Source organism: Castor canadensis, chromosome 11, assembly GCF_047511655.1.
Source record: "Castor canadensis chromosome 11, mCasCan1.hap1v2, whole genome shotgun sequence".
NCBI lineage: Eukaryota > Metazoa > Chordata > Mammalia > Rodentia > Castoridae > Castor > Castor canadensis.
Window position 1 is genome coordinate 13,762,565 of NC_133396.1, and position 144,179 is coordinate 13,906,743.

The following is a 144,179-nucleotide window of genomic DNA, read 5'->3' on the forward strand; positions in this document are numbered from 1 at the left end:
TTATCCATCTCAAGTACCCCTCTCTGGTGATGACTTATTCTTTGAGCTCCCTTGCAGAGGGCCAGGTTGGGAAGCAGGGGCCCACCCCTTTCTGAGGAGCCTGGATTTTTTTTTTTTTTCTGGTACTGGAGTTTGAACTCAGGGCCTACATGTGGTTTTTTTTTTTTTTTTTTCAAGGCAGGGTCTCGCAAACTATTTGCTCTGGCGACCCTCCTGATCTCTGCCTCCTGAGTAGCTAGGATTATAGGTGTGAGCCACCAGCGCCTGGTAAGGAGCCTGGATCTTGAAGACTAGAAGAAGTGCTTCTTTCTTTTCATTTCACATCTCTGTCTGTCTCTCTTCCTCCTCCCTCTCACCCTTTTTCTTCCATTTTTGGGAAAATTTGCAGAGGCACGTATCACTATTATGCCATCAAGTTCATCCACTGTAACACATGCAGTTCAGTGAACCTGAGCAAATTTGTCTAGTTGTGTGAACATCACCACAAACCAGCCTTATGGTACCTTCTTCACCTTGAAAGTCCCCACCAGCCCGTCTGCTATCAGTCCTTGCTCCTTTCCCAGTGCCCAGAGACCTCAAAGCTGCCTTCCAGCTCTATGGCTTTGCCTTTTCTAGAAATTGTATATAAATGGAATCATCAGACTACAGTCTTTTGCGTCTGCCTTCTCTTAGCGTAATGTTTGTGTTTGTTCATTGTTCTCTGTTCCCTCCATCCATTATTATTTTTTGACTTATCTTTGTCTCTGTTTCTGTTTCTCTTTTTGGACTTTTGAGATAAGAGTCTTGCTATGTAGCTCAGGCTGGCAAATGTGCAGCCCACACACTTGGCGCGTCCTAAGTGGGTACAAGTCTGCCCCAGTCCCTGGGGGCCTGGATGGGTCAAGTGGTAAGCAGCAAGTTTAAATGGAGGTGAGGTGGGTGCAAGATGTCCTTCCCTCTTCGTGGAGCTGGACACCCTCAGCCTTTGTCCAGGGAAGGAAATAAGCATGAAATAAGCACTTACTAAATATGGGAGAATAAAGTCAGTTTACTGAATGCATGCCTCCGATCCACTTGGGGTGGACTGAGGCCTGAATGGGTGCTCTCAGCAGTGGGACTTAGGCCGCTGGGCCTGCCAGGGCTGCTCAGTCCACCTAGGCTTCGGGGCTTGGGGCAGCCTGCCCCAAACCCTGACCCCCAGCTGTGGCTATTTAATCTGTACTGGCTGAAACTAGACTGCGCTCTAGGACTGCCATGGATGCTCAAGCCAGACCCCAAAAGAGAGTGGCACAAGTTGCAAGTGGTAGCTGTGAACACATTGGCTTCGATTTCAGTGAAGAGGAGGAGGAAAGGAGGCGCGTGGGGACGTAGAAAGGGCTGCTGAGTGGAGAGGTCTCTGCTGCGCTCCACGGCCGGCTCCCTTGCTAGACGACCCGGTTTGGGTAAAAACTGCCTTCATTTCCATCTCCCGACTCGGAATCTAGAAAGCAAAAGGGATCTCTCAGGATGTGGGGCCATGGCAGACTTCGGGATCTATTACAGAGGGGCATGGCATCACTTCTGGCCTTCCTTCTCCCACCCTGACCCCGGTAGCCCCCCCCCCCACACATGGCTACAGTGCCTGGAACAGTGTGGGGAACAGACATCTGCTGTCTGGGGCTGGGGAATCTCCAGGCTGCCCCACTGGGCTGGGGGCAGCTGGACTGCAAGCTGCTCTTAATGGTTTCCACAAACAATACCCCCAAACAACCTCCATTGCCTAACCGGCAGGAGAGGGGAAATTGAGCCAGGGTTCTAAAATGTCTCTCAGAAGTCAGTGGCTGGAGAGAATGACATGTGATAAAAGGGAGGAAGGCAAAGAGGCACTGACTGGGGTGACAGTGGAGTCAGAGTGCAGCCCCCTTATTCTTGGAGAAACTCTTGTTCTCAGTATATTTGTTTTCACCTTGCCTTGAGTGAGTGGGAACTATTTAGAAAGTATCTGGGGGCAGGTGTGGTGATTCATGCCTGTAATCCCAGCTACTTGGGAGGCAGAGATAGAAGAATCTTGGTCCCAGGGCAAAAGTATGATACTATGAAAGATACATTAAGGCTGGGGGTGTGTGATTCAGGTGGTATAGAACCTGCCTAGCAAGCCTGAGGCCCTGAGTTCAAGTTCCAGTACCACAAAAACAAAACAAAAAACAGTTTCTGACTATTGAAGCAGGGCAGGTAGCAGGAACAAATTACATCCCCCCCACCGGCCATTTCCACTCATACCCTCTTGTTGCTAGCTTTCCCTTCAAGGGTGCCCAAGCCCCTGGAGCTTCCCCAGGTTCCCTAGCTCACTCTATGCTTTCTCTTTTGAAAGCCTTGATGGAGTTTGGGGGTGGAGAGGGGCAGGGGCGCTGGCCCAGCCTTTGGCCTGAGGGCCTTCATGGTGTTTCCTCTTTTTGTCCTCACTTGAGTGGAAATCAGCAGGTGGTACTGCTCCTGCCCAATCCTGGACTTGGCTATAGTGACAGTCATTTGTGCCAGCTGGGATGCAGCTAGCAGAAGGGTTGGGTCAAGGAGCTATGTGACAAATTGGGAACCCCTCCCCCAAGGACTCTCCCCAGATGCCCTACCTCAGTGCATGGTGACCTTTGTGTGGGGCTTTGGTTTCCCGATTCAGGGAAGGGTGTGGGGTAAGCAGGCTGGCTTGGGTATGGCAGAGCCATAAGGCAGCTGGCACCTCTTGTGACACCTGGTGTGCTTTGATGTTTTGCCTTTCCCCTCCCTGTTTACCTGAACCTAGCTGGGGTGGCAGATCACAGCTGTGACTCAGAGCTGGCTGCCTTCACTAAGGAAGTGCTGCCAACCAGGTGAGTCATGCCAGGATGTGGGGGCAAAGAAGAGGGTGGGCTGGGGGAAGGACTGGGCGCTGCTTTCGGTTGCCCTGTTTCTTGACTTGATAATGGCTCTGGAGGGAAGCCAGGATGAGGGCTGCGACTGGCCAGCAGGCTTGGACAGCCCCTCTGTGTAGGGCTTTCCTGGGCCTCGGCTCTGCCCACTGGTGTCTGGGGTGTGCATAGGGCTGGAGCTGGTGGAGAGGGCCTACACTTCCAGGGGAGAACTGGGTGCCCCCAAACTGGGGCTGGGACCGGCGGGGTGGGTCCCAGAGTTGGTCCCAGTTCCCTTAACAGAGATGGCAAATGGGTGGTGGGCAATCATGGGAACCCTGTACCTAGGAGCAACAGAGAGGGCAGCAGGTCCCCTTCCTCCACGGACACTCCTTTTTACGCGTCCCCCGAAAGATGCTTTTACGCCTTCCGCAGTCTCCCGTGGGACCGGCTTGGAAGCCAGGGGCGCCTCTTCCTGGTCGCGAGACCCCAGCCCCGGGTGTGGGGGCGAAGCCGGGTCCCGCTGCGCAGTGGCCCGCACGCGACACTAGGGGGCGCTCCTGCCCAGCCGAACCCACCCGGGCGCGCCCCGCTCCGCAGGTTCCCGACCGGGAAGCGCCGCGGGCGGCTCCGGGGCGGGGCGGGGCGGGGCGGGGCCGGGGGCGCCTCGCGGGGACTGTCCCCAGGTCTCCCCTCGGGGGCTGCGCGGGCGGTGGAGGGAACCTGGCTTGCGGTCACGTCCTTGCGGGAGCCAGAGACCCTCGCCAAGGCCAAGCAGAGGTCCCGCGAGGGGAGTGGCTGCGGGGACGCCGGGACCGAGGCGCAGAGGCGTTGTCCCCGGGAGCTGGTGCATGCGGCGGCGACACAAAGGTCTTTGAGTCCCCACCTCTCCCTTTCCCGCTGCCGGGGGTGGCCCGTCTAAAGGACAAGGCCGATTTCTGGGGGTGGCCGCCCTAGCGTCCCTCTGGACCTCAGAGGGCTCGGCTGGACCCTGCGGTCGCGCCGGGATCGGGGCTCCAGGGGCTCCTATTGTGAACAGAAGGAGGGGCCCGTCCCCGTCCCTGAGCATGTCAGCCTGCCTTCCCAGGACTGAGTGCCCTGAATAGTAAGTTGGCTTGCGTAGGGTCACAGTCTGGGCCGCACCCCGGGGAGCTCTGAGTTGCTTCAACATCTCTTTTGGGCAGGTCTTTTAGGGGCTCCCACAGCATCCCAGTGATGGGCTGCCTCTGGACCATGGGGACGACGTGTGAAAAAAGACATTCCAGGGCCCCACCCCATCGCCAGAGGCAGAATCTCGAGGAGGGCTCAGGAATCTGTGTTTCCGATAGATTCCTCCACGATTCTGACGGCAAAGACAGCGTGGGAGCCACTCTCCCAAGCCTTTCAGGGCAGGTAGTTGTAAAATTGTTCCTATAAGAACCTCTAGAGACCCAACTGTCACATCCCGTCAATCACTGCAATGTTTATTTGGCCTGCTGATAGAGTTCTGCCTGAGTCTAACTTGGAAGTTCTACTGCTTGAACCAAGCAGTTTCTCCAAGTGGGAATTTCTGTGGAATAAGGGAAGAGACTTTTCTGGAACCTGTTAGAAAGCAGCCATCCTGCCTTCTTTAAGGGAGCTTTCTCAGGAGACCTGTTTGCTTTGTTCAACCTCTGAATCCAGTAGGCCCACTTAATTGGGCCTAATGGTGACAGAGTCAAATCAAACCACTTGATTATCAATGACTGTGGTTCCTTTTGGTGATGGCCAAACAGCCTCCTTTCAGGGATTGGGAAGGAAAATCCCAGACTGGATCCTGGCAGAAAAAAAACAAACCATAAAAACAAACAAACAAACAAAACAAGGCTCACCAAATGCTGGGTGCTGGAGAATCCTAGCAAGGAAAAGGGAAAAAACCTTATCTTCCACCTGCTGATGCTCTCTTCCCCTTCAGTGACCCCTTTCCTTGCTTTCAGGATGAATTAAAATTCTTATCTGCTGTGCTGTCCAGCCTACTTGAACTTGCTTTCCTGAATGTTAGTTGCAGTTAGAGTTTCCCAAGCTTTATGGGGTTATTTTTGCCTCTGGTGGTGGTCATGACTTCCTTCCACGGTATTAGGTTCAACACAGTAACAGAAAAAGAGCAATTTAGTGAACACCCTCAAAATGGCAGGACTGACCCCCAAACCTACTTTCATTTTCTTCCGGTCTGGGTTGTGGGTAATTTCTTGACAACTACGAGAAAGAAGACAATGAGAAATGAATTGTTTTTCCAATGCAATTGTGAACAGATGTGTAATTCCCCAGTCTCAGGAACGTTCTAGGAATCCCTTACATCACCTTAAAGGGCCAGGGAATGGGGAATGGGTAGGTGGGGGGAATATTCAGCACTGACACTGTTTTTGCTGGTCCCAAGGACAGCTGCAGTGATAACCTAGGTCACCTTTGCCATTTCAGGGCTTCTAAATTTGGCTGTGTGAACAGGCTTGCTTCCTTTCAGCCATTGATCTGAATAGCAGAATCCCTTTCTGATGGTCCGAATCACATTTACAGGCGGTGAGGGGAAGGCTGTGCTAATTGGCCACTTGCCTCACCACTGGCTTTTAAACAATCGGTTGCATTCTCTGCTTGGCAGGAAGCAGCAGACCCACCAAGGCCCTGGGCTCTCTCTTTGTTCTGCCTTTATGGCATTTTATGCCACAATAAGAAATGCTGTGTACTCCGTGGGAGTCCATTGTGCCAGGCTGTAAGATTCTGGACTCTGCTGCAAAGGCACTGGTGATCTTCCCCCAGGAAGAAGAGGGGCTTTGTGATAGGCTGGAGACAAAACAAGGGGTGCTGGACACTGTTGCAGGCAGCTCCCTGGTCAGTGTGGAGGCAGCTCTGGTCCCCCCAGGGAGAGGGCAGGGGAAGGATGGAATTACGGCTAGGGTAGCGGCTCCTGGTTACCTGGTAAATTATGCATCAGGACCATGCTCACCTCTTCCCTGGGCTGCTGAGGCGACCTCAACCTGCCTCTGAATTCTGTGCCCGGAGATTGTGCCTCTCTAACCAACCCTCATACTCCACCATCTTGATGAGCAGAAGTTTCTTTAACTGTGGGCTAAACCCGTATTTCAAGTAGATTTAGCTCATTGAGGCAAGAGTTTTTGGTTTTGTAGAAACAGTGTGAATGGCAAGGGGCCCTCTACATGGTCCATCCTGTCTCAAACATGAATGGACAAGTGGGACCTGAGAGCTACTTCTGACCCTACCTGCCTCTCTCTCTCTCTCTACCAGCCATGGCTGTCTCCTCCCCTGACACCTAGCTTGATATTTCCACCATTAACAATGTATCCAGGAGAAAAGACCAAAAGAGGGCATTCTCTCCAGAAGACACTGTAATAATCAGACAGAGACAAGACCTGAGCCAGGAGAAAGCCCAGAACAAATAATGAGGTGTCCCATGTGGGCATGAAAGAAATAGGGAAAGGAAGGCAAATCCACCTAGCTTCACAGGCCATTCTGTGTCCCCATCAGACTAAAGGGTGAGCCAAGTGGGGTTAGTTGAGGCTGCTGGGGTCCTGAGCTCTCTAGAGATGTTCCACAATGAGCATGTGACATGTGCCCAGCTTCCTGCTGGGCGTGTGCAGTTGTCCTCTCCATGCTCACACACCCAAGCCTGTCCTTTCCATCTCCCATGCTCTCCATGTGACCCTCCTTATTGCCCTGTGTCACCCTTGCCTAGCTGGTTTCTTCCAGCCCACTCTCCATATGGCTGCCCGATTTATCACTCAAAAACCCAAATCTCAGGATCTGTCAATCCCAGGCCGGAAACTGTCCAGGCCTCCAGAGCCACACCCAAGCCCTTCCTGCCTGGCTCCCTGCCTACACCTCAGGCTCACTTCCTGGCAGCCCCAGCCACACAACTCCTTGACTTTCTCCAAACATGCAGGTCTTCCTTTGTCTCTGTGCTTTTGTATTTCCCTGTGCACAGAATATTGTTTTCCTTTGCACACCCCCACCATGTCCATCTGCCACACTCTCCAGGATTCAGTTTAAACACATCTCCTCAGGTGATCAGTTGGCAAGCACAAGGCAGTGTTGCCACCAGATCACCAAAGCAGTGAAGACTGATGGCAAAAGGCACAACTGATGGATTAAAAAGCATGGCTTCCCCAGCACTGACTGGCATGCTTGAAGAGCCTGGTTGCAGAGTCTGTTCTGGAGAAGGGGTGGAAACAGGGAGTGAGAGTGACTCTCTCATTTCTCTAACTCTGCTCTGTGCTTCTTCTCTTCTGACAGTCTTCTGTTATGACACACAGTTTTGAGTCCTCTTGGTTACTAAGTCCTCTACAGTTCTCTCTTTAGACTGTGAGCTTCTTGTAGGCAAGGAGTATCTTACTCATCTCTGGACTCCCAGGACCTAATTCAGAATTAGGCAAACAGTATGTGCACAGAATAAATGAATATACCTTGAATTTGGCAATGTACCTTTACCGTTCTCTCTACAAATCTGTAATATCTTTTTCTCCAAAACATAACTCAAGACTGGCTTTCTGGAAGAAGTGGGTTCTGATTCATTAGTTCATTGTGCTCCCCAGAAGTACTGAGCACCTATTATGTGCATTTTCTAGGCCCTGCAGAACTGTGGGACACAGAGAGGCAGGGTCCCATGCTGGAGTTGCTAGTGAACACTGACCACCCATGAATGCCACTTCCGTGTTCAGCCACAGCCCAGGAAGATGTGTTAACAATTTCAGCCTCTGGGCGTGCAGGAGGATCTCCTGCCCCTTTTCCTCACCCCCATCTCGGCCCCTGACCCAGGGCAGTGAACCCCGGAGTGAGGAAATGGTGGTTGCCATCATTAATAGGCATTTAGCACGGGGTTTCTTAATGAGACACAGCCAAGAGGTCCAATGGGAATGACTTCTCCAGTACTGGCAGATAAGGAGCAGGAGGGAGGGCCTCTCTCCCCACTCAGTGCCCCTCTTTTGCTAAATGTTACCCTCAGGTCATGAGTATCTTCTGTAGCAAAATACTCAGATCCAAAACCCAGAAGACTGTGGATGTGACAAAAGTCTGGGGGAACCTTTTAACTGGCTATTTGTCCCATTACTGCTTGATGGTTAGAGTGGATGAGACCTGTTTCAGGGTTTCTCAAATTAAATGTGAACCAGTGATGAGAGAAGAGGTTGCTTGGCTCTTTCTGCTCCTTCTACTCTGGTTCCCAGTATAACTTACTCCTTTCTCTGGCAGCGTTTTACTGGAAGCTTCCTTAGAATCAGTGCTTGAGGGCCTTGGTTTTTATCCACCGAGTTGTACTGTTTGTCTCCTCATGTTTGCTCTGCAGTCTTGGTGCAGGACTGCAGCTGACACTGGGGACAATGTAACCCACATCCACCCTGGTGCTTTGAACTTCAATGTGCAATAAAAGTTCATTAAAAAGATGTGGAATCATGAAAATGAAGTTACAGAAATGTTAACAAAGGATCATTTCCTGCTTCCTGTACTTTCCTGTTTTTTAAAAAAATCTATTTCTCTGAGGAATTTATGTCACCATTAAAACCATGGAAGAGTTCAGGAAGGATAGGCCTGGGTCAAAAAGAGGGTGAGATTCCTGAGGAGATAGGTTGGCAGAGGCCCAGCCTATCTTCTTAATTGAGAACTCAGGATCTAAGGGAAGAATTGAAGCCAAGAGAAAGTATGGATTATTCTAGAATTCTTATGACTAATTGTTGGAATTCAGCATTTTTAATAAGGGTGGCTGTAGATGGATTGTACCTGTCCAGTGGGGTCTGTGGCAGGGTGAGGAACATTGGGGATTATTGGGCTCCAACTTGTAGGCAGAGAAAGAGAGAGAGAGAGAGAGAAGAAAGAGGGAGAAGGGGAGGCACGTGGAGTAGGATGACATAGGCTGACAGATCACTAATAGTGCCTTGTGGCACCATCTTTGGCCTGACCACTGCCACACTGGCCCACCTTCCAGTCACACCCTTCTGACATGAGCAGAGTTCAAGATCAAAGTCTCAAGGTGTATCCTGGGAATCCAACACTAACAGCATACTAGCCCTTGATGTGACCTTAAGGAAAAGAAGGTGACTTGTGCTCGCAGAGCTCTTAGCTGACATGACCACAGGGAGCCATCTGATGAAGAGGGAAGTCCCTGACAAAGACTGAGTGTCCTAGGACGCTTCAGAGGGTGGCCCACGGTTGGCTTATGCTAAGGTCAAGCCCTAGTCAACAGCAGAGCTAGGCTTTCTCCTCCATACCGTGTGGCTTCCTAGGGAGCCCAGCCCTCTTATTAAAGGAAGGGCAGCCACAGGTGACCATTCCTGGTAAGTACATTGTCACTTGTCTGGCAAAGCCTCTATCAGCACTTTTTTTTTTTTTTTTGCAGCCTACCTCCTTCAGCAGGTAGGTATACACAGACAGACAGACACACACACACATGTAGCAGCAGAACACACCCTGGAATCTGAAGCAAAACAGGCAGAGAGGCATGTTTTAGGGTTTGATCACTGATCAGGTATCCTGTGGGAAGGTCCCACTTTTGCACAGGTCCTCTGTGTTTGGACAGGGGCATGCCCACCACATGGTGCACACCAGGCCCAGCATCCTTGCTGGCCTCTGCTTTGGGCAGGAGCAAATATTCCTACAGATTCACTCATTTCTATGATCATTGATGACCACTTAATTACTCCTTGTGTTTAATAGTAAGCAATTATGTGATTATCACTTTTCAGCCGGAGGGTCACTGTGTATACACTTAGCAGCCACTAAATCTTACTCCTAACAACGACAGTCCCAGATCCTACCAAGTGACTGTGAGGACCTCAACAGATTGCACATCTGATAAACAACACTGCAGGGTTTTCTGGGCTGTGCCAGCAGTTCCAGGTCAGGGCCAGACTTACCCTCTCTCTCAAAACCCGCCTGTAGTTGAGTCTCATGAGTTCTGCAAACCTCTGCTCATAGAGGTGAAGCAGCAGTACCAGGTACAAGCCTGAATTCATCAGCTCATTTTGTGCCTAAAATGGAAAAGAAAGCCAGTAAGTTCATCTACAAAATATTAATGATGTCGGCCATGGGGTGGGGGATAGCAGGGTAAGTAAGAGATGATAAGAAATGGGACAAGATCCCTCGCTCCAATTCAAGGCCTGCCCTTGGGGACAGAGCAGGGAGAGGACCACAGTGGAAGGTGGTAGTCATCCTCATACAGTTCCTTACTATCTATTGGAGATGCTCTAGGAAGTTTCACTTGCCAGGCTTGGTCCCTCTACCACAGACATTTGTACCATGAGCAGCTACATGTGCACAGCTTTGGGGAGCAAGGGCAAAAAAGTCCCAATATCTGCTTAGACTCCATCACCTGTTTTGGGGGAGGAGCATCGCTCACAAACAGCTTCAATACAAGTGGAGGTGGGAGTGCTACAAGGGAGATGAAAAAAGGAAGAAGTTGGGTGTGACCTGGGGGAGACCTTCTTGGAGGAGGCGGTCTGTCATGGTCCTTAAAAGATGAGGGGACTTTGGCAGGTGGCAGTAAGTGTCAAGACCTTTCGGACAGAGGCACTGAAGGCTAGCAGAGACAGGCGGAGATAGCAGAGCATTGTAGTGGGCAAAGATCCCTTGTGGAAGGTGTGGCTGGAGTATCTGGGGTAGGTGTTTGTTTTGGATTTTTACAAAGCTTTGGCATGGCCTGGGGGGATGGTGAGATGGGGACCACATTAGGCAGGACCAAGCAGTTTGAATGTCATGCTGTGTGTGTGTGTCTGTGGTGTGTGTGTGTGTGTGTGTGTGTGTGTGTGTGTGTGTGTGTGTGTGTGTGAAGCTGCTGGTGTCTTTGAAAGAGGTGTAAACAGGTGGCGATGTTATCTTAAAAAGGCACACTTTAGACTGAGGTGTGGCTCAAGTGGTAGAGTGCCTGCTTTGCAAGGGAGAAGCCCTGAGTTCAAATCTAGTCCCACCAGAAAAAAAAAAGGCACACTTTACCATGGGATAATCTTGGACACAGATGCCATGGGCATGCTTTACTTTCGTGACTCACCCTTCTTTGCCCACAGAAAGGACTCAGACCTCATTTTGGTATAGTTCTCCCTTTATAGCTGGGCTTAATGATGGTCTCACCTAAGACCAGGTGGTATACTAGGCAGGGTCTCAGCTAGCACTGGGAACCTCAGGGCCTTTGCTTGGGCTTTCTTTTGTCAGTTGTTTTCATGTATCTGCTTTGAATGCTGCTTTCCTGCCCTTCTACCTGGCTGTGTCCTTAACTTCCTTACAGGTGTCACAAATGCCACCTCTTGTGGAAGCCTTCCCGATGAACCTCATCTGACCCTCATTTCTTTACTCTGACACCTAAGCATTTGTCTTTATTTTGTACACCACATCTTGCACTTGTTAATGTCTCTGCTTCTGTGCAACAGGAGGGTTGTGTTTTATTTTTCTCACTGATGCTTGGAGCAGGTGCTACACCAGGTTGGGCTGGCTGTGTGGCCATGGTGCCACAGATCCTCAGCTACCTGACTGTACTGCAAGGCCTCGCTCTTTGGACTCTTCCTTGACCTTCTATAAACCAGCAGCCCTAGTAACGACTCCCCATCTTCAAGAGGAGAAGGGGAGGGGTCTTTCACTGTCCATTGGTCCTCATGCCAAATCCCCACGGGTAGGGGGCTCTGGGATGGACCAGGCTGTGCTCAGGAAGCAAACCTGCCCCAGGGGACTAAATTCCCTCTAGAGGACATGGTGCTTTTATGTCACCCTCAGGAAAGGCCAGAACCGTGACTCTATGTGTCTAGGATGACAAAGAGTGGACTTGACACAGTGACACTTCAGTGTCTCATCTTCCTGCAGTGGCCGAGACACTTCACAGGTTCATCTCCCAGTTCCCATTAAGTCAAAGGCAGCTCAGGAAGCTGATGCAGAACACAGTTCTCCCAAGAGCAGACGGCTACAGGAAAGGTTTGGAAGTTGAGCAAAGATCGATGTCCCCTTCCTTCTGAGACACACTAACTCCGTATCTTGGTGACAACTGGCCTCTAGGTCAGTGCTCAAGGCCTCTCCACTGTCCTCCAGGCCTCTCTTGAAAGGCACAAGCACTCTGTCCTTTGCAGTGAGCCTCCTATGTTTAGCCTTTGGTTTTTGTGTGTGTGTGTGTGCTTTGCTAACCTTGGCCTAGAGCAGGGCAGAGAGCAATTTGCTTGTTTTCACTTTTCTTGTTTTTTATGCCTCCTCCCACCTTCCCTGAGAGTCAGTGCCTGCACCTCCTTTCAGGACAGTATCCAAAGCCACCTCTTCTGGGAAGCCTTCATAATGTGCCTTTTAGCTTCTCCACCCCAACCAAGCCTTGTCCCTTGCTGGGTTTCCTGGCCGAGGGTTTTCTCTCTGGCATACTTCCTGTGCAGAGACACTCTGATGCATGATGGCAAACCAATCAGCTAGAAAACGGCTTGCAACTCTCAGGTTTGCCAAAGCATTCAGGGAAATCATTTACTTTTTATGACTCAGTAAGGCCTGGAGGCATGCATATGGGAAAATATCCACTAATGTTTTCTGCAGATAATTTGAAAAGTCACTTCTAGCAGATCGTGTCTCTTCCCTGTTCTGTGGGAGGGAACCTGTCACCATAAATCTTGTGGCACACCTCCTTCTATGTGCCCTTTGCAGAGTGAGATGCTCCACACACCAGGGCTCAGCTGGCCAATCAGAGAGGGTGTTGGTAGGCGACCCAGAGTCACCCTTTCTCCTCCCAAGCCACAAATGGGAGGGACCCGTTCACTGCATTTGTTTGGCAGAAGCCAAAGGAACTAGATTTTGGAGTGTTATTGATTGGAGCTGCTTCGGACCCAGCCTCCCCTGGCCAATCACGTCACAGTCTGGCTCCCACATGAAGGTTTCTTTGTCGCCAGGCTGAAGGGATTGAGGTGGCAGTAGGGAGTGGGGACACTTGGAAAAGAGAAGGCAAAGGCAAGAGCTGAAGAGAGCTCAGGCAATTGCCAGCTGTTTGTCTTTCTTTTCTCCTGCCTCCCACCCTTCAAGTTCGTTAATATTCATTGTGGCCCAAAGATTCGCTACCGATGAAAATTCTCAACATCCAGGCAGTGCATTTGAAGAAGCTGACAACCTGGCTGAAGGCTTTATGGTCTTCAAATATGTTCCAGAAGTGCTCCCAGGTCTGAGGGTGATTAGGGCTTGCGTCTGTCCGGGAACATCTGTCCTTGGCTGGGATGGAATGAAGCCAGGCCTGTGCTTGAGAGCAATGACAGCCAGAGGCCCACCGAGACCCTCCTGCATGGCAAAGCAAAAAATAGCAGGAGCACACCTCCAGGACACAGTGGGTGTGGCCCAGGAAAGTGCTGCCTGTAGATTGGGCAGCCTGGGACCAGGAACACTGACTTTGGGTAAACAGTTTTAACTGTGTGGGGCCAGAGTAGCTCTGTTTATTAAGGGGGACAGGTAACCTCTGTTCTGCCTGGTTCCCCAGCCATTATGTAAACTGAACTAACACAGAGAGCCATGATATTTCCTAAAGCAAAACTATCTCACATGAGGCAAGAATTAAAGCTAGGATTCCAGGGGCACAGTCTGGGCATAAGGTCTGTGAGGGCAAAGCCGACACCTCGTTTGCACCTGTACCTCTAATGCCTGGCCTGGTACAGAGTGTGTGTTCAGTAAACACATGCACAATGAGTGCATGTGCTCAGTAAATACATGAAACAATGAGAACAAAACACAGAATTTTGCGTGGCTCTTGTTCTGACCCTCCCATACCACAGTCACTGCACACTTACAGTCTTCCTTGTTAAAAGGGGTGACACATTGGTCTTAGATGCCCTGGAATCCCCAGCACAATATCTGATATATGTGGGTGACTTAAAAGTTAGTTAAATTTTTCTGTTATATGTATTTTGCCACAATTTCAAAAATTGAAGCCAGGCATGGTGACACATGCCTGTAATTCCAGCACTCTGGGGGTGAAAACTGGAGAATCTTGAGTTTGAGGCCAGCCTGGGCTATTTAGTAAGACCCTGTCTCAAAAAAAAAAAAAAATTATACCTGGCCCCATTTCAAGCCAGTGAAATCAGAATCTCTGGTATCAGACCCAGGCATCAACTTTTAAATAGGTAGGCTTCCAGCTAAAGGTTAAAAGGTGGCAAATTAGGGAATTTCTGCATGGATTTGATGTGTTTATTTTATTTATTTATTTATTTATTTATTTTGTTGTGCTGGGGATTAGACACCAGGCCTCACGCCATGCAAGGCAGGTGCTTTGCCACTGGGCTACACCACCAGCCTTTTGCATGACTTTCATAATTAAAACAAGACAACACTACTAAGTGGGAAAATGCAGAAAAACCCTGCTACCATACATCTCAAGAAGGGAACCTGTTTACCAGGGAGCGACCAGCCTGAGGATGGCTAAGAGCCACAGGTTGGGCATGGGCTATGTGGTCAGAAACACAGGGGCACATGTCAACTCCACTGCCAGCCCATGGACACCAGTGCCTTGGGGACATGCTGAGGTTCCATTTTGTCCTAGACAGTGTTGTGCAAGACAACTACTCTGGTCTTTGTCCACGCAGTTTCTGAACTTGTCTGACTCACACTTGCCTGTGTCTCGAGTTTAACTCGTACTGTTAGCAAACAGACACTATTAAAATCACAACAGGCCACGGGAACAGTCGGAGCTGCTGTGAGAGTGTGAGCGCTCCACGGCTTTCCACCAGCAGGTGAATAGGCCTGGTGCGTCCTGGGATCCGTGTTCCCTGCCTGGGGTAGGACTGCAACACGGTTTCCACCTTTGATTAGAATGAGGGGTGTTTTCAAAACGCTTTGATAGCCTATCAAGTTCTCCCGCAACTGACTTTAAAATCCTACCTGCTTCCTCAGAGAGTGATCACTGTGCGGACCGTTCTCCATTTTTCCACCAGAGCCACTCCCTGCCCTGCTGGGGGTGGGGGAACCGACCCATGGATTGTGTCAATCACTAGGCTGCCTGGCCCTCTGCTGCCCACTGGGCTTGGCCAGTGGGTTTGACTGGCAGGAGACCAGAGAATGGAGGAGAGAGAGCTGGGGTGTTTGTCCCTCCTGTTCCCTCTCTGCTCGGCAGTGTGTGGCCGTGACTGCTTCTTCTACCGAATAGCTACAGCTCTCCTGGGTCTGACGAGAGTCGCCTTATCACTTCAGGCCTACAACAATCACACTTGTTGATCCTTGTTGCCCTTTCTTCCTTCCTTTTGTGGCACTGGGAATTGAACTCAGGGCCTCATGCTTGTTAGGCAAGTGCTCTACCAATTGAGTCATACTCCCAGTGCTTTCAGGTTTTTCTTTTTTTTGATAAGGTCTTATCTCCAGCTTTTATGGGGGCCAGCTTTGGATGGAGATCCTCCTATCTCTGCTTCCCAAGTTGCTGGGATTACAGGTATGCATCACCAAACCCAACTTGCTTTGTTTTCTTTTGCTGCTCACATTTTGTCCTTTGTTCATCCCTCATCACTCACCCTTTTTGAGTGTGTCACCATCCCTTCCCTGCCCAGGCTCCTGCTAAGACAATAGGCTCACAGTTCTTTTTAGAACATACTTGCAACCAGCTATACCCATGGCAGCATGCAGTGAGACCAAGTATATATGTAGACCCCTGGGTAGACAGGTTGGTTTTGTGTTCTGTGATGAACTCCAGCCTGGTCCCTGGTGCCAAAGAGGTTAGATGTCTCTTGGCTCTAGCATGGCAGTGCTTGTTCACTGAGAGTCTGCTCTGTACAGGCTTTGCGTTCATCAGGCGATGCATTGAACATCCACCTCTGCAAAGTGAGCGTCATCTCCCACTTCCTCCAGATGACAGCACTGAGACCCCGTGAGTTAACATAGCTCCCCCAAGGTCATATGGCCCCTCTGGGGAAGGATATAGGATTTAGACTCAGAGCCTAGCCAAAGCTGGTGTGCTTTTCAGTGGGCTAGGCGTCCTCAGGCTATGGAAGTACAAATGTTTTGGTACAACAGGAAAGGCTTGTTGTCACTGGGCCACTTGTACAAACAGCCCTGGTAAAGAAGCAGTTTGTGGTGACAGCAGCTCAGCACAGCATGGAAACACTAGGGTCCAAGAAGGCTCTTTATTAATGAGGCTTTCTCCTAGGTTGTGCCATATCCATGATGGCTACAGAACATACTGCAACTCTTACATGGTCCCTACATCAGACCAGGAGAATTACAGCTGCTGGAGGTCGATAATCAAGTAGTTTAATGGTCCAAGAGCTTACTTCTACTTACACATTTTGAAAATTGATCAGTGTCTACACTCTAAAAACTGTAATGATGCTAACACATTAACCTTTTAAGTTCAAGAATGAGAATAAACCGTCTCCATAATGAAACAGTATACTCACACAAACCTAGATGATACCATCTACTGCACACTTGGGCTGTATGGTATGTGCCAGCATATATGCAGTCTGTCATCAACTGAAAGGTCGCCATGCAGCATGTGACCGTAATCTAAATCACTGTGATTAGTGATTTTATAACATTTTTTTTTTTGGTATTTTTTATCTGAGAAAGTATTTCTCCTTTTTTTGTTACTGGGGTTTGAACTCAGGGCCTACACCTTGAGCTGTTTTTTCACTTTAAATATATGTCACAGTGCAGGCTTTGGGTTTTTTGGTTTTTGGCAGTATTGGGGTTTGAATTTAGGGTCTCGCACTTGCTAACCAGGTGCTCTATCTACCACTTGAGCCACTCCACAAGTCCTTTTTTATGTTGGGTATTTTCAAGACAGGGTCTCGAGAACTCTTTGCCCAGGCTAGCATCAAACCTCAATCCTCCTGATCTCTGCCTCCACAGTAGCTAGGATTACAGGCATGAGCCACCAGTGCCTGGCTCCTCTGAAGGCTGTGACTCTCAGACTTGTCCCCACGGAGTCTCCAGTAATCCCCACTAATTACAGTGCAGGTTTTTCTATCCAGCCCCGGTTCCCACAGAGGATTTTGCTTCTGAGTTTCTGCTTTGGTGAGTTAAGATTTCTCTCTGTCTACCTGTCTGTCTTTTCAATTTTCAGGGAAGAGGTTTGCCTTCTGATCTCGCTTTCCTTGAAGATCTAAGAAGATCTGATGTTTCAGTTGGTTCAGCATTTTTAGTTGTTTTTAGGATGGAGTGGTGACTTCTGAGCTCTTACAGAGGGAACTGGAAAGTGTACTAAGTCTTGGAATGTGACGTATCCTATGGTTTGGATCTGCCAGAGGCCCAAAGCAATGAGGCCATTAAGCCTTGGGCTGGAACCTCCAGAACCAGAAGTCAAAATACACATTTTCTCTTTATAAGTTAATTGTCTTAGGTATTTCATTATAGTCACGGGATGCTGACTAACGAACCCACTGTGAACCAGCCAGGCATGGTGGTGCACACGTATCATCCTAGCATTAAGGAGGCTGAGGCAGAAGATCTCAAATTTGAGGTCAGCCTGGGCTACATAGTGAGACCCTATCTTAAAAAAGATAAAAAGAAAAGAGAAAAGTGGAACCCCAATCTGACTGTGGTGTTTACAGGTGGGAAGTGATGAGGATGGAACCCCATGATTGGACCCCATTGGCTTTATAAGAAGAGGGCTAGAGGTCAGAGGACATGTATGCTCCTTGTCTCTTGCCTTGTGGTGCTATGACCATTCTTGGGGCTCTGCCAGCAAGAAGGCTATCATCAGATGTGGGCCCTTGAACCTACAGAACAGAGAGCTAAATAAAACTCTTTTAAGCCCAGCACCAGTGGCTCATACCTGTAATCCTAGCTAATCAGGAGGCAGAGATCAGGAGGATCATGGTTCTAGGCCAGCCCAGGCCAAAAAGTTTTCATGACCCCATCCAAACAGAAAAAAAAAAGCAGGGCATAATGGCGCCCCTGTCATCCCAGAGGATGGATCATAGGAGGACTACAGTCCAAGCCAAGCAAAAAGAAAGACCCTGTCTCCAAAATAACCAGAGCAAAAAGGGCTGGAGCTGTGGCTCAAGCAGTAGAGCACCTGCTTCATAGATGCAAAACCCTGAGTACAAACCAAAACAAAAAACCTTCATTTTGTTTTCACCATGGGGAAAGAGCATACAGACAGCTACTGGCCGTGTAGCCTGAAACCTGTTTTCTTTATAAAGTTGTTCAGTCTCAGTTGTTTTGTTATAATTTCAAAAAACAGATTAAAATACTTTACACTTAATATAAAGCTATGGGATATTTTACTCTTTTTTGATGCTGAGTGTTTGAAATTTGGTATATATTTACCATACTTACAGCACATATTGATTAGAGCTAGTCACCTTCCAAGTGACTTGGGGCTTCCATATTGGAGAGTGTAAATCTAAATACAAGATTGTTTACTGAGAATTGGGTGATTAGCTATTACCTTGGGCATAAATCACCTTCCCACCTGAGGTTAATTAACTTTTCGCGGTATTTGAAATGCAGTCCAATGCCTCAGGAGAGTGTTCCCCACCTTTTCTGTTTCCAGCTCGGCTAGGTGTTAAAAGGCACACGGTAAGCATTTGCTACACGCTTATCAGCCTCAAGTAAAAAAGTTCCTTGTTACCCTGGAGTTCTTTGATATTTAAGTTAGCGACCATTTCCTCCAAGACTCTGGATTTATTTTTCTTTTGTTGCTATTAAATTATTCCCCCAAATTTGGATACAGAGCATGCCTAGACTTTTTGCTATTTACGTATGTCCAATTGGCCACTCTGACTTCTTGCTTTTGTCCCTGACGGCAGGTAGATGTCAACCCTGGATGACCGAGGGACCCCAACTCCTCCAATTTAGTGACACAGACCTTTGGGAAGAAGTGAGCCAAATGGACGTTCTCAGACTCACGCCTCACACAGGCCTTCTACATTCCTTCCAACAGGAAAGTGAGACTGGGGCAGTGGCACATGTGGCAGAACACTCGCCTAGCAAACTTGAGGCCTTAAGTTCAATACCCAGGCTCAAGCAGCAGAGAGCCTGTCTAGCAAGGGCAAAGCCCTGAGTTCAAACCCTAGTACCACCAAAACAACTACCAACAAAACCCAACGTCCAGTACTGCAGACCAGGGAAAGTGAGTTTCTTCCTGTCTTGCTCTTCTAATCTACTTTGGTCAAGAGGCAGAGTGGGCATGTATGCTTCTTACCAGGGATTGCCGGTGCTTCTGGTAGAACTCAGTCATGTTGAAGTCATCCAGGTCGACCAGTAGGCCCTGCTTGCACATCTCACAAGTCTTCACAGTGCTTAAATCTGCTCCTTTAATTAGATAGAGATTATGTATAAAACAGTAAATCTTATGTGTTCTCACCCCCCCTCCACACACACAATATGACACACAACAATTCTGGGTCTGTTTGTCTCAGCCCACAGGCAGGTGATATTTTGAGATTGAACTTGTGTGTGTTATGAATTCTGAGCTCTAATGACCTTCATTTAAAGTTAGTCATCTTCTGTAGAAGATGACCTTGAATCTGAGATCTGAAAAATTCCCTTTGTAATCACTTATTATACAAGCCTGATGTAAGTGAAATTCCCATGACTTTTAAATAACAGGTCTTGTTTCTATTTAAATATATAAACATAATGCTTCATAAAATTGGAATTGCTACACAGAAGCTAAAGCCTGTAACACAGGTGTTTACAAAAAAGAGTGACTAGGAGGTCTATGTGTTATTTTTTTCTTGTAGATCTAACGTTCATCCAGGAAAAATAAATTTGTGAGAACGAATTAGAAGGCAGAAGCTGTACTCATCAATGGCCTAAAAATCTACCTTTACTCCCACGCAGGTGAGAGTCCCAATGGAGAAAAGCAAGGGAGCAAAAGGCCATGTGTGGGGACAGATAACAAAAGCCTCTGGGACCAGCACCTGAGCAAGTTCAGCCTCATTGAGAAAAGAAACATGAGAAGCTTCCTGTGCTGTTCGTTGTTGTTATTTTAATAAAAACTTGCATTCTAGATCAGCATTTTTTCTCTACTTACTCTATTCCCCAAAGCAGAACTGTGGCTATTCTAAGTCATAAATGCCCCACCCCTCCCCGAGGAGCTGCTGCATTTTGGCTGGTGATGAACTGATGTTTGTTTTACACATTAGAAGACGGAGGACTTATTAGTTACTTGTGTCTGTTTAGTAATTAGGGCTTTGCAGGCTTACACTCCAGTTCTATTTCCCCATTGGGGATATAAAGAAATAGTAAATACTAGAAGCTTTAAAGGGGGAGGATCAGCAGTAGTCTCTTATCTGCATTTTGTTTCCTTGGTTTTTGTTTTTTAGCACCGTTCAGTAAGGCTATTGGCTACTGGACATCCCAATCTTGTCGAATGTATCCAATACCAGCATTGGCATCTATGAGCATTTAGCATCATTTTAATGACACATATTTCATGGGTCCTGTTTTCCTGTACTAGGTGCTTAATTGGCCCAAATTTCTGCTAAGATAGAGCATTGTACGACAAGAGTCGTCAGTAACCACTTTTTCCCCGTCTCTCTGGATGGAGCTCTTTGCTTATTATGTAGCTATGGGAATGATTTTGCATTTCTCTCGTTAGGGAGATGTCACACATGGAGACAGGGTTCCAGGGATGAGACAGTATTTCTCCCATGCATCTATTCTCTGATGAAATGGTGTTCTGTCCTTGGGGAGGGGGCACGGCAGTACCCCCATGGGGACAATGTAAAGTTCTAGGTCTCCCAGGCGGCCTGGAAGAGATAAGAACATGGGAGAGGAGAGAAACAGGATCTGGCTACAGAGTGAAGATTTCTGAGAGATGTGTCTGCGAGACACAGCAGCTTTATTCTGATTGAGTTGCTTGCATTGACATCCCCGTTTTTGTTAAAATTGCGTTCATTGCTGAAGCCATGTTTTAAAGAAACCTATTTTCTGCCAAGAAAACTACAGCCAACCTACTGATGTAGCTATATTTAGATAATCACCTCCTCAGAGAGTTGAGGACTTCACACTCAATTATAAGATCAAAGTGACAAAGCCAGCACGTGGAAATCTGGTTCTAGAAGATCAGATCAATGTTCTTTTCTTACCCCTGCTGCACACACAGTCAGCTTCACTGGGGTTCTTAGGTGATAGCCACCCTCTTCCTCCAAGTAAGAGGAAGTAAAATTGTGCGTGCTGCAGGTCTTTCCTCCTGATGGTCCTTCTGTGCTATTTCTGCAGAGTGACTACTGGCTGGACATGGCTACTGGGTCCTTGCTGAGGGGTCCACCACTGGTCTGCTTCTTCTGTTTCCTGAGAGGGCAGCTTAGCATCTCTGCTCGGACCTCAAGCAGAAGCAACATTTCATAGTGAATGTTACCAGTATTCTTTGCTCAGACTTAAAGAGCACCCATTTCCCTCCCATCATTTGAAGGCAGAGTGTACAAGCAAGAATCCTGGGCTCGGTCGTGGTTCCCTGAGAGTGAGCAGCTGACAAGGCTCCAAGGCTCACACTGTGCTGTCTCAGATTGATTATATACATCGTCACACGCTTGCCACTCTTCCTTCCCCACCTACCTGATGTTATTTTCACTTTCAGCCACTTTTTCAGGCACTCTTGGTGAACAAACTGTAGGCTTCCCACACAGCCGCAGGGCTCCAGGAGGGGGTTGGTTGGGGAACCCCCGGCTATCTGACAGATGCGACACAGGTCTTCTTCCTCCTCGTAGTCCTCCTCCAGGAGACTAAATGGAAAACAAGCCCTCGTGACCAGGAGTTTCCACATTTGCAAATACCAGGGTGTTCATGGGAGACAGAAAAGGGAGCAATTCTCCCCACGGCCTGCTTGCTCAGGCTTCAGGAGCCCACCTACAGCTCTCTCCAACTCTGTGAGGATTCTTCCAGATGCTGTTATTGATAATTGATGAACCCATTCTTGTAACAGTCTGCTTTGCAGTCATTGGTACATTTGAGCTTAGTGGGAGGACCAGCGCTACCACCACAAATCAAGAAATGAGCGGAGGGATGGGGACTGGGAGTGTGGCTCAGTGGTAGACCAGTTGTCTAGTATACAGGAGGCCTGGGATTCAACCTCCAGTATCTCCAAAAAAAGAAGAAAGGAGGGACAGAGGAAAACTGCAGTAGGGCCAAGAACCTCTCTCCCTGATAGAGCTACCTCACAGGATTCATGGTCAGGGCTCCTTGATTTGAGGTCTGGAACAAGTTCATCGTATATTCTGGGGACTCTATTTCCCCATCTGCTGCCTGCTTTGCATGGTTGTAGCAGCCTGGGTGTGTGATGATAGTGAGCCTGTCCTGCAAACTGTAACGTGTATGCAAGGTGTGACAAAGCTTTTGCACACAGAGGCCACTTGATAGGTACTGGTTTGGATCACTGATGAGCCAGCAAACCTGGACATGAGCTCACCAATAACACAACACTTGTCAATGAGTGATGCCCACATTCCACAGTGTATGCTGCCGGAAGTTGATAAAGGTAGAATTAATGAAAACGTAAGCAAAAATATTTGTGTCTGATAAGTGGTGAGTGAAGCATAGCTGGTTGATATTCGTGTTGAGTTTTAAGAAGCTGACAGCTCTTTTTTTCTTTTCTTTTTTTCATTAGAATCTTCTTGGGACTGGGGTTGGAAGGAAACTGTCTAGAGACTGATATCAAAGGAAATATATACTTTGGTTTCTTAAGATATCTTCTTCCCCAAGAAAGGGTAGCTCAATGAAAAGAAATGTAATTTTCCATTATGGATACTGGGACTTATTTAAAATAATTTTATAACAAACTATTTTTTATTATCATACATTAATAGGACAAGGGGAGGTTAGTTGTGATAATTCCATTGTAAAACTATTTTTAATATTGAGATTTTTCACATATTTCAATATGTTTTATATTTTCATAAATAATCTGGAGTAATAAGTAAATAAGGAAGAAATGCCCTAACTGATAAAGTACAGGGAGATCTTACAAGTCTGAGAAAGTAGGCAGAAAAATGGCAGAAGAATTTAATTCAACTGAACACAAGGTAATGCACTGCTTTGCAAATGAAAATAATAAAGACCATCAGGCTCACCTAGAGGAACTTTCAAAGCAGACTCCTGGGCTCCAGCCTGGGAGATTCTGGTTTGGTACTTAGGGCCCAGGAATCTGAATGCTGTGATGGTCACCCAGGCCTAAAGACCACTAATGCAAGCAGTAGGATCAAGGTGGTTAGCCATAGTGGTTAAAAACATTTTGGTTGAAAATATAGTAGGTAAAAACAATATTTTTTTTGGTGGTACTGGAGTTTGAACTCAGGGCTTCATGCTTTGCTGGGCAGTCACTCATTACCACTTGAGCCACCCCACCAGTCCAAAAACACTTTCTTTGAGATGGGGTCTCTCTGTGTAGCTGAGGCTGGGCTCAAACATGAGATCTCTAGAGTGCTGGGATTACAGGGCTGCACCACCGCCCTTAGCACGGTAATTTTTTTTTTTATAGTTCATAAACAACTATCTCTTAACCTAAGGTCCTCTACATCCTCAAAGGTGTGAGTGGAAACCCAAGGGCCGTTATAGTTTTCAAGAAAAAATTTTGCAAATAAAAGTGAAAAAGAGACAGAAAGGTACAGAGTCTAAAAGAAAAGTCAGGCCAAACGTCATCACATCAAAGTAGCTGCTCACTAACAGTTTGCTCACTAACAGTGACCACTAACAGTGGTCACTTCTGAGCACACAGTTTTACAGAGTTGAGACTGACTTAGCAGTAGACCAGGACAGCAGTCAAAGGAGTCCCACCCACTTTCCAGCCCCAATCTCTTAAAAAGAAGAAAAGAGGCTACAGATCGAAGCCATCATATTGCTTGCAAAGAAGCAGGGCAGAAATAAGGAGGGATTCCTGGAAAGCAGACGCAGAGATGAGGACATCTGAGAGGAAGGAGACTGTCACCCAAGACCCACTCCAGAGCAAGAACTGAGAAGGGGATTCTCAGCCGGGGGTGCGTGAGTATGTGGCTCGGGAAAATTTGAAGACTAGACCTGCCTCAGTGTGGCCTGAGGTAGCAATATTAAAAGATGAAACCGAATTTGGAGCTAAAAGTATAAAGTTACATATTGATCAATCTACCAAGAAAATATTAGTCATTATTCTTTTTTTAAAAAATATAGTTCTGGCGATGTCACGAACCTTAATGCGCTAAATAAATACGTATTTCTTACAGATACCGAGGAGAATGAGCAAGGAGAGTAGGAGGCTTTAATAAATGCCTTTCAGAAATTGACAAATTCAACAGGAACAACTAAAGTATGCAAGATTTTAACAGCAAGTTTTTCAAACTGTTTTATATGTGTATATAGATGATGAGAGAACAGAGAACAGAAACTGTTCTGTGCTGTGCAATAGTTGTAAATATTGAATATTGTACTGGGGGCATCGTGCAATTAAATTAGGATAGACAATAAAAACTTTTAAAGAGAAGGGTAAAAAAGGGAAGCTTGCTAGAGCAATTATCTTTAAAATCCAGAAACCTACAATAAGTAAAAGTGTACAGTTTCTGCAGTATTTCAGGCAGATTAATAGAACAGAGTGAAAAATCCATAAACAGATTGGTAGGGATGGTGTATGCCAAAGAAGGCATTTCCAATTAGTAAGGAGAGGATAGAGTGATTGTGGCACAAACTGGCGAAATATTAAAAGGAAAAGGAGAAAGGAAAACTGACATTGGAGCCCCTCCTATCACACACCAGCATCCATCCCATCTGAGCGTAAGTGTAACGACATATGTCAGGTGCCTGTTATGTGCTAGGTACTCTGACTTTTCAAAACCTCATTTCATTTTCACTGCTGTCTGAGGGGTATCTATTGTTATTTCTGTTTTCTGGATGGAAAAACAGATTTTTGAAATGAAGGAACTTTTCCAAAATCATAGTCGGTAGAATCAGGAATCAAATCTAGAACCATTGGACAACAAAGCCTATGTTTTTAACCTGTATGGTGTATAAAATGAGAATACAAAAATACTAGAAGACAATAATTATGGACACTTGAGTGATCAAGGATTTACTAAACATGGCAGCTGAGGCAAAAGCCAGAAGGGAATGTATTTTGCCAGATTTCATTGAAAGTAATTTTAGAATTCCACATCATGTACATAAAATATAAATTAAGTAAAAAAGTGAAAAAGTGTCAGCCCAATCTTTGGCAGAGGTTTACTACTGAATTTATATAAACAATGTGGGTAAAAATAATACAAATCTCCCCATAGAAAAATGGACAAGGGACATGATCAGGCAATGATAATGACAAATGAAGAAATGCAAATGAACAGTTAAACATTCAAAAAATTCAAAATTCAAAATTTGAAAATCAAACTGATCATAATTTTACAAACATGAAATCCATGGAATTGACAAGGATGTAGAGCCAAAGGACTCTCACAAAATGGTGGTGATGGCTGGCAAAGTGGTTCAAGTGGTGGAGCGCCTGCCTAGCAAGCATGAGGCCCTGAGTTCAAAACCCAGTGCTGCCAAAAAAAAAAAAAAAAAGAATAAAATGATGGTGAGACTGCAAAAGTGTAGAACTTTCTGGAAGAACAACTTGAAAATAGACATTACAAAGCTTAAAGATATGTATTCCTTTCCTTCAGCGTTACATATTTAGGAAGTTATCTTAGGTGATTAAGTGTGGCTATGTTCAAAAAGGAGACCGACCAAATGACAACAAATACATTCAATATAAAATCAGCAGTTCTTAAAAAATTTACATAATACTGCACTATATAAAAAAAATCAAGCGGTAGAGTGTTTTCTGAGCAAGCGAGGGTCTCTGAGTTAAATCCCAGGTACTGACCCCAAAAAAAGGAAAGAAGAGGGAAAAAGTATAAAAAAAAATAACATAACAGCTGAGGGTGTGTGGTTAAAGTGGCAGAGTGCCTACCTATCAAGTGTGGAGCCCTGAATTAAAACCCTAGTACTGCTAAAGAAAACCTCACAAAAAAAACCTAAGTAAATGAACAAAAAAAAATCTAAAGGAACCACAATATTATTCAGAGAAAGCAAACTAAAATATTATTCAGAGTTAAAATTATTTACATGAAAAGCTCAAATAATCTTACAGACAAAATATTGTCAATAATTAGGGTTTAACAAAACTAGAGAGAAAAAATATGGGCAATTGCATTTCTGTACATGAACCACAAATAGAATTTAAAAACGTCATTTCAAGCATTCAGGAGGAAGAGGTCAGCTTGAACTATACAGGAAGGCCCTGTCTCAAAAAAACAAAGTTTCAGTAGCAGGAATTCCTAGCCGGAGCAATTAGGCAAGAAGAAGGAATAAAAGGAATACAAATAGGTAAAGAAACTGTCAAAATATCCCTATTTGCAGACGACATGATCCTATACCTTAAAGACCAAAAAAACTCTACTCAGAAGCTTCTAGACATCATCAATAGCTATAGCAAGGTATATAAAATCAACCTAGATATAAAATCAACATAGAAAAATCATTAGCATTTCTATACACTAACAATGAGCAAACGGAAAAAGAATATATGAAAACAATTCCATTTACAATAGCCTCAAACAAAATCAAATACCTAGGTGTAAACCTAACAAAAGATGTGAAAGACCTCTACAAGGAAAACTATACACTTCTGAAGAAAGAGATTGAGGAAGACCATAGAAAGTGGAGGGATCTCCCATGCTCATGGATTAGTAGAATCAACATAGTAAAAATGTCAATACTCCCCAAAGTAATCTACATGTTTAATGCAATTCCCATCAAAATTCCAATGACATTCATTAAAGAGATTGAAAAATCTACTGTTAAATTTATATGGAAACACAAGAGGCCACGAATAGCCAAGGCAATACTCAGTCAAAAGAACAATGCAGGAGGTATCACAATACCTGACTTCAAACTATATTACAAAGCAATAACAATACAAACAGCATGGTACTGGCACACAAACAGACATGAAGACCAGTGGAACAGAATAGAGGATCCAGATATGAAGCCACACAACTATAACCAACTTGTCTTTGACAAAGGAGCTAAAAATATACGATGGAGAAATAGCAGCCTCTTCAACAAAACTGCTGGGAAAACTGGTTAGCAGTCTGCAAAAAACTGAAACTAGATCCATGTATATCACCCTATACCAAGATTAACTCAAAATGGATCAAGGATCTTAATATCAGACCCCAAACTCTTAAGTTGATACAGGAAAGAGTAGGAAATACTCTGGAGTTAGTAGGTATAGGTAAGAACTTTCTCAATGAAACCCCAGCAGCACAGCAACTAAGAGATAGCATAGATAAATGGGACCTCATAAAGCTAAAAAGCTTCTGTTCATCAAAAGAAATGGTCTCTAAACTGAAGAGAACACCCACAGAGTGGAAGAAAATATTTGCCAGCTATACATCAGACAAAGGACTGATAACCAGAATATATAGGGAACTTAAAAAACTAAATTCTCCCAAAACTAATGAACCAATAAAGAAATGGGCAAGTGAACTAAACAGAACTTTCTCAAAAGAAGAAATTCAAATGGCCAAAAAACACATGAAAAAATGCTCACCATCTCTAGCAATAAAGGAAATGTAAATTAAAACCACGCTAAGATTCCACCTCACCCCTGTTAGAATAGCCATCATCAGCAACACCACCAACAACAGGTGTTGGCAAGGATGCGGGGAAAAAGGAACCCTCTTACACTGTTGGTGGGAATGTAAAATAGTACAACCACTCTGGAAAAAAATTTGGAGGCTACTTAAAAAGCTGGACATTGATCTACCATTTGATCCAGCAATACCACTCTTGGGGTATTGCTTGGGGTATTGCAAAAGACTGTGACACAGGTTACTCCAGAGGCACCTGTACATCCATGTTTATTGCGGCACTATTCACAATAGCCAAGTTATGGAAACAGCCAAGATGCCCCACCACTGACGAATGGATTAAGAAAACGTGGTATCTATACACAATGGAATTTTATGCAGCCATGAAGAACGAAATGTTATCATTCGCTGGTAAATGGATGGAATTGGAGAACATCATTCTGAGTGAGGTTAGCCTGGCCCAAAAGACCAAAAATCGCATGTTCTCCCTCATATGTGGACATTAGATCAAGGGCAAACACAACAAGGGGATTGGACTATGAGCACATGATAAAAGCGAGAGCACACAAGGGAGGGGTGAGGATAGGTAAGACACCTAAAAAACTAGCTAGCATTTGTTGCCCTTAATGCAGAGAAACTAAAGCAGGTACCTTAAAGCAACTGAGGCCAATAGGAAAAGGGGACCAGGAACTAGAGAAAAGGTTAGATCAAAAAGAATTAACCTAGAAGGTAACACCCACGCACAGGAAATCAATGTGAGTCAATGCCCTGTATAGCTATCCTTATCTCAACCAGCAAAAACCCTTGCTCCTTCCTATTGTTGCTTATACTCTCTCTACAACAAAATTAGAAATAAGGGCAAAATAGTTTCTGCTGGGTATTGAGGGCGGGGGTGGGGGGGGGGAGAGGGAGGGGGCGGAGTGGGTGGTAAGGGAGGGGGTGGGGGCAGGGGTGAGAAATGAACCAAGCCTTGTATGCACATATGAATAATAAAAGAAAAATGAAAAAAAAAATAAAAAAAAAAAACGCCGGTCCAAAAAAAAAAAAAAAGTTTCAGTAGCAAACAACAGCAAATAAAAGCAAAATAAAAAAACCCAGCAAATAAAAAAATTATATCTAAAATCAAAGGGCTTTTATGAAGAAAATCATAAAACTCCATTGAAATGCATAAAAAAGACAAATAAAAGGAGCGATATGCCATGGTTATCAAAGAATCAATATTTAAAAGTTGTGAGTACTCCCAGAATAATCTGTAGATTGAATGTGATTTCAAAATTTCAAAGGCAGACTGTTTAAAAAAAGAATTCAACTCCCATTATCACCAAAAAAAAAAAAAAATGTGATTATGGATATTATTTACATTTTAATCTCTATATTTATAATTCTTTACAATAAATCTTTAAATTTATTTTATTTTTACAAAACAAAACACATTGTGGGGAGGAAGGCTTTGTACCATCACTTATTAAAACTTATAAAAGCTGCTGACATTGAGATGCTATGGTATCAGATTAGGAAAAAGAGAAAGACCAAGGGAACAGAACAGAGAACCCTGACACGGACTAGTTTATTTCAGCATGTATAGGTATGTTGTGCCTGGGACAGAGGTGACTGTGCAGATGTTGGCAATTGTCCTGAGTCAATTTCATGCTCCAGGTGAAAAGAAATTAAAAACTTACATTATATACTAAAAATCATTTTACATTTAAACCCCAAACCCATTTCACATTAAGTCTTGCTGAGCAGGTGCTTTACCACTTGAGTCACTCTGCCAGCCCTTTTTTTGTGATGGATTTTTTTGAGATACCGGTCTCATGAACTATTTGCCTGGGCTGGCCTCCAACTGTGATCCTCCTGATCTCTGCCTCCCAAGTAGCTAGGATTACAGGAATGAGCTACCCGTGCCTGGCATAAGGTAGGATTTCTTAAGACAAGATACTAAGTATAATCCATAAAGAAGATGGACACATTTGAGTACATTAAAGCCAAGAATTTGTTTCCATTAAAAGATATCATAAAGAAAAAGACAAACTATACACTGGGAAATAGTTCCAATAGTTAACTGTCAAAAGATCAAATTAGTAGCTACAATATATAAAGGACTCCCAAAATAAAAGGAAAGCACTCTAAAAGAAAAACGACAAAAGATGTAGATAAGCATTTCACAGAATTGGAAATATAAATGGCCATTTAACATTTAGGAGAGCACACAAAATGCCCAACTCATTAATAGTCATGAAAATGCAAATTAAAACCACAACATCATTCTATTCCCATCAGACTGGCAAATTGGAAAAACACCAATCAATGTAAGCATTGTCAAGGGTGTACAACATTAGATATTACCAGCAGGGCGATCGATTGACTTTTTTTAGTATAGTAGGAGACAAGCTCCCCAGTCAGCTCAGCAATTGCACTCCTAGACAGATATCCCAGAGAGCTTTTCCCACATGCATCAGGAGACACTTGAAGAACATTCATGCATCACTGTTTGCAGAAAACAGCAAACAACTCAAATGTCCACCGACAGGTGAACAGCTGAACGGTGGTATATTCACACAAATACTTTGTAGTGCTGAGAGGGAAGCTAAGATGGAAAGTACCAACCAGGATACACCTTACTAACAATGGACGGGGAAGAGCAAGTCACAGAAGAACAGAGATTCAATTCCCACGTGGTCCAAAAATAATACTAGCATTTCTCCAGAGTTCAAAAATGCATGCGGTGGATTGCTTAGAAACACAGCCATACATATGGTAAAAGAAGAGAGAGAAAATCCCTCCAAACATGACAAAACAAAAAGCAAAGGGATGTGAAACAATGCAGGAATGGTGGAGAGGGAGGAGACGCAAGGAGGAGCCTGGGAGGGTGAGGGCCTCACAAGCTTTCTGCTGTGGCCAGAATGTTCTGTTAGCTGGAGGATGGGCACACGGATGTCTGTGGGTTTTGTTGTTGTTGTTTTGATTTGTTTGGTTGGTTTTTGTGTGTGTGTGTGTGCTTTGAAATAATTCTTAGAAATGTACATCTGTTATATACTTATTTGTATGTATTAAAGTAACAAACTGAGGGAAAAGTTTAAAAATTCTTAAGTGGCATTGTGAAGTGGTCTTGAGATGATAAAATAAGACATTTTATAAAACAATATGAAACAGTGTTTACTAAAACACACTCAGACTAGAAACAAGGTTTTCAGCAGTGCCTATCTCTGGATGATAGGATTACTGGTCTTTTTCTTTTAACTATGCATTTTAAAAATATTTCCTAGATGGACATTTTTAACATAATAAGAAGACTATAAGATTTATTATATACAGAAAGAGAGCATCTGATAAACTAAGAACGCCATGAATAAAAGCTGTGTAATGCATTACCATGCCTAGAAATGCATGCTTTTGCAAAGAAATTATTTTGAGCCAAAAGGCTGAAAGGCATCCCTCTGGGATGGTAGGAATCCAGACTCTGACAAGGAAATCTGAAGCTAGATTTTTGGGTAGGTGAGGATGGGTGGGGCGGGGATCTCTTGGCTTTAACCATGCTTTTTTCTTCTGGTAAAGCAGAGGTAGTGGCAAAGGTAAAGGAACCAGAGAGCGCATTTCTAGAGTAGGATAAAAGACACGGTGGGGTGGGGTGGGGGTGACAATCCATGTGTCCTTTTCCCATTTTTAGTTGGCTGTAATGGCATTTTCCTGCTTACAGATAATTAATGACCCTAATGAGCCACACAATCACACACGAAGAGGGTTCACATTCTGAGAATCCATTTCCAGGACTGTAAGCCAACATTAAACACCTATCAGAAATGAAATGGTAGAATTCAAACCCAGTGTCTGTTGATGGCTTTGAAAAGTACCCAATTTCATAGCCATGAAATACTCCAAAACCACCTCATGAGAAAGGAAAGATCAAAGAAAAGGGCAATTCAAAAAAGATCTTGCTTTTCTCTCTCATGCATGAGAATGAGCTTATGAACTGGAGGCAGTGGTTACCCCAGCACGGCCCTTCAGAGAACCAAGGTAACCACAGTAACTGTTTGGGAACGGTCTTTTAGTTTGGAAGGTCCAAACTCTAGTTTACTGTAAGTCCCATAAGGGAGAGCCGTGAACTTCAAGTGCTGAATGGATCATTCTCTAGGGAGGCAGCAACCTTTTCTTAAAAAAAAATCCTGGTCCTTAGTGGCTGGGGAGAAGAGCTACCCCTGGGTAGCTGCCAGAAACCCTCATACCTGAAAACCTGCTGTTCTTAAAGTTATGGTATTCAGGGGAAAAAATATGTTGGGAATACTGAAGAAATTGAGTGGGAACACCAAAATTTTCATATACATGCCTATATTTTAAGAACAACAAAATAGGAACAATTTTCTCAAAATAAGCAACCATTAAAATGTCAAGGAAGAGCTTATGTATGGTTTAAAATTCCCATGAAGCTAATGAAAGCCATGCTTATTTCAGCACTGGGGGAAAATGGAAGAAAATGTATGCATATTTCTATGTAGAATTATAAAAACTTCTCACCTTTCTTGCAATTTCTTGAGTTTCTCAGGGTCTGCCTTTATCTCAGTAGCCCCCTTCTCCTCTGTGAAACCAGAGATTGCTATGGTGGCCCCATGATCATTTGGATTTGGAAAATCAGACACTGCAATGAAAGTAAAAGGTATATTTTCTTGCAGGGTCTCGGGCACATGTAAGCGACCTTGTAGATCCCTTCTTGCTGGAGAAGGGCTGGGAGAATCCACCAAGGAGAAGCTGCCTTGAGGATTTAGCAAGAGATCTTCTGCATATAAAGGAACTCCCTGAGGTTGCCTTGTTAAAGTAATGCTCTCTGTTCCCCTGATATCAAATTCATGGGTGCTGTTTACTAGAAGATAATTGTGGTTCTCAGCATTGGCATATGGATTCCTATTTCTGATAGAGGACAGTGGCCGGCGGACATTGAACCTTGAGTTTTCCTCTGGGCCTGAACTGTGAACTAAAACAGATGACACTGACAGGTCTACTGGAACATCATCTATCAGAGCAGAATGTATCAACGGCCCAGGAGTGTTGTAAGGTGAAGTCACTGATGATCTTGGGACAGCTGGTCTACCTGAAAGCAAGCAGTCAAACGAATTTCTAGAACCATTTAAATAGTTTTGCCAATCTCTTTCACAATCATGGACAGCAGACCTATTTTCCATAGAAATACAATCACTCGGCACATCTTCAGGGCTGACGCCACTGTCTCGCCTGGGTTCAGATTTGGTGTCCCATTTGGCCTTTTTCTCATTTTCACTACCACCACTGTCATTCTCCTTCACAGACTCCCCATCAGGAAGCCTGGGGTCTTGGGACATCCTTTGCCCAACAGAAGACTGCTTTGCCACTGGCTCCACTGGATTGCTTATCCTTAGTGAGCCATGCTTGGGATCACTTCTTCTTAAAGAATTAGCTCTGTGATTTTCAGCATTTTCTTCCAAATTTTTATTTTTGGCTGGAGTCGTTGATGTCCCAAGGAATCTACTTCTTTGATGATTGGAAGGAGAACGGGGTGAGTGCATACCAGCCAACAGAAGTTCTTCTTCTATGTGTATCTCTTCATCCGTGTCATCATTTTCTTGTCCAGTGTTTAATGATAACTTGGAAGAAAAATCCTCATCTCGGAACCTAAACGGTGCCCTCCTTGGCCCTCTCATGGCAGTGGGTGCTAATAGTGGTCCCAAGGACTCACTCAGCACTGGGGGGCTACTGGTTCCTTGGAAGGGCTGGGATAGGGCTGAATAGGGCTCTTTCTGGGGGTCGGCACTTGGCTCTCCTTTTTTGGCTCTCTCAACGGGTTTCTCAGGTGTCCTCATCAGCTGTGAAGACAAGGTCAAGTTTCTTCTCTCTTGAGTTGGCCTCTTCAGCTTGGTCTCACCTGCACACATTGGGCCTTCTTGTTGAACAACTGGATCTGCATTGAGAAGACACAAATTCATCATTCTATTAAAAGCACATGTGGATGAAGCCCTCTACACCAAAGCATGAGCCACCAGCGCTATGTCATATTCATTACAGGCCAAAAGCAAGCCCTGGAAAAGAAAATACACATGACCCAATTGGCGGGAGGTACCAGTGAAGTATTATAAAAGGGCTTCTTTTTACTGCTTCTGGGTTTTCCTTTGTACGCCTGTCATACTCAGGTTAGTTCCTGGATATGAGGTGACTTTGAGGATACAGATTCCTTCTGTAGAAACTTTGGGAAAACTGATCAATTCCAGGCCAGTTAGGGCTGAGGATGGAAAAATCTCCACTAAATACTGGTTTTCACTCCTTATTTATTGAAAAGGAAAACTAGCACTCTTGGAATGACTTCTACAAAAACCACTAGTTCTTTCTCTTCCTAATTCATGTCACATACATGTTTGATATCCCTGCTTCAAGACACAGCTTTGCAAAAGCTTAAATTCATCTTGGAAGATTGGGAGGAAGGTTCTAGAAGCTGGTGCTGAAGTATCCTGATGATTGTGGTCATGCTGATTATGCAGTGCAAATAAAAGTCATAAATTCTCTCAAGATATCATTATCTTCTCTTTGTCATTAGCCTCTAACAAACTTGTAACCCCTGGCTATCTTAGAATCCCTGCCTTCCCGATTCTAAAGTGTGAGCTATAGAGAGAAGAGACCGGAAGAGTGCCCAGCAAATAGAAACGTCTGTTGGTGAGATCACTTCAAAGCTTGCCTTCCACCAATAAAGAATAAGCACTACTTACTGAGCGCTTACACCAAGCAGGTCAGAACCACACCAGCTGCGTCACACACTCGGAAGCCTTGCAGCCCTAGAATAAGGTACCACAATCATACCACGTTATAACTGGGGATCATTTGCCCAGGACCCTACTTCTAGCAGGTGATGGAGTGAACTCTTTTATTATTATTATTATTATTATTATTATATTATTATTATTGTTGTACTGGGGGTACATTGTGATCTTTACAAAAGTTCTTACAATATATCGTAGTTGAATTCACCCCCTCCATGGAGTGAACATTTGAACCGAAACCTGTTGGATGCTAGAGTTTGTGTTCTTAACTATTACCCCCAAGTTATCTCTTAAGAAACTGACTGGACTTCTGATTTCCTTGTGAAATTCAGGAGCAGTGGAATTCATCATGGGGTGTGTGTGTCTGTGTTTGTCTGTGTCTGTGTTTGTCTATGTGTGTGCGTGTTTGAGGCTTTTCCACCCTGACAATGTGGGTTATAAAACTGAAAGTGCTTCTCTGATGCTACTTCTCTTTATTCCCTTCTGACACGGGCCTGTCCCCTCTGCTCCTGTTGCTGTTCTGTGGATCTGATGAGGCTCTGCTGTCCTTGTCACTTAATTTCTAAAGCAGTTTGCATGTTGAGTGGACAGTACCCCACAGGCCCGGAAGTTCTGTGATAACAGCTCTGCTTGGGAAATGCAAATCCTTGGAGCAACCGGCTCAGCCAAGGCCAAGTCAATACTGACTTGCTTTAATTGAGGTGCCTCACAGGGGAGCCCCAGCTCTAATGTCCTAATACTCTGTAAGCTTCCTTTATTGCTAACTGCGTGGGACACTCAGTGACACAGTGTGAGTCTTTACTCATCGGCTCTTCCAGAAATCAGTTAAACACTCCTACCAGGTCCTTTATGGGGTTTGTAAACCTGAACAAGAGATGTGTCAACAATTCAAGTTTGCAGTGGACATCTGGCTGTGTGTGAACAGGGTGGATCTAGGCTGATCCACTTTTGGGAAACAAACTGAATTTTTAATTTTTTTTTGAGAAAAAAAAGTGACACAAAGGAGTCAAAGTAGACTATGGTTGGTCACTTCTCATTTGTCATTTTTTTTTTTTCCTTTCTGGGGTTTGAATTCAGGGCTTGGCACTTGTTAGGCGCTCTACCTATTGAGTCATGCTCCCAGTCCTGAATTTGAGGAAGGGCCTCAGAAGTGAGATAATGGCGTGGCGAGCAGTCTTCTGGTGGCTCCCTGAACACACGCACCTGGAAGAAGGGGAGTAATTACTACCTTCCACCCCCAATTTAGTGCAGGCTTCTGCCCAAGAAGGGAGATAATTGCCAGGCAAAAGAATTAGCTAGGTGGCTTCTGAAAAACAGAAACTGGACACTCAACAGGAACCATGAGCTCATTTCACGGAAGCCACTGAGTTGTCATGGTGTGATCAGGGCTATGCTGAAGTGCCTGTGGCTCCCAAAACACGCCAGGGACTGTGTCTTCACCCGTCCTCATCACCGTTAAGTGTCTTCCTCTTTAAAAATTCAACCAGAGTTTCTCTGGAGTGTGTGTACTTTTCCCTAAAGGTAGCAGACTGAGTCATTCTATATTTATGCCATTTTAACTCCATTGCTTTGTGTCGGTCAAAGTGGGAGCAGACTTCAGTAGCTCTGGGCTGGGAATAAACGCTCTGGTGATATGGCAGGGATATAATATTCATAGCCTAGGCCCTGCAGACGCTCAGTGCTTCTTTGAGGCCTGCCTGGGCTCCAGCTGTGGATGGAGTGCCTGCCACCTCCAGGAGGTCTAGGCACATTGAAATGAGACTGGAACAAGGGTCTGTCCACACTAACACTGCCTTTGGTCTGGACTGCCTCGTGTGAGTAAGCTCTGTATTGCAACAGCCAAAGACTTTTTATTTTTCCTTCTGCTTATAGAAGGGTCTATGGTTGGTGGAGGAAATTTGGAAGCTATAGAAGAGGATGAAATGATCCAAGCCTCCCCAGAACCAAAAGCTCAGATGGCCGTTGCTTGTGTTCTGGACCTGAGGTGGGAGCTGCAGACTCCAGGCGCCTGGGTCATTTTCACCCCACAATAGCACTTTGCTCAGCACTGGAACAATAAATTAAATGCCTTTAAGTGGAACCATGTATGTTGTGGTTTACCACAGGCCTTATAACCCTGTGGTAACCTGTAATATGTCTCTCCTATCATTCTCACCTGCTTCCTGAAGCCATGCGAATTTATAACCTAGATTTTTTTTCTTTTTTGGTGGTACTGGTGGTTGGACTCAGGGCTTTGCACTTGCTAGAAAGGACTCTACCACTTGAGCCATGCCTCCAACCTTTTTTCTCTGGTTGTTTTTGAGACCCGGTCTCATTTGGTGATCCTCCTATTTTATGCTTCCTGCATAGATGACAGGTGCACGACACCATACCCAACTATTCCAACTATTGGTTGAGATGGGGGTCTCGATAACTTTTTGCCAGGGCTGGCCTCAAACTGTAATCCTCCCCATTTCTGAGTAGTTAGGATTAACAAGCTTGAGCCACCACATCTCATTTAGAGGACTTTTTCAACAAAGAAAAATTGTAATATTTCTGTATACACAACTGTCCTGGTCTTTCCCAAAAACATTTAATTGCTGTTTATTATTCATTAAAACACTATTATAATTATAGTATAAGGGTATATTATATGAACATATCATAATTTGTTCAACTCTTTCCTTACTGCTGGGTATGTAGCCTTTTTTTGTGATACTGGGATTTGAACTCAGGGCCTCACACCTGGAAGACAGGTGCTCTACGGCTTGAACCACACTCATAGTTCTTGCTCTGAGGTTTGCGTCACAGATTATGCCATGGTGAGTATCCTTGCTCATACATCTTTGGTGACATATCTTCTTTTCTTCAAATAGACTCATGGGAGTAGAATTGCTATGTCAAAGGTATGGACTGGGCAGGCTCACTGCTATAATCCCAGCTACTCAGGGGGCAAAGATCAGGAGAATCAAGGTTTGAATTCAGCTCAGGGAAAAAGTTAGTGAGACTCCATCTCAACCAATAGTTAAGAAAGGTAGTGTGCACCTGTCAGCCCAGCTATTCAGAGTCTGAATCCAGGCTGGCCAGGGCAAAAATAGGAGACCCTATCCTAAAAATAACCAAAGCAAAAAGGGCTGAGCTTGTGGTGTCTCATTTGTACTTTCCAAGTAGTTGGGATGACAGATACATGCTACCACACCAAGCTATTTATTGTTTGAGTTGGGGTCTTGCTAAGTTTTGGAGATGATCTTCAACCTCAGTCCTCCTGATCAACACCTTCTGAGTAGCTAAGATTAACAGGCATCAACCACCACCCCCAGCTTCATCTGTCTTATTTATTTATTTACTTATTGTGGTACTGGGGTTTGAACTCAGGGCCTACACCTTGAGCCACTCCACCAGCCCTTTTTTGTGATTTTTTTTTTTTTTGAGATAGGGTCTCACAAACTATTTGCCCCAGCTGGCTTTGAACTGTGATCCCCCAATCTCTGCCTCCTGAGTAGCTAGGATTATAGGCGTGAGCCACTGGCACCCAGGGCTTCATCTGTCTTATTTTAAGATTAGGGAATTGAAACCTAGAGTTGCTACATGACCATTCAAAAACCCTGCTGCCAGGAGGAAGAAGGGGAATGAGAACTTTAACAGTGGGGTCTGCCCTAAATCTCATGCCCTTACACTCCATTGATGGGACCCCTGAGGGCATCTGGTTGCTACAGGTTCGTGTGTGCTCTAATTGCCTCTAATTCCAAGCTATCCAAATACACATATGTTTTTTTCTATATGTGTCCCCCACAGTATGTGTCACATTTAAATATGAAAGCTGCTATGTTCATTTGAAAACAAGAGTGTGATGCTGGGTGCTTTCTCTAAGGGCAAGGTTGGCTGTGGTGTGTCACTTTCCTTCAGCCCTAACGGAGCTCCTTAGGTCCTATTCTCCTTTCATTTCTACCACTGCAGGAGAGGGTGACAGGGTTAGCAGGGCTGCATGGCGTGGGCCTTCAGATGCATGCTCAGGACTGAGACTTGGAAAGAGGAAGGCTCCACCAAGCCAGTTCTTTGACATAGGGCAGATATTTGTTTTGATGTTATTTCTTACACATTAAAAGATCTTGCTGGTATGATTGCCCTAGCTCACAGGGTAGAAGGTCTCTCTGTAGGAGGTGAGCAGTCTGCCACCCACAGACATCCATCATCCTTTCCTGGCAGGTGACTTAGGAACTGTGGTCAGGTGGGACCTCCCCAGAGCTGCAGACTGCTTCTTCACCTTCCTCCCACCCCTGCATCCACTCAAAACCACACACGGTTGTGCTTAGGGAGTAGCAGGAGAGAAAATAAAAGATCAACCCCACTCACTGCCCCTTTCCCACTAGCTTGTCTTAGAATAAGACAAGATCAAATAGTTTGCTTCTAAAAACTTTAAAGAATTTCATTCTAATGTAATTCTTCGTTGCATAAAAGCACAAGCATTTAAAATCAGAAAGAAATCACCAGGTAACAGCAAAAGCCAGTCCTCTTCCCCAGGGAACAAGATGTAACATCCACGGTCCTTACCTATTCCCAGGACAGCCGGCACCTTCACTGGTAGCTGCGATTTCTGTCTGCTTCTCTCCCCAGTTGCTCTTGGGCTGTACATTTCTGGGCTCACTGTTAATCTCCCCAGATTTGGCCTCCTCTTCCTTAATAAAATCTTTGGTGCTTGTGCTGCTGAAAGGTGCAAAAGCTTTTCAATAATCATTCTTCCTCTTTTTTTTCAGGAAAACAACTTCAGCATAAAGAATGCTCAAAGGGCCCAGCAATGGTGGTGGAGGGAATTAAGAGAATAGACCTAAGAAGTTGGAGAAGAGCTGGATTTGAAATCTGGTTCTTCTCTCTCTTGTAGCCACATGAGCTGGGGCAAATTGCTTTACCTCAGTTTTTCCACCTGTATATGGAAATACTACTACTACCTGCCAAGGCCATTCTTACCATTAATGAGCACCTGTGACCCCTGCAATGCAGGGGCTGTAAAGGTCTCTTCTTTTACTTAAGAAGTTTCTACTTTCCAATTTCTGAGTGTTGGGCTGGGCCTTTTGATGACACTGTCAAGAAGGTTTCTGGGACACACAATGGCTCTGCTACCCAAGTACTCATCCAAGTTTGAATCACAACATATTTTTTACCTGCATATTTTTGTCCTCAGATTGTTTGTTAGCAGCAAACATGGTCTCACAGGAAGGTTCCAAGCACCTGGGACCATACACCTTTTTCCTTGCAAATGTCCCAAAGTGGCTACAGTGCTACTGTGGATTGAATTCCAGGGAACATTTTTTTCAAAATTCACATTTGGAACTAGGTTACTAATTGTTATGAATAATGTCATTTCTTTGTCATGCATAGTTAGCTCAGGGCATATGAATGTAAGGGTAAGTTTCAGTATTTTCCATGCATTTCTACCAGGTCTTGGGTTCACAAGAGAATTAAATCATCAACATCTGCACTAAATCCCCCAAGAGAATTTTCCTGGCTCATCCCCTTTTAGACAGTTTAGAAGTTTCACAAATAGACATAGCCAGCAGGCAGCACAGGGGTGAAGTTGGGATGGATCCCTGACTGGTGTGTGAGAGTACAGCCTTTCTTGGCACACGGGGAAAACTGGATTTATATTCCTGAGTGTAGGTTGTGGTTGTGTGACTAGTTTCCATCCGGTCTCAGGAAAGGGATGAAAGTTCTGTTTGGCAGGCTCTGAAGCCTAGTTTAATCCAATGACTAGGTCTACTTACTTCTGACAGGCCCCAGGAGGCGAAGGCAGAGGGTTCTGCTCTGCAAGACGGGATTGTGCTCCATGGGGAACTCCCCTCTAGAAGAGGGGAGCAGTTTATGGCATTGGGTCAATTTAGGGTAAGTTGGTAGAGCCCAGAGAAGTGGTGGGTACGGCCAGAAGGGGAAGAGAGAATGAGAGTTCTCTGGAAAATGAGAATGTTATATTTTTTGGAGGATGTAGGGTAGTGTTGACACATAATTTCACTAAGAGGGGAATGAGAGAAGGAAGGAGGAGAGAGAGAGAGAGAGAGAGAGAGAAAGAGAGAGAGAGAGAGAGAGAGAAGAGAGGAGGGATATCAGCACAGTGAAAGTGAGGGGAAGCATTTTTTAGCACAAAAGTTGTGTTCTTTGAAGCCAGGAGCTTCTCCTTCATCACTGAGACCTCACTTCTACTCACTCCTCAGCTTTTAGAGATCAACAAACTGCTTTTTGCCTCCCAGCTGACTGACAAGAGGAGGGAACTGAGGGCCAGAAGAGACAGAGAAACCAGGGAAAGGGCAGGTTTGGGGCTCAGGCCAAATCCAGTAAACTAGAACCTGGCCTAAAGGTCCTTGTTAGGAAGATTTTACTTTGATTCTCAGCAGAATATTCAAATTTCTTCCACATCCTAGGCTGTAGCACTTCACACTGCCCCCTGCCCCCATCTTGCTGCATCTGCATAACCACAGGGGGGAAAGAGAAGTGATCCTCCCTCCCTGGGAGCCTTTCTTTCTCCTTTTATATCCACCAAGTCTGCATTGACTGTCTTTTCCAGAGCCCTTACTTTGAGGTTTTTTTTTTTTTAATGCCTTTTGCATTTAAATATTCAAAAATCACTCAATGTGTATGTATTTTCTCTCCAAGTATACAATAAACTCTCTAAAAACAAAGACCATCTCAGCTAGCCTGTGTGCTGTCCTCACACTGTCATGGAGGACTAGTGATAATTGCCCATTACGACTGACAGGGCTGAAGAAGATTCATTCAGCCCAAGATATGGGGAACTTCAAAACTAGAATAAAATTTTTGTTACACAAAACATCCAACATGACTTAAAAGGTTATTTTAGTTGTCTTTTTTTTAGTTGTTTTTTTTGAGCTGCTTTCTTTGTTCAGAAGCTTAAGCATCAGATCTGTTAAATGATTTCCAAAGCTATTACCATGTCTCCTCTATTTAAGTAATAAAAGCTGAACAGCTAGAGTTTGTTTTACCAGGTCTGATGATGGAGAAATCACCACTGTGAGTAAAGTCAGGATCTCCTGACCTTTGAAAATTTGTACCTCATTTTCTACAGCTGTAAAATGGAAATATTCTTCTTTCTTAGTTGCAGTAAAATTTAGCAATAATAAACATAAATGGCCCAACTCAGTGTCTGGTGCCTATAACTGCTAAAAATGGTAGCTGCTTCTTTTACCATAAAGAATACGAACAGCAATGAGAAGTCATGAAGTGATTTCCATGAGAGAACTAAATTTGACTAGAAACTCAATTGCTATGCAGCCTTCACAGGTTGAAAATAATTTATTCAGCAGCCTTCATTCCTGCACAGTTCTTGTTGATTCTCTCACCCAAGCCCTCTTTTATAAAATCCCAAAAGCAAATAGCAACTCTTATTATAATTTGTTCAACAAATACCTGTGGTGCCTTTGCTATGCAATAATTTGAGGGCTTGTAAAGATGAGTAAGACATTTTAGTCATGACCTTAAAGATTATGTCCTAGTTTGGTTGCACTGTGGACTTCTTCCCTGTGATAGATTAGATTCTGTGGACAGCAGACTTTTGGGAAATGTTCCTTCTTCTCCATCTGTAGTCACAGTGACAAAGGAAATGATCTCAACTGTATAGTTTGTGTACATGGATTTAAGTTTCAGACACTCATTATGTATACCAAGTTTCACTTCACTCATGTGAACAGTGAACCAAATTTCAGACTTTTGTGGCCTTTCTAAGATGAGACTGCACTATGTAATTGTGCATATATTAATTTTGTGGGAAATCTAAGTCAAATCCGCACTGGGAGATGAAATATAACTTCCTTTTCAGATAGGCAGTCAAGCCCTTTGCTTTACAGAAAAGGGAAGGATTTGCATTCAGGAGTTTCATTGCCAGGTAACTCAACATTCTGTTTGTCAGTAGACTTAGGGAAGTCTGTGGTTTGCTCTGAACCACATACTGCCCATAACCTTGTTTAGTATCTGAGCAAGGTGATGCCTCCAGCCCCAAAGAAACCAAACAGAAATCTTTTGATAAAAGGCATCTGCCTCAGTTATCTTGATAATGCTGGAAAACCATGACTGTTAACAGAATAGTTCTTCATTTGATCAGGAAAGGGGGAAAAAAAAAAAGGTAGAAATCTCAAGACCCTGACAACTCAGGGTCAATCCACTGTTCACATTAATTCCATACACCTGGTAATTGTTCAGTTTCTCACATCATTTGTCATACACAGACATAGTTCTTAAAGATGAAAATCAAAAAGAAAGAGGAAAATATAGTTCCTGAACCTTTATGCCTCCTCAACACTACCTTGACTGAGATCCTTGGTGCCTAAGGGGCGGTGCTAAGAGTCCATCTAAGAGATGCCTGTTTGGAATTTCATTGCTACATTTGGACTGAGGGAAGAATTATAGCTTAATTGCAAGAGCCAATGTCGCCTTGGTGTAATAGGCAGCTTTCTGTACAGTCACAAATAATAGGTCACGTCTATTTGTCTATTTGAATGTGCTGGAAATGTGTGGTGTCTCACGTACCCAGAGAAGATCTTAATTAAAGCTTAATTATGTACCATAAATATGTTTTATTTTGGATCTCAGGAGGTGGGATTTTTGATTTTAGGAAATGCAATGCTTAATAAGTAGGCAGAAAAGAGAATGTAAACATCAGCTGAGACCTTTAATTTGTCCCTCCTCAGCATGGTTCTGGGTGGGTTTTCAGCTCTAGTGTGTGCTTTCAGAACCACCTGCCCAGTGCTACCCTCTCAGGGTGTCCTCAGCAAGTGCTTATTCACATGGCCAAGGGCCATACACAAGGAGTCTGTTGGTTCTCTGGTGGTGATGTTCCAAAGAGTGTCAGACACAGAAGTTAAGAAATCAAATGAGTCTCTGGAGATGATGGGATTTTGTTGGTGGTTCACTTCTTTAGTGCTATGAGAAGCTGAGCCCAAGGGAAGTGGTGGTGCTGTCCAGTCTTCCTGCTCCCTGAACACCACACCTCCTGGTATTGTTCATGGCATTGCCTTCTGGCCCCTCTCCTGTCCACCTCTGCCTTCTGGAAGCCTGGTGTCCCCCCTACTCCTTGACTCCTCTGTGCTGTGTGCCTTGCTGGGGGTGACTTACCACATGAGGTAAATTTTACTGGGCCTTCTAGGGCCTGGCAGGCACAGCACAGGGGTCTCAGCTGGAGTAGGACAAGAGATGGGGAAGTAGCAGAGGGCTGCTGGAGATCCCTGCTCAGTGCCTGGGGAGGCAGAAGTGGAAGTGGGGCTGGTAAAGGTGGGAAAATGACTGGAGGGAGGGAGGGGGAAGGGCTCTGGGTTGCCCGGGAGGCAGGTGGCACTAGTGCCACCTCTTGCCCGGGAGGCAGGAGGAGGCAGCAGTAATTGGTGTTGGGCTGCAGGACAGGGGAGAAGGCAAAGACAGAGCAGAAAGGGGAATATTCAACACAGAACAGGGGGTGCTCGCTGCTGTCACCTGCACAAAAGAAAAAGAGCGGTCAGGAAGCAGCACTCATGGGGGATAGGACATTAAAAAAAAAGTCTGTGAATGAATCAAAACTCAAAAAATGTCCTTCGAGGGTGGGAGTGAGGTCTCCAGGTGTCATAGACACAGTAGGTCTGGCTCCTGCTTAGGGGGCACCTTGTTTAGATCTGAGTCATTGAGAAGTAAACCTTGGGAAGTGGCATCACTTTGGAACCCTTTCTCAGGCAGCCCTGGCGGATATAGGGAAGTTCTTCCCCCAGCAAGTTCCCAAGAACATCCTGAGGTGGCCGCGTGGAAGGCTCGGTCTTTTCTCATCTCCCACAGCCAGTCTAACGAGCTGTTCTGTCAGCAGCAGATGGCAGCCTGCAGGGTCTCCCTTCAGGCAGGCTCTCTCCCCCAATCCTCCAGCTGCCACCAGTAGGAAGTTGTAGCTATGACCTAACCTAGGCTTTCTGTTGCAGAGGGAAAGCTTGGGAAAGAGAAAAGAAGCAGAGAGACCCAGGTAGGATCATGGGAAAAAAGAAGAACCAAGAGGAGTTGGGGCAGGGAGGGGGGGAAGGCAGGTGGACAAGAGAGGTGTCCAAGTGAAATTAATGATTTGTTCACTAACCTTACTCCACTGCCAACCTCACTAGAGGCACAGTAAGGGTGCCTGGTGGAGCTGTTATTCAGAGTGACTCCCTCATACCTACCACTAACCAGCTCGGTCACCTTGAATCACTGCTTAAATTCTCAGAACCTGTTTTCTCATCTGCAAAATGAGACAGGTGTTTTCTCCAGTGTGACTCCTCAAGGGTGATATCTAGACCAGCAGCATGGGAACTTCTTAGACATACAGCATCCCAGCTCACCCAAACCCACAAAATCAGAACCTGTATTTTATCAGGGTGTTTTCCATGATCATTAAAGTTTGAGAAGCGAGGTTCTGTCTGAGACAGTTGCCCAACCTCTGTGATGAGAATTACCTCTACTGCTTGTTAGAACGGTTTTGTAGACCCCTTTATTGGAGGTTTGGATTTGCTATGGTTTGGATCAGTATTCCCCACCACCCCCACCACCAATAAAGGTCCCAGTGTTAAAGGTCTGGTCCCCAGGGAGGTCAACCTTGTGGGTCACTGGGGGTGTGCCCTTGAAGGGGTTTGTGGGACTCTCGTCCTTTCCTCTTTCTCTTTTGCTTCCCACCTATGAGAACAGTTTTGTCCTAATGTGTGCCTCTGCCTTGATGTGCTGCCTCACTACAGGCCCAAAAGCAATGGGTCTCCTGATCTCAGACTGGAGCTTCCAAAAGTATAAGCTAAAAATAAACTTTTTTCTCTTTATAAGTTAATTGTCTTAGGTATTTCGTTATAACGATGTGAAGCTGACTAACACAGAAACTCTGGGCCAGGGAGGGGAAGCAGGAATTTATATTTCCTGGTGATTCTTACCATCAGAGAAGCTTGGAAAATGCTGCAGCTAAAATCAGTTTCGATTCTAAAATGAATGGTTGAAATCCTTGTAACCATCCAGTTGAAAACCAGTTGAAAAATGTTGAAGACATTTTTCTGTCTTCCTTTATTCTTCACTGAACTGTTATCTTCCAAAGATTCTTGGTCATGCCTCTTCTTAGTCCATTTATTCCCAAAGGGGAGGAATGTTCACAGTTTTAGCCTCTCTCTGACTCCTTGAGGCACTTGGGTTCCTACTAGCAGTGTGCAGTGCTCTGATAAGCAGCAGACCTGGATACTAGGCTTCCTGGTATTTTCACCTAGCTATCCAGGATGCACCTCAAAGACCACACCACAGAATAGGACCCGCCCTCTTCTTGCTTTCTTAGTCTTGGCAAAGACAGTCTTCATTGGCCTCATTTTCTTGGTCAGATCCCCGAATTCTCTTTTTCCTGATCCCAATATCTTCACGTTCTTCAAGGCTTACTTCCTGAGACATCCCTCAAGCCATGCCCTCTTCCCTTTTCTTTCTGCTTTTGTTCCAGGTCAAGTCCTTCCCATTCTCTTGGATCTACTGCAATGGTAGCTTGTCCGGTCTCTTCAGCTATGTCTGACTGCCCTCACCCTCCCAGGCTACAGTTGGTGTTAAAAATACCAGTCCGACTGTATCACTTCCTTGCATAGACTCCTTCGATGACTGGTGCTTGAATGTTACCTTCAGTAGACATTCAAAGGCTACTGGTCCTTGTCTACTGGTAGAGTCTCAACTCTTTTTCTCTACACTTCTAATTTGTAGCCTGACCCTAAACCAGAGCTTCTCAAACTCACCAGTATCCCTGAGATAGCTTGTTAGGTGCAGACTCAGTCAGTAAGTCTGGCACAAGGCCTCAGGTTTTGCCTTTCTAACAAGCCCTACGGCTCCGGGGACACTTGACGGCAGAAGGCCATATGCTTTTTGTAGCTACTTGGTTCAGTCCATCTGTCTGTCTCTCTTCTCTAGGCCTCTGCATGCTCAGCACCTCTGTTGGGCACATCTTTCTTGCTCTTTTCACCTGGGCTAAATCCCCTGGTCTTCAGGTTTTTCACCTTGCTCACTCCTTCCACAAACTTACCTTGGTCAGAGTGTGCACTATTTCCCTTTTTGGTGTCCTGGCTGCTCACCAGGCCTGGAGTCTCTGGAGGGCAGGTCCTGTGTGTTTATTTCTGTATCCCCAAGGCTCAGAGGGGAAGCATGGAGTGAATGTAGGGCTGAATGAATGAGTGATGGGCAAAAAAAAACAATTCACCCTGGTATCATACATCCTGGGACAGGGTACTGAGGGTAGGGGCGGGCAGTTGAATGTATTTATCAACTTCCCCACAAATACTGGGTAAAATGGATAACTTTATACATGATCAAACACTTGAAGCATTTTGTAACTAAATTATGATCCCTCTCATATCTCAAACTAAACTTTCTTGGTCAACAGCAGTTGGTGTTGGGAGAAGGCAGGAAGGACTGGGGATTGATCGTAAGGCCCAGCTGATACCCAGGGTCTTAAATCTTCCTGTCTATGTGGTGAGGTAGGTAATACTGCAACTCTATTTACTGATAAGGAAACTGAGTTCAGAGAAGTTGCCATCTTGCATTTATAAGGATTTATAAAGTGGTAGAGCCAGGATTCTGAGGCAGGACTTCCCATTCTGGGCTGTATGACCCCCTTCTGTCTCAGAAGCATTAGCAAAAATGGACTGAGAATTATGATTCTTTCTATAAGAATGGGAATATTCATTTATATTGTTTTGGTTTTTTCTAACTTGGAAAGATGGCTTGGAAAGTTATTGAATAGTAACTGGACTTGCCGGGAAATTCATTGCTCTTGGCCTTTTGGAGAAAATCTTCAATAGAATTTATTTACAAGGCAAATTATGAAGATTTAGGATTTGCCCTCAAATTCCTCTTCCACACTGATCTTTAAATAAATATTTCCCAATCCAAAAGCAACCACAGTTATTTTAGATTTTTATCTTTTAAAACCTGAATTCACTGCTTTTGCTTAGTTTTACAAGAACATGTCTTCAAGATAAGCCACAATAAGGCAGAATAGATCTTGCTTCTCCCACCAATCTGAATCTGGTAATGACTAATGTTGAACTTGGTAATAAGTGAGGATAATTTCAGAACACTTGGCTGTGTTTTAAAGGGCAAGAGTTTGGAAGCAGACTCCCAGGACTCCATCCAGATCCATTTTCCTGGAACATAACCAGGGAGGCTCTGTCCAAACTCCAGGTGAGAGCAGAAGGCACACTGGCTTCCCACGTCCTGGCCCTGGGGTAGAGAGCCCTTCAGGACTCCAGGCGCCAGAATCCCACAGCACAGTGGCCTTTGGATGCCTTTCCTTGTCCTGGAAAGGAGAGGCGGCTCTTTTCCAACCTAGGCTGGATCTAGGAAAATCTTGAGAGCAGTCAGGAGTCAGAGGCCACCACAGCTCCCCAGATGTCCTGGTACCCCTGCACTGGCTGGGCCTGTCAACTGTCCTGTGTCATACTAATCCATATAGAATTCTGAAGTATACACAGCTTTGCTAGGCTTATTTCTCACCAGACACCAGTTTTGACCTTGGTCATGAAAGAAGATTTCTGAATCAATTGCACATCAGACCCAGATGGGTTTTGACACACAGCCTGAATTTGCCATATCTTTCTGGAGATAAAGCATCTCTCTGGCTTGGTGAGTACTGTCTGATTATTCATCCTTTTTTCTATTTGGTGTTTTGCTTTGGAAATTCAAGAGTGTAGTTAAAGTGTCTATACCTGCATTTATGTGAGAAATTAAAAAAAATACAGCTCTAATTTTTGTGAAGGAAAAAAAGAAGTAGGGGTGGGAGGAAAAACTTTAGTCAAGGAAAATAAAATTTTTCTATTCCCATGTTCCTTACCAAATGCTGCTCTCATGTGCTAAATATCATAATGACATAATATATTGAATGGTTACAGGGTCAGAACTATTTTAAAAGTCTACATTTTATCATTGAACATTCATAGAAATCCCAGCAGGTAGGCTGCTGTCCCCATACTCCCTATTTTATAGGTGACAAAACTGAGGCACAGAGAAATTCCCCGTCAAAAGGTTAACAGCATAAGAAATGGGGCCTGGATGCTAACTTAAACATTTTGATTTGAAGGCACTCGCCTGCAAACTGCACCCCCACGTTGCAGAGAGGAATAAGGAGGAGAAGTGTAAGTTGACTCATCCAGAAACAGCCCCACAGGACATATCACCTTGAGTTTAATCGTGTGTCCTCTTTTGGATAGAGTATGAAGTGAACAGTGAGAATCTAGTGCCTTCTCAGTTCTGAGTCCATTTGTAGAGGGCATTGAGTGGTCCTGTGCTGTTAGCAGCTGTTTCAGGGGTCTCCATGGCAGTCCACATATAAGCGAAAACTCTTTTTAGGACGTGGGTTGGTGGTAAATCAAGTCACATTCTCCAGGGGTATTGTTTTATTTGGGCAAAACCTGGCATAACACAGTGTGAAAAGAAGGCTAACCTGTTTGGCAGATGTCACAGAAGGATTTCACTGTGATCCAAGCTTTGGTTTTGCTTAGGTCTGACATGAAAAGAAGTTTTGGTGATGTACTGCCAAGCTTGGGTCACCCCAAAATGCTTTAGGAAGAGATGGAGAAAAGCAGGAAACTGAATTCAGCTAGGGAATTAGATCAGTGTCCAGATAATTCAGGAACCAAAATCCTCTTTTTCTGTAACAGCAAGTTATTTATCTGAATTGAACGCATTGTTACCAACCTCCAATTTGGTTTCTCCTGAATACACTGGGCTTGATTTTTTTCACCAGGTCTCTAGGTTCATTTTGCTGTGTTAATTAGGAACTAGGAGGGTGAATTAAAGGAGTAGGTCATAACATGCCACTGCTTTGTTGGTAGTCAGTTTGTTATTTTGTTTTATTTATTTATTTTGCAGTACTGGGGCTTGAACCCAGGGCATCACACATACCAGGTAAATGTTCCTTTTGTTTTTTATTTGGTTTTTGAGACAGGATCTTGCTACTTTTGCTGGGGTTGGCCTCCAACTTGTGATCCTCCTGCCTCTGCCTCCCAAGTAGCTAGGATTACAGGCACATTCCACCACACCCAGCTGCCTTTAGTCAGCTTCTTGATCAACCCCGATTGCTGCACCCCTAGTTGGACTTTGCAGCTCTGACATTCCTCGCCAGGACCACTGGGCTGGCTGGTCAGCCAACCCTGAGTTGCTCACCACTGAGTGGGTGTTGGACATAGGCTAGGACCATATTACGTTGACAGAGATGGAGGTTTGTAAACGAGTCTGCTATGAATAACATCCCTCATTTGATGTAAAAGCTATCTTTCTGCCAAGTTGGCTCTCTTGCCTAAACCTTGGTGTGTTTTTTCAGCCTGGTAATCCTTCAAATCTGATGTTTTACAGAATGAGGAGTGAATTAATTCCTTCTTTTTTGTCACTGCAGCAAGTTCCATATGGAATTTGCTCAGTCTGAAAAACATCTGTATTAATCAAGTGGACCTCAAAGGCTTATTTTAATGACTTCTCTCCACAGATGACAAGGCAAACAGCTACAAACTTCTTGCTCAAAATTATATCGAATGGAGTTGCATTATTTAAACTTACACTCAAATTTTTACCATTAAAAAGCATCTTTAATTTAATAACTTTGGACTTCTATGTTGAAGTAGTTGCAGAATGATCTCATTTGCTCTATTTCAGACTTCAAACAGTTGAATTAAAAGCCTAATTCCTACTTAAAGTCTTTAAAAAGAGAAATTAACTTGGATGCTAGTCTCCCCCTAGATTAAATAAGGAGTTGGGGCTTTGCCTGAGTGGATGTCATTTCAGAAGTCAATTTGGTTTTGACTTCATTAAAGCTATAACATGTGAGGGTTCATTTGAGTGAAAACTGCCATTTTGTACAAATGCATTCAGACTTAACTGGATGGGTGGTTGCATGACAGGAACTACTTAGGATTAGGAAGTAGCTGTGATTGGGATTTTAATGGGTCACACGCAATTTACGAATTCTTCACAGTTTGGAATCTTTCCCAGAAGGCAGGCCTTTCCACCTAGTTACCTCAACTCATATGCTCTGTTCCCAGAGGATTCAAGATTGTCCGACCCATGGTGGCTTTGATGGAATGAGCCTGAGGGACTCTAAACTTTCCTGTTGGTTTTAGTTCCTTTCTGGATATTATGAAGTCACTCTTGCCCCAAGCAAAAGACTGGTCTTTGCTTCAAAGGCAGCTAAAAGCTGAATTATTTACCAAATTGCACAAAAGTAAGGATTTATCAAGTTCCTTTTCTCCCTGAGAGGACAAACCCAGGACTGGAGGACCTTATTACTCTCCCTTCTTGATTATAAATTACACCATTCAGATGCTTTTGAGAGCTCCTCTAGCCTGAGTCATAAAACTTGATTCCTAGGACCAAATGCCTTTAATGCCCCAGGAAGCATGAGGAAGTAAACAGGCAGCAGTTCCCGTGAGTGTCACACAATGTTGATGAGTGTTTGGAGAAGTGGTCAGTGGGGGACACTTTGCATAATTCATGCCTCTTTGACCTTACATTCTACTCTGAAATTAATTTTACCATTTGCATTGGACCATTGGCCTTCCAACAAAGACTTGAATTGAGTCACTTGAAGAACATTAGGTTCAACCAATACTGCCACTGTGAGTTTTGTGATTTTTGTTTTTAAGACAGGGATTTTAGATGTTGTGAATTTCAATAAACCAGTCACTCACCTGGAGAAGGTTTGCTGGGGCCTACTTTCTCTAGTTTCCTTGGAGTCATGGTACTTTTATGTTTCTGCTTGACGGATGTTTGGTCAATTGCAGGAAGTCTGGAATCACACGTTACTGAAGGCATCTTGGTCCATTTTGGTTCAGTTAGATAATCCTCCTCACTAGAACTCTACCGGAAATAAGAGATATGTAAGTATCAGTGGCCAAGTAGGTCACCTTTGCTAGGCAGAGAAAAAAAGAAACACGCAACTGCAGCCATCCCTCCAGCAACTTAACACCAAGGATCATGCTATACTCAACATGCCCTTAGGCCAAGCAGATTTGGACAGGCTCAGAAGATCTGCTTAAAAATAGCAGCGAAGTTAATGAATCCATTTTGTAGAATATTACAAAAAGCATGCATTTCTGACCCTTAAGTAATTTGATGACCAATAAAGAGCTCATATTAAAAGCTACATATGAAAGGAGAGGAAAAAAATCAGTGCTTTTAAAATTTTTTGCTATTTGTTATTTGAACTACTTTGGGTATGGGTGAAAGAAAATGTTCCTTATGTTAATCATGCATTTAACAATGAGAAGAAACTTTAGATAGTGTGATACAGACTTATAAATCAGACCTCAGTTTCAATACTCTGAATTACTGAATGCAAAATAAGACAAATGAAGCTCTTAAAAATCCCCTCCTTGTCCGTCTTCTATGAAGAAGTTGGTATCGATCTATGCATGGACAAACCATGATCCTTGCAGAATCAGTATCTCAACACAGCCTTGCAGACACCATAAAAATTACCCGGGCAGTCAACAGTTTTATTCTTTGCTACATATAGCCACCAAGAAAATAATGCAACTGATATAAATGACTATCAGAAACCTGGCCTTAAAGGGTGAGTTAAGTGCAGTCTCATGGTGTTAGGTCCCTGGGCCAGCACTATTTGCTAGGGTGGGAATTCTGCAACAAACAAAGTCGCAAGGATTTTCCCCACCCACCCCAACTCTAGTGGGGGGCTCCCCCACATTGCATAATAGTCCGATACTGGAAAATTCTCTGCAAATGTGGTCCTTTGCAAACATGGAATGCTAAATTAATGTTGCCAGCACCTCCCCAACGGTTGCATTTTGTATTGATCTTGCTCATTGGTCTCACTGACAGTTGTGGCATTTTCATTTCACAGGTTCCTGACTCAGGAAAATACTCTGTATAGCTTTGACTTATTGGGTACGATGTAAAACAAACTAAATTCGTAAAAACTCCTCCATTTGTCAGTCTTCTACACAGAAGTCTTTATAAATCTACAGGTGGACAGGTCATTACCCTCCAAGATGATACATCATGTTTTTAAATTTAGAGTTTGAATACAGCCTGCAAACAAATAATTATTGTTACTCCAAACGCTTTCGAAAAACAGACCCCCCTCGGATGAAGGAACAGGACATAATGAATTGATTGTTTCCCCTTTTCCCTTTCAGTTCTGTGACTTAATAGAAATCCTTGAAAATTATTCTGAAATGTCAAAGATGAAACATTAGGTCATTCATGGACATGAGTCCCCTATTCTCAGAGAAGGGAGTGTCGACAAATTTTAATTATGATGCCTAAGCCCGTCATTGTAATTTGGTGATGGAAGACATGGGTCCAAAGAACAGTAGTGAGCATGGGACAGAATTTCTTTTCCAAACTTCCCAACACAGTTTGCTTACTTTAGTGAGCTGAGAAGTCTATTCATCCAAAGCCCCACCCTTTAGCCTTTTTCAGTCCACAGGAATGCAGGAAAGCTGCTCCAGGCTAAGACTTTCCGTGCCACAACATCACAGCAGGTGTCTGCTAATGTTAGCCAATCCATCCCCATCACCTCCAACCAGGGCTGGAATTCTTTGCTTGCCCCAGGCAGTGGGGAGTTGGGAGGAGTTGTTTGAGACTCTTTATTGGGTGGGTGTTAAGCTGTATTAAAATCCTTCCTTCACCCTTTCATTACACCTTGAGCCTTTAGTCACACTGAAGGGGTGAAAGAAAGTTTGGCCAATTTAATTGCCTGTTAAGTATGGGACTATGCACCTGCCTTCTGAGTGCCTGTTCCATGGCTTTACTTCCAGGTGGTCATCATTCTTAAGAGTCCAGAAATTGCCACTAGAAGTGGCTGTTTTTGTCAGCTGGAGACAGAAGTCACAATAGCAAGGCCTGCAAAACTTAGGAATGTGCTAATGGATCTTTCCTTGCTTGCCCCGTTGAGCAGTCTTAAACAAGTTACTTCAGCAGGTTTTGTCTTTATTCACGTTCCTCTCCTGTTCTCAGCCATTCTCATCTGTCCCCTCTCATGAAAACCCATCAGCCCATCAGGAGAAGATGAACCTTGCGTGAGAGAAGTTGTAATAACTCATTCTGGCCCTAAAGTATGGTATTTAAACTCTGGAGCCCAGTTTCCTGGGAGTGAATTCTGGCTCTTGTTTGTAACAATAGTGTGACATGGAGCTTAGCTCCCTTCTTGGCATCTCAGATTTTTTCATCTGTGAGCAAGAGTACCTACTTTTTTGGTGGCTTCATGAGAATTAAAGGAAATAGGATATGCGTATACTGCTTATAATATTTTATATATAGTGTTATTTGTGTTGGCTTTTGTAATTAGTTATTAGTTATTCACAGTCAGTCATTTTCCTCCTCATTCTTATTCTTTGAGACGGGGTCTTACTATATAGCCTAGGCTGATCTTGAACTCAAGATCCCTTTGCCTCTGCCTTTTCAAGTTCTAGGATTACAGGCCTGTGCCACCATGCCCAGTCAGCCAGCCACTTTCAAAATTAAGTAGCTAACTCCTCAACATTAACTGCCCACTGATGAAACCTGAGCCAAAGGCCCCAGTGAAAAATCCTACTGGATTTGCTCCCTTCCAAAGAGATGTGAACAGAGAGGTAGGTCTGTTCCTACATGGCACACTTGGTTTCTTCCACAGGCTGTATAATTTATAATCGTTATAAATAGCCCGTTAGTTGAAATTCACCCAGTCTTGAGAAAATATGGCACAATTTTTCAGACAGTTAAGCTCTGACAAATATTTAACAATATTTAGAGATTATCAAACAATAAAAATTAAATTTTTTGACTTAAAGTTGATCTTAAAAACTGTGTCTTTTCCTCTTATAATTTTTGAAAATTACAGTTTTCATTTCTTCTCCATATGTTCCTAAGTTGAAATGTCACATGGAGGTGGAGACACAGCACATTGCTATTCCTTTGGGAGAAGAAAACCATCTTTATCTTTCAAAATCAATGCCTAAAACATGGAGAAAAAAAAAAAAAGACACAAACCACCAAACAAATAAAAAACTACAACAAAAACCGCAACCTATATGATGCATGAATATAGCCTAATATTGAGTATTTGATGAAAGTCCTAAGAAGCCATGCTAACTAAAATAAGGTATTGATCAACATCAGTTTTTTTCTAGAGTATTATTACTTTTAGATTTAAAGTTTTCCAGAGATCCACAACTTGCCCTTCTGGCATCATACATAATACAGTAGAGATATGACTTTGTTCGGGGCTCAGCTCTAAGACTCTCACCAAGAGAAGGGACTTGCTATCTCTTAGTTGCTGTGCTGCTGGGGTTTCATTGAGAAAGTTCCTACCTATACCTACTAACTCCAGAGTATTTCCTACTCTTTCTTGTATCAACTTAAGAGTTTGGGGTCTGATATTAAGATCCTTGATCCATTTTGAGTTAATCTTGGTATAGGGTGATATACATGGATCTAGTTTCAGTTTTTTGCAGACTGCTAACCAGTTTTCCCAGCAGTTTTTGTTGAAGAGGCTGCTATTTCTCCATCGTATATTTTTAGCTCCTTTGTCAAAGATAAGTTGCTCATAGTTGTGTGGCTTCATATCTGGATCCTCTATTCTGTTCCACTGGTCTTCATGTCTGTTTTTGTGCCAGTACCATGCTGTTTTTATTGTTATTGCTTTGTAATATAGTTTGAAGTCAGGTATTGTAATACCTCCTGCATTGTTCTTTTGACTGAGTATTGCCTTGGCTATTCGTGGCCTCTTGTTTTTCCATATAAATTTAACAGTAGATTTTTCAATCTCTTTGATGAATGTCATTGGAATTTTGATGGGAATTGCATTAAACATGTAGATTACTTTTGGGAGTATAGACATTTTTACTAAGATAAATGGGACCTCATAAAACTAAAAAGCTTCTGTTCATCAAAAGAAATGGTCTCTAAACTGAAGAGAACACCCACAGAGTGGGAGAAAATATTTGCCAATTATACATCAGACAAAGGACTGATAACCAGAATATACAGGGAACTTAAAAAACTAAATTCTCCCAAAACTAATGAACCAATAAAGAAATGGGCATGTGAACTAAACAGAACTTTCTCAAAAGAAGAAATTCAAATGGCCAGAAAACACATGAAAAAATGCTCACCATCTCTAGCAATAAAGGAAATGCAAATTAAAACCACACTAAGATTCCACCTCACCCCTGTTAGAACAGCCATCATCAGCAACACCACCAACAACAGGTGTTGGCGAGGATGCGGGGAAAAAGGAACCCTCTTACACTGTTGGTGGGAATGTAGACTAGTACAACCACTCTGGAAAAAAATTTGGAGGCTACTTAAAAAGCTGTACATCGATCTACCATTTGATCCAGCAATACCACTCTTGGGGATATACCCAAAAGACTGTTACTCCAGAGGCACCTGCACATCCATGTTTATTGCGGCACTATTCACAATAGCCAAGTTATGGAAACAGCCAAGATGCCCCACCACTGACGAATGGATTAAGAAAATGTGGTATCTATACACAATGGAATTTTATGCAGCCATGAAGAAGAACGAAATGTTATCATTCGCTGGTAAATGGATGGAATTGGAGAACATCATTCTGAGTGAGGTTAGCCTGGCTCAAAAAACCAAAAATCGTATGTTCTCCCTCATATGTGGACATTAGATCAAGGGCAAACACAACAATGGGATTGGACTATGAGCACATGATAAAAGCGAGAGCACACAAGGGAGGGGTGAGGATAGGTAAGACACCTAAAAAACTAGCTAGCATTTGTTGCCCTTAATGCAGAGAAACTAAAGCAGATACCTTAAAGCAACTGAGGCCAATAGGAAAAGGGGACCAGGTACTAGAGAAAAGGTTAGATCAAAAAGAATTAACCTAGAAGGTAACACCCACGCACAGGAAATCAATGTGAGTCAATGCCCTGTATAGCTATCTTTATCTCAACCAGCAAAACCCCTTGTTCCTTCCTATTATTGCTTATACTCTCTCTACAACAAAATTAGAGATAAGGGCAAAATAGTTTCTGCTGGGTATTGAGGGGGGGAGCGGGAGGGGGTGGAGTGGGTGGTAAGGGAGGGGGTGGGGGCAGGGGGGAGAAATAAACCAAGCCTTGTATGCACATATGAATAATAAAAGAAAAATGAAAAAAAAAAAAAAAAAAAAAAAGACAAGGGACTTGATTAATTAGGGAATGGAAGGAGCCCCAGGCACTGGGGAAACGACTTAGTGACAAGACATATTGCCGGTTTGAGTTAGAACCCTTGGAAGGTGGAGACACAAGAGTAGGATGCATTTCCTCAGGAATTTGAGGACTAGAAACTGGGACCCAACAACATTGAATCTGAAATGGTAAGGTAACAATGAACAGACATTGTCAGATAACTAGAGAGGAGTAGTGGGAGACAGAAAAGACTTGAAGTTATTTTCCAACTCTTGCCTGATGGCTCCTTTCCAAGACCTGGGAAATTGGTTCTCACTTGTCCGCCCCTCTATCCCTCCACAAAGCTGCGGGGCTGGGTGCTGATGGATATGCATGAAACCCACTTTTGCCATGTGTCAGTGACAGAGGCTGAGCTGAGTGGATCTTATGACAGAGAGAACATTAGGGCAGGACTTTCTGTGACTAAGAGGGAAGAAGGCAAAGAGGAGTGTCAGGCTGGAGTCAGAGGAAGATCGTGCGTTTCTTACGGTAATAAATTTAGTCTCACTGAGTGTGATCAAGGCAGTGAACCTTGACAATCAAACAAGGACAACGTGGACAGGCTGACCACAGGAGTCCATGTGCAAATGAACGTCTTCAGAGTGCTGTCTCCGAAGTCCACATTCAAACTGTGCCTCAAACACAAAAACTACCTTAGGGAATTGAGGGCAGCTTGTATAAATAGCCTTCTCAATAGGATGCAAATAGCCTTTACATATTAATATAAAGTATGTTCTATACTGAGTGCTGTTATAGCAAAGCAGGCTAAATTTTCTCTTGCCAGAAAAAAAGTCAAAGAGCAGCAAAATCCTTCATATGTGTTCAGGACGTTTTTGAGATTACCAGAATTACAAAACTGAACAACAATAAGGAACAGAGATCTTTTGGGTTTTTTTTTTTTTTTTTTGAGGGGAGAGGGGTTCAGTTACTCTCATCTGAATCAAACTGCTTTGCCCTCATCTGTGCCTCCCACCTGAAGATGTGGCTGCCAGGGGGTGCTGGTTAAGACCAGGATCAGCACAAGAAGCCCCTGTTCTGCAGCGTGTTTTGCACAGGATGTTTTCTGGAGTCAGTTGGGCTACAATATGAATAAACGTGATAGTCCCTGTATAGAGAATGCTTCCCTGCCTGCAGCCTTCTCTCTGATGCTTACACTAGCATGTGGGAAGTACCCCATCTGAGACCCTGACCTGAAGCAACAGCGACCTCAGTGATTAAAATCATCATAATGTTTGATCACCATTGGGTGTATTCAAAGGGAAGTGATGGGACTTGAGCACTTGCTTCATGATTACTGTCTATCCCATGATGGAATGGCCCCGGATGAAACTTAAGGTGCAGAGCTACCAAAATGGTAACACTGCATGTTTTTTGCTAGATTTTTTTTTTATAATGTCAATTAATCTTCTGTGTATTTCAGAAGTTGCTGTCCAATTGACACGAGTGGTGACCAGTTTCATCTTTGGGTTCTGTGTCCTCTGAGTGTAGTAGGGATGGTTCCATGTGGCATAAAATGTGTGAAGAAAGATATACATTGTCAGAAAATTGTTGGATTTTAGACTAGAGGCATGGCTCAAGTGGTAGGGTGCCTGCCTAGCAAGCCCAAGGCCCTGAGTTCAAAATCCCAGTACCACCAAAAAAAGAAAACTGTTGGATTTAAAAATTTTGAACACTAGGGCTGGCAGAGTGGCTCAAGTGGTAAGAGCGCCTGCCTAGCAAGCATGAGGCCCTAAGTTCAAGCCCTAGTGCTGATAAAATTTGAACACTAAATGTAGCATTCAGTTGCACCTCAGTACTGCCCTGGAGTTGGGTATTTTTCAGGTATGGTTTTTCTATCTTCATCCTTTTTTTTTTTTTTTTTTTTTTTAATGAATTCATACTCTCCTTTTAGCTGAGAGGAACCAGCACAGAGGACTTGGCCATCAAGTGGAGGTCATCTTCAAAATGTCTCTTAATCAAAATAGCAGGTCATGAAACATGAAAGGCAATTGAAAAGCATTACATGCACCTACTATGTCTTCAGCTCCACGCTCGGTACAGAGAGGGAATAAAAACACAAGATGCTTACAATGAGGCACACAAGATTAATGCCTTACTAGCAAGATGCAAAACATTGAATCAAGTGGCAAATTGGGTCACACGGTTCTAAAGGCCATATAAATTCCTGAGAAAAGATGAGAAACCAAGAGAGAGCAGTAGTGTGTGCTGGGATTCAAAGGATGAGTGGGATCTGTCTGGGCTGGAGGCACACATGAGCCAGGTGTGGATGGAGTGAAGTCACACGGACAGAGCAGGAGGGTGAGAGGAGGAGGTGGGGTTGGATTGCAGAATGCCAAGATTCCAGCAAAAGTTTGGAAGTCCATGTGATAGAGAATGGGGTCCGTCTGAAGGTTTTCAGTAGAAAACAGTGCTTGAAGCTGTGTCTAAGATTTGCTCTGTATGTTTCTCTCAGAGGGAGAAAACAAGGAACTTGCAAATTTGCCAGTGAAATGGTTTATTCTGTAAAGTACAGTTCTTTTCTGTATTGCAAAAAGTACATGCTTATAATGGAAAAATAAAGACACGCATACAACATTAGAAACCCGTGACCTTGAAATAAAAACTGCCAATCGGTTGGTCTGTATTCTTCTGGCTCTTTTCAATGACTGTGATGGAGATACCAGCTTTCCACTGAAATGCCTTCTAAAGCCAGAATGGTTGTAGCTCGGACGTGGCTGTTCACCTTGTACTGAACTTTTCTGCTTCCTCTGCAGCTACATGTAGCTTCCCACATGTAGGAAGGTCTCCCCAGGGGAGTGTGAGTGGAAGAGATGTGAGCAACCTGCTCCAGAGAAAATCTCTGGCCTTGGACCTCTGCCGGCCCCCTTCCTGTGAGCTGGACTGGAGCTCTGAAAGTCACATGTGGAAGTCCACAGCCTCAGTTCCTGAAAGTCTGTATAGAGAATTGCCTGCTGATCTGGTACATCCAACAAGGACTGTCACATGTGTAAGACATGAACTTATGTCTTGACTGAGACATTGCATTTTTGGTCCCTTTGTGATAACAGCTAACATTACCCTAATGTATGCTTTTTATGCACATGTATAAACATGTCTTATTACAAAATAGAATTATACCAATATACTATTTCTTAGCAACATATTCTAGCAATAGCTACTTTTCTTCTACTACTTTTTTTTTTTTGCAGTACTGGGGTTTGAACTCGGGGCCTTGTGCTGGATACACTGGTGCTCTGCCACTTGAACCACATCTCCACCTAGCCATGCCCTAAGTATACTTTCTATAATTTTTTCCAACCTCATTTTGAAAAATTTCAAATCTATAGAGAAGTTAAAAGAATAGTATAAATAACACCCATTTTTTTATCTTGCTAATTTGATTCATCTCTCTATTCCTTTTATGAATAACTTTAAACTGGCTATATATCAAGACTCTTTAGCCCTAAATACTTCAGCTGACAATCTCCTATTATCAAAATAGACGTTCTCTTATGAAGCCACAATACCAGTTATTGTACCTAGAAATTTTTAAGTTTCATTATATAGAGAGCAGATTCAACCCACGTGTCCCCAACATGTCTTTTTAGCTATCTGTTGGAATTGATAATTCAGCCTGCATGGCATGCAGTTATTATGTCCTTTTACTATTTTAATCTATAATGGTTCTCTGCCCTTTTTGCTTTTCACCATTTTTATACCATTTTGAAGAGATCTAGCCAGCTGAAATATGAAATTCTTATGCTCTGAATTTGATTGTTTCCTCATAACAAAATTCAAGTTAATCATTTTGGGTATGAATATTTTAGAGTTGGTGTGGTGTCTTTTATAACATCACATCAGCAGCTGAATTGTTAGGCTATCCTCATATTGCCAATACTATGTTTGGTGTCTAGGATACAGTGGACTGTCAGACTCTTCCAGCGTAGGGGTACATTTACTTCTTTGTAATTAGTAGGCTATCTGTGGGGTGAATCTTCGACACTTGTTGAAGAGTCTATTCCTAAATAACATCTCACCCAATGATTTTAGCACCTTTTGAAATGCTTTTCCTGAATTGATAATTATATGGGGCAGCAAAATGTAGAATTGATTTCTAATTCTACATTTCTGTAATTCTACATTTCTTTTACAATTATTAGCTCACATTCTTTTCAAAAGTTCTTTCTGTCCCTTCTTCCTCTTTTATTTGTTTATTTGTAATGAGGCCTTAAGGAGGGTGTTTTATTCAATTATCTCATCAAATTTTCTGATGCTTAAATTGTACCAAAAATGATGAGTGGCAGTCCACTGTAGCCAGGTTTTGACTGAGTCTTGGGGTACTTCTTTGCTTTCTGGTAGAGTAAGATTATATAGTCTGCCCTCTACCTCATTTACCTGACTTGGAGTCAGCTATTTCTCCAGAAGCTCTAATTCTCTTTGGTTGAGAATTTTATTTAGAAAGTGTTAGGTGTTCTCAGCACTAGGGAGTCTGAGGCAGGAGGACTGCAAGTTCAAAGCCAGCCTGGGCAACGTGACAAGACCTTGTCTCAAAAAAAAAAAAATGTGCTATGTGAGTTCATTGTTTCTAAGTGACCTGGTTTCTAAGAAGTCCTTTCACTGGAAAGAACTAGGAACATATTTAAAAATTATGAATTTACAGCAATATTTTTATTTAAAATTTGATACTCCAGGTTTTCCATTATTTTCTATTTGGGTCTCCTTTGTATTTAAAATCTTTATTATTTAATTATATTATTATATTTATTTATTTGTATTCTGCAATCAACACAATATAATTTCAGGATTATAATACAAATATGACTCTGGTAGTAAATCTGCTAAACAGAGCTTATTACAGTCTCTTGAGGCTCGCTGTTTCTAGAGCACATTCCTCCCTGAGTGGGCATCATAATTCTTTGTTGGTCATGGTGATGGCCAACTTTTGCCTGCGATGAACAGTATGACAGACACCATCGTGTATTTCAATGTATCTTTATTTAAGTCTTCAAGTTCCTCCAAATAGGAAATTATACCATTCCTCCAAATAGGAAATGATACCACTAGATTAAAAGCATCACAAATATTTAAATTTTTTGTTCCTAACTCATCTTCTGGAACTTTTACACCAATTTACATTTCAAGATATATATGAGAATGTCAGTTCCTTCATACTTCTTTAAACTATTATCTTTTTCAGATTCTATATAACTTTTCTAACTATTCTTTTTTTGTGTCATTTTTGAGATGAGATCATAATTTTAATCTGTAACTATGTAATTTTCATTTAGTTATTACACAGATTCATTGATTTATCTAATTTACTTGAAACGTAGCTTCTTCCTATAGGAATAGGAGGAATAGACCCTAAACAGGATCAGAGATAATTGGAAGTTGAATTAAAAGAAAACAGTTTTTACTGGGTATGATACCACATGATCGTAACCTCAGCACTAGGTAACTGAGGCAGGAGGTTCTTGAGTTCCATAAGGAGACCCTGCCTCAGAAACAATAGGGCTGGCAGACTGGCTCAAGTGGTAGAGTGCCTGCCTAGCAAATGCAAGGCCTAGAGTTCAAACCCTAGTACCACCCCCCCCCAAAAAAAATAAAAGATATGATTTGGCAGGGCACCCACGATTCATGCCTGTAATCCTAACTACTAAGAGACAGAGATCAGAAGGATCATAGTTTGAAACCAGCCTGGGCAAAAAAAAAAAAAAAAAAAAAGATCCTATCTCAAAAATAGCCACAATTATTATTAGCTAACATTCTTCTTTTTAAAAAGTGTTTTTCTTTCCCTTCTTCCTCTTTTTCTCTTATTTGCTTATTTGTAATGGGGTCTCAAGGATATGTTTTATTCAATTATCGCAAAAAAAGGCTGGCCAAGTGACTCAAATGGTAGAACACCTGCCTAGCAAGTGTGAGGCGCCCAAACCAAAACAAGACAACCTCCCCCACCAGCTTCTAAAAATGGGACAAGAAAAGAGAACTACTTTTGGTGAAAACATTCAAAACAGTGGTCCCCTCTGAGCTGGACAGGAGCAGAGCTGTTGGGAAGGGGCTGAGGGAACCTGACAAGGAAATGGGAACTTGATGGGAGGTTGGATCACATGGGTACATACATTTATCAGAACTCATTAAATATTATTCTTGAAATTTGTGCAATTCACTACAAGTAATTTTCACCTCTAAAACAAAAAGTGAAAAACAAAATGAGCAATCAAAAGCATAAAACCCATGAACAAATAGTCAATCTAGTTAATGACATACGTGCTGAAGTGTCTAGGTGTGTAGAATACTGATGTTTTCAATTTTCTCTGAAGTGCACCAAAAGACAAGATGGATGGATAGATGTGCCACAAAACAAATATAGCTAAACACCAGCAATTGTAGAGACTAGCTGGTAGGTATATTGGTAATCACTGTACAGTTCTTTTAAAGCCTTCACGGTAAAATGTTGGGGGGAGGGGAAATGGAGCAGAAATACAGATACATAGATAATAGGGCTACCGAATAAACTAGGTATTTTGTGAGAACACTGCTTAGTTTTATTTTGTATGGTCCATAATAAAGGTTCATTTCATTAGACTAAAAATTTGCTTCCTTCATCGTATCATCTGGTATCAACGGCCAATACAATAAAGTTAATATAAATTCTAATGCTTGCCGAGCATATGTAAGGCTCTGGGTTGGATTCTCCAAACAAAACAAAAGATAAATTTGGAAGGATATGTCTTATCTTATACTTGATGCTTTGGAAGTTACACTGACAAGGCACCAAGGAATGAAGGAATGATGAGTAAAACTGAGACCTTGCCCTTACAGACCTTATAGTGTAGGAATGTAAGTAGATTACGTAATCAAATATTAAATAAATATAACATTACAAGAGTCATACTTTTTTTTAAAGGAAGTATAGATGACCATAAGAACATGGGAAGAGGGGTTCCTCATCTAGTTGGGGGAGGAGTGATCAAGTATAAACTCCCTAAGGAAGGGGCCTCAGTTAATACCTGAGGCAGGTGGGGAGGTGGGCGAGCATTGTGAGAAGAGGAAATGCATGCACAAAGTGTCCTTAGCAGGAAGTGCCCAGCAGGCAAGGAGACAAACAGCCAGTGTGGATAAGGCATGGACAGTAATATGGGGGCCTAGATCCTGCAAGGCCATGTTACTGACATGATGAATTTTGGTCTTATTCTAAAAGCCGCACAACTCCTTGGAAGCTTCACCTGCCAAAATCTTTGTACCTAAGATGGATGGAAAATGGGATTTGGGGGCAAGAGTGGGAGAGTGAGAACAGGTGAGGAAGCCACGGCAGCAACCTAATGAAGTGGTGGTGGACTCAAGATGGATGAAAAAGATACGGGGGAGCAAAATGGATAGGGCTTGGTGATGGACGGAGTATGGGGAAAGATGGAGAGGGTGCTAGAAGGAAGCATGAAAGGCACACTTGGGAACTTTAACACAGGGCCTGTAGAGTTCGAGGTGGGTTTTTTTTTTTGAGCCATCGAAGTAGAGATAGTAAATAAACAGCTGAATATTAGATCTGAAGATCAGAAGTAGAGTTTGGAAATGTAAATTTGGAGTCACTGGCAGCTAACATCTTTGCTTAAAATGTTCCTGAGATAAATTAAGGAGCATACAAAAAACAGGGTTTCTTGGGGATGGGGTAGGAACATGGATGGCAAACAATTACAGTTTTATAAAATTCCACTAAACTCTACCTGAAATCTAAGCAAATCTTTCATCTACAAATACAGGCAACAAGCCACAGTAGTATATTAGCAGGACCTGCGATTTTTGTCACCAATGGAAATCACAGATATTTTCACATCTCATTAAATTTGTTGCAGATGTCTCAAAATATCCTTTACGCCCATCACTTGTTATTTAATGTGTTAATAAGGAAGCACATACATTACTGAATCACAAATTTCTAAAAATATTTTGATGACTATTTCAATAAGAAGTGGTTTCCTTTGCAAGCCTGTGTATCTTGTTTTATGCATTTGAAAATATTATTCTGAGAAGGGAAGCTAGAAAGTTCACCATGTAGCCAAAGAGGTCTGTGGCACAAAAACAGGCTAAGACTCTAGGTATAGAGTGAGGAAAGAACTGAGCCTCCAGGAACCCCAGGAATCCAGGAGGAGGATGAGAAGTGGAGAAGGAGGAACCATCTCCAGAGCCAAGGGAGGAAGCCAGGGAAGGACGGCTTTGCACACGCTTGGGGATGCAGTGTTTTGAGAAGGAGACAGTGACCAGGAGCATCCAAACCTTCCATAGGGTCAAGCATGGTGAGGACAGAAAGAGACCTGCACATTCAAAGATGTGGAAGTCACTCAACTAAGAGCGTTTCTGTGGATGGATGAATGCGGAAGCCAGATTGGAGTGGGTTGAGGAGTGAGTAGGAGGTGGGGGAATGGAGTCAGGCAGTGTAAATAATTCTTTTGGAAACTTGAGCTGTGAAAGAGAAAAAATAAGAAAAGCAGAATGTGGGATAAGGAAGGGCTGTTCCCTTCTCTCTCTCTCTCTCTTTTTTTTTTTTTTTGGTGAGAGGCCTTAGATCATGATTAAACACTGACAGGAAAACTCTAGTAACGGAGATACAGGCAGAGAAGGGATGGACTATGGGTCCTGAGAAGGGCAAGGGGGTGGATCCTGAGTGCAGGTGGGGGAAGTTGGGAATGGGTGGGAATATGGTGTGGGGTGGGAGAGAGGATGGATTGAAGATTGGGGAGAAGAAAGGTTTGAGGTGAAAGAGAAGAGTGAAGCAGAGAAACTGGGCAGCATTGAGGAATGCCAGGAGGTTGGAGTGAGTGATTTTTTTTTTTTTTTTTTTTGTAGCAGTAGCCAGTAGCCTGGATATGGGTCCAGGGACTATGAATGGCAGAGTTTCATGACAGGTGTGAGGAAAAGACAATGGACAAGGGAATTATGAAGAAAGTCAAGCACAAAAATCTAGGTTGCTGAGGATGGGACATAGTACAGAGTGGGATGATGACAGGACAAAGGGAGAGGAATGAGTGGACCAGAGGTTGCCAAGAGGCTAAACAAATGTTGTGGCAGAAGTGATTGAGTAGTGTAGCTGGGAGGTCTGGAGAGCAGTAGTGATCTATGATTTGGAGGTGGAATCCTTTTAGGTGACAGCAAGGTCCTGGGTGTGGCCTTGGAGGCAGGGGTGGCAGAATGAAATGGAGGGTGGCACTTGAGACATTTCAGAAACTGAGAAGCCATGGTGTGGCTAGTTGGATGTTCAAGCCACCAAGGAATGTGGCAGGTGATTAGGAGACAGGGTGTATAGAGGCTGAACTGCCAGAGCTTCATCGAACGAGGGTGGCCAGGAAATGAATGGGAATGACTGGGAGGACAGTGGAATAAAGCAGCACAAGCCAACAAAGCCAGGTGGAGCAACGGTCTGGGCATAGCTGGGGAGCAAGGATACCCTCCTGCCTCCTGGTCCTGAGGAAGTGGGTTGGAGGGATCTAGACGGGGGTCCCATTAGGACAGTCATGTAGAAGCATCCTCAGGGAAGGGGGAGGGAAGGAAGCTCTGGAAAGATGGCAGGTGCACATTTTCTGTACTACAGAGAGACAGGATGGCTCACATTTCTCAAGTGAGCCTTGATTTTGCCCCTTCCTTCCACCTGAGGTGTTCCCTGCCTCAGTTCCCCAACTCCACTTTTGATTCCCCACGACTTAGGATCCAGCTTCAAATCTGCATCCTCCATGAAGCTTCCCCAGGTCCCCGTGGCCTTTTCATTACACTCATCAGGTACTGCATCGACTCACAGGCATTTGTACACTGTCTTAGTTTATCAATGCTAAAATTACCTGAGGGCAGGCATAGCTTATTCATCACTATATCACCACAGCATCCAGCACAGCATCGTGTACACAAGTGATTTATACTTTCTGTGTCTTACTTTATTATTTAAATTTTTAATTTAATTTTTATTTTTAATTGACAAATAGTTATAGTTTTTAATGAATAAAGCAATATGAAAACAAAATAAAAGACTGTTTAGGATGAAATGGTATATGTTAAAAATATATTTAAATGCAGGTATGCACCTGAATATTATCTTGCAATTAGAAAAAAATTTTAAATTGATATCCGAATTTTAATTGGTTTTTAGCAAGTTTTTTGGTTTCAGAAATTAACTGGAATAATTTTAATAAAATATAAGCTGGAATACATAGCATTACATACAAAGGGAGAGAGAAATTTTATTATAATCTCTTCTTATGCAATTTCTGAGCTGTTAAGTCCAATTAACACTGGGAACTGTTTAGGTCAGAGGCCACCGATTCTTGGTACCAACAATTTCACAGATTTTAACAAATTGGGAGCTGGGATCACAATTGGTGCTGTATCAACCCAGCCACATGGAAGAATTGGCCTGGTGGAAAGAGGTAGCTGTCTTGCTTATCTGTTGAAAGAAGCAAAAGAACTTTCTGGAAGCAGTTGCAATTTAAACTGACAGCTGCCCCATTTTAATGTCATGGCCTATTTTTAAATTACCTGGTGGAACTCATACAAAATGCAGAAATGAAGGAGAAACGAAACACTGCTGGCTTTGCTCAGGATTTTGTTATTACTCCTTTGCTCCGTTAATGCTGTTGAAGCCCTCCAGCCCTCTGGTTTGCCTGCAGAGGAGCCTGCACACCAGTTTCCACTGAATCTGTGACCTAACCACAAAAACAAAACAAAACAAAAGTCCAATTGGGCCTGGTGAGTTATCTGGCAGAACCAGATAACCACAGTTCAGCCACAATGAGATGACCACGGTTGTAAAAGTACAAGCAGGTCCTGAGTCACCTCCAGGCTGTTCTGAGTTTCCCCTGTCCACTGTGAGCTGCAGCCTGGCATTCTTAGGTCCATGTGTGCTTGCCTATCTGTGAGAAAAAGAGCTTGCCCAGTACTTTAAAGAAGTCACCTGTCCCTTTGCAGAGTTTATGCCAGGAAAAGAATGCCCTACTCAGCTTGGGTCACCACTGTTTCAGGTGTTGATGGATCATAACTGACATTAGTCAGTTTCTTCAAGCCCAAACTGGTCACTGCAGACTGGCAGCCTACCAAACCACTCTCCTCTCAATAATTTCAAGCTAGGTCACAGCACATTCTCCACTTCAAGTGACATCTCTTTCTTCTCAGGGTGAGGATCCCTAATCCAGCTATTATGGCTATATGGCTATGACTTTCAATAAGTGAACTTTCCTAATATGTTAGCTATCAAACACACACTGAGTTCCTGTTTTAGGTCAGGCACTGAAAATACAACGATAAACAGTGCCTGCTCTTAACTAGCTCCCAGCCTAAGGCAGGAGGCAGACAGGAAGATGGACCTCATGGTGAACTTGAGCCCAGAGGGTGCCCTGAGTATGCAAAAGAGGGATGAGAGCCAGCCACTGGACCTACCAGAGAAGATGTCAAAACTTCTCACACCTCTCAGGTTGAGGGTGTGCAGAGGTTGGGCAGATAAGCTGGGGAGATTTGCAAGGGTCAGGCCAGCAAGCGCCTTGAATCCCTTGCTAAAGGGATCCCAAAGACAAGGGGAGAACCAGTGCTGAGTTTCTAATAAAGGAATGACATGATCTAATTTGCTTCTAGGGGGATTACTCTTATGGCAGCCTGGAAGACTACTTGGAAAGGGTGATGTAAAGACAAGCTGGCCCGAGAAACAATTTCCAGACAAAAAACAAAGACCCAGCAAGAGGAGGAGATGATGGGCAGGTCCAAGAGAGGAGATAAGACAGACAGGCTTTGGTGGCTGACTGCTGTGAAGTGTGAGGAGTGGCAGAAGGACCAAGAGGAGGAATCTAAGACAACTTCCAGGATTCTGGCTAGGACAGAAAAAGGAAAAAAGCAAACAAACACACAAAACACAACAGAGGAAGAAGCAGCAATTTGATGCGTTCAGCGTCTTGAATTTGAGGGGCTGTGGGACACTCCACGGTGAACAGATCAACAGCGAAACTGGTAAACAAGCTCAGAGGAAAATTCCCACAGATCTGCCCCTGTGAGACCGTGGGCCGCACATTCCCTCTCCATGACGCACACGTCGGCTGGGACGCGGCCGTGTGCGGAGCTGCCTTATTACCCAGGTGCTCCTCCAGGGCGCGGGATCTGCACTAGAGTGGAGAGGGCGGCTGTGACAAACACCATGCCAGGTGTTAGAGATGACTCACAGCCTCCCGAGGTGGGGCCCTTCGGCAGTCAGAGCCAGGGTGTGTGTGTGTGCGCGCTACCTGCCTCATCAGCACACCAGCCTGGGGCCAGGGGGGCAGAAAGGTCTGGCCCTCAAGGAACCCAACAATGGACAAGCAGAAGTTAAAGAAAATTAAAAGATGACTCATAGAATGCAGGTGCCCCGTCCCGAGCTGTGACTGTTTTCGTGATATAGTTCAGGTTGTCAGAGGGTTGACACTGACAGATTAATGGGAGAGCCACTCCCCAAGAGCCCTTTGAAAGAGGAGAAGCTGGAGGTTTCACCGGAAGAGTGGGATGAATAAGCAGGTGAGGAAAGGACTCATGCAAATATACCCTGATCTCACGGAGACACACACTGCAAAGGGAGCCAGCCTTCCAGGACAGGACAGCCCAGCCCTGCGGAAGGAGACCACATTCTCATGGGGCCACTTGCAAAGCATGTGCTGGGGATGGTGCAGGTCCAGCTTCTGGGAAAACAAGTTTTTCCTAGCTCATGGACTTGTTATTTGGACTTCACTGTCCCACACAACTTTCAGCAATGACAGAAGTGCTCTATATTGGCATGGCTTAAAATGGCAGTCACTGGGTCACATGGCTCTGCACATGTGGAAGGTGCAACTCAGAAAGTAAATTTTGAATTTACCTTTTTTTTCTTGGCAGTACTGGGGATTGAACTCAGGACCCTGTGCTTGCTAGCTAGGCAGGCGCTCTATCACTTAAGCCATGCCACCAACCCTTTTTGCATTGGTTCTTTTCGAAATAGGATCTCACTTTATGCCCAGGTCAGCCAGAATGAGACCCTCCTATGCTTCCTCTTGTTGCTAGGGCAAAACTGACTTTTAACTAATTTTTTTTTTTTTTTAGTACTGGGGAGTGAACCCAGGGCCTTCTCTCTTGTTCTACCACTTGAAGCACATCCGTAGGCCTCTACCCTAATTTAAGTGTAAAGTTATTTAGCCACAAGTGACTGTGACCTCTGTATTAGCTGGCATAGTTCTAGACCTTTGTTGCCCTCCTGTAGGGATGGACGTTCTGATTTTTTTTAAGCCTCTGCAGGTTACCTAAAGAGGCTTTATTTATTTATTTATTTATTTATTTTTTTAATTTCCCAAGTTCTTGTGGATTCTCACGGACAAAATAATTAAAATGTTTATGTTGGGTAAGAGCCTTCCTCCTGAAGCTTACCTTGCTTGCTGGGAGGTTCAGATGACCTCACGATGTAAACATCACACTGAGCAAGCAGGGCCTGGGGCCTAGCCAGCTGCTTCTTGGTATCAGGTTAACTGCCTACACCTTTCCAGTGTAACCTTGGGTCCTGTGACCTGCCATCTAAATATTTAGTTGTTCAGTTGCTGAGGGCGAAAGGATGATAATTTCTTATCAGCAGAGAAACCGGTGTTCTTGAAAAGCTGAAAGCTCATCTCCACCTTCCTCCCCAGTGAAAGAAATGCAGTGACAGGGTGTCCTCAGTCCTTGGGTTGGTGCATTTGGAACAATTTCCCTTCCAGCAAGGATATGGGATTTTGAAAGGTGAGAAGGGCTCAAAGGTCTCCTGTTGCATCTCTTCATACAAGTTTGTTCCTCCTGTATCCTGAGCTAATTAATCATTTCCATCATCTTCGATGGGGATGGAGTCACAGCTCCTGTCCCTTCTTGGCTAAGGTTTGAAGTGTCCTGGTGCCTCTGTAAATCACAGCAGGCTCCTCTAAGCCAGCAGCTGACCCAGGGGTTGGGAAGGAAGGGCATTGCTTCTTCCTTAGATCCCAAGAGACAACTTTGAGGGGTAGGGGCATGACTCAAGTGGTAAAGCACCTGCCCAGCAAGTATCAGGCCCTGAGTTCAAACCCTAGTACTGCTACATACACACACACAATTATAACAAAGATTACTTTGCTTTTGCATTATAGTGTACTAATTATCCATCTTCTAGTTGAGTATGTAGAGGTATTGTTTATTTCTCTATTAAATTTTTTTTTTAGTTTTTGGTGTTACTGGGGATTGAGCTCAGAGCCTTTGCACTTGCTAGGCAAGCGCTCTACCACTTGAGCCACGCCTCCCAGCCTTTTTTTGCTTTATGTCATTTTTCAGATAGAATCTTGCTTTTTTTGCCCAGGCTGGCCTGGGACCATGATCCTCCTAGCTATACCTCCTAGGGATGACACTGGCATGAGGTGTACCACCATGCCCAGTTTGTTTTGTTGAGATGGGGTCTGGCTATCTCCCCTCCACCCCAGATCCTCTGGATCTCTGCCTCCTCAGTAGCTAGATTACAAGCGTGAGCCCCCCAATCTAACCAATTCACCGGCTTACAAGGCTGCATGTAACCCTGAGAAGGGTCTACAATTAAGTTGCTGGATTAGGTTGGCTTTTAGAAGTGGGGCCTGGGATGGTATGGGGGCAAAAGAAGGTGTTCTAGGAACCCCAGAACCTGCTCCTCCGCTGATACCTGTTGGAGCATCATTTGCAAATACAGTGGGACATCAAGATGGTTGATATGTGATCTAATGTCAGTATTTCATTTATGAAGTTCCCTCATCCCCACAATAATCCCATAGACTAAGCATAATAATAAGCACCCCTTATTGGGAAATGGAAGTGCTTAAAAATAAAGCAGTTTGCCTAAATTTGCTGAATTGAGGGGCAGAGCTGGACTTGATGAATGTTTTCTATTGTGCCTACCCACAAACTTACATGTACACAGGAGGTACCGCTTTAAAGCATATCTTAGGGAAGGCTTGATCAGCATCGTTTCATCTTGGATTTAGGTTAAACACAGCCTGTGCATCTCTAGTGGTTAGAGACACTGGTTATAGTGAGGAGGCTGTGTCATGATGGAACAGCTACCAGGGCAACTGTGTGTTTGGGGATCTGCCCAACTCTAGGCAGGTGTCTGGAAATGATAGCTTGACACTGGAGCTATTACTTGATGGTAAATGCCTCGCTTGTTCCAGGCTCATCAGAATTGTAACAATTTGCATCTGGGTTAAGAAATGAACAAGTGATGAAAATTGCAACACAAGTGTCAAAATTTGGTCATGGCATGCTTCACATAGTGACAGAACAGTGGAAAAATTTCAGCAATTTACTTGCATCCTAGCCACTTGATCAGAGGGTAAACCTGTCTTCACAAATCAGAGTTTTAGGCCAAAGCAGTCTCTGGAAGGAAATTACTCAGGGAATGTCTACCCAAGGGGGGACTTTCGTTGGGTTTGTACCATCCCCTGGAGCTGTATATTTCTCCTGCCCTTTTCTGATTGACTGGGGGTGTTTTGCAACACTGGTATCTGATGTGACATGCACTGAGCTATGGAAATTGGATCTGTCTGGCCCGGTTCTCCTTTGGAAGATGCCAGCTTTCTTATTCCTTATAGTTTCTGGGAAGACCAGGTCCTGGACCTCCCTGGCATTGTGTGCCCTGTGGGAAGAGTTCTATTTAATAAATTGTACATTCCCTCAGGATTTGAGATATAGTAGGGCAGGTCCAGGATCTGAAAGTTCAAGAATAACTAGATCTCTGTAGAAATTTCTGGGAAGGTCCAAACCTGGGAGGGTAATCTCTAAACCAGCCCATGATCCTGGAGGTTGAGGACGTTCCTGGATCTGGTTTAAGTCTTACAAGGGATCTCTGGCTTAGTTTGTACAAAGCAAAATTTGGAGGACTGAGCAGAGTGGAGTGGGCATTGTGAGCACACAAGTCAGGTGGCTGCTAAAGGTGATGAATTCAGTGACATCTCCTGTCACCTTGCCCTTCCTCTGCTCCTGCGTCCAGAAGCAAATCCTCTAGTATCCCCAAAGTCTATCAGTCATGACAAGAGCAAAACAGAGGCACATTTCACTGTAGAAAACTCTGATTTTGTCAGAATTTTATTCTTGCTGAGAAGGTGAGGCCTCGAAGACACTAGTACAATCGAGGCCCAAATGCTTGAGATATCATTATTTGGAAAACATTGAGATTATATATGCAATGCTTCATATTCTTTGACACAGTGAGGTGAAGTGGCACAGTGGAAACATGAAACCCCCTGTTCTTGTACCTTAATAGAAATCACCAGTTTTATGCAAGCTTTGTCATTATTTTGTGTCGGGTACAAGTGGAAAATAAAATGAAGAGTTAGAAAATCAGATCCGAATCACCAATGATTACAGAAGCTCTTGCACATTCCTACTTTTATATGTGCAGCTATGTCCTTGTTTGGAAGTGGTCTGAGTGCTGGTACAATGATGACTGAAAGAATAATTTTTATAGCAGGAAGAAGACAACTATAAGAATCTGACACCAGCTGGTCACCCAAAGTTGGTAGAGAGGAGCATCAAACTGCAAATCCCAAGCATCCCAAACACTTGCATACTACCTTACAAAATGACAGTGACTGTGTACACCAACCTCTGCATGAAAACAGGAGAATCCAGCTGACTGTTTGTTTAGTAATTCCAGTATAGGAAGATTGCTACTGTTTGACTTAAATTACATTTTTAAATCTGTCCTTGATTTTTTTTGTTTCTAAGCATAAAAGTGTAAGAATTTATCTTAGTGCTAAAATGTGTTGTTCTAGCCAAACTAGATTTACTTTTTGGATTAATCTCCCTCCCTAAATTTAATCAGCAGCAGACATTATATTTAGTCCTTGACTAACAGGAAAAGATCCAGGCAATATGCTCTCCTTGGAGCAGCCAATATTGTGAGATGGTCTCTTTCACCTTCATACTCTAGGTGGGATATTTTATTGTGTGATTTATATATTCCTTTATAGGGAGTATATAGCTCTCTCTCAGGGATACATCTACATCCATAAACATCAATCATTGATGTTCTTAAGGTGTCCTTTGAACATTAAATAACCACAGTGCGAACATCCCAGATTAAAGAAATTTCAACAAGAACTTGATTGATATCAGGTATCCAAAAGATCTTTCTCAGGGATCCATGCCACTGATAAGAAAGAGAGAGTCCTTCCTCTAGAGTCTATTTCAGGCATAAAATATTAAATATGAATTCATAAAAGGCATATTACTCATCTTAAATCAATTCACCATGCTAACAACCAAGGTTGAATGCAGTTTGTGGTATTTAGCTCTTATGCAGGATAAGTAAAATTCTTAGACAGATAAGATCTTAAACATGAAATATGATTGGAGAGCTCAGCAATTCAGAGCGCCACCTCTGGGGTCAACCTGCTTAAATGGGATCCCTGCCCACTGCATACCGCCTGTGAAATCTTAGATAAAGTTACTAAACTTAAGGCCTGGTTTTCTCATCTGGTGTAGAGGTATATATACATACATATATTCATCAGAATTAAATAAGTTATTACATATAAAATGCTTAGCACAGTGCCTGGAATGCTATAAGGACTCAAATAATTGTAACTACTACTGTTATTATTATTACTATTATTACCATATTGCTACAATATTATATTGTTACTTTCATCCTAGATGGAAACATTTAAACAATTGCCAGTTGTCACTGCATTTTACTTTCTTCCATCATTTGAAATAAAAACTAGACCCAAGAGTGCAAGACATTAGACCTTAAGCCACAAACATGGTGCTGAGTTTGAGAAGTCCCACTGCTTCCAATTCTTATGATCAAAGCATCCCAGCATTTCTAAACTTGATGGTGTCTTATAGACCATGGACGGCAGGTTCTTTATCCACAGGAGAGGAGTAAGGCCTCAACTGAGGTGAAGTGGGAAGGTCACAGTTGGAGGCAGTGTCCAGGATGGGAACTCCAAGACCATCTGCTCCCTTCCTTGCCTTGACCTTGAGGATTCCACAAGAGCTCTTATTTTGAGTTGGTCTTTGCCAAGTCTTTCTGTCTCTCTGTCTCTGTCTCTGTCTCTCTCTCTCTGTCTCTGTGTCACACACACACACACACACACACACACACACACACACACACAGAGCAGCTGCAGTAGCAGCGGGAGACCATCTCCCAGAATTCTCCATACCTGTTTGGAAGATGATCCACTTGAAAACTGAAATCGCTCACTTGTCCCTTGTCCCCAAAACTGATCTCGTTTCTTCTCGTTTGGATCTCTTCTGTATTCCTGTCGTCTCAAACAAGCCTAGAGAACAAAAACTTTCTTTATCTTTGGACTGTGACTGGCTTTCGTAACTTTAGGCTTAATTCCAATTGCAAGAAGAAAGCTATAATTGCTATATCTCCAAGTGTCCATAAAATACCTTGTATTAGTTTTCTCATTGCTGTGACAAAATACCTGACATAAACAAATTATTTATTTTGGCTCATGGTTTCCGAGGGTTCAGCCCATAGTTGCTTTGCCTTAGGTACTTGGGCAGAACATCATGGAGGCAGGAGAGTGTATCAGAGGAGCTTCTTCACCTCATGACAGACAGGAAGAAACAAAGAGGAAAGGACCAGAGACCAAGTATAACCTTTGAAGGCACACCCCAGTGACCTACTTCCTCCAGCTAAGTCCCACACCCTGAAGTTCCAACCACCTCCCAAAATAGCACCACCAACTAGAACCAAGTGTTCAACACGTGAGCCTGTAGGGGACATTTCATATGCAAACGATAACACATCTGCTGTGTTACCAAGTATAAAGACCAGACATCGCTCTAACTCCTCCTCTGACCACCCCACTCTTCCTCTTGGACTCCCCCTCGTTACAGGAGAACACTTTCATGCATTATCATAACATTCCCACGGTGGCCCCTTGGTTAATCCTGCTGATCACGAGACCCATATGCTATCTCTTGAGTGCGCCTTGATTTACAGCTCTTCTCTAGGCTGAATTAATTGCTGAAGGAGCATGTACAGCAGTCTCCCCTCATTTCCATCTACACTTGTGCAATTGAAGTTACATATGGGCAACCTTTACCCAAAAACGTTAAATGGAAGATTCTAGAAACAGAAATTTCATAAATTTTCACCTTTGCACCATTCTGAGTAGCATGATGAAATCTCACTTGGTCCCACTCTATCCTGCCCTGGACATGAGCCATCTCCTTCCCAGTTCTGATAAATATGCTACCCGCCCATCAGTCACTGAGTAACTGTCTTGGTTATCAGGTCCACTGTGGGAGTATCAAGGTGTTTTTGTTAGAGTAAACCTTATTTTACTTAATAATGGCCCCAAAGCACAAGAACGGTGATGATGGGAATTTTCTGTATTGTTATAATTTTCTCTTTTATTATTCTTTTATTATGCTTAATTTATAAATTAGACTCTATCATAGGGATGTAGATATTAGACAAAACGGAACATATATGATTCAGTACTATTTGCAGTTCCAGGCATCCACTGGGGTCTTGGAGTGAGTCCCCTGCAGATAACACAAGCTGACCTTTGTAGTACACATTTATTCCTATTCTGTAGTTAGCTGGTTTCAATTTTTTAGTCGGTTCCTCCTGCTGATCAAACTGGGAGTCCCAGGAAGAAGGACCACCATCCTCTGAATATCCTAGCACCTGGCACTTAATGTTAGTTGAATTGCATGTTTGCTTGGGAGGAAAATATCAATCCTTAGATATAAAACAATAAAAATAAAATAACCAAAATAATTTCCCCATTTTTTAATTTTTGGCAAAATTAAAATTTGGTACCAAATATTTCTCCTCCAGTATGAGAACTGAACAAACCCAAGGATCTTATGTGGTATGGGGATTTCAACTGGTATTTTAAGTACTCAAATAATAAAACTCCTTGGAACATTGCCATACTTGTCCATTCAAGGACCTAATTTACCTTTGACCTGCCAGAGCCAAGTAGTCCACTATTGTTTGTAAAGAAATTTGATGTAAACCAAGCAAGGTGGCTCATACCTGTACTCCTAGCTACTCAGGAAGAGGATGAGGAGGATGAGGTTTGAGTTCACCATACCCCATCTCAATCAATAAAATAACTGGGTAGGGTGGCATTCTCCTGTCAAGCCAATTACATAGGTGTGAGAGGCATAAGTAGGGTCCCAATCCAGGCTGATCTGGGCATAAATGTGACACCTTATTAAAAAAAAATAAGTAAAGCAAAAGTGACTGAGGGTGTGGCTCAAGTAGTAGAGTACTTGCTTAGCAAGTGCAAGTCCCTGAGTTCAAATCCCAGTAGCACCAAAAAAAAAAAAAAGACATAAAAATCAAAAATATATTGTTACTAAAGTAGACCTGCCATCTCCCCACTTCCTGGCTGGGTTGAGTTAAAAAAGATTTTTTGAGCAGTTTTTTTCCCTACTGTTAGAACTGTTAGAAAAAGCATTTCCCTCTGTGATGTAGGAAGGACGTAACAGAAGTTCATGTCATGGGGAAAGCCTACAAGGTGAAGAATGGAAATGACCTGATTCCAGAAAAATAGTTACCACATGGAATTGGGAACAGTCCCACTGTGCTTCATTCCTGTATTGCCGGTGAAGCCCTGGCCCTGTCCATCCACACCAGTCAAGGATTCGCCTGCAGCGGATGCACCGTGGACTCCAGGAGAAGGGTGCAATTTCACCTGCCTTGCTAGGAATGGGAGAACACTCCAGAATGGTTGGTTTGCTTTTTTTGCTACTCTGCAGTTCATCTTATCTTCAAAAAGTATGCCACACAGATAGTAAGTCATTGCAATGGAGATGGGGCACTGTTTGTTTTGTTAACATAACAAGATAATTCAAAGAACACTGACAGTAACTGTAATAACAAACCTAGGTGAAGTCAAAGTGAGTTAGCCAAAGACCGCTTTGAAGTTCAACGGAATCTGAGCCACTTTTTGGTTTATTCCTTTCACAGTGATTTATTTATTTACTTACTTACTGGCGGTGCAGGCTTCACACTTGTTGGGCAAGCATTCTACCAGTTGAGCCACTCCATCAGCCCTTTTTTGTGTTGGATATTTTTGAGATAGTCTCTCGAACTATTTGCTCAGGCTGGCCTTGAACCATGATCCTCATGATCTCTTGTCTCTGAAGTAGCTAGGATTACAGGCATGCCCCATATTTTTCATGATGACTTCAAGTCAGAGCTCCTGTTGCTGAGAGGGAGCCTGGGGTGTGGAGGGCTATTTCCTAAAGTGGCAGATGTCTGTGTCACCTTAACCTACTGGTATTAAAGGCAAATTGTGGCTGGGCTGAAAGTGGAGGAGCCAGGGTGAGTAAACACACGTGTGACCAAGAAAGATTTTGTGGGATGAAGAGGATTCTTGTGGGCTGAGTGTTTTTTGAAAATTCTCTCCAAGAATGCATATGGCTTAAATATTTCTTTACCAAAAGGGGAGGAGAAATAGGTTAGTTTGCAACATTGAAAAAAAATACTTTTTTCTCTGCTTCCTTTTTCCTCCTTTCAGATTAGCACAAACCAGTGGCAGGGTAGGTACTTAATGAATTTTTATCTTGAGACAGTGGAGCAATCTTTGTGTAAATCACACATGAATCCTCTCAAAATTATAGCTCTTCTGAGAAGGAACACAGAAACAGAACAACCAGATGTCCAGTCTGAGAAATGACAAAATTCTGGCCATGTTCTCCCCCAGGGTGACAATTGTCATTGTATTTGTAAATGTGAATTTTTTTATTGTTGCTGCTGATGTTTCTATGGTTAGGGATCCAGAGGTGAAATCCCTGGTGGGGAGGAAGAATGAATTGGAAATTCATAGCCACTTTCCCTGGACTTCTAAAATAGTCCTCATTTATTACCACATGTCAGGATTTAGATGGCTCTCAATGAATTTTGGATGTGTGGCAAGACCATCAGAGGGCAGTCTTGAAGCTGCAGGCTTCAGGTGACTTCTTATTTCTTCCTTTATGGAGAACTGGGGCTTCTTCCTTGAATGGAGTCCCCTTGCTGCCGTCAGCTCGTCCCTCTGAGGACAGCACACGCAGCCAGGCAGCCTTCTGCGCAGAAGCTTGCACTGAGGGGGCAAATCACAGAGTGTGCATATCTGCCTGTGGGGAATGGCGTGGGTTTTGTGACTCACTGTAACTCGATCCTGGTAAACATGACAAACCCCAGCTCCGCTACTTTCTAGCACTGAGACCTTGGGCAAGCTGACTAACTCCATTCATTGTCCCTTCCCTCATCTGTAAGAGGGAGATGTCCCTGTGTGGTGAGGTTAGGAGGAGAGCAGAAGGTTCTGCCAGGAGTAGGTTAGCAGTGACTGGCCTGTGGTGAGGGTCAAATAAAAGTCCCCCCCCACACCAGTTTCCCATTATCATCATCGTCAGGCTTTTAATTGCTGTTTTCAATCCTACTCCCTGGTTTATTTCTGTTTCTAAAATCAGCCTTTGCCAAAGCATGTGACTGTGATCTTGGTCACAGAAGAAAGAGTCTTTCTGTCTTGGTCTGAGGCGTACTCTTGCCCTGTAAGGAGAGGCCTGTTCCCAGCCCACAGTAGCCAGCCAGCCAAATGAGGGTCTCTGTATTCAGTTATTTAGGGTCACACAGTAAACCACTTTTTCTTTGGCATTACAGCACGGTTGTGCTCAGAGATCTTTTATTATTATTATCATTATCAGTTCGCTCCCTCCAGTCAGGCTCCAGGCTCCTGATGATTAAGAAGCCATGTGTTGGGCCAGTGGTGGTGGTGCACGCCTATGGTCCTAGCTACTGGGGAGGCAGAAGTAGGAGGATCGTTGTCCAAGGCAGGCTGCTGCAAAAGCAAGAGACCCTACCTGAAAAATAAACTAAAAGCAAAAGGATCAGGGGTGTGGCTTGAGAGGCAGAGCAAGTGAGAGGTCTTCAGTTCAATCCTCAGTACTGTGGAAAAAAAAGAAAAAGAAAAAGAAAAAGCTACCACATGTCACAGGAACACCTCCCAGTTGCATGATTCTTGTATAAAAATCATCATAAAAATGACCCGACTTTACATCTCAGTCAATAAAAGCATCTGCAAGGTTGCTGTTACTCTAACCCTGAGGCATTTTGAGACTTGTGAGTTGTCACCGGCTTCCATTGGTTCTTCTCTGCTGCTCTTATGATCTAATATATATATATATATAAAACCCAGAACTCTGGAGTTTTAATTATCATTGATGACATCATTAAAGTTCATTAGTTTTAAGAGGTTAAGAAATTGAAGGCAGAAAAAGTTTGACACTGGGCTGGAGGCGTGGCTCAAAGTGATAGAGTGCCTGCTTAGCAAGCACAATGCCCTGAGTTCAAAACCCAGTCCCCCCCTCAAAGTATGACATGATACTGCCTTCATAGGCTGTGAAGAAGAAAGAAGAGGTACCTCAAAGGTGAGTGGGAAGAGAATTCTCTCCCTGACTCCTGTGGAAAGGGAAGTTGAATTTCAGATTGAGAATCCCTCACCTGAAATGTTTGGGACTAGAAGTGTCCCAGATTCCAGATTTTAGAATATCTGCATAGATTACATATTGAGATATCTTGACGAGAAGGCTCAAGTCTAAATACAAAATTCATTCATGTTTCATATATACCCTATATACATAGCCTGTAGGTAAATTTAATTTATACAATCTTTTTTTTGCATGAAAAATTTTCATTTATTTAATTTGGCTTCTGAAAGCCAAATTGTCTTTATTTAATATTTTAGTAATTTTAAGCTTGAAAAAAACTTTCCTGGTGTGAAACTTCCACTGTGGTATCATGTTGGAGCGTTTGGATGTGGGGCTTTTGAGATTCGGGTTACTCAACCTGTCTCTCTCCTCCCAACCTTTGCCACCTGGTACAGAGTCACCTATCATATCCTTGAACAGATTTATATTGTCATGTGTAGTTGTTTGATCTGCACTTAAAAGAATAAAGATGAATAAGTGACATGAAATGAAACCAGTTTGAACACATTTGATAGATTATAGAAATTGTTCTGAAATGCCAAGTGTAACCTTGCCCTCCAGCTTTCCATGGGACATTAATGGCTAAATTCTGCCTCCAGTTACATAAACACATTTGACCAAAAAAAAAAAAAAAAAAAAAGAGCTGTGCAACATGAGTGCCCTTGAAGGAATGGAGCCAAACTCTGAGATGACATATAATTATACGCTAGTTACCAGATTCTGAAATAGCATGTAATATGCCAAAGAGATGTTTATTTCCTCTGATTTTCTCAAAAGCGTCCCACCCAGCCACTCAAAGGAGCAGTATCAAAATAACTCAGGGTGGGTTTGTCCCTCTTCCCTTGCCACTCACACAGAGACCTGTAAAGGCACTGCTAATTTAGTGCATACCAACCCTTAGTGTATTTTAGGATGGAGCAGGAATAGCTCACATGGGAGGTTTTGAAGGGCTTCAATTTGAGCTGGTTCATTAAAGGCAAGTCAAACACAGGATGGCATATGTCTATAATTCCAGTCATGTGGAGTCATTAGGCCTTACACTATTTGTACATCCCGATGTGGGGAATCCCTGGCATCTGAGAGAGAGAGGGAGAGAGAGAGAGAGAGAGAGAGAATTAGGATTTCCTTAGGCAGTAGTGGGTCAAGCTCATTAATTACTTAGGGTATCAATATTTATCCCATGCAAGGTCTATCTTAGCAAGCCATATAATACACACTGACCATATATGGACCAAGCTGTTGGGCAGTTACTGCAGTCATGCAATTGATTTTTTTTTTCCTTGAGGCAGGGTCTTGCTATGTAGCTAGAGGAGACACATGGTCCATAGAAGGTTTTGTTCTTTGGTTCTTATGATGGGAGAAACTTGAATATGTTTATAGATAGACTAAAGGGATGGTCAAAGACTCAGACAAGAGGCCCCATGAATGGGAGAGGGTGAAGAGCTGAGGGGTGGGGCCAAGAGATCAGCTGGTCACTGCTGGAGTAGGGTTACTCCATCCTCCTAGACTTGAGAGCTGGAAGGGTGTGTGGCCTGGGATGGCAGGGGAGGAGGTTAAGGGAGAAGGTGGAGTGGGTTCCCACCTGCTTGCTTTGGGTTTTTTGTTTTGTTTCATGTGTGTGAAACAAGAGGGGAAGCTGTTAATAGTTTGGAGGTTGGAGGTTTGAAGAATGGAAAGGTTTAAAAGACACAAGTAAGTGTTGAAGCAAGTCATCCTCATTCTTTTCCTTCCCTCACTTCCACTCTTCATCCATTAGCAAGATGTCTGCTCTGCTTCTGTTTCCTGGGTTGGGCTTCCTTTTCCCACCTTCATATGTACCAATCTGGTCCAAGTCACCATAATCTCTCTCCTAAATTTTTACCTTAGTTTCCTTATGAGTTTTCCTGCTTTTTCTCTTGCTCTTTCTAGTCCTTTCCCCCACACGGAAGCCAAAATGGTCTTTAAAAAAATCTAAATATTGCTCCTCTTTGGAAACATCCAGTAATTCTCATTGTGACAAGAATCAAATCTAAAGGCCAAGTTTTGTCCTATGAACCCCTCCACTTCCTCATGATCCACACTTTGCTTTGGTGAGTGGTTTTCAGCCACTCTGGTCTTCTGTTTTCTTCAAGGTTCCAAGTTAGCTCTTGCCTCAGGACTTTTGCACTTGCTTTCCTTCTGCTTGGTAGGCTTTGGGGGGCTCTTTCCTACCATTCACTACCATGGACATATGGCACTTCCTCAAAGAGGCCTTCCCCACCTGTCGAAAGCAGCATCGTCTCTATCCTCATTCCCAGTTTTATTTTCCTCATGTCTTTATCAGTACATGTATCAGCTATCTATCGCTGCAACAATAAATCAAGTTGAGATAAATCAACTTAAATAGAGGAAAGTTTTCCTCTATTTCCCTCTATTACCCTTTGAATCCTCCAAGGTCCTAAGACCTCTCACTAAGCCCTACCTCTTAAAGGTTCCACCACGTCCTCATCATGCCAAGCTGCAGCCCAAACCTTTAATACATAGACTTCTGAAGGACATTCTAGATCCAAACTAGAGCAGTAACTAAAGCTCTGTTGTACTTACGTGTGTTATTTTCTTCTCAAGCCTAGAATCAGAACTCCAGAAGAGCAGGGGTCTAGTTCAGCACATAGTAGGCACTTAATAAATTGAATATTGGTTGAATGAATGAAAAAGCAGTGTTGAAAGCTCAACTGAGATTAGAAAATAAAACTGCAGTGACTCCAAGCCACACAGTTGTGTAATTTTCTTCACTGGGGACCAAAATAATAAGATTGATTTTCTTGTGTGCCTGTTCTAGAGACAATTTCAAACAAGTATTGCCAAACACGAGTCAGGTGGCAGAAGCATCTTTGTGAAAAGCAGATGGACTCCTAGGGTGATCAGACTGTATGTTGACATTCTCGCTTGTTTTCTAGAAGTTTCCTTGGTTTTATAGTCTTCTTGGATGTGGGTTGACAAGTTGTGGAAGGAAATTGCTGACTCCATTTCCAGCCCCAAAGTGAAGCCGTGTTGTATAGGTGAAGTCAGGTTACTGAGATAAGTCTGGTTTCCTTGGTGACCCAGGAGGTGGGTTATATTTGAAATTGCTAAGAAGGAAAAAAATCTGATAAGGGCAGATCTGTGTTCTTCTTAGGGAAGGAGTTCTTTCCAGTCTTTCCCTGGGGCTGAGGACAAGCTGCCTTGAATGGCCGACATACCTACTCAAGAGGGGGATGAGTGACACTTCTGAACTGCTCCCAGAATCCCACAACCCAGTCTGGCCAGTTTGTCCTATGCCAGCCCCAGGTAATTGCATCATGACCCTGCAGGCTCCCTCTCTGTTTTGGTTTGGCATGTAAACACTGTAACCACGGAGACCAATAGTCAGATTACTGTAGAATGTGCTAACCACCTTTCTTATGGCCCCCATGACAACAGAAAAGCATGCTTTTTTATAAATGGTAGGGCAACCCAGTTAACTCCTTAATGTCTTTTACTTCTCCATTGGTTTGTCAAGTTTGAACCCTAATGTCATTTGTTGCCAAGAGCTTCGTGCTAAACACCACACTAACTGCTTTAAAACACACACACACACACACACACACACACACATTTATCTCATTTCATTTTCCTGACAGTATTATGAAGAAGGTACTGTCATTCTCCCCATTTCACAGACGAGGAAACTGAGACTCAGAAAAGTGAAGTGGATTTCCATGTTCACCCAGCTAGTAAGGAGTGTGTTGGGGATTTTAGAAAACTCTTACTGCTTATCACATACTGATGCTGCATTCTGAATGCTCTCTAATACTGGAAGAAAAGGCAGACGATAATCTTCACTTTCTGCAATTACCTGATATTCAGAGTCCACCTTATGTTGCATGTCCCGCAGATGCTGAACATCATCAACGAGCTTCTGCCTGTCCCTTGCTTCATGCAGCATGGTTCTTAATCCGCGAACTGCATATGAAGGAAAAATAAATAAGCTGTGTCAGACTCCTCTGTGGCTTTCCCATATTTGAATGCATCTTGGTATAATTGCTTTTATTCTCTTATTAATCTGATCTCCATTGCTTGAAAGGCACAGATGCTCCTTTCAGACTGAGGGGCTTCTCGTGTTGGTGACGAAGCTCTTACAGCCCTCCTGTTCCAGACATAAATAATGCAGCCACACTCATCAGGTGGCTTCAGCGATCCTATCCTGGGTATTCATGGGTTGACAGACACCTGATTCAGAAGCAGTTCTACAACAAGACAGAAAAAATCTGGGAGCTTAGCAAATCAGCAGTGACTAAAGTTATGACCCCTGGGTTGCTTGAATTCACTTGTGCAACAATTATTGCACCCTTATTCCACCCAGGCACTGTACTAGGCGCTGACTGCTCCCTGCCCTTGTGTTGCTTACAGCCTGGCATTGGCAAGTGAACCTTAATTGTCACCCAGCATTCACCTAGTGAACCCTGGCAAGCACCCTAACTGCTGAGGCAGAGGATGAGGTTATTGTAGGCAAGCATAACCTGTCTGGAGGCGTCAGGCAAGGCTTTCTAGAAAATGGCTCTGGGTTTGATAAGAAGTGAGCTAGGGTAGAAGTGGGACAGAGAGGACAGCAGATACAGAAGCGTCAGAACAGATGCAGATGAGGAAGCGGGGCAGGGAAGCCGGAGCGGGTGGGGGGGTGTCGGCGGGGACCAGCTCATGTGGAGCCTTGAAGGTCATGACTGGAAGTCATATGATGCCACTGAAAGGTCCAGACTGGGAAATAAATGATTAGATTTATATTTGAAAACATCCCTCCAGGTGTAGTTTGGAGAGGGAAGTATGGAGATGGAGGAGGAAGGCGGGGAACATGAAAGTGAGAATGCCATTGGAATAAATGATGGCAATCAGATGTGGTAAAATGATGGTCATGCTTGGGTATAAGATGGAGGGAAGGAGGAGGAGGAAGAGGAGGAAGGAAAGATGAAAGGGAGGGAGGGGATCTTAACTTCTATTTAGCAGCCTCTGGAAGTGCCAGGCACTGTTCTAAGCATCCACCGTATTAACTCATCCAATCTTTATAACAATACAATGAAGCAGGCCATATATCTCTATTTTGCAGGTGAGTAAACGGAGGCAAAAAAGCTTAAGTAACTTGTCTAAGGCTGTGCAGCTAGCAAGTGGAAGAGTTTGGATTTGAACCCAAAGAGCCCCATGCCAGTGCCCGCACTCCATCATGATGGATTGGAGGGACACTCAGGAGAGAAAACCCTGTGTCCACCATATTACTGGCCCGAGCAGCTTGCAGGTTGTGCCAACACTTCCTTCAGAACACAGAGGTGAGAGTTTTGTGAGAAAAAAATGTGGAGTTTGAAGTGTCTGGGGTGCCACAGATGGAGGTGTGAAGCAAGCAGTTAGACAGAAGGCTCTGTAGGTGATGGGAGATTTGGGCATTGCTGGTGTTTTGGTGATAATTGAAGAGGAAGTAGAACAGGTACTGAAAAGACAAAGTGGACACAGATGAAAGAGTAATGAACACTAAAATGTAAGGGACAGGTAGCTGAGAGGAAGGAGGAAGCCAGGTAGGGGCCCTTTCATAGGTGTCAAGAGTGTTTCCAGGATGTTATTAATAACCTTGGTGAGAACAGTTAGTGGAGTGCTTAGTGGACAGTAAAGAAGTAGGGACGATGCTTTCAAGAAGTTAGGCTCTGGTTGACCTGACCTAAATTTATGACCATGATACTAACACTCCCAAAGTTATAAAACCGCACTGTTCATAGTGAGACTACTAGACCTCATCTGTAGGCACATCAAAGCTCCCATGATTCCTGCGTATTGTCCAGGGAGCTCTTTCACTTATTTCTACACATATTTTTTTCAATGACTACAGTGTGACAAGGGCTGCTGTAGGCTGTAGGATAAGACAGTAGGATAAGACAGTAGGATAAGACAGATGACGTCCTAACCCTCAGATGTATGCAGTCTGAGGCTTTCCTGCCCTCCTCCACTTTATTGGGTTGTGTAGATATTGGTAGTCAAGGTTGTCCCTGACTCATGGTGACCCAGTGTCTGGTCTTGTAGTTATGAAATCTTGCAAGGTCTATCATCTATCCCTGAGCAATATGGAAAACTTTTGCTGGTCCCCCAGAGGCTATTTTCAACTCTCAGGTGTAGAAAGTTGGTCTTTGAGAATTAAAGTCTGAAATTATAACCCAGTATGTAGTTCCACAGTCTGAAGCTGAACCTAAAGTGTGTCTCTCAGCATTTTAATAGCCATTTATGGGACTATATTTTTTAAAAATCACTTTTAACTTTTCATATAAATGTGTACCTGCATAGAATGAAGTTCTGTTCCCACTCTTTACAGAAAATGATGGTGTTAAAAACAGAAAGATGAACCCTGTTTGAATATTAATCAGGCAGAGAACATAAGGATTCATAATGAGAATATGCAAATGGTCACTAAAGGGGCACAACCCACAGTCACTAGGATGATACATTTTGTTTACAAAGTCAACCCAGCAAAGCCAGCTCAGCTATCATGGCTTTAGCCATTATTTTAAGGAGGCTTCTAAATCAGGAGGCATGAAATAACTTTGTTTAAGGAGGTAGGAAATAACACTATCTGAATAACTTGCTAGGTTACTTCTGACTTCACAATCACCTACCAAATAAAGGACTTTAAAATTGCCTACAGAAGTCTCTTTTCCTCTTATAAACTCTCCATCACATTATATTTTACTATAAAATAAGTATTTGGAAACACCATGGTGCCATATGTAATTTCTCACTTAAATACACCAAGACTTTGTGAGACTGTTAGAGACAGACCAAGGAGACGGTGCATTATCTCAGGTGAGGTAAATATACTCCAAGTTCACCTGAACTTCATATGCACCACGAGTTTGAAAAACTGACCAGGACGTACAAGAAACAGAAATAACTGTATGGAAATAAATCCACACGAGACAATGCTTAATTAGTGGAGCCTACTCAAGCAGATGGCCATTTGAAACCAAGAGTTTTCCTCTGCAAATACAGACAGGTGGGGGGAGCCAGGGGAGAACGATAACAAAGTGTTGGGAGGCAAATGTTTCTAAAATAGCATTCCATATTGTCTTCCACTGCTCACCTTTGAACTGCTTCTCAACTTAAAATCCACTCATGGTCATGTACACTTCTGTTTTAAGTCTCTGGCGATAAGGTGCTGTGCCAAATTTGTGCTTTGGAAATCAGCGGAAGAAGCCATATTAAAGAGAGGGCTTTTAAAGGGGGAGGGAGGAAGAGACATGTGGGGAAGGGAGAAGGGAGGTGGTTTTGCTGAAAGCAAGAGCAAATGATTCTTCTTGGCCCCAAAATTCTACACATCTGTGAAATTTCAATGAGGAATATTCTAGGAACTTTGTGACATATGAATTCCTCTCTAGTGTAAATTTCCAATGAATTCAAACCGAGTTTCCCTGACTAAGGAGAACAGAATTTGATTGCAGAATATATTTCTTTCAGTTCTCTTAAAAAATCACATATATGTCTGTGTGCATATATATATATATACATATATATATATATATATATACCCCATCTCAAAACCAAAACCAAAGCAAAAAAGTTCAAAAATGAAACTAGCCAAAACAACAATAGCCACTTGAAATGTAGGAGAGTTTAAAACTGGGATATGAAGTGAAAATATAGTTTACATCCGTGTATGTTAAGTAAAATATTAAGGTCCTGTTCTATGGTCATATTTATCAAAAAACTGATTTGAAAGGAGATCTGTTTAATAAGCTATTTTGCTGTTTTCTTGCTATATTCTCATATTTAGAATATCGTTAAAGTGATATCTTGTTGGTTTTGACAATTAAGCAAAATGTAGATTTAGCCTCCCCTTTAAGCTGAAGGTTCAGTTGAAACAAATTTTACCTGGCTATGTTAAATGCCACCCGACAGTCAGATTTATCAATCTCTCTTTTTCATGACTGGGTGCTTGAAAGAAGGGTTTCAGGAGATCTTAATTCAACCCTTTCCACAATTAATGTATAATGACAAGGATTACAGGATTTGTTTAGATCTTAGCTTCAAAAAACCTTTAGGGTTTTAAAATCTTAGCTTATAACCAACATGTTGAGTATAGGTAACCAAGTTTAGTGATTTGGGCCCAATTTTCTTAACACTTCCTGAATACCAGAGAGAGAGAGAGAGAGAGAGAGAGAGAGAGAGAGAGAGAGAGAGAGAGAGATGGTTGAGGAGGGTGGGGAGATGTTTGATGTTTTGGCACTTTCATACAATTTGACTTAGAAAATCAAGGTGAGGGTAGGGACAGGGTAGGGACAGGGAACAGGCTTAGTTTTCGACGGATTCATTTTGTTGTCAAACTAAGAGAAACCGGTATCACATATGGACCATCAAGCCCAGAAGAAAGAAGAGACTTAATCTGTAACTGGAAAACTTTAAGGAGAAAATGCCACAAGTTTGACAAGCAATTCGGTGCTATAACAACATCACCAATTTCACTCTCAAAAGCCTGAGGGGTCCATGTACACCCTTCGTGAACTCGCAGACCAATGGAGTCTGGAGGGAATTTATGTAGGTGCATAGTGGCTACCAGTGTGCAGGTCATCACACACTACATCAAATCTGTTCCTTTGAGGCAGAATTAAAAACAAAAACAAACGGGGACTGAGGTCAGCAGAGGGACCCGGCTACCAGGATCCAGGCTTGATTTCCCTCAAAAAGAAAACTTGTCTCCCCCTTCTCCTGGGAAGACTGGGGGATTAGAGGCAGGCAAAGCTGGCAGGTTACCTTGCGGGTATGCACTGTCTCCCCTGCCTGAGGCTAAAGGGGCCGCGGGGCGGAGCAGGTGGGCAGGTCCAGGACAAAGGGGCCGCCCATCAATCGTGCGGGGAGCGTCCCTGGGCTCCTCTTCCTCCTCCACTCAATCTTCCCTCCCGCTAGCGGCCCCTCTTCCTCCTTCTCCCCGGAGGCAGCTTTCTGCCGCGGCCGCCGGCCTTTCTAGGGGCGGAGGCGGTGGGGGCGGCTGCCTGGCGTCCTCCCGTTTCCTTGGCAACCGAGTCTCCTCCCTGCCGTGCGGTGCTCCGAGCTGCCCGCCGCTAGCGTGGAGCGTGGGGGCGGGCGGGGCTGCGGCCCGGGTGGTCCTGAGCGCACACGTGGGCGCCCTGCCGGTTGCCGTGGGAACGAGACGGGATGCAGTGGAGAAGGCACAGCGGTGATGGTTGCGGGTTGGTTGCGGGCGTGGAAGAGATGCTCAAGGAGGAGGCGCTTTGGCTTTGTCTTGATATTCAAACCCAGAACCAGATAGGGAGGTCTTCGCTCCTTGCCTGAATGTGCTTTATGAAGAATGAAAATAGAAAGTGAGAGAAGGAAAAATAAAATAATATTAAAGGCGGTACGTGGAAAGAGGTACTGCAGTCCTGGAAATTGAACTCTGCCGGAAGGCTCCCACTGACATGCTCCATCCAATAAAAAACAAAAAAACAAAAACAAAAACAAAAAAAAAAGAGAGAAATAAACGGTTAAGGGAGGCAAACAGCCGCAGAAGGCAGACCAACTCAGTGATCTTCACTGGCTTCCCCAGGAAAGGGGTGTGTGGAGGCTTTCGACCAGTGTCCACCAGAACCTCTACTAGCCTTCTCTCTGCCAGGTTTATTTCTGTCTGTGGTTCTTAGCGGGAAAGATGATTCCTCCGTTTGTTTTGCATATTTAGACATTCAGTAACTTGCCAGCTGGTGTCCACCTAGGGCATTTTAGACTTGGTAGAAGCAGGGAAAACAGAAATTCTTGGATCTTTCATCAGTGTCTAGAATCTCCATGTGTCTGTGGTTTGGGAGTCTTTTCTGCAGTCTCTGCATGCAGGTGGGGGCCATTTCTCTACAATATGGCACCACTTTTTCTATTCTTATTGCGACCCCTCCCCCTTATTTTGGCCTGTATGACTTTTTACTGGATTATTGTAAAGTCCTTCTAGCCACACCCTGGGCCCCTGTCCTCCACATCCCATCCCCACACTTTCTCCTGCCCTATAAGCAGCGTAAGTCTAATGTCTTTCTTCCCAGATAAAAGCTCTCAAAGGCTCCTCACTGGCCGAGGAATGAATTCCAAACTCTTGACTGTGGCTTTCCCTATTCTCTTCCCAGGGCTTGTTTTCTTGGTTTTGTGTTTCCAACACTTCTTCACTCGTACTGCAGCCACAAGGGACACTGTTACACGCTGAACCTTATTCTTCACATTCACATCACCTTCTAAGACACATTCCGTGCTGCCCAGAGTCTAGACATAATGTTCTTAGGAAAGCCACTTTCTCATCTGACCTTCCTGGATCTCCCAGCAGTTTCTGTGACCTTCCCAGTCACATTCTGCTCCTGTTCCCAGCTGGATATCAAATATTCCTCATTAAGACACTAACTGATAAGAACCCAACCTAAGACTTCTCTCCATGGTCTTTGCCTTTCAAAAGGAGATGCTTAAAGATACCAAGCCTAAGAAACACTGGATTAAAAGCTGGGCTAGGGCAGGAGGCTTTCAAGTTTGAGGCCAGCTTGGCTTACATAACAAGTTCCAGGCCCAGTCTGGGCTACAGAGACCCTGTCTTTAAAAAAAAAAAATCCATTGGATTGAAACTGTAATAGTAAACTAATAGGTAGGGAGCTTGTTCTGTTGGAGCTAGAGCCCACCTGAATTAAAAGTAATTATAATTATTGATGATAATGATTAGTGGTTAACAGAGGGAGGAAGACAAATTCCAAGTGAAGTAGTTGAAGAAAAATGACATGGCTAAGAACCCATGAGGAGAACCAGAACCAGCACTCCTGATACCTCGATGTTGTCAGCTAGTGAGAAAAAGCACACTGGTGCACATTCAAGACCTATATAATAAAAAAATACTATCTACCTCAAAACATGGCTGTATAGGATCAATGAAAGAGGACAAAGCCTTTAACCTCATCATGCTTTGCATGTAGTAAGCATTCAAAATTGGTACCTTTGCCTCTGAGGCATACCTTAAGATTTTACTTAACATACACGGGTGTAAGCTGTATTTTCACTTCATATCCCAGTTTTAAACTCTCCTACATTTCAAGTGGCTACTGTTATTTTGGCTAGTTTGGTTTTTGAACTTTTTTGCTTTGGTTTTGGTTTTGAGATGGGGTCTTGCTATATAACCCAGGTGATCTTCCTGCCTCTGCCTACTGCATGCTAGGATTACAGGTATGCATACCACACTCAGTCCCATTTCAAGTATTTTTGAAAGTTAAGTTCCATGAAAAGAATTGGGATTCCTTTGAGAGAGAGTAATAGTGACAGGGGTAAGCCCATAGAAAGCTATAGAACAATGCCAACTTTAGTGTTTCATGAGTAAACTTAACCTTGGTGTGTAAATTACAAAAAAAAAAATTAGTTACAAAAAAGTGCTAAGGAAGAAAAATATTAAAATGAGGAAGAAAAACAATTCGAAGTTGAAGAAAGCCTCCTACTCCTCAGTACTTTTTGCACCCTGTCCTGGAAAGTGATGAGTAAGCATAGAAAAAGACTTATGTAGACACTCATTTTAAATATTAAGATATTTTCTGTTGCAAATATGAACCAAAAAGTTCTTTATTTGAATCAAAGAGTCCTGCAAAGGCAACTTCAAGTATAAAATTTCAGAAGTAGACCGTATATTAAGTTAAAGGAATTTTTTTTGAGGAAAATATTAAATCCAGTCCAGAAAAGTAGGTACACATTCTAAATTTCCCAAAGTTTCTAAGACTGGGATGTCCAGTAGCCCGCTGGAGACCTGGCCCAGATACTCAACTGAGATCCTAAGATCCTACAGGGCATAGCACTTCATGACAACTGGCCTCAAAGCAAATGTCCTCCCTCACACACAATTTAAACATGGTCATTTTTGCCTCGAGCTTCTTGTGACTAATGGGTTCCTATTTTCATCAGCTGAGGTGGATGTGCTGATGTTCTCTGTATTTATGCCTGCCGTGGCAATTGCCCCATAGCCATATTTGATCAGAAAAGGGTATCAGTGTGACAGTCTCTTAAGGTCACCCACTAAACGTTGTCCTCTATTAATGACATTAAGATGCCTAGAGTGCTTGGTATGCTCAGTAGATCATTGAAGCCCCAAGATTTGATCCTTGGTTTTGTAGGATTAGAAATCCAGTTTTGTTCATTCATAACTGATCATTTTAGAAATTGTTTCCCAATGTCAGCAGAGACTTTCACTTGTCTTCCACCTGACTGACTTTTTGAGAATAAGTCTGGCAGGCCGACCTGGTCATGTGCACAAAGCACTTCCTCCTGGTGGAAAGGCATCCTCAGGAGATGGAATTAAAGATCAGAAGGTTTGGTGAATATTGAATTAGATCAAAGGGAATTGGGCGATCCTAAGGGATTTTTCCTGCAGGTTAAGGAGACCGTAAGGAATAGCCTTCCTTTCACCCAGGGATGTTACATTCCTGAGAACTGGTCTGGATGTCTCTCTCAAAGCTTTTGGAGACTTTACCACCTCTACTTTCAGTTTGGTCCTTGCTTCTTGCTCACCTGCTCAGAGCCCTTTCTCTCGAATTTATTCTAGTGACGGCATAGTATGGCACTGAAAAGACAGGAATTAAAATCTCAGCAGTAACATTTGCCATGTAGTTAACCATTTTCACCCATCCTTTGAGTCTCAAAATCTTCTATGTTCAAACGGAATAATTAATGCCTCCTCAACAAGTTGCTGTGAGAATTAGTGAAATAATTACCGTAGCTTCCAGCACTGGGTCTGAGACATAGTAACTGCTCAACAAGTGGGAGCTTTCACTATTGTTCACATTATATGTGTAGATTTCATTCTCCTTGCTGAGTTCTGAGGACACCCAAAGGTATTCACAAATTTTAAAAACATACATCTTTCATCTTTCACTGGGTGCTAGTGGCTCCCGCCTATAATCCTCGCTACTTGGGAGGCTGAGATCAGGAAGACGGCAGTTTGAGGACAGTCCGGGCAAATAGTTTGAGAAAGCCTATCTCAAAAATACCCAACACAAAGGAGGGCTGGAGGAGTGGCTCAAGTGGTAGAGTTCCTTCCTAGCAAATGTGAGGCACTGAGTTCAAACCTCAGTACCACCAAAAAGTAAATAAATAAATAAAAGTAAATAATCTCTCCATCTTATTACTCCTTTAAGTTAGTAATACTATTGTGGCTAATTGTGTATTACTTCTTATCCTGAATTTCAGAGAGCTCTTTTATTACAATCTCATCTCTCTTTGTGAGAGCATATCCAGTTTAGGGCTTGCAGCCATCCATGAACTACATGAAATTTAGTTATGTCTGTTGGACTTTCAAAGATCAGATATTTGAGATCCAGTTCTTTTGTGGAATAAAGTAGACACTGTTTGGGATTGGCAAACTCCCCACAATTAATTTTTTTAAAAAAAGCATGTTATTTAGGACATCCCTCAGAAATTTCCTCACGCTGTTTTACAAAGAGGAGACAGACTCATGGAAGTTTTTGGATCCTACAGTGCTGAAATGTTTCTCAAAAGTTCAAATAAGCTTTGATTTCTTTATCTATTTTGGAAGCTTCAGACTTTTCAAAACCTTTTATTATGGCAGTTGATGCATCTGATATAAGATTGGATATGATTATAAGAACTTTGAGAACAAAAAACATTGCTTCTTTTAATTTCTGAAAAATTATTACTGAAGGAAAGAACTTGACTTCTGTCCAGAAGGAGGATCTGATTTGTTTGGACTTTGGATAAACTTGAGCCATACATGTTTGTCCAAGACTTGAATCTGTGGACTGATTCTCAAGCTCTGAGCAAAACTCAGCCTTCAGAAGCCATGACAGCATCAAGAATCCCACAGGAGGGCTGGTGTAGTGGCTCAAGAAATAGAGTGCTTGTCTTGTAGGCATGAAGCCCTGAGTTCAAACTCTAGTACTGCCAAAACAAAAAACAAAGCTTTCAACTTCCAACTTTAAAAAGTCTCAAGTAGCTTGCTTAGCATACAATGGTCCTGGGTTCAATTACTAGCACCGAAAAAAAGAAAAAGACTCTCACATGAGGGCTAGAGTGTAGCTCAGTGGTAGAGCACTAGCCTAGCATGTACGAGGCCCTGAGTTCAATCACCAGCACCACTGACCTCAAACAAACAAAAATTAAATCAGGCCAAATCAAAAAATCTTTCTCATAAAGAAGACAGGGAATATAAGCACTGAGCAGCTTCTGGACCTTTGTGAATTGTCCTCTGTGACATTTTATTTGGGTAAAGAGCTAAGCAAGTGAGGGAGACTAGAGGCACAGCCAGAGGGCACCATGACAGAGAAGCAGGGACAGGTAGCCTCCTTATCAAACACCTGTTTTCAGATGGCTGTGTCATGGAGGTTTTGTCCTGTGGTGTGCCCTCTGCCCACACAGGGAGGGAGTGGGACTCCTTGGTTGACATTCATTCCCAACAAGAAATATTTCCAATGTCTACCCTCTTCAGAGCTCTTTCTTCTGTGGCTCTCTTTTTGTTTCTCTAAAGACACAGAAGGGACATCAGATTAGCTGTTCACTCTCATTCCTTAGCACTTTGTGGTTTCTCATTGCATCTGCCTCACCCAAGCATGGCTGCTTACCTCCCCTTCACCTAGGCTGAGGGTGTTCACAGGTAGCCCAAACATCACCAAGGCAGTAGGAAACAAGGCTTGGAGCAGCCAGGAGGAGGAGGAGACAAAGTAAAGATGGGTTATTAGAACCTGCTGCCAGTGCTCAAAGTTTTAAATAACCAAATCAGTGAATCTGGAACATTCCATGCATTCATTTAATCAACATTGAATGGCTACTAGATGTCAAGGACAGACCAATAAATTCATACCAACAAATGGTAACTAGTATCTGCTAATAAGGTACAGTGACAGAAAGTTTTACAGGCGCCTGTTTAGGTAAGGTGATAGAAGATGGCTTGTCTGGGTGAGACCCAAAAGATGAGTTGGAGCCAGCCCTGTAAGAGTAGACAAAAGAAGACTGGGGAAGGCTTAAGGTAAAGGAAAGCTCAGGAGTTCCAGGAAACAGCCTGTGTGGCTGGAAGACTGTTGTGAGGGAAGGCTGGTGAGCTTGCAAAAGTTGGGGTTGGATTTTATGCTAAGTACAATGAAAGCAATGGAATGGTTCGATCATGTGTGTTCCAGTGTGTCTGCATGAATGTAGGTGCAAGCATGTGTTCGTGTGTGCACGCATGTGTGTGCATGTTGATATAACATGTGGAGCAGTGTTTAGACCCACAGGAGGTTCCTCACCACAAATGGTAGCTACGACCTTGGGATCCTCCTTCCAGTCTCTGAGGAAACTTCAACATGTCACTCAAACACATGCTTGTCAATTGGCCTGAGACAAGATGACCAAAGTCAAATTATCAGAGACACTTCTCCCAGTTCCAGGATACTGACATGACTAGATGTCTCAAATTGGATAGTGTATCCAGTTTCTCTTTGTAATGCATTTCCTTATCATGTCCCTTTTCCACATGGGCATGTTACACACTGAGCCTTTTGGCTCTTCTTTTTTCTTGATCTCCTCTGCCTCTCCCTTCTCTTTTCTCCTTTCTCCTCCCCATCCTATCCGAGTTTGCCCTTTCTTCTTTCTCTGCCTTTATCATTACGAGTCAGCATTTCTTGCCAAACCACAGCTCTCAGATTTCTATTTTCCCAAACAAATTTCTTGGCTGGTTTTATAGAATTTTGTAATTGGTTCTTTCCTTCCATGAGTCCCTTCTCTGTCTCCCTCACCTCTCTTCTTCTTCATTCTCTCACCTTCCTCAGTGTGACCCCCGGATCACATGTTTAAAAAACACTGATAGGAAAAAAGTGCTTTTCCTATAGCTTTGTGAAAAGAAGATATGAAATGGTTACCTTTGAGAAGGGTTAATCTCTTGTGGCATGGGTCTCCCACCCTCAGCACAAAGGAGGCCAGTTCTGAAAACCAGACAGAACAGAAGGTATCTCTGTGCAAAGTCCCTTCTGTGGCTCACTGCACCCTCTGAGTCAGGATAATGAGAGAACATTCTTAAAACATGACTTTAACCACGCTCAGTCCTCAAACAAATTCCTGGATGTGTGTGAAGCACCCTCTCCCAGCAAGCCTGAGCACAGGCGTGCAGGCGGCAGGCTGGCTTGTGAGCAACTCCCAGAGTTGCTGCCTCTACCAAACAACCTTCCAGCCAGTTTGTTTGCATTAAAATAATTTGTTAAAGAAATAGCCAGTCAATGCACCTGGCAGCCTCACTGAGGGGGACTCTCCTGGTTGTATTTTCATACTTTTATTTTGTGGTGACTAAGTCTCTGCTCTAGAGCCTTCAGTAGCCTTTGACTTTATACTTTAACAGGAAGAAGCTTTGGAAAATTCTTGTTAGCTAGAGGGGGAAAAAGAAACAGGATATTGTCCATTTTCAGAATAAAGTAGAACTAGAGAGTTACAACCGATTACAATTTGTCCTCTATTTCACCTACACCTGGAATTGTGTGTGTGTGTGTGTGTGTGTGTGTGTGTGTGTGTGTGTGTGTGTGTTTAACACAAGTGGCTTATCTGAGTGATTTTAAGAAATTAATTTAATTGAAAAAAATGATTAAATTATAAAGAGAGGAAAAAGCATTCAGCTGGCAACATACAGGGTTAGAGGCCACTGCTAACGCAATATTTCATCAATTGACTCATTGCTATTCTTTCATTGATGTGATTTAGTTTCTCAAACAGCTCTTATCGTGGCAGTCTTGCAGTGGATACATTGCACAGATGCCTTATAATCATTACAATGTGTTTACTTAAAAAATTTAAAACCAATTTAAAATATATTAGTGTGTGTGTGTTTGTGTGTGTGTGGGGGGGGTGTATGTACACATCCACAGAGAGATTTTACAAATGCTCAGACAAGAACTCTGAGGGAACAGGAGGACAAGTGCGGAATTGATACACTGAATGCCCTCCTTGCATTTCAAAGAGCTTCATGCAGACTCATGTTAAGTTGCTTCCTACCCACTCAATATACCATTATCTCTCTTTAATACACTGAAGAAACCAGAGGACAAAGAGTCTTCCTGTGTTCCTTATCCAAGGCCACACAACTGTTGCTGGAACAGCTTTCTGAGTGCCAGGCACATGCTTCCAGCATATCACAAGTGCCAGAAAACAGTGATGGGTCAGTTTGTTAAAAAGCATGATAACCCTGTGATTGTGGGGGAAAGTTTTGATACACTTTGCTTTTTATTGGTTTTACTGCAAAACAAGCCTTCCTAATGGTCTTTCTCAGGGAGACCTACTAGAGCTGGAGGCAAAACTGTAAGGCAGGCTCATGGGAAGGGCAGAAGCAACATTTTGGCAGTGTTTAAATGGGTATGTGTGCACACGGGTGGCAACACCGTCGTGCCCCAACATGCCCTACGCTTCTTCCCCTTCATCTTTGTTTCAAAATGTGTGTCTAGAGTTTGGAAGTGTAGGTCTCATTTGATGCCAAGCGTTGTAACTTCCTTTGCCCTGAATGCCATGGCAGAGTGACACTCTTAGTACTCCCAGCAGGTAAGGCCATATTCATGTATTCATTCATCAAATGTTTATCAAGCACTCAAGTGTTAAGAGGACTAAGGCACAATTTTTGTGCTTGTTGGGGAGGAAGGAAGGTAATGAGATCATGGAGTCAGCTCTGTAGTAGAGGTAAGTGTGAGCCTGGGGGAGGGCAAGGGGAAGATGAAGGAGACTAAAGGAAAGGTTCTCATGGTGAGGAAAGTTCTTCAAATACTGCTTGAGGTGCACATTGTGGTGTATCAGACGCCTTCTATAGAAGTCTTTCTCAGCAATGCCAGACACTGGCTAGATCCCAAGCTGGGTGACGTTAGTTGTCAGCTCTCCCAGCCGTTGTGACAGCGCCCTTTTCCTCCCTCCTGCATGTTTCTTTTCCTCCATGTCTGGAGGAAGGTTCCCAACTGTTTTATCAAAAAAGGCTCAGGGTAGCCACAGATCACCAGCCAATATCTAGTGAATCTAATTGGCCTAAAACATATCTATAATAAGGAGTCAGTGACTAATTTGGGGTGTATTTGGAGCATGCGCTAGTCCTCAAAGCCGTAAGCTAAAAGAGTTGTAGCCAGCTGAGGAGCAGAGAAAGTTCCCTGAGAGGGCTGGAGGCTCCTGGCATCCGTGACCCACATATTCTGGACAGTTGCCTACTCTTTCTGCACTTAAAGCTGGCCTCCCTTCCAAGCATTCAGTCTGACATGTTTTTCCCTCCCTGCCCTCTATTGTGGCTGTATGATAAGGCCAGGGCAGAGGGGCTGATAACAGCTAGTTTAGTCTCAGACCTTTTGGCTGGAAATTCTCTCAAGGCTGTAGAAACAAGTAGTTTGAAGCCTTGAGAGGCTAGTGACAAAAAACACAGTTCCTGGGAATGGGTGTTTAGATGCCCCTCTAAGTGCACCCACTCATGAGGACAGAACTGGCTATGTGAACCTGGGAGTAGGGGAAGCCTGTGAGCAGGTAGATGTACTGAAATTATATTCCTAATGGGAGGTGGGTTGAGGGGAAAATGACCAGGAACCTCCCACTGTTGCCCTTGGTAGTGTTCCACTGAGAGGCTCCCCAGGGCCACATTCGGGTATATAAAAGTATTCCACCTGCACAAACTACAGGTGACTCTCCAGAGTTGCAGGTTCTGTTTCCAAGCATTCATTTGACCTCAGAGAAAATACTTTTAAAAATGTGTCTTTACTGAATGCATACAGACTTTAAAAAAATTATTCTTAAACAATACAGTAGGATAGCTATTTCCATGTCATTTATATTGCATTAGATGTTACCTGTAATCTAGGGATGATTTAAAGTATGTGGGAGGAAGTGAGCAGGTTGCATGAAAACACTATACCATTTCATATAACAGATCCAAGAATCTGTGGATTTTGGTATCCAAGGTGGGTCCTGGAACCAACCCCCCAAGGATGCTGAGGGATAACCCTACTGCTTTTGATCTTTGTCTTTTCACCTAGTCCAGATTATATAGCTTCAATTTAGTGTCCTGTGCAGTAAAGGCTAGCTAGTTGAATGTTTTCCAACTCCCACCTTAGTTTATTATGAGGAACTACCCACATTCAATCACGCATGGTGGTGCATGCCTGTAATCCTAGAACTCGGGAGGTGGAGACATAAAAATCTCAATTTCAAGGCCAGCCTGGGCTATATAACAAGACCCTATATGAAATCACAAAATAAACACATGTACACTATAAATTTGATTTAACGTTTGAGAAAGTAGACACCTCTTCGTCAGTGATGTCTATTAGAACTATATAACGTGAGCCACATACAGAATTTTACATTTTTTAGGAATTACATTTAGAAAAGTAAAAAGGACTAGATGAAATATTTTATTAAACCCACTGCATTAAAATGTTGTCATTTCAACATGCAATCAATATAAAACCATGGAGCTCTTTTCCCTGTTTTGCACTAAGTACAAAAAGTCTAATACATATTTTTTACTTCTAGCACATCTCAGTTGGTACCAGTCACCTTTCAGCTGTTCAACAGTAGCACCTTATTACATTGAGAAACAGGTAGATAGCTTCTCCGGGTACAATTGCTTGCAATGTGTGAATCAGAACACCTTGGATAAGGGATGATTTGATATCATTGTGGAGAGTGAGTTGAAATGGGCTATTAGAACCTGAGCCTGTAGTCCAGAATTCTCTTAATGACTCACTGTGAAAATAAAACGCTATGCCCATGCCTTGTGAGTGTGTGTGTGTGTGTGTGTGTGTGTGGTGTGGTGTATGTGGTGTGTGTGTGTAGTGTGTATGTGTGTGGTATGGTGTGTGTGTGTGTATGTGGTGTGTGTGTGTGTGTATGTGTGTGGTATGTGGTGTGTGTGTGTGTGGTGTGTGTGGTGTGTGGTGTGTGTGTGTGGTATGGTGTGTGTGTGTGTGTGTGTGTGTGGTGTGTGTGTGTGTAGTGTGTGTGGTGTGTGTGGTGTGTGTGTGGTGTGTGTGTGTGGTGTGTGTGTGTGTGTGTGTGGTATGTGGTGTGTGTGTGTGGTGTGTGTGTGTGTGTGTGTGGTGTGTGGTGTGTGTGTGTGTGTGTGTGGTGTGTGTGTGTGTGTGTGTGTGGTGTGTGTGTGGTATGTGGTGTGTGTGTGTGTGTGGTGTGTGTGTGTGTGTGGTATGTGGTGTGTGGTGTGTGTGTGTGTGTGTGTGGTGTGTGTGTGTGTGGTATGTGGTGTGTATGTGTGGTGTGTATGTGGTGTGTGTGTGTGGTGTGTGTGTGGTGTGTGTGTGTGGTATGTGGTGTGTGGTGTGTGTGGTGTGTGTGTGTGGTGTGTGTGGTGTGTGTGTGTGGTGTGTGTGTGTGTGTGTGGTATGTGGTGTGTGGTGTGTGTGTGGTGTGTGTGGTGTGTGGTGTGTGTGTGTGTATGTGTGTGGTATGTGGTGTGTGTGTGTGTGTGGTGTGGTGTGTGTGTGGTGTGTATGTGGTGTGTGTGTGTGGTGTGTGTGTGGTGTGTGTGTGTGGTATGTGGTGTGTGGTGTGTGTGGTGTGTGTGTGTGGTGTGTGTGTGTGAAGGTTCTTTGCTGGAACTCTGACGTAAACAAGCACTTAACAGTGGAAATGGCTGTCCTCCTGGCACTTCCTCCCAAGCCAGGGAGAACGCAGAATTGGAGGATGGGAAGGACCCTTGGAAGTTATTAAATCTCTCTCCCTCCCTGTGCATTATGATCAGTTAGGGAATATTTGGAAAATACTCATTCCTGGACTCCCATTCAAGGAACCAGATTCAGCTGGCCAGGGGTGGGGCCTGTGCATTGATGCTTTTTTAAAGTCCTAAAGTGTGGCTTGGGCTATAAAGGCAGAAACAAACCCTTTATTTTCATAGGTGAAGAGACAGAGGCTGAGTGAGGTAAGTGACTCATCTGAGGTCCCCCAGTTGTGAGAGGCACAGTGGGGCTTAGATATTCTTCTCTACTTCATCTCACACACACAGAAACATTGCAATACCAATCCTTTTGTGGGCCACTTTCTTGGGTGACCCCAGAATTACTCTTATTTTAAATTGGGATACATTTCCCAACTCAACCTAGGTTAGACACAAGCATCAAGAAAGGGCTCTGGCCCTTATTTCCAGAATGTCTTCAGAGCAATGATAACTTGAAACGATTCTGGTTAGGACGATGGCTTCTGGATACCTCCCATTTCAGGTCCAATTTGGAGTTGAAACTCTGTATTAGAGTTTTACTGGAAGGGCTAGGGAGGGATCCCAAAGCAGCAAACACTTGAGTCTGATCATGCTTTTCTTTATGGACTTGGATTTGGCCTAAGCCAGAGTGACTCATTCACAGGGTTTCCACATGTAAACTATCCAGGTGCCAAACAGGTAATGGGCGTGGGTGAGTAAGGAGAGCTGGATAAGGGAATCTGGCCAGGCAGTAGGGTGGGCTTCAAGAGGGGAGCAGCTGGCCAGCTTCTACCTCTCCTTTCACCTGGGGACTATGCAGACCCAGTATGGCCTGACCTTCCAATTGCTCAGATACGTTGGAAATTCAGGTTTGGGTCTGTTTCTATTTTTCTGAAATATCATGATTTGTAAATGTGGGCAACAAATTCATATTTTAGGAAAACACTAGAAAGGGCAAAGAAAGCCAACTCTTCCTATGTAACCTTTTCGGTAAGTCCAAGACTTCTTCCAGGTCATCACTGAGTTTTATTGGTTTTCAAAAGGTTGACCTGATATTTTCATACTTCATTCTTGCCCTTGACCTTGTGAGACTGACAAGTGTGAGCTTCAGTATCAGAAGGAAAAAAACAATATTGTAGCACCATCTCTGGTCCCCTCTTATTTATTCATTTCCTCACTCTCCACCATTTTTGGGGTGTGGCACCTGTGAGGTACCATACATTTCTATAATGAAATTAAAATTAAAGCTTGTTACAGTTCATAAGGTCATGTGCCCTTCGATAGCTCAGTTGGTAGAGCAGAAGACTGTAGTTCATAAAATCAAGTGTAATTTATTTTTAAGTTCATTTTGAAACTAAAATAAGTCGAATTTACTAACATCACCATTGTAATAAACATTAGTTCTGCTAAACAGAGCCATATAAGAAAAGATGTCTTCATACACTGCAAAATGACGATGGCAGTTTCCAGTGTAGCACTGGGTGGCCTTTAGTAAAATGATAAAGAAATAAAAATTGGAATTACTCTTTCATACATTTTTTATTTCAAGAAGAAAACAAACTGCATAAGTGCCCGGTGTGCTGCTGAGAGCCCTTGATCTGAAATAATCTAAGGCATTAATAAGAACAGGTGAAGCTTTTTTACTTAACAGTGTGAGTGGATTACTAAATTACCCTTCAATCTGCAGTATGTACACAACAAAACTAAACATGGAATTTGTAAAACATATTAGAGATTAAAATATGATATGTATATCATTTGCTTCTTGGTTTTTCTCCTTACACATAACTTTGAAATTTGCTAGTTCTTTTTTTTAATATAAAAACCCCTAAAATTAGAATGCATGTTTGTGAGAATTTGTTTCAGATATATTTATTTCTGTGAGCAGTTCCCTTGTCCTCAAATAACCAGAGGTGGGTAACACTTTCCGACAAAAAAAAAAAAAATGCTGGAGGGAACAAGAGTAAACGAGAATTAGAACGATTATATTTTTCTTTATCTAAAACCTTCAAGTCATTGAAAAGCTGCATGGTTTCTATTTTGAGCCATGATGCTGCCCATATATCTTAACAACAGAATTTTTGCATAATTTTGCAATTCCTCTTTATATTTCTGTTTGTGTGTATTTATTATTTGATATGTGAGGATGCAGAGCCTGTTAAAAAGGCCTTTTGTATTCTTATCTGTGCAGGGTTGGAGCTTTTTTCTTCATACTGTTTATAGAACCCTCACTGTAATATTCAGATTTGCTGGCAACAAGCCTTCCCTGACTATTTATGGGAGTCGATGTGATTTACTCAAGGCCAATAAAGACATTGTACAAAGTTAGGTCATGGATCTATCCTTCCATGGAATTTTAAGCACTTTCAGAGAAAGCTTTATCTTCTGTTCTTTTTTTCCTCCAATTTAATTAAAACAACAACAACAAAAGCATTAGTCCAAATGAGTGACAGTTGGCAGATCTGCATTACTCAACTGGAGGGACTCCAGAATTTTTGATGCTCAGAGATGGACAAGTAATTACCTCCTGTCTGTAACTATTTTCTACCAAGCTAAGCCCAATGTTTATTGTAAACTATCTGCCATTAAAAGCTGTAATAGCAAGCCTTATGTTCCCACATCATAAATTTGACTTCACTGTTTTTTTATTTACCTTCATGTTTTATTATATCCTTCGAAATGTTTCATTTTAAAGGAAGATAATAGAAGAATGAAAACTGAAGAAGTTCCAAATTCATGTTTGAAAAAAAGATAATGCTTAACATACACCGGAGAGCTTATGGCTACTTTCTGATATTGTATAACTAGCAGATGTAGTGCTCTTAGTGTATCACTTGTTAAACGGTCCAGAAAATAACCTAAAAACTGAAGTTTAACCAGACCACACCAAGCAAGGCCGGCAGTTCTCAAACTTTTTAGTCTCAGGAGTCCTTTACATTTTTTTTTTTTAAAATTAAGACTTAAAGAGCTTTCATTTAGGTGGATTACATATACCAACATTACTGCATAAGAAATTAGAACTGAGATATTTTTTAATTATTCATTTATTAGTTCATTAAAAAATAATAAGCTATTACATGTCAATGCAAGTAACATTTAAAAATAACTGTGCTTTCTAAAACAAAGTGAAAACGTTAAATGAGAAGAGAGGGATTGTTTTAGATTTTGTTTCACTTAATAGAAGACAGTTGGATTCTCATATCTGCTTCTTCATTCAATCTGTTGTAAAATGTTGCTTTGGTTGAAAGTATAGGAAGAAAATCTGCCCCTACACAGCTGTGTAGTTGCAAAGAGAGTATTTTTGACAGCCTTTTCAAATAATTATGGACATTCTTATTCAATCCCAAATGAAAATTTAAAGGTTAGTAGGAATGTGGAAACTGAAATGCTGTCAGTGGACTTTTTTTTTGAGATGGTCTTGCTAAGTGACGCTGGCTTAGAACTTACTATGTAGATTAGGATAGCCTCAAATTCATGAGGCTCCTGGCTCAGCCTCCCAAGTACTAGAGTTACAGGATTGTTCTACCATACCCAGCTAGACTTTACTTTTTAGAGCATTTTTAGGTTTATAGAAAATCAAGCAGACAATATGGAGAGCTGCCATTCCTCTACTATTCACATTTCACAGTAGTGTGGTACATTTACTACAATTGATGGATCAATGTTGTTACATATTTATGATCTAAAGTCCACAGTTTACCTGAGTTCATTCTTTCTGCTGTATGGTTTCATGGGTCTGGACAAATGGATAATGACACATATCCACTATTACAGAATAATTAAGAATAGTTTCTCTATCCTAAAAATTCCCTGTGCCCCTCCTCCTCATCCTCTCTCTCCTTTTCCCTGAGCCCCTGGCAACCATTGGTCTTTTACTGTCTATATAGGTTTGCCTTTTCTAGAATATCATATAGTTGGAACCATACAATATGTAGACTTTTCAGACTGGCTTAAGTAATATGCCTTTATATCCTTTTATGTCTTTTCATGGCTTGATAGATCTTTACTTTTTCATCATTGGATAATATTCCATGTCATGGATGTACCACAATTTTCTTTAGCCATTCACCTTTTGAAGATTGCTTCTACTTTGGAACAATTATAAGTAAAGTTGCCATAAACATTCATGTAGACATACGTTTCAACTCTTTTGGGTAACTACCTAGGAGTGTGATTGCTGGACCATATGTTAAGAGTGCATTTGGTTTTATAAGAAACTGCAAGACTGCCTTCCTCAGTGGTTGTACCATTTTGCATTGCCACTGGCATCGAATGAGTTTCTGTTGGCCCCATACTCACTGGCATTTGGTGTTACTGTAGAATGGACTTTAGTCATTCCAATTTCATGGGTAGAGGAATCTCACTGTTATTATAATTTGCAATTCTCTGGTGACATGTGATGTTGAAGAACATTTGTATGCTTATTTGCCATCTGTACATTTTCTATGGTAAGATATCTGGTCAGATGTTTTACCCATTATTTAATTGGGTTATTTGTTGTTGTTGAGTTTTAAGAGTTCTTTGTGCATTTGGATACCAGTATTTTATCAGACATGAGTTTTGCAAGTATTTTCTCCCAGTCTGTGGCTTGCCTGCCATTCTCAGAAATCAGTCCGTCTTTTCTATTAGTACTGTTTTTTGCCACTGTTGGATTCATGTTATAAGGTTTTAGCCAGTACTATTTGTTTTATATCAGTACAATTTTTAGCATAAAGAAAAGGCAACTAACAGTATTATAGTGAAAATGGTTTTAATTTGTGAACACATGCCCAAGGTCTGTAGACCATACTTTAAGACATACTGCCCTAGAGCAAATAATGATGGCACACACCACTTAGTCAAGCCTCAGTAAGACCAAGCAGAGTTAGAAACCTGAGTTTTCCAAGTGTGAAATGTTAACTTAGTTTTCTGCATATAAGAAATACTGCATTAGTCAAAATAGCACTGAAATTCCATCTCACCCCACTCAGAATGACTTATCATCAAGAAAACAAGCAACCATAAATACTGGAGAGGATTTGGGGGAAAAAGAACTCTTGTACATTGTTGGTGGGAATGTAAACTAGTGCAGCCACTGTGGAAATCAACATGGAGGGGCCTCAAAAAACTAAAAAATAGAACAACCCTGTGATCCTGCTGTATTACTCTTGGATATACAGCTGAAGGAATATAAAATTCAGCATACAACAGAGACACCTGCACACCCAGGTTTATTGCAGCACTATCCACAATAGCCAAGTTATGGGATCAAGCTTATTGATCATAAACTGATGAATGAATAAAGAAAATGTAGTGTATATACACAATTGAGCATTATTCAGGCATGAAGAAGAACAAAAATTATGTCATTTTCAGGAAAATGAATGGAACTATAGATCATCATGTTAAGCAAAATAAGCCAGACTCAGACAAATACTGCACAGTTTCTCTTACAAGCAGATTTAGAAGTAAAAAAAGAAAAAAAGCACATGAACATAAAAGTGGAACTATTGGAAGGGAACCAGCTGGAAGTGGGAGAAAGGAAAGAGAAGGAAGAAGGATATGATGCATTGTATGCATGACAACATAGAAAAAGGTCATATGAAGCCAGTTTAAAAATTTTGCAGCAAAGTTTAAAAAGAGGGTAATGGGGGCAGGAGGGATACAAACATGCATGTATGGAGATAGCATAATGAAACCCCTCACTTTGTACAATTAACATATGCTAATTTTAAAAAGAAACAGTAAAAACAGAGATATCATGCACTGAAGCTGATGTTCTAATATATTGGGTGGAGTTAATCTTATTTACATTTTCCCTTAGTAATTCTTGGCAGAATATAATTTTTACTATTCAGGATTGTAGTGTGTGTGTATATATGTGCATAAATATATCAACTAAAGTTTATGAGCCAATGAGTGTCTCTCAGTGGCCAAAACTTTGTAGATACTGCCTAGTAATGGGCTTGTGATAGACTTGTGTATATAGGTAAAGCTATATACCCCAAGTTTTTCTTTCTTTCCTATGGAAAAAATAATTTTTTTCAGGTAGATGTACTTTCCCCTATTCCTTCCACTAAATACAATTATGGAACAAACATAAGAAGACTCTGAGAGGTGGAGAAAAGAAGGCCAGAATGTCTGGAGACCTCAAGACCAAAGGAACAACATTGCAGTGACTTTCTTTGTTTTGTTTTTCCTTTTTTTCCCTTCCTTCCTTTCCTTCCTCCCCCTCCCTCCCTTCCTTCTTCCCCCTCCCTCCCTTTCTTCTTCCTCACTTTCTCTTTCTTTCTTTTCCTCTCTCTCTCTCTCTTTCTCTATCTCTCTCTTTCTTTCTTTCTTTCTACCGGGTCTTACCAGGTAGCCCAGGTTGGCCTCAAACTCATAATCCTCCTTCCTTAGCCTCCCAAGTGCTGGGATTGCAGGTATTCACCACCACACCCAGCTATAGTGAGTTTTCTTGACTTTGCTTTTTGATTCTCAGACTTGTAGTTGAAGAAGCCAGCAACCTGGAAATGTCAACTGGAGTTTAAAAAAAACAAAACAAAACATTTAAAGCCTGCTCACTCTAGTTGAAAGACCAGGGAAGGGATAGCCTAGCAAGATGGAGATTTTTTAGACAATCTTGTGGACTGAGCTATAGCTTCTCAAAATGTATATGTTAAAGTCTTAACTTACAGTGTGATGGTATTTGGAGATGGAACTTTTAGGGAGATAATTAGGGTTAGATGAGGTCATGAGTGTGGAGCCTTTACTATGGGATTAGTGGCTTTATAAAAAGAAGCAGAGAAACGGATCACTTACTACTGCCATTTGAGGACACAATGACAAGATGGCCACCTGCAACCCATGAAGAGAGCCCTCACTAGGAACTGAATTGGCTAGCATCATGATCTCAAGCTTCCCACCTTCCAACTGTAAGACATGTCTATTGTTTAAGTGACCAGTCCATGGTATTTTGTTATAGAAGTCCAGGTTGACTACATAAGCAATAACTTTTACATCCAAACATCATAGCAAAAACTTGGGCCGACACACATGCTGACAAACTCTGAGTGTTACCTAGACTGAGGAACCTAGAATTCTACTCCTATGAAACTATTACGATGCAACCCACCCATTAAGGTTTTGTCAAGGAAGTCAAGCACAGAGCTCCTCCCCACACCACTCCCCACGGTGTCAGTGGAGACACCTGAACTTTGGACTGAGGTACTTCTTCCTATGCTGCTGGGTGGTATCAGAGGAGGACTAGTGGAGAGTCTAAACTCTTACAATTGTCTAGCGGGTAGCAAGAAAACACCCACCTCACTGTCAGTGGAGACCACCTGGGGAGCTGTAACTCCTACCTCTGCCTGGGAGTAAAGAGAAGTGTCATTCAGGGTCAATCAAAGGTGGAATGGAGTATCAAGACTTCTACCTGCATGTGGGTGGCAATGAGATGGTGTCCATCTTCCTCTTCTAGAAAGTATTTTTAAAAATCTAGTTAAAACACAGGGTAAAAATAAGATCCACAGTCTCATCACATAACATAAAAATGTCCAGATTTCAACTGAAAATCACTCACCATACTATGAACCAGGAAGATCTTAAACTGAGCGGGAAAAAAAAGCTGATCAATAGGTGCCACTGTCAAGATGACAAGGACATTAAAATTCTGTGACAAAAATTCAAGACAGCTGTGAACACACTTAAAACAAATGCAAAATTACACAGTCCCAGTTCCCACCCCAAAAAAAAGAAGCTATAAAGAAGAACCAAAGGGAAGTTTCAGAACTTAAAGATCCAATAACTGAAATAAACTCAGTGTGGGGACACAATAGCAGAATGGAGGGGACAGAAAAACTATAAGTAAATTGGAAGTAGAAAAATAAAAAAAAATTCCAATCTTAACAAATCAAAAATGGACATTAAAAAAAAGAACATAGATCCAGGACTTGGGATGAAATATGTATATTGTGTTAGTGGAGTCCTAGAAGGAGAGGAGGAAGAAAATGGAGCTAAAAAAAAAAAAACAGACAGACAAAGAAGCAGTGGCTAAAATTTTCTCAAATGTCACAAAAATCATAAATCTATAGCATCAAGAAGCTGAGAAAACCCCAAACAGGATAAGCCCAAAGAAATACACACCAAGACATATCATAGTCAAACATTTTCTTTTTTTGGGGGGGAGTAGGGTAGTGGGGTTTGAACTCAGAGCCTCACACTTGCTAGGCAGGCTCTCCATCACTTGAGCCACTCTGCCAGCCCATAGTTAAATTTCTGAAGAATAAAGACCAAGAGTAAAATCTTGAAAGTAGCCAGAGAAGACCAGGAAAATGTATTGAATGACAGAGGATTTCTCATTAGCCACAATGGGGGTCTTAAGGAATTGGCACAATAAAGATGCCAGTGGCTCATGCCTGTAATCATAGCTACTAGGGAGGCAGAGATCAGAAGAATCACAGTGCAAAGCCAGCCTGGGCAAATAGTTCATGAGACCCTATCTCAAAAATATCCAACACAAAAAAGGGCTGGCAAAGTAGCACAAGTGGTAGAGTGCCTGCCTAGCATGTATAAGGCCCCAAGTTCAAACCCTAGTACTGCAAAAAAAAAAAAAAAAAAGAAATGTCAACTCAGAATTCCATATTTAGTGAGTGTATCTTGCAGAAATGAAGGGAAATTAAGAAATTCTCAAGTGAAGGAAAACTAAGACTCTGTTGCCAGAAGACCTATTCTAAAAGAATGGCTAAAGGAAACTGGGGGAGAAAATTCAGAGCATCAGGAAAGGAAATGATAAAGGAAGGAAACTTGGAGCAGTAGAAAAAACACAATAAAATAGGTAAATAGTCTTTCCTTCTTTTGTCAGTTTTTAAATCTACAGTTGAAGTAAAAATAATAACTTTTTTTTTGCTATGATTCCAAATGTATACAGAAGAAACAGCAGAGGATAAAGGGATGTAATTGGAGATAAGTTTTCTGTATTTCATTTGAACTGGCAAAATGATGACAAGAATAGACTGTGATGAGTTATGTACATACAATGCAATACCTAAATAACTACCATAAAAGCTCTACAAAGAGATGCACTCTAAAGCTATAGATAAATCAAAATGGAATTCTAAAAAATGTCTAACTCACAAGAAAGCAGGAAAAAGAAAACAGAAATGAAAAATAGAACCAACAGAAAACAAAACATAAAATGATAGACTTACAGCATAATACATCAATAATTAGATTAAACATAAGTGGTCCATATATGCCAATAGGCAGAGTGTTAAAAAACATGACCCATGTTTCATGTCTACAAGAAACTCGTTTCAAATATAACAATATAGGCAGGCTGAAAGTAAAAGCATATAAAAGAATATATCATGCAGACATTAATCAAAAGAAAACAGGACTGGCTGTATTAATATCAGATAAAACAGACTGTACCACAAAGGAAATTTCCAGATACAGAGAGTTCCACTATGTAAAGAGAAAAGAATCAGTCCACCAAGAAAATTTAAATCTGCAGGCACCAAACAGTAGAGCTACAAAACACATGAAGTAAAAACTGATAGAATTGAAAGGAGAAACACAAAAACCCTGTTAGAACTGGAGCCTGCAACACTTCTCTCAACAGTTGTTAGATCAACTAGATAGAAATCAGCAAGTAGATAGAAGAACTAAAAAAGCACCATCAACTGACGAGTTTTAATCAACATTCATAAAACACTCCACCCAACAATATGAGAAAACACATTCATGTGCCAAAGAATAAAACTTATCCTGGGCTCTAAAACAAACCTCAATACATTTTAAAAGACTGAAATTGTACATAGTGTGTTCTCTGACTACAGTAGAGGTCAAACTAGAAACCAGTAACAGAAAGACAACAGGAAAATCTTCAAACAATTGAAACCTAAAAAGCCCACAACTAAATAATACATGAATCAAAATGAAGTCTCAGGGGAATTAAAAAATGCATTGAATTGGATGAAAATACAAAATTTGTGGGTCACAGTTAAACTAATGCTGAGAAGAAAATATACAGCACTACATTAGAAAGAAAGAAAAGTCCCAAATCAATCTAAGTGTTTACCTCAAAACGGGAAAAGAAGAGCAAAATAAATCCACAGCAAAAATAAGGAAATGATAAAGAGTAGAAACCAATAAAATTAAACACAAACACAAAAGGAAAAAAAATCAATTAACCAAATAACTGGTTCTTTGAAAAGGTCAATAACATTGACAAGCCTCCAATAAGACTGACAAAGTAAAAAATAAAGAAGATGCAAATTACCAAGATCAGAAATGAAATAGAGGAAATTACTACAGATCTTACTGACATAATAAGGGAATACTATAAACAACTCTATACAAATAAATTTGACAATTTGGATGAAATATATCAATTCATGGAAAACCACAAACCAGACATTACAAAAAAGAAATCTCTCATGAATACAGCCATAAAAAAATCTCAATTAAATATTAGCAAATAGAATTCAGCAACATAAAAAAATTATATACCAACACTAAGTGAGTTTTATTCCATGGTTGAAAGGCTGGCTCATTACTCAAAAATCAATAACACTTGCCATAGTGACAGGTTAAAGAAGAAAAATCATATAATCATATCAATAGATTCTGAAAAGCATTTGAGAAAATTTAACACACATCTGTGACTTAAAAAAAAGCAACTAGAAAAACAGTATCCGAGGGTGAATTAGTCCACTTTCATCACTATAATGACATACCTGAAATAACTAACTTACAACAAAATGTTTATTAGCTCACAGTTCTGGAGTTCCAGTACAAGAGGGGGTGGACACATGGCTTTGAGTCTCTGGTGTGGGTGCTGGATAATAATGATGGGGGTGTGTGGCAGAGCAAAGCCACTTACCTCATGAGCCAAGAAACAAAAAAAAGGAAAGAGGAAGAAGTCTCACATCCTCCTTCAATGGCCCAAACTTCCATAACACCCAACCTCCTAAAGATTCTACCACCTCCCAGTAGTAACATCCTTGGGACCAAGACTTTAACACATGGACCTTTGGTGAACATTCAGCATCCAGAAGAAGACTATCAAACTGGATAAAAGCTAATAATACACTAATTGTGAACAACTAAATCTTTCTCCATAAGGTCAGGCACAAGGCAAGCACATTTATATTCATCACTCTTATTGAACACAGTGCTAGCAATTCTAACCAGTGCAATAAAGCATGAAAAGGAAATAAAAGGCACACATATTGAGAAAAAAGAAATAAAAGTATCCTTATTTACAGATAACATGATTTCTACCTAGAAAATCCCAAAGAATTCCCTCACCCCCAAAAAAAGCACACTCAGGGATTTGTGGATGTAATAACTGAATTCCACAAGATTAAATTATACTAGATTAATGTATAAAAAATAATTATACTTCTGTGAACTAGGATGAACACATGGACATCAAAAATAAAAATATGGTAGTTGGCAGTGTGGCTCGAGTGGTAGAGTGCCTGCCTAGCAAGTATGAGGTCAAGCCTAGTACTGTCCAAAAAAATTAAAAATACAATACTATTAACAATCACTAAAAAATATGAAATACTTAGGTATAAATTTAACCAAACAAGAACAGAACATGTATATTACCAACCATGTATTGTGATAAAAGCATCAAAAAAGATCTAAATAAACACAGAGATCCTCCATGATTACAGACTGGAGATTCAACATAGTAAAGATATCAGCTCTTCCCAAGTGAATACAAAACTTTAATGTAATTACTATCAAAACCCCAGCAAGATTTTTTTATAGATATAGGCAAGATTATCTTATTTATATGGAAAGCCAAACAAAAAGCTAAAATAATTTTGAATAAGAAGAGACAGACGGAGAGATATTAGATACATGCATTAATAGAATAGATGAAGTAATCTAGAGATTCACCCATGCAAACATACCCAGTTGATTGGTTTGTTTGAGACAGGGTCTTGTTATATAGGCCTGGATAGTCTTGAACTCACTTTGTAGCCCAGGCTGGCCACAGACCTGTGATTGTCCTGCCTCGGCCTCCTGTGTGTTGCCCCCACTGATATTTTTTGCTGGGGGGCAGTACTAGGGTTTGAATAGAGGGCTTTGCCCTTGGTTGGCTCTACATCTTGAGCCATGCCCCCCACCCTTTTTGTGCTGGTTATTTTGGAGATAAGAGATAGGGTCTCACTTTCTGCCAAGGTCAGCCTGGCCTGCAGTCCTGCTTTTTTAGGTTTCCCAATCTTTTTCCCTTTGAGATGGACTTTTGAAAATTTTTTGCCCAGAGTGGCTTGGAACCATGATCCCCCTGATCTCAGCCTCCCAAGTAGCTGGGATTACAGGCATGAGCCAGCAGAGCTCAGTTCCCAGTTGATTTTTGACAAAGGTGTAAGCCATAAAATAAAAGAAAGACAGCCTTTCACAAATGATTCTGGAGCAATTGGATATCCGTAGGTTCAAAAAGAAAAAGAAACTTGACCCAAGTCTCACATTTTATCTGAAAATTAACTCAGGAAGCATCTGGCACTTAGATATGAAATGTAAAATGATACAATTAATAGAAAAAACTGGAGAAAAATCTTTGAATCTAGGGCTATGCAGAGTTCTTAGCCCTATGCTAAGAACCAGCATGATCCATAGATGGAAAAATTGGCAAACTTGAGGTCATCAAAATCAAAACTTTTGCCCCCAAAACACCCCCCAATGGAGGATTAAAAAATAAGTTCTGCCTATATATTCCCAGAGGAAAAATACTTGCAAGGTATACATCAGACACAGGAGTAGTATCCGGAATATATAAATAACTCTTAAAACTCAGTGCTTAAAAAAAGTGCAAAAAATTCAGTTAGAAGATAGTGAAAAGACATGAAGAAGACAATACAAATGGCAAATAAGCATGTGAAAAGATGTTCAGTGCTATCAGCCATTAGAGAAATGCACATGAAAATTACAGTAAGATACCATTACATCAGAATAGCAAAAACAGAAAAGAGGACATCACCAGATACTGGCAGGGACACAGAGAAACTACACTACTCATATATTGCTGGTGAGAATGTCAAATGGTGTGACCACTCTGGTATTTGCTTAAAAAAGCTAAACATGAACGACCATTCAGCCCAGCAATTGCATTCTTGGGGCATTTATTCATCCAAATGCAAACTATGTTCACACACACACTTGCACATGAATGCTACTAGAGTTTTCCTCATTCTAGGCCCAAACTGGAAGTTAGCCACATGCGCTTCAAGAGATGAATGGTTAAATAAATTGTGGTATATCCAAAATAATGCTCAACAATTAAAAGAAACAAGTAGTTTTTAAAAAGAAACTATTGATAAACACAAAAGCCCCTGGATGTCTTTCCACATCAAGAGTAAATAAAGTCCATCCCAAAAGTCTACATAATGTATAGTATCATTTTTATGACATTTTGCTTTGTTTCATTTAGATCTAGTTTATAAGAGACAGAGTCTTGCTCTGTTGTCCAGGCTGGCCTCAAACTCCTGGGCTCAAGAAATCCTCCCAGCCCCAGATTCCCAAGTAGCTGGGGCTACAGGCATGTACCACTGCACTAAGTTCCATATGACTTCTTAAAATGAAAACTATAGGTGTGGATGAATGGTTGGCAGGGGTGAGGGGGAGGGAGGCTGGGAAAGAAGAAGGTATGATTACAAAAGGGTAATATGTTACTCTTATACATCCTTGTGGTATAGAAATGTTCCATACCCTCAGAGATCCAGATTTCAACTTGTCTACAGCAAGGGCTCCCTCGGCAGGGAGAATCACTCTAAAAGGAGCTGTTCCAATGCCACAACTGGTAGCAGCTGGCATAAGGTTCTGTCTGATTCTCCTATAGCACCCACATCCACCTGGCACAAAATTATGACTACATTAACAAGTACAACAAAAGTCTTGTCCCTAGTTGGGCAGAGTAGCACACAGCTGTAGTCCCAGCTCTTCAGGAAGCTAAAGCAGGTGGATCACGTGAACCTAGGAGTTTGAGACCAGCCTAGGCAACACAGGGAGAACCAGTCTCAAAAAACAAATGAACAAACAAACAAAAAAATTTTTAATTCTAGTCCCTTAGAAATACATAGTAATTGTATTTACAGATGTATGGCTTAGTGAAAACATTGAATTCCATGCTAAGTTTAGTTATGTTTAGCAGGCAAGAGGTGTCTTATTGAAGGATTTTAAGTATAAGTGGTTACAAGATCAGATTTGTAATTTTGAAAGGTCATTGGAATTTGTCCCAATAATGTCCTTAATAGCAAAACAAAGTCCCAATTGCAGGCTGCACTCTGTTGTCTCATCTCTTCAGTCACTTCTAATCTGAAATGCTTCCTCAGAGCTTTCTTTGTCGTTCATGAGCTTGACATTTGGAAGAGCTTTGACCCTCAATTGGGGTTTGTCTGATATTTCCTCGTGATTAGATTCAGTTTATACATTTTGACAGAACCATTCCAGAAGCGCCATGTCCCTCGTGCATCAGAGATGATGGTGGCTGGGTCCATTAATTGTTCTATTCATTTAATTCACTTGGGTAAGGTGGTGGCTGTCAAGTGCCTACATTACAAAGTTATTATTTTTCCTTTTGTAGTTTATAAATTCATTATCTTTTACGGATAGATATTTTGAAACAATTATAAATATCTTATTACTCTTCAAATTCCTATTCTCTAGTTTTAGTAAAACTAACTGATTCTTGCTTGAATCATTTAATACTAGGATGGTTGCCAGATAGCAATTTTCTGCTTCTGTCATTCCTTCTCTATTCATCAGTTGACTGTCTTCCACAAGGCTTAACTTTCTCTTCTCCATTTATTTATTTACACACATCTATTTATTTATAGAAGGGCTCTATAATCTACTAATATACAAAAATGTCTAAGATGTAGTTTGAAGAAGAAAAAAATCGCAGACAGGTGGGTATAATATGAACCCATCTGTTGGGGAAAAAAGGCTATGTGTACATGCAGTTCCATGGTCATAAAAATTTATAGAAGGTTATACAAGTGGTGGGTTAACATGAGTTGCCTCTAAGACGTTGGATTGGAGGTGAGGGGCTACTTATAGCTTTATATACTATTTGAATTTTAACATCTGTGAACAGGTATTGCTTAGATCATTAAAAAGCCCAATGTGTGCTAGACACTCATGCCTATGGCAGAGACAGACAGACATTAGCACTGTTGGTTGTCTCGAAGTCTGAAAAAAAGCTCCACTCCAACTGAATTCTATACACGCAGCAAGACAAGGGGTCAGGGGAGGCGCCCTAGGGAACAGGACATCTGAGTGTAGTTCTGAAGTGAGACAGCTTGGCTTTGTAGAAAGAATGTAGGCCCTGGAGTCTGGCAAGCCTGGATTTGAGTCTCTTACTACTCACTGACTGTGAACTTGGGCAGACTTAGGAGTTTCTACAAGTTCCACAGGATTCTTAGGAGGATTAGAAATTATAACATGTGTGTAGAGTGCCAAAGCAGTGCCGACATAAACACTCAACATTTTTGAAGAATGAGTAGGTGTTAACAAAAGGAAGAAGGGTGGCCAAGAGGGGAAGGCCACCATCAGAGGAACAGCCCTTGGTTTGCTGGGCCCCAGCTTCAGGTGTTGGCCTCAGGGAAGTGAAGAGACATACCAGGATGGCTTACAAAGACCATGAATTCCAGTCTAGGAAGTTTGATTTTATTTTGAAGTCAAAGGGCAGCTATTGAAGGATTTTAGGTAGACGTACTTACAGAGTCAGATACGTAATTTTGAAAGGTTGTTAACAGCAACTTGAGGGGCAAGGCTGAGGAGATTAAAGTTGAAATTTAGAAGGTCATTTAAAAGATTCTTGCAGTAATCCAAAAGGAAGATGAAGAAGACCTCAATTAAACACTTAGCAATGAAAGAAGTTGAATTATTAATATCTTAACACCTATTGAATGTAGCAGTCAAGAAGAAAGGACGAAAAAGCCCAGAGACCTCTGACTTATAAGCAAATGTGTATGGGTGGTGGGTGCAGATAGGCAGTACACAGGGAGCAGGAAAGGAGAACATATTAGTTGAAGGTGTTTTGGGGACAGACACGTGGCGATTTAGTCAGCTGCTAAACTATGCGAGGCTGGGTCTCAGAAGAAAATGTCAGTGCTGGAATTAAACTCTACTTTGTTAGTGTAAGAGAGGATAGATGGCCTGAAAGGCGATGATTATTCTGGGTAATGATCAAGCCTGACAGGGTTATGAGACATGGTGGATTACTTGGTCTTAAGGCTCTAAATAAAAGGCTGATTAACAATTTCAGTGTCAACAATCAAAGCCTAAGGGGGTGTCAGGGGCTTAAGAATGACACCAGGAAGCCTTTGCTCAGGGTGATGAACAGAAAAATAACTAAATGATTTTGCTGGATGTCTCCAGCAAAAATCTAAGTGTGTTCTAGAGTAATTGAGGCAAACTAGGCATTAGAGAAAAGTTAAGGACTTTTAAAAATTGTACAGCCTGATTTAAGAACACCTCATTCACTCCTCCCTTACCCATCCCCTCTGAGCCCAGAGAGCTCCACTTCAATTGCAAATCTTTTAATTTAGACTTAGGGTACCTGAGAATTAGAATTTAGATGTATGCAGGAGATCCTTCCCCGGGCCCAAAGACTACTGGAGACAGGGGAGTGACTCAGATTTTCTCCCTACCTCCAAGTTAAGGATGATATAAAAAATTACCGCTGATAAAATTTCTCCCCTTTTTTTCCCTGCACGCAGCACCTCCATTCCACCTGGCAGAGACTCCACCTGTACCTCCACCCCCTTCCTATAATAAAAGTCTGTTATTTCCCTCACTACATCCATGTGTTCTGCTTGGATTCTTCCTCTTTAGAGTCCAAGGACCAAAATCTTCTGATCAGAGACTGCACAAGTCTTCAGCGTAACTACTCTCATGACAACCATCGAACCCATTTGGCAAGTGGTGGACTTGATTTCTGACAATTACATCATTTGTTCTGATTACAGAGCTGAAGATATGGATTGGAAAGTAGTCAAAGGAAGCTATTAATCATATTAATGAGAATTCTGAACATAATATTTGAAAGCCTATTTTCAAAACTTTGGATTTGGCTCATTATAGTTCATTGCAGCATCCTTATGAGGAAAATGAGGTAAAAGCATCAGAAAAGCATTAAAGAAATATTAAGAATCCAGACTTTTGCCTTCCACTGAGTATGTCACTGGCAAGGTAAATTGAGGTAGTTGCTGTGGATTGATGGATGTCTTCTCATTGAAGTTTCCAATCTCAGCCTCAACTTGAGCTTTTCTTGTCCTCAGACCTCCTGGGATTGATTGCAAAGTATTAGATGGACATGTGTGTGCACATGTGCTGGGGCAAAAGACCCCCAAATCACTACTACGCCATTGATCCTTCTCTTTCTCTGCCTTTCTTCTCCCCCAACTCCTTTCCTATTTCCCAAATTTTCTTCTTTCTTGTTTAAGTCTTGTGCTTAATAGGCCATGGAAGGAATTTGCTTACCCCATTGTCTAGCCCTGTTCATTTCATATGTGACTAAACTGACTGCTGACTCTTGGTCTAGAGCAGTGAATTCAAAATAAATAAATATAGTAACACTTGCCTTGACTTTTTTGTTTTATGAAACAAAATCTTGCATGGGGACTGGTATAAAGAACCAATTTAAAAAATAAAAAGCAACTAGGTAAGCACAAAAGTGGGATAGTCTCACCCATCAGGCCACCCTGGGGGGTCCTAAAGTACCATCAGACAGTTCTGCAATCCCAGGTTTGGAACACATTGGTCTAAAGCACTGGGGTGGAGATCAAGGACAACTCCAGAGTCCTCTGAGAATGCAGCATTGCCTGAGTGTTAAGGAGCTCGAGATAATGTTGGTTCTTACCTGTTAAGGGAGCTCTTGGGTAGGGGAAAGAAGGGAACTCTGGCTTTCTGGTTAGTTCAATTGTGGGTGATCCTAAGGATGCAGGTCCAGTGTTTCCATCAGTTTGATCATCTCTATTTTATACCTATGAGGTGCACTCAGGTTGCAGCTAAACATCCCCCTAAAGATAGGCAATTTATGAAGGATTTAGGGAAGGAGAATTTGTAGAGCTACATGCAAATCCATCTCTAATGCTGAAAAAGAAAGCTATTTAAAATGCAAAGCCATGTGTACAATTTGTCAACGATGAAAAAAGGCATCTTTCACATATATGCACCTTCAGGTGGCTACTGGATATTTGACAAGTGATTATGTAATAATGTCAGATAAAGTCATTGCTTCCTGTTCCACCTTAACTCCTTCTTGACTGCCATTAATGATTACATGGCTGTCTTCAGGCTGCTTCTTGGGACAAAGAATGGGCCAGCCAGCCAGTAAATCATTTACAGTCTTAAAGGTTTTAAAGTTGTTTTGTTTACTCCTAGCAAGAGTAGAAGATACTTCTGTGGTACCATGAAGACATACTGCACAGTCTCTTCCTTCCCTGGCCTTTAGAGAGGCTAGATCACCCATCCAGCAACCAGCTCCAGGTTCTTGGGAGTAAGGTGGATAATTCTATTCTCCCGGGGTTTGGTGCTACATTTATGAGACTTGTTCTTGTTCTTCCCAATCTAGTTTTTGGACAGATTCTCTCATGCAACTTGGCTAAGCTTCTCCAACCATCTGGGCTCAGCTCTTCTGAAGCTTCCCTCATCTGATGCCTCCCTCCCCTAAGAGTACCACTCCCTCCTCTCCCCAGGCTGTTAGCACTTGCCTGGAGTTGGGCTGGACCTGCTCCATCTAGTTCCCTGCCATTCTGACTCTCCCTGCTACTCCCTGCCTTCTGGTTGCTATCCTTTTGCTGGATGTCCTGGTAGGAGCATAAACTCCCCGAAAGAGTCACTTTATTCCAGTGGTGATGTCATTGCCCAATAATCTGTTTGTAACTCTTCTCTCGGAGCCTGCATCACATTATTTTGATTATCTTCCGTAACTATATTTCAGGGATTGACTTTTTCCAAATGGCCAGACATTAGTCAGGGTTGGGCACAGTGATGAAGGCTGTGATCAACTATACCACCACTACTTGTGTCACTAAAGTAATAAGATTGAAAAGAAACTCCACTAGACTGAAAACATGAAGCCAAGGGCTGTGTTTCTTGTGCTCAACACTTGATGCTCAGTACTGGAAAGAGAGTTAGGAAACTGTAGGTACTTAGTCAATATTTGCTGAATGAATAAGAGTAAGAAGACTCCCACAAATGTAGGAGCAGAAGCCTATGACCTTTCAAGGTGAATCCACCAGAGAACCCGCTGACTTAGTGCGGAAATTCTGATCTCTTGCTCCTTTTGCCTTATTCTTTGCCTCATGTGGAAGTATACTGCTGAAACTTTGCAAGCCGAGAGAGTTAGCAACAATTAAATCAGGAATGTAAACTTTGGGATCATCTCCATGTTGGAGCCATGTGTGCAGATGTCACTCCCAAGGGAACCAGTCCAGAACCTGATGGTCAGGACCACGTGTCTAAATCTTTCTATTATAAATCATTATTACCAGAAAACTATTTTAAATGTCTTCAAGCACAGTCCAGGGCTTTAGATAGATTTGTTTTTCTCTTCATGTGGTGGAATCACATCTGGACATTAGATGTATTTCATCTAAAAATAGCATTTATCCAACTTACTGTCACTTGAGGAAAGAAATTTTTTTTTTTCAGGCTGACTCTGCTTATAATTCTCTGTAGTCTTTCATAGCTTACTGCCATTTAATAGAAGAAATAATGGAATCACGTTATATGCATGCATGTGTGTGTGTGTGTGTGTGTGTGTGTGTGTGTAGAAATACAAGACATTTTTATAGACTAAAAAAGATAACTGCTTTGTCATTCCCTTTTATTCATTTAATCTTTTAAAAAAGTTGTTACTGATCTTCCAGCTTGGGTTGTTAAGCTCTAAACTCAGGACCAGCATGAACTCCATTGAACTCTTCCTAGTAATAATGTCAGGGCCACAGAATATGAGTTTGGTGATTTTTTAAGTTCGACTTCCTATAGACTATATTCTTTTTATTAGCACTGATTGTGTTCTCCAATCTAGCTACTATCTGGGGATTAGAAAGAAGGAGAAAAATTTAAAAGGAGTCAAAAATAAGAGATGAAGGAAAAAAGAACAGAAGTTTACAGCACCAGGTTCAGTGAAGTCTTTAGAGAGGTTTGCACACACTTAGAGACAGAAATTAGAATTAAATCTGTCTGAAGAGAAGTCAGCCTGGCACTTTTTCTTCCTACAGTAAACAGAAGTTGGCTTTGAGAGACCGATTGAAATAAAGAAGCATTTATAGTAAATCCCAATTCCACATTTATCAAGGTCCTCAGTAGTTCTGGAATTTTTTATCTTCAGGGACAGAACTCTGATCTTTCTTGGCTTGTAGCTTCTGTCCTGTCTCCCTAAAGAGAACTCTTTCATTTGAGCTGTGTCTTTTCCTTTTATTCCCTCTCCACCTGTTCCCATGTGATAGGGATGATTTCTTATTTCCTGTTCAAAGTACCTTGCAACTATAGTTAGTGGGTCTGACCTGTCATTATTATCATGACCTGTCCGTCAAGTGTCAAAGTGGGTTCCCTAGCCCTCTGTTAACACAGCTTGTGCTTGGAAACCCTTTGCATGCTGTAGGAAAGGATTTGCTTCATGTCATCCACATCCTTCCACATGTGACTGCTCATAGATGTGTGTAAAATGGTAGAGAGGTTTTAGGGCTAAAGACTGGGCTATGGACTGAACAGCATTGGCTGAGCTGTGCAGTGATTCAATCTGGGACCTTGTGTGTGTGTGTGTGTGTGTGTATGTGTGTGTGTGTGTGTGTGTGTGTTGCTATGAATTGAACTAGGCAAGTGCTCTACCATTGAGCTATATCTCCAGCAGTATCATGCTTTTAATAAGCATGCTAACATCTGATCTGCTCATAGAAATAAGCTGAGACACAAGCACTCAGAAAAACCCTTCTCCAAAATCATTAACCCAAGTCCTTCAAGTTCCTAAGCATATCCAGCCTATAAAAACTTTTGTGGTATCAACTCTGAGATTGGACCTGTTGAACTATTTTCATTTTATCAACTATTTTTATAGACTTTTCTTCTGATACATCTTGGCATAAATGCAACAATAGGCAACATTTTTAAGAGAACACTCTCGTTTGACTACAATTATTTGCAACCTTCATTTCTCAACTATAAAAACTTAAGAGATATGTATCATGGGTGGGATAAAATTAATTTTTACCACCCACAAAAGTTCATTAGTGAAGTAAGGAAAGTATTTGATGGATTGGAGCTTGGTATGCCTAAAATTATTTCACCATAACAAAAGGTCTTCAAAGACTAAGAAAAAATATGATGGAAATTAAATTGCCTATCGGAACGGTATTTCTGTATGAAAGGCAAACAGTCTTAAAATAGCTCATTGTAGAGCTGAAAAAGAGATGGAGAATCCATAAAATAAGCTCAAAGGTGTTGCACAGGGAATGAAAATCTTTTTTAAATACTAACACAGGATTTGTTTGTTGCTTGTACAGAGTCCCGGATTTTCAGGATCTTTCATGCTTCTATTTCATTTTTGTGGGGGCGTGACTTGCTTCAGTTAGAATCCCGAGCCAGCTCTGTTTCTTGGCTTTGAAAAGTAAATTTTCATTCTTCCTCAATGTACAGTACAGCTTTGTATTCGTCATGTATTGAAACCTACTAATTAAGAATTCAACACTTAAAAAAAAAGGGCAATAGGGCATAAAGATAGCAGCCAGAGGGAATGTTTTCAAAATAAATTACCCCTCAACTTTTTTTAATAGAGCACTTCCTATATAACATCAGAGGTAGAAGGGGTCCTAGTGGCCCTCTTTTCCAACACCTTTTACAGATGAAGAAAAGGAAGCACAAATGATTTTCTCAAGGTCATAGTCAGTTAGGGGCCAAACAAGAAGAAAAGCTTGTCCAGTGTCTTCCTTCACCATGGCACCCAAACACCAGTTCTTGCTTACTAACTTGAAGCCTTGATGAAGTCTTGCCAGGCTGCAGCACGAATCCATTTTATAGCTACTAGTCTTTATTAATGCATCTAATTGCAACAATACAGCTCCCTGTGCCATCCTTGCATGCAGACTTTTTCGCAGGTGATGTTCTGATCTACTTCCTTTGCCCTGCATCTCCAGCCCAGGTTTGTGAAGCTTGAAGATGTTGTGGGCCCAGTTAGGTCACCAGCAGCCTCTGGTTTGTTAGGCCAAAGGGTCCAGCTGGTGACCTTCCTCAGGATGAGGAGGTTCTGGAACCCTCTGGATCCCCTGAGGCTTATTTGTCTAAGTCTCACCTCCCCCATCTCCTCTTGACACGAGAGGAAAAAGCAAGGACTGCAACATAAATTCCTTTCCTATTATCTGGGAATACTGTGCCAAAACAACTGTTTTCACTCTTCTCATTTTTGAGCTGCTTGTGTTTTTATTGTCTGAAGTTAAAAAAATTTTTTTTAAATGATAAATGGTTGTCTTTTGGAAGGTCAAGGGAAGAGCTGGCATGAGATCTAGAATTCAGTGTGTATCCTGCCATTTCATTCTAACAATGCAGTGCTCAACTCTGTGCTGTGCATTTGGTATGTGGAGAATGGGATATTAAAAGCCCCAGACATGATGGGCCCTGTACTCAAAGAGGTTTTAGTCCGAGGGAAACTAACCAAACGCCCAGAAACAACTAGAAATTATAAGTGGATTGTTATTAATAAAATTACTGGTCCCAGGTCATTTTGTAAAGTGAGTGGCATTTACTTTCTTCTTTCTGCCTTTCTGGCATCCTCTTTTTCCTTCATCTCACAACTCAGATGGAGAGCAAGGTCAACAGAACTGGAACTAGAAGAAAGTAAGTGAGGAACCTGCCTCAGGCACACAGTTTAAGGGGACACCAAAAATTCAGTTATCAAGATTAATATTTCTATATAATATTAAAAACTCAAAGTAATGCAAAAATCCACAATGAACAAACTGACAGTATTTTAAATAAATGAGGACCAGTGTTACTGATTTCTCTACCTCAGGCTCCAATGTGGCTCAACCTAACACAGAGTTAATAGCCAGAAATAAAATAGAATAAAATGTGTGTGTGTGTGTGTGTGTGTGTGTGTGTGTGCAGAAAGACTCATGGAGAGACAGAGCATAAAGCTGGAAGAAACCTGAATCCCCAGAGGTTAATCCAATCAATTTTACAGGTGAGGAAGCAGAAATTAAATGTGTTGCCTTCAATCACAGTGATCTTTAAAAAGATGAAAAGGTCAGGTTTCTTGACCACCAGTTTTATGTCCAGGCCAATAGTGGCTTCCAAAGTAGGGAAAACATGTATTCCCCCTCAAAAGAGGGAAGCTCAATGGATTGGTCAAAATGGGGCATATTATTGGACCACACTTGCATAGAGATAGAACTTTCAAAATAAAGATCTCAGAGTACATGGGTAATCTCTCTTTTTAAATTTCTCTGCCTTAAAGGTTCCAGAAAAATTCAGCATGACCTAGAGATCTAGCCACAACCATTTTTGGGTGCCAGTGCTTATAGGAAGTTGAGGAATGGAGTAGGAGGACAGGTGTCTGTGGGGTCAAACCCAATTGTTCCTCTTAATGACCTGGTGAGGAGACCAACTTAGTTTTGGACATCCGGGAAGATGCTCTCTTGCCATTGTGCCCCTTCCTTTTTTCATTGGTTCTGCCCATCATCAGTGACTTTTCCTGGGTTGGCTTTTCCTCACTTTCCCCTGAGGTTTGGGATTCAAGCTGTGCTTCCAATTCAGTCAAAGGGAGCCCTTTAAGTGACCTAGACTAGTCACTAGAGGTTTGACAACAGGGTTTAAGGCAAAATCATCAGCTAGAATAAGTGTTTCTTTGCCTCCCTTTGTCCTCAGTGAGTATAGATTCCCCTAGTGACCTGGCAGAGAGGAGTAGATGAGACAACAGAGGGAAGATGTGGGTCCTGGGCCCAACTCTGTACCAGTCATCTATTTCTTAATCTATAAATAACTATCAGCATTCCATTTTGATAAGACTTAGAACACAGTCCAGATATGTGGTGATGATGAAAGCTCTTGTCCTTTTCTTTCCTTCCCCATCCAAGTCTAGAGGAACAAAGACTGTCCTATGCCTGCACAAGGGTCTGAACACAGCATGAGTTCTGAATAAGGCAAAGAAGAGCTGTAGGATGCTGCTGCTCCAGATCCAGCTCTTTTTTTATTCTGTTGTGGGATTTTGTTAAGCTACAGGTCCCATAGATGCTGGAGGGCTGGTGTAAGAGGTCAATGAATAGTTTAGTTAGGGCATAACTTGGCCCAGATTGCTTGGGACTTAGCACTGAAAGTCCTAAGTTTCTGGAAAGCCTACAGTTCCAAGAAAAGCACCACTGTTGGTCAACCTAGCTCTAGTGATCAGTTTCTACACTAAGACCACACTGTGAACTACGATTTCTGTATGGAGGTGGCTGCTTGACCTTTTCCCAAGAATAGGCTTGAACCCCAGTATCTGGAATAAAGGGGAAGATGGACTCCTTTTTCAAGTTTGTGGATAGGAACTCTGGCAAAACCTGTCTCTTTGTCTATGATAAGAATCAAATGCTTTAATTGTAGTGTGGTGTCACATGCCTGTAATCTCAGGACTCAGGAGGCTGAGGCAGGAGGATCAAGAGTTCAAAGACAGCTTGGGCTACATAGTGAAACCCTGTCTCAAAAAAAAAAATCAGATGTCTTTGTCAGGGTTTGCAGTCTGGAAGCAGTGGTAGTAAGTTATGACTACACCAATAGCACCTGGGCTGCAGGCCAGAGGTGTCTGGTGAAGACTGGTGGGTAACAGGCAACTGTTGATCATCCTGGCAACAGGCCAACTGGATCATCCTGAAATTTGGTCCTTGTCACTACTGAAATCAAGGCAGAGGAACTGGAGGCAGGAGCTACCAAACCAGGGAAGGTTTCCAGGGTGACGCTCTTCCTGCAAGGCCAACCACATGCATCTTCACAATCACTGAGGCCATAATACTGAGGCCAACTTGTCCTCAATACTCAGTCTCTCTCATAAAATAGGACCGGTGGAGAAAATACTAGAGATATGTAATACTGTCAACACATGGGTGGTTTGTAGCAGTCTCTATCTGGATTTTGAAAGGCAGCTGTGGACAGAAAAGCAAGAACAGGAACAAGAGTTGGCCAATCCACCAGAGTTATCTTTTCTCCTCTGGAACACACACACACACACACACACACACACACACTCACTCACATACACACACATTCCAATATGAAGTCCAAAATGAAGTCACAAGTGAGAGCACAGTGAGCAAGTATGTAAGCAGGACAAAGGGTCCAGGCATGCAGCAGCTCAGGTGATTTTCAGTGCTTGTCATCTTCCTGAGCAGTTTTCACTAGGCCAGTTGACTCAGGAAGTCCCAAAGGCACCGCTTAGCCTCTTATTATGGGAAATAAACAAAGATTGGAGAGGTTCCAAAGAGATTTTAAGCTGTGGAAGGAGCTGATGAAACTGTGGTTCTAGAATGGGTAGGGTGAAAGGATGGGTAGGATTAAGATAGAGACTGAGCGAGGTAGAAGAAGAAAGGGGCAGGCAGTCAAGGGCTCCAATCAGAGAGCTAGGAGAGTTTCCAAGAACAGCCTGCATGATGCAGGTCAGTCTTTATTGCCTTACTGGTATAGATGTCTAATGGTGTCTAATTCCTCTGCCCTTGCTTTCAGGTTACAAACTCCATAAAGACGGTGACATGTCTTATTCAAGTCTGTCCATGCAAATGCTTAGCAGTGCCTTTAACATCACAGATATTCAGGGAACATTTCTGATAAACATTAAGGTGGAATTCCAGAACTGATTCATGACAGGTTAGGGTGAAGTCCTTGGGACAAAGAATGGCTGCCATGTTTGTGAAAACAAGCCTGGTGATGTAAACTGAAGTCCACATCAGTTAAAGGAAGAAATATCAAAGTGCCCCAAATACAATTACAGATTATTTCTATCACATATGCAAGCCATGTTATTGTTATTAAAGTTTTAAAAGTTAAGTACAAAAAAATAGACTTTTTTTATGTGATCTTCATTGAGATCACATATATCCTTTCAATTAATACAACTTTATCTCTTTAAAAATAGTCCATAATTGATGTAAATTAGAATGACCAATTCAGGGCTTTGTATTTGCAATCTCTCAGTATTTATTATGGTATTACCTCTTGGGCTGGTCCTACTTTAGGAAGAACTGATTTTCAGCACGGTGAGTTTTTTGATTGTTGGTGATGCCTTTGGGGATAATATTTCATCACTGCTCAGTTTATACATCTCCTCTTCCCTTCAGTTCTTATTATCTTACTTTTTTCCCACCTTCTATTCTTCTTCTCTATATTAAAGCGACTAACCATTGCCCACGTCTACTCCTTTCTAGTTGTTACTGTCTCTGCACACGGCTCTGACTGTCCTTTCTCTATCACATCACTCCCCAACAGCAATGGCTGCTAGTTCCCACAAAGCCTGAAACAGGATCCCTCAACTTTCCCTTGGAGCTCATGAGATTCTTACAACTATCCCCGTCTTACCTGAGTTCAGCTAAATAGATTTCTGTTCTTGCAATCAAAGGTGTCCCAAGTCCCTTCTCCCTTGCTTCTCTTGTAGTAAATAGGCCTACTAGTAGTGTTCACAGAAACCACTGAGCCAGGATATAGAAGGATAGCTGGTACTCACCCTGCATGCAATAAAGCATCAAAATATTTGGAAATGGATAGACTATTGGTTGAATTTTCTACTTGTTAGTGGAATGTTTCAACATCTTTTGGACAAAACTCTGGGGCTACATTTAAATACCTTATTAAGACCATTAAATGAATTTTCTTGTGTAAAACAAGGAGGATTAACATTGATATTGGCACTAAACCCCTACCTATAGTGTAGGCTTAACTGGAAATAGTTGATCAGGGATTTCTCTTCTTATTTCTTTCTTTTTCCTCTTTTTTTTTAAAAAAAGAATGACAAACATTTAAAGTTGGGAAATAAAATGAACTTTATCTCTCTAAAAAGAATGACTACACAACAGCAAAACCTTTTGCTATCTCCAGAAGGGAATTGTGGCAAGAGAATAGAAGCTTTACGGGGAATTACTGGTATTATCAAAGGCTTTTCAAAATAGACTTGAAATGAATAGTTGTGTGCTGGTGCTATTACTGCTTTGTGAGTTTACATTTTGTCTTTCTATGGTATTTTTCTCCCCTCTATGAGATAGTTTCTAGGGCTTGAGAGCAAATAACCTTTATTGTGTTGAATTTGGGACTAAACATAATTATCTTATAATCTGGGTTCATAGTGCCATTTTTGACAATTATATTATGAGCCTTTTGAGGAAAATTGAGCCCATATGCTGTAAGCTGCTTCCTCTTCAGTTGCCAATCAGGTTCCCCTCCCACCTTTCCTCTGCCCTGAGACAGCCTTGGGACCAGATGCTGTTGGAGGTAAACCAGATGACCCAGTGTGGGCACTGCCAGGCTATCATCTGACTTGTTTCCAGTTAGTGTGTTATTTCTAGGTGACTACATGGACACGAATCTCAAGGGATGCTGCAACTGGTTATCACTACAGGTGTGTGGCATTGCTCATCACAGGAAGACGTTGTGGGTAAATAGAATCTTGCAAATCAAGGCAATGTTTCTAATGACTTCCACGAGCATTTCAGAGATATTTGTCTTCATTTCTGACTGGTCTTTAGTTGGCAGCACTTCTTACCTAATCTATCCCATAGCAGTTCTGTAAAGGAAGGTAATGAGCTGTAAATAAACCCTTAAATGCATCAGAGAATACACTACTTATAGAAATCCTTCTTTTAAATAACAATCATTTTTCTCTGTTCCTTCCTAATGCCCTGGTAGAAGTCTGAGTTCCCCTAGAAGCAGATTCTGAGATAAGGGCTTAAGTACCATGATTTCTTAGGTAGGTAAATCCTGACACACTAGTAGGGGTGTGGGGAGTGATACAGGAAAGAGAAGGAAGTCAATAAAAGATATGGCATCGAGTAGGTTACTACTGTGGGCAAGTGTGGCAAAAATTCTGTTGGGGACCTCTGGGAGGTAGGATAGAAGTCACACCACAGAGCTATACCACCAGAGAGCGAGGATCTGGGGATCCATACACCAACTGTCTCAATCATTGGTTGAGAGCTGCTTTCAGAGTGGGGGGTGGGTATTTGTTTCTGAGCTCTTCTTCCTTTTGTGTAGGCAGGGTCAACCAAAACTCAAGAAAGTTCCCAGGCAAAGAAAGTTCTAGGCAAAGACATACAAATGCTGACAGTTGGAAGCCAAGCCACTCTGTGCTGAAATGTAAAGTCTGAGAGGCTGTGGCACACCTAGCTTCTCAGAACACATGAGGGAGTAGACTCTCCACTGCTCCTGAGAGTCAGCAGAACCCTTTATTGGTACAGTTTTTAGAGATTTATCTTTAGGAAAGTGAAGTATTTTCCCTCAAAATATTTTCTATATGTAGAAACACTATCAAATGGCACCTATGGCTACAACAAATAGATGAATATCAAATTGCTCCCACCCATCATTTTTAGTGAATGATGGTCATAAAAGCAAACATTTACAACCTTTATTCTCCAGGTGGTCTTTGGTCCACCTTTGGTGGATTTCCATGTTTCACATAGACTTACCTCTTAGATATTTTTGCAAGTGCTTGCATATCCCTGGGTACTTCATGGATCATGGTGTATGAAATAGGCCATCTGTAGCTTGGCCATATGGGCAGAGGCCAAATATAGGTATGCGACACTATTTTTTATTCCTAGGTACCAACTCCAAACACTGACAACTGAAAAGCATGATGAAATCTAGGCATTCTGGTATCTCTTGGAAGTCCTGGATGTTCTTGTCCCCAGTGAGTCCTGCTGCTCTCTTTATTTGTAATAGCACTCTGGAAGCATGTTCCATTGGTCTCTATTGTTTTGAGAGTTGATAAGCCTCTCTAAATTCCTAACATAGCATCAGAGAAGGACCTTGGTGATGAGAAGAAGTGAACTCGTAGGGTCTCTGTTTCACAGATGCTTCCAAAGAGTCGAGCTGATCCTCCCTCGAGATACATATTGATAAATTAGCATCTTGGCAAAATGGAATGGAGAATAGTTCTACATCAATTCTGCCTTAAGTGACAGCCTGTACCTATATAAGATCCGTTGACCATTTCTTCTTTGACTCCTAACTCTTATTCTTGACGTATAATTTGTGAAGTTTCTGTGCTAGAAAAAACTTTGAAGCTCATCTAGCCAACCTATTTTACTGATAAGGATACTGCATTCCACAGTAGTTAAGTAATTTGCCCAGAGTTAAAACAGCTAGTGAAGAGCTGAGCCTTGGGTCAGAGCCAGTCTTTTCCCCCTTCATGCAGCAGAATTTCTCATTGGATTCAGCAGAAGTAAATTTTTGGCTCCATAAAGATTTTTGAATACCTGCTTAAAAGAGTGCCAGACACTATGGGAGAGTTGAAGAACAGAACAAGGTGCTTTCATGGCTGTTAGCAATACCAATATGAGAGATAACTATGTGATATAGAGGAGCTTTAGTTTACTATGTGGGTCCATACAATAAACTGGGGTACCCATCCTGGACCTCATATTCTGGTGAGCCTACCACCATCAGTGGGGAATCTACCCTTCCAAATCTGGATTGGATCTTGGATCACCGGCAGTGGCAGAGGAGACAGAAGCTGTCATCCATGTACAGTTAGGAGAAGGGTATAAACTCTCCACTCTACAACCTCTTCTGCCTTGGTCAAGTGAGAATATGACTGTGAGAATATGAGCTGGTTTTCTGACAAGAAGATGCTCTGCTCTGCTTCTGTATGCCTGCAGCCACTTCCTGGTTGAACAGACTTGAGCAGGTACTTAATCCTTCCAAGATTCAATTTCTTCATCTCTGAAACACTATAAATAACACCATCTACAGTACTGGCTGACAATTAAAGACTAAATCAGGTAACAAGTGAAATTCATAGCACTCAATAAATTCTTCTTATTATTGTCATTGTTATTTTCCCTGGTTGCCACCTTCTGCGTCAGCCTTAAAATAGCTCCGTTTTTTCCATCTCTTTGTTAGTTTTTCTATTATCATTTTCCACACCAACTTGCCTCTCACTAACAATTTTCTTCATAGTTCTCTTGTTTTGTCTATAAGTTGTCTGCCCCTGGCTTCTGGCTCTCCTCCCCCTCCTTTTTCTGCTCCCCCTATTCCTACTCATCTCTCCCAGATCTTGATTCCTTCTTATACTTCTGATTCATTCCCCATCCCCATCCCTATTTTCTTATGACTTATGTCCTTCATCCTAACTCCCCACTTCCCTCCCACTGCCATTTTCTTATTCCCACTCTGCTCTGTCCTTTCTTTGTTATTGTCTTCTCCTCATATTTACCTTTCTTTCCTGCTTCTGCCTTTGGCTTCCCCTAGCTGCCAGTACTTCCTTATCTTCCACATCCAGTTAGGAGTTCAGTCTTTCCCATTGGTGGTTTTTGTCCTGGGATTATACTTGGTTATTGCAGTAGGCAGCATCTGAGGTGGTCACTAATGAATGGTCCCACCTATTGGTACTCAGGCCTTCATGGATCCACTCCCCCTCAGTGTGAGCTGGACCTTGTAACTCCATTTTAACAAAGTAAATATGGCAAAAATAATGGGCTTATATTTGAAAAGACTGTGGCTTCTGTCTTGGGTGCTCTTTGGCTATGAGGGAAACCAGCTGCCATGTCGTAATCTTCCTGACTAGAGAGCAACAGACCAAGAAAATCAAGGCTCCAGTCCATAGGTAGTAAAGACTGTTGAGGCTGGCCAACCATCAGCCAAACTTGGAAGCTGAGCCTCTTCCACTGGCACCTTGAGATGTTGTGGCCCCTCTGACATCTTCATCTTAGCTTCATAAAAGAATCCAAGTCAGAGGCTCCCAGCAAAGATGCTCCTGGATTCCTAATCCACAAAAACTATAGGACAATCAATGTTTGTTATTTAAAGCTACATTGTTTTGGGGCAACTTGTTCCTGAGAACTTATTAAAGAGTTTGAGTTGTTCTTTACAGATCACCATCCATAAACATTTGTCTTCTTTCCCTCAAGAATACCACTTCCACTCTTTGGGCCTCTGTCTAACCCACACTTGGGGGTTAGAGCCTACTGGGTCAATGTCCTGTCCAGGAGGACATTGTGGATGGTATAAGGCAAATGTGTTCTGTTTCCCACAGGAAGCCCAGTGCAACCTGAACCTCTTTGAATTTTAAGCTCTAACCGCATCTTTGTATTTGCCTCACATTTTTCACTCCTATTATCTGAAGTCTGTTTCTAATTTCTGACAGAATTGCAGTGGCCTATTGTTGCCTGGCTCTGCATGACACGCCAATTTCATTTTGGAGTCACGGCTATTGTCTTTTTTCTCTGCTAATCACTCTTGTTTTGCAAAATTCCAATAGAATGTGTGAACATATAGAGTTGTCCTTGTGCCTGATCTTGGTGCTGTGTGACCACCAAAGAGGGTGGATGATAGACAGACAGACAACCTGTCTGTCACTGAGGCATCTTTTCTTGCTTAAAAATTTGCTTTCCAGATTGCAGACTCCCTTCCAACTCCTGCAAAGACTGGAACATATTAAATAAAAGCAGAGCTGAAATTGAATGGAATGTCTCAGTCACTTAGAGGCAGACCTCTCTGTCAGGGGGAGTGTGTGGGGAAGGGGCCAGGGCGTGCCCACATGGTAACATAGGGGAAAAAGGTTTCCATACCTTTCTCATACCATTCAAGCTTTAAGCAGAGAGAACATTTTTTTTTTTTCTTAAATAGGGCCTGTAACCCAGGATCCATCACTTATGTATGGTGTCCATGGCAACCAGGCAGTGGTATGGGATCCCTTCTCACTGGGGAATTCCTTTTATGGCTCATTTCCGAAACCAGCATGGCCAGTACAAGAGTCTGCAGTTTCCCAGTTGCTTAGCAACCATCTCCTATGCTCTAGTCACTAGGAAAAGCAGGCAATTTTTTAAAAGTGTTTGTCATCAGGATCATATGTTACATTCGCTCTACTTTGTCTCTTTAGAATAAAATAATTAGCGTGTGATAAGGATACGGGAAAGGGCAACTGCTCTCCCGTTGTTCGTGCCTCCACTGTTTCTGGCTGGCTGCTGCAGGCAGCTAGAAGGAGGGAGATGCTAGCGTGCTTGCGGATGGTAATTAAGCAGCCGAGCCATCTGCACATTGAAAGCTCTACATTTTTAACATCTCGAGGGGGCATCAAATATGTCCTGGGCCAGCAATCTGTGATGCATTCACTTCCTCAAACCAGAAAAGCCAGACTCCACCCACAGGTGTCACTTGACCAAGTCTCCTAGGCTTACATTCCTGTGGGGAAGGGAAAGGTCAGTTGGCTTGTTGAGTTTTAGACAGAAAGGCAAGGAGACCTTATAGTCTCCCCTTTGAATTACAGTAGTGGTTTCAACCAGGGGGTAATTTTGTCCCCTCAAAGTCTGAAGATATTTTTGGTTGTCACTTTGGTGAGGCTAGGGGGCTGTTACTGATATCTAGTGGATAGAGACCAGGGATGTCTACAATGCAGACAGCCAACCCCTACAACAAAGAAGCATCCTGCCTAAAATGTCAATCTGCCAAGGTTGAGAAACCCTGAGTTAGAGGAGTAAGAATATCCATCTGTGTTGTTAAAAACCAGCACTCTAGCTGACTATGAAGAATGTTGACAAGGTGAAGTGAGGGACAGATCAGTTCGCTCAACAGACATAATTCCAACCCAAATTTCTGTCTAGCAAAGAACCCCAAAGCTACTATCAGCAGCTGATTCAGCAAAAGTGTTGAGAGAGCCCTCTGGAGTTTATGGCAATGGTAACCTATAAGGTAACCTTTCTATAAGGAAGGAGTGCAGAGTTGGATGGTCCACCCTGTTTGTGGACCTTGGCAGTAGACTTCACATTCTAGGTCTATTGCCTGTACACTATGGGCTCCAGTCCATTTTGCTCTGGTTATTTTGAAGACGGGGTCTTGCAAACTGTTTGTCCAGATTATTCCTGTACCACAATCCTCCCGATCTCAGCCTCCCAAGTAGCTAGGATTACAGGTATGAGCCACCAGGACCCAGTTTACTATGGGTTCTTAAGTATTTTACTGATCTCCCCAAGTCTCAGTCTTCTCAACTCTAAAGTGGGAATGAAAGTGGGGATTGTGAGAATTACATGTCAGAACATGTGAAATGCTGGACCCCATTAGGTCCTCCCTGTCGGTTCCTCCCACTCCCCTTTCTATCTCAGCTTCAGACCCCCAACTGTCCCCTCTCCTGCTGAATCCTTTGAACTTTTGAGGAATATGAACAAATACACAGTCCCTTAATGACTGAGGTCATTTTATTTAGCAGTGAGCAAATGTCAAAAAATACTATTTGGGAAATTTGGGCTGGTGCTCTTAGACTAATTTTTTGCATGAGTGACATGAAAACCTAAAAAGTGGGAAAATAAGAGGCAGTATTAAATAGATCAAGAGTACACCCGAGGGAGTTGGAAGCAGGAGGATCGAAGGTTCAAGGCCAGTCTGGGTTACATAGAAAGACCCTGTCTTAAAAGAAAAAAATAATATTCATTGAAGTCTCAGTTTCCCCATTTACTAGCTGTGTGTGATTTTGAGCTAGTTGCTTATCTATTCCTTCTCATCAATGAAATGGGAAGAATTATCATATCTTGTAGTATTATCTTGATGATCAAAGGTAATATATATATTTAGACATACATAGAAATGCCTAGGCCTGGTATCTAACACAAGATAGGCACATGACAATATGTCAATGTACACATTCATATAGACAATCTTATATTTTAAATAAATAAATAAATAAAAGGATTGCCATTTGTAACCCAATCCAAAATCTTCTCAGTGATACTAACTAAGAGTGAGACTAAGGCTGTATGTTAGGAATACACAATTGACCTCCCTATTATCTCATCTATAACAATCAAATTTCCTCAAGATAATAAGATTGTGCCAGTCATCACATTATGTAAGCAGTTTTTGAAACTATTTCTATTTTCAGCCTGTGCTACCTCTTGGCGGGGGGAGGGTGAAATGAGTTCCACACATTTAGTGTTTGTGGGGGTTTTGGTCTGGAGATTAAACCAAGGGCCTTGTGCAAGCTAGGCACATTCTCTGCCACTGAACTATACCCTGAGCCCCTGCGTTCCTTACATTTAGTGATAGTAACCTTTTTATTTATTTTTTTGCTTCAAAACTTGAGAAGAATCTCAGGCTATCTCTTAATTTAATAAGCTGAGTTTGGGTTTATTTTCAAATTGTCTGTACCTTTCGTAATTTCCCAAACTGCAGTAGATTGTCCATCACTCTGACCTCATCCAGGTCAGAGTACACCCCCAAAGCATTTCTGGATCACTTGAAATGTTTTGTGAATGCCATTCTTTTTTTCTTGAAATTCATTGATCAGAGAGCTGCACCTTTCACTCTGTGCTTAAAACAAAGGTAAGGTCATGTTTTCTTCATTGTTTTCCCCCTTTATTCTTCCTAACAGTTTCCTCAAATTGGTTAGTCTTTTTGGAGACAAAGTCTTTGCTACACACTCCCCAGTGAGTCCCCACTTACTGGGTCTCAGCAGAAAGCAGAAACTACACTTTGTATTTTTTCTTCCTGTTTTTCTCTTATTTCACACTGAAATTTATCTGCCAAGGTTTCTCCCACTCACCCAAACTCACTTAATCTTACCACAACTGGCTTCTTGTTGAACAACCTATTAGCCCTCTAAAATCTTTGAGATTTTTGTTCTTTTTCTACAGGACAGTGTGAACCCATCCAATTTTGCCCAGTCGACTACAGCTCCATGAGAAGACAGCTCTGAACATGTCATTGCTAAGATTTTTTCCCCTCCACAGGAGATAATTAAATGATGTTAAATATAGAAGCAGTTTGCTCATCCTTCCCAAGCAGATTTATGGAATCTCACCTGGAAGCCTCCACAACCAGGAAAGATGGCAGAAGGATGTTTGCCAGCCATGTGAGAGGCCAGCTTCTCAGAAGATAGTACACAGGTGCCCTTGTCGCTGAGCAAGTGGCAGAAGAAGCCAAAGCCACAGTCACACCAGACTTGTGAGCTGTTTGAAGTGGGATATCACGAGGTTTACCAGGAGGACCAGAAGCATGCCAAGTATGGGTAGGTCAAGACAGTGACAAAGAGTCCAGGCAGGCTAGGGTCAAGGGGCATCTGACAGTACGTCTGGGATCCAGCATGGCAGATGGGAGATTCTAAACAGAGCACCTTTAGAGCCCTGAGGGAAAGTCAGGTTTATCAGGGCTCAGGGAGTGATAGCTGTACAACTGGTCTGGCAGAAAAGTGGGGCAAGGGTCTGGCCTCTAAAAGCAGATCCTTATAATAATAAACCAGGGGGAACAGGGAAGAGAGTTTGATGCTTTCTTTGGGGTAAATAATTTTCACCCTATTCCTAAAGACATAGTACAGGTTCCTAGGTCAGTCAGGTGGTCAATGAGCAGGTCATGCTGAATGTGTGCTCTGGGGGTATCATGTCACTGTAGGCCATTGCTTTCATAAACTTCCCATACAATGCCAGTCTTATGAGGTGTGCCAAGAAAAACATTTCTGTGATTGTTAAGTTTGGGATATTTGCAAATACAGGTCCTTCCTGGAGATTCACAGCACACAGCAGCAGTTTAAAAGCTCCAAAACTGCAGAATAGAAATCTGTTTGTTTTTAATTCGGTGTTTTTTAGATGTAGTTGACAGCAGGATCCTTTTACTACATAATGACTATGAACATCCTGTGGACACGCCTCGAGAAACAGTATTCTGGAACATTCCTGATGTGTTATTCCCAGGCCCTTCACAACCTGGCCCTGCCCTTGTTTCCCAAGTTTTCCTTCCTTTAATTTCCTCTATCCCAGCCACATTAAACTCGTCCCTTGCGCGTGCTCCTGCTTGACAGTCCCTTCTTTCTTGTTACAGCAGGTGATTCATCACCTGCCCCCAAATGGAAAAAAATAAACAGAAATAAACAGAAAAAAATAAACAGAAAATAAACAGAAAAAATAAACTCTTTCCGCCTTCTCCCACTCCACCCTACTGCCACGTCTAGCTGTCCTTTCAGGCCCATCTCAAAAGGGACATTTGATTCATTCTCTGCCCCATCTCTGCCCCTGCCTCCTCATTACTATAAATAACCCTTTCCTCTAATCCCTCCTGTCCCACTATCTGTAACTCTAGGTGCTTCACACATGTGTTTATTTATTTATTTATTCATTCATTTATTTGCGGTACTGGGGCTTGAAATTCAGGGCCTGTTGGAAAGCTGAAATAAGAGAAGCTGTTGGTAACTCACAGCTATTTACTCCTCCACTGGTCTTTTTTTGTGATGGGTGTTTTTCAAGATAGGATCTTGTGAAGTATTTGCCTAGGCTGGCCTTGAACTGTGATCCTCCTGGTCTCTGCCTCCTGAGTTGCTAGGATTACAGGCGTGAGCCACTGGCACCTGGCCTGCTTCACATATTTTAATTTCTATATGGCTATTTAAACCTTTCTTGTGGGCAGAATCCACATCTAACTTGTTTTCATACCTAACACCACAAAATCTAGCATATTTGTAGAATTGTTAGAGGAAGCTAAGAGCACAATACTGTGACCTCTGTAGCTGGAATAGGCTCTCTTCTCAACCCTCAGGCCAGAGCAGGCAAATATCTAATTCTAATTCATCGCACACTCATTTGTAGGAAAAGGCCTTGTCAAAAATTGTCCCAGAATGCTCCCAACGGTCAAAACCAATGGGCTAGGGTTGGCCTCCCTGATTTGGACTTTCTCATGAAGTGAAAGTTAGCAGAATTTAACAAACTGAATGCTACAAACCATTGACTGTCCATAATAGAAAAACAACAATGAGCAAAAACGATTCATTATGCTTTCATGTTCATGTCTAGTCTCAAGGCTAATTATCTGTACAATTAACATGCTACCAAATGCAAATAATTGATGAGCCTGATTTCTTGGAATGAAACATGAGACTTAAAAAATGTAAATAGCTGTGAGTTACTAACAGCTTATTTCAGCTTTCCAACAGGGCAGAGTCTGTACACTAAAGAAACAATGTAATTATAATCCCACTGGTACTAAAAAAATAGACAAAACAAAACACTGTGATGTGTGAGTTTAAATGCACAGAAAAAGCACTGGTTTTAGTTCTCACACCACCACTCTTAGCTGTGTGCCCTCGGCATGTTAATCTCAATTTCTTCATCTCACTTACAGATCTGTTTCAGCATAAAACGATGTAATAGCAGCCCCTAGTTAAAGAGTGGTTGTGAGAATTAAATGAGTTAGCACCTGTAAAGAGCATATAGTAAATGAGAGTCATCATTTTCATTATTGTATTCATACATACATACTGTATTGTTATACTGATTACTGGTTACCTGGATATTTTTTAAGAAGTGATAAGAAGTATGTAAGAAATGTTGGAAGGGAAGGGAAGGTATCCGAATGTCTCTGCTATGACACTGTCTATGTATTCCTGAAAAGCTCCTGTGGTCTGCAAATGACTCATTAAAAATAACAAGGTTGGTAGGGAAAAAATGAGGTTTGGATAGACCACTCAAAAGTTATGCAACCTTATAACCAGGGCACTCACAAAAACAATGTCAAAGCTAATAAAATATTAGACCTCCCAAACCTCAACTTGTACAAACACTGCACACTGCATGCCAGTCTTGAACCCTAGGGCTCTTGCTGCATCTCTGGAAAGGATAGGTCTGGAAGGCCATTCGCATCGGATATGGACCACTTTATCAAGATCAAACATTCAGTTTAAATTGCAGTGTTCTTCACTAATCTACCCTTGTAGTACAATTGAAATGTCTTCATAGCTTCTTCAACTACACTCAGTTTTTCCAGAAAGCTCGACAAGAGGGCAATGCATGGTTCCTAAAGTCACTAAATCAGACAGTCCCTGCAACTAAAGAAGGCAGCCTATGTGTTCTCAGTTTTTTCCTTGAGACCTTCACAGAGTACTCAGGTTGCTGATATGGAAGAGTGGTTACAGTGAGAAAGCTTCTCCTTGTTGCTTCAAAACATTAACATGCTAGAAAAAAAAATTGTGCAGGAACCAACTTGACTTCTTGGCTATGCCGATTCCCCTTTCACCCATGACCTGTGAAGTCATTCATATTTAAGAAACACATGTTTTAGAAAAATGGTTTGTATTGAATAACTCTTACCTGCCAGTTGCTGTGGCAGGACCTAAATATAAACCATGTGATTAAATCTGCACATAAAACTTACATGGGGTAGGTGTCCTTACCTCTGAGGCTCAGAGACATTAAATAACTTGCTTGAGGTCACTGGTTTTAGAGTATATCTTAGTTAGATTTACCCCCTCCATCTCTTTCCCTCTTCCCCTCTCTCCACTTCTTAGAACAATTTTAATAGGCTTCATTCTTCTATTTGCATGTATGGATACAAAGTACATACACCATATTTACCCTCATTCCCCCTTTCCTTGTGCCCACCCACCTCCCACTAGTACCCACACCTGGAAAAGAATATTTTACCCTCCTCCCTTCTTTTTTTTTTTAAGCATATATTGATAGTCCAAGGGGATTTTTGCCTTGGTACTTCAGGCCTATATATATATGTGTATATATATATTGTGCTTTAATCAAATTAACCTCCCCTCCTGTTACTTACTCTTTCTCTATCGTGATGTTCCCCTAATATTCAGCAGCTTACAGTGCAGTGCATTAAATTGTATTCATATATAGATGGGTTAGTTTAATATTTTTCTTTTTTGGCAGCACTGGGATTTGAACTCAGGGCCCTTCATGCTTGCTAGGCAGGTGCTCTTACCACTTTAGTCACTCTGCCAGTTGATATTTTTCATTCTCTAAAATTTTCTTTACCTCTCCCACTTCCCGTTGTCCCCTCAGACAGACTCACTAATATAATTTTGTTCTCTCTCTCACTGTATATAGAGAGATTATGCAATCATATATGTATCTATATATACATTTAACTTATAGGTCTAGCTTCCACATATGAGGGAAAACATGACCTTTGACTTTTTGAGCTTAACGTGAAGTTCTCCAGTTCTATCCACTTACCTGCAAACAATGTAATTTCTTTCTTCTTTATGTCTGAATAAAACTCCATTGTGTATAGATACCACATTTTCTTAATCCATTCGGCAGTAGTGGGGCATCTGGGCTTCTTCCAAAGCTTGGCTATTGTCAACAGTGCTGCAATAAACAGGGTGTGCAAGTGGTTCTGTGCATCCTGGAGCACATACATCTTTCAGATATATGCCCAGGAGTGCTATTGCTGGATTGTATTGTAGTTCTACTTTTAATTTTTGAGGTCACTATTTTTTAGGTAGCAAAACCAGGCTTCCTAGCTGGAGTTCACCTGAATACAAAACTCCCACTCTGCGATCATACTATACCGCTAGAGTGGACAGAGGTAGAATAGGAAACAGATGTCCCTAGCTTTCATAATGAGCGAAACCTCATTCCTGATCACAAGGCACTGACATTTAATCTTCACAACAACCTTGTTACACACAGACTGCTAGCACTGTTTTAGAGATGAGGAAACCAAAGCTCTAATTGGTTGATGGTGAAGCCAGGATTCAAACCCAGGCAGGGTTTGAAACTGAGGTGTTTCTCCCTGTCTAGTTAGGTTTATGTCTTTCTGTTTAAAGATGACATTTGCTTAAAGTCCTGGTGAGTCTGCCTGTTGGTTTTCAAAAAATGGGCATGCCTATTCCCCCACCCTTCACTCATGACGGGAGTTTCACTGACACACACGTGCACACACATGCACAAATGTGTACACACATGCACACAAACATATATACATGCAAGCACATGCTATATACCCACCACAAACACATGCACATATACATGCATGCACGCCCACACACGCATTTAGCAACTTGCATGCACACACACAATGCATCTGGCAGTCCTCACAGGTGCAGTTTATTAAGCCTTTCTCTCAGCACAGGCATAAAACAAGAGCATCTTCTTTGCTTCAGTATTTTTTTTTTCTTTTTGCTATTTAAAATTGCCTTTCAAACATCTCAGAAGAACTGGCCATGGTGGTGCATGCCTACAATCCTAGCACTCAGGAGGCAGATGCAGGAGGATTATAGGTTTGAGGCCAGCCTGGGCTATGCAGAAAGACCCTGTATGAAATCATAAAGTAAAATAACTAAAACAAATATTTCAGAAAAGAATCTGTAACTAGTATGGTGATAGTTAAAAGATAAAAAAGACAAATGTTGGTAATGATGTAGAGAAATTGGAACACAACACCTATACTTCTGGTAGGAATGTAAAATGGTGAAACCACTTTGGAAAACAATCTTGAAGCTCATCATACAATTAAACATAGGGTTACCATATGACCCAGCAATTCTACTCCCAGGTAATACCAAAGAGAATTGAAAACATATGCACAAAAACTTGTACCCATATAGTGAACACACAAATTAAAGCCATACTGGGATACCTCTGTATTTATTAGGATGGCTAAGATTATAAATGCTGATGTCACACAATCTTGGCAGGGATAGGGAGCGACTGGAAGTCTCACATATTTATTGGTAGAAGTGTAAAATAGTGCACTCACTTTGGAAAACAGTTTGGTAATTTCTCATAAACTTGAACTTTTACCTACCCTCTGACCTTATTCCTAGGTACCTCACAGGAGAAATGAAAGCCTTGTATAAGAATATTCACAATAGCTGTGTTCAAAATACCCCCATACTGGAACCAATCCAAATATCTATTTATAGGAGATTGGATTTTTAAGCTTTAGTATATTTGTGCAGTGGAAGAACATTCAACAATAAGATGGAACAAGCTCCAATGTATATAAAACTATGGATGTATTCTCAGAGTGCACACAACAAGCCAGATTCAAAAGGGTAAATACTATATTGTTCCATTTATGTGAAACTCTATAATGGGTATGAATGATATGTGGTGAGAAAAATCTGAGAAGTAACAGAAAGAAGGTAGGATGGACTGGAAAAAGAAACAACAGAACTTTCCAAGATGATGGACATGGTCTAAATCTTACAGGTGCATGCATTTGTTACAACTCATTGAATTGTTAAGATTTGTGCATTTCATATATGTAAATTTTACCTTATGAAGGAAACATAAACAATCTTGAACTTTAGTCTTTTCACAATGAAATGGGTAAGTCTGTACTTTTTTCTGAGTAGTAGTGCAAATGAGTAAACCTATTCAGGATACTGGGATTCAGGTTTCTCAGTCCAGAGAGTAAGGTTATGAAGAGAATGGACCCTATGGTGTTTAGAATCTGGATTGAAGACACGGATCTGAACTCCTGAGTGTGTGTGTGTGTGTGTGTGTGTGTGTGTGTGTGTACATGTGCGTGTGCTTGCTGTGAGAGCCTAGAGGTAATATCACACCAGTAGCCATGCGCACATTTAAATCTAAGATCTTGATTTCCTCTAAAAGGAGCCACTTGTAAAGAGACTGAGTCTAGGACTGGAATAAGGAAACTAAAAAATGAGCCTGGAATATCGTATTGAACTGGAGAGTGCTTGAAGGAGCACGCACTGGCCAAATCTAAGAAAATTTGAACATAATAGATAGTAATGTGATAGATTACAACCTATCTAACAAAATATGAGTCCATATTAATAGAAAGAAGTAAATAAGTAGATAAATTGAGGAGAAGAGAAAGCTTTCCTGTTAATAGTAGAAAACCAGTGGATGAATACAGAAGGAAAGGAGTCATGTAATCATTTCCGGATGCTAACACCAATGGGTACATTTTTTATGGGAACAGCATATTTACATGGTCTCTAAGTATCTCCTAACAAATACTTATTAATTGTAAAAGGGAAGAAAATAACTTTACAATGGAGAAACTGGGCAGGCACCATCTTAACCAAGTGATCAAATTTAACATTAACAACATCAGCCCTGTGTCTCATGGTATGATGTATTGATAAGCACGCAGCATCACCTCAGTAATGAACCTAAATCTAATCACAAAGAAATATTGAGCAAATGCAATCAGAATGACATACTACAGAAAAAATGTATCCTGAAGTTTAAAAACATGATCAGAGCAAGAAAGGCAAAGGCTGAGGGACTGTTTCAGATTAAAGGTGAAGAAACAAGTAATGCAATGTGTAATATTACATTGGCTCCTGGATTAGGAATAAAATAACTGTAAAGGAGGCTCTTGGGACAACTGGTGAAATTTAAAGATGGATTATGGATTTGGTAGTAGTAGTATGTCAATATTAAGTTCTCTGATTTTGTTAAAGTCCTTGAGACTACATGATAGAATATTCTGGTTCTTAAAAAAATAAGAAAAAATAGAAACCAAATTAGTTAGAGGTAAAAAGATAAATATTTCCAACTTGTTCTCACATTGCTCAGTTAATAAATGTTCTTTCACACACATATCAACATATCTAACAATGTCTTTATATAGCTCTACCTATTATCTATCTGTCATCTATCTATCTATCTATCATCTATCTGTCATCTATCTATGTCTGTGGAGAAAAAGCAAATGAGCCACAATGCAATTGGCAAACCTAGGAATATAAAGCCATTCCTTGTACTATCCTTGCAACTTTTCTGTAAGTTTAAAATTATGTCAAAACACAAAGTTATCAAAAAATGTTGGGGAAGGTACCAGGAGAAAATTCCCTGCTAGTTTCCCAAGTTTCTGCCGATCTTGTGAACAGAGGCATTCTCAAGAATATTTGTATAGTGAAGAGCCCTGGAAATAAAGATTGAATCTCCTTCTGGAGCAAAAGGCATGTTTGCTTTCTGGTGAGAATAATATAATTTCTCCCTCTGGGCAAAGGTTGGGCAGATTTGCTTGCAGAGCATTAGTTTTAAAAAATTGGCTTCCCTGAGTTCAAGGCTGCTCAGTTTTGATGCAAATCTATTGTGTGCACAGAATCTGCTTGGACCTCTCTGTGTAACTCTTGTGAGACTTTGAAGATAAGAGGAACTGAGACAATTGGGAAGCTTGTGCAACTCAATGTGTCACAAATATCTCTAATCCAGGAGTCTCATATCTGCTGCCAGCATCCATGAAACTGTCCCAGGATAACTTAGTTTGCAAGTAGAGTGATGTCCCAAAGCCTTCACAGTTTTTGACAAAAGGAAATGTGAAAACAAACTCTCTCAACCAACTTGACAATTGTTAAAACATACCATTTTTATATTAGAAAAAACTCAGTGAAGGGCATGGGGAGATGATAGATAGATAGATAGATAGATATACAGAAGTCTAGGAAAAGTGGAGAATAAGCCAGGGACAGTAGCTTGTAATTATAATCCCTGCTATTCAGGAGGCGGTGTTTGAGAAAATCGCAGTTTGAGACTTGCGGGAGGAAAAAATTAGTGAGACCCCATCTCAACAAACAGCTGAGCATGGTGGCATGCACCTGTGATTCCAGCTACTTTTGGCTGTAAATAAGAGGATCTTGGTCTGAGGTTGGTCCTGGACAAAAACACAAGACCCTACATGAAAAAGTAACAAACAAACAAAAAAAAGGAGTGTGGTTCAAGTGCTAGAGCTCCTGACTAGCAAATGTGAGACTGTGAGTTCAAACCTCAGTACTACCAAAGGGGTAGGGGGAGTGGAAAATTAAGGTCAGACATCAGAAAGAAGAAGAGTAAAAGGAAATTCAATGGTTAAGAGGGAATAATGATTAAGATCAAAATTTTGAGGTATAAAATAATAGAAATAAACATACTGCTTCAATAACATCAATGAAAAATTCAGTTCTAGGGGATTTTCTTGGGGATTATCTGTTCTTATCAGCAATGTATATATAAAATAGAGACCCAAAAGAAATTATTCAA

The 144,179-nt window shown here is 42.2% G+C and overlaps 1 protein-coding gene and 1 long non-coding RNA gene across 3 annotated transcripts; one reads left to right on the top strand and one right to left on the bottom strand.

Moving 5' to 3' along the window:
- Positions 1-1,316: 1,316 nt before the first annotated feature.
- Positions 1,317-88,672, bottom strand: Marchf10 (membrane associated ring-CH-type finger 10). Its single transcript, XM_020151584.2, has 11 exons — positions 88,422-88,672; positions 83,500-83,606; positions 74,384-74,500; positions 50,751-50,919; positions 38,632-38,784; positions 31,838-33,251; positions 21,291-21,457; positions 18,931-19,040; positions 9,716-9,829; positions 5,012-5,054; positions 1,317-1,459 (listed from the first exon to the last, which is right to left on the bottom strand). The coding sequence occupies exons 2-11, from the start codon at positions 83,587-83,589 to the stop codon at positions 1,404-1,406; spliced, it is 2,433 nt and encodes an 810-aa protein (XP_020007173.2). The 5' UTR covers positions 83,590-83,606; positions 88,422-88,672; the 3' UTR covers positions 1,317-1,403.
- On the top strand, positions 3,501-19,740 carry LOC141413690 (uncharacterized). 2 transcript variants are annotated; one of them, XR_012438475.1, is made up of 4 exons: positions 3,501-3,710; positions 4,169-4,232; positions 18,536-18,858; positions 19,572-19,740. It is a non-coding gene; the product is annotated as an uncharacterized lncRNA (long non-coding RNA). The 2 variants fall into 2 exon arrangements; XR_012438474.1 differs by lacking the exon at positions 4,169-4,232.
- Positions 88,673-144,179: the final 55,507 nt, after the last annotated feature.

Excerpts from the sequence above, each read along its gene's own strand:
- Marchf10 (XM_020151584.2), bottom strand. The coding sequence starts at position 83,589 with ATGCTGCATGAAGCAAGGGACAGGCAGAAGCTCGTTGATGATGTTCAG. Across the intron at positions 33,252-38,631 it reads GCCGGCTGTCCTGGGAATAG|ATCCAGTTGTTCAACAAGAA; the intron begins GTAAGGACCGTG and ends TTCTCAATGCAG. Across the intron at positions 1,460-5,011 it reads CAGACCGGAAGAAAATGAAA|ATTCCGAGTCGGGAGATGGA; the intron begins GTAGGTTTGGGG and ends TTTGCTTTCTAG.